General features: G+C 38.9%; 4 protein-coding genes across 12 annotated transcripts; 2 read left to right on the forward strand and 2 right to left on the reverse strand.

Moving 5' to 3' along the window:
* Positions 1-2,286: 2,286 nt before the first annotated feature.
* Positions 2,287-79,298, reverse strand: MAP3K7CL (MAP3K7 C-terminal like). Of its 3 annotated transcripts, none has more exons than XM_019729894.2 (9): positions 79,174-79,298; positions 62,374-62,504; positions 48,264-48,611; positions 43,798-43,993; positions 42,082-42,262; positions 36,561-36,669; positions 23,474-23,535; positions 13,670-13,785; positions 2,287-3,449 (listed from the first exon to the last, which is right to left on the reverse strand). In XM_019729894.2, the coding sequence occupies exons 5-9, from the start codon at positions 42,103-42,105 to the stop codon at positions 3,269-3,271; spliced, it is 492 nt and encodes a 163-aa protein (XP_019585453.2). In that variant the 5' UTR covers positions 42,106-42,262; positions 43,798-43,993; positions 48,264-48,611; positions 62,374-62,504; positions 79,174-79,298; the 3' UTR covers positions 2,287-3,268. The 3 variants fall into 3 exon arrangements, with proteins under 3 accessions (XP_019585453.2, XP_074182428.1, XP_019585462.2); XM_074326327.1 differs by having other exon boundaries at positions 48,482-48,611; positions 79,174-79,293; XM_019729903.2 differs by lacking the exons at positions 42,082-42,262; positions 43,798-43,993; positions 48,264-48,611; positions 62,374-62,504; positions 79,174-79,298 and adding an exon at positions 38,737-38,986.
* A 148-nt stretch (positions 79,299-79,446) lies between these two features.
* CCT8 (chaperonin containing TCP1 subunit 8) lies at positions 79,447-93,691 on the forward strand. 2 transcript variants are annotated; one of them, XM_019729890.2, is made up of 15 exons: positions 79,447-79,616; positions 82,096-82,186; positions 83,075-83,154; positions 84,690-84,839; positions 85,283-85,463; positions 85,579-85,640; positions 86,627-86,764; positions 88,065-88,243; positions 88,967-89,033; positions 89,108-89,195; positions 89,282-89,397; positions 89,923-89,994; positions 90,073-90,237; positions 90,550-90,669; positions 93,076-93,189. In XM_019729890.2, the coding sequence occupies exons 1-15, from the start codon at positions 79,557-79,559 to the stop codon at positions 93,166-93,168; spliced, it is 1,662 nt and encodes a 553-aa protein (XP_019585449.1). In that variant the 5' UTR covers positions 79,447-79,556; the 3' UTR covers positions 93,169-93,189. The 2 variants fall into 2 exon arrangements, with proteins under 2 accessions (XP_019585449.1, XP_019585450.1); XM_019729891.2 differs by lacking the exon at positions 93,076-93,189 and adding an exon at positions 93,471-93,691 and having other exon boundaries at positions 79,449-79,616.
* A 1,266-nt stretch (positions 93,692-94,957) lies between these two features.
* USP16 (ubiquitin specific peptidase 16) lies at positions 94,958-120,109 on the reverse strand. 6 transcript variants are annotated; one of them, XM_074326259.1, is made up of 19 exons: positions 119,972-120,070; positions 119,005-119,189; positions 116,980-117,081; positions 115,086-115,264; positions 111,859-111,962; positions 110,991-111,094; positions 109,856-110,043; positions 108,972-109,067; positions 108,235-108,365; positions 107,841-107,928; positions 106,523-106,601; positions 105,009-105,100; positions 104,598-104,654; positions 103,556-103,732; positions 99,791-100,448; positions 98,641-98,735; positions 97,918-98,004; positions 95,363-95,519; positions 94,958-95,255 (listed from the first exon to the last, which is right to left on the reverse strand). In XM_074326259.1, exons 3-19 carry the CDS (start codon positions 117,038-117,040, stop codon positions 95,131-95,133), a joined length of 2,478 nt encoding a protein of 825 aa, XP_074182360.1. In that variant the 5' UTR covers positions 117,041-117,081; positions 119,005-119,189; positions 119,972-120,070; the 3' UTR covers positions 94,958-95,130. The 6 variants fall into 6 exon arrangements, with proteins under 6 accessions (XP_074182360.1, XP_074182370.1, XP_019585441.2 ...); XM_074326269.1 differs by having other exon boundaries at positions 119,045-119,189; positions 119,972-120,040; XM_019729882.2 differs by lacking the exon at positions 119,005-119,189 and having other exon boundaries at positions 119,972-120,107.
* A 3,489-nt stretch (positions 120,110-123,598) lies between these two features.
* On the forward strand, positions 123,599-132,250 carry RWDD2B (RWD domain containing 2B). Its single transcript, XM_019729878.2, has 6 exons — positions 123,599-123,740; positions 127,687-127,870; positions 130,347-130,573; positions 130,658-130,725; positions 130,848-131,210; positions 131,800-132,250. The coding sequence occupies exons 3-6, from the start codon at positions 130,367-130,369 to the stop codon at positions 132,032-132,034; spliced, it is 873 nt and encodes a 290-aa protein (XP_019585437.2). The 5' UTR covers positions 123,599-123,740; positions 127,687-127,870; positions 130,347-130,366; the 3' UTR covers positions 132,035-132,250.
* The last annotated feature ends 1,833 nt before the right edge of the window (positions 132,251-134,083 follow it).

A 134,083-nucleotide genomic window follows, 5' to 3' on the forward strand; every position in this document is an offset into this window, starting at 1 on the left:
GGCCAGCCAAGACAAGCCTCATGAGTAAGTTCCCTGGCTTATTAAACCTGCCACCACCAATCTGGAGTGGTCTGCCTTTTTCCTTAGGTCTCTTCCTGCCCTCTGCGTATGGGGGTGTCATACGGGAGACCCTGCTTGCTGCGCCATTTGTTGTGTGAGGGACCCTACTCGCTCTGCCATTTGTTGTGTGAGGCGGCCTGGAGGGCCTCTGGTCCCGCTCCCCACACAAGAACACAGGACATGGTGAGGCCAAAAAGGAACACCCACGGAGCCATAGGTAGGGGAGTCATACCACTATACGGGAGGCTGGAGTCACACGACCTGCAACCTGCTCTCTGCTTCTCTGCTGGCCAACCAACCGACTCATCAACGAGTGCAGCCGAGGCAGTTATATCAGTGGCTAATTGGCTAACTGGTTACAGCTGACGGCCATCTACTACCCGAGCCAGCATCTTTCCATGTGAGGCCTGGAAACTGCTCTCTGGGACTCTGTCCTCACAGGGGGCCAGTTTCAGATTTTACCTGGGAAGCTCCCAAGAAGGTTGTGACCCAATGTAAGTGTATCATAAACTTACACTGAATTGAATTGGAATTCCACATCTCTTTTAGTTACTTATTTGTGCTGAGGTAATGATACACCCAAGCTCAAGCACCAGGATGATATAAACATGCTCTGCCAACATCAACGACTAGAAATTTGACTTCCAGCCACGTGTAACCACATTCTTTTCATGTCTACATAAACTAAACGCCCCACAAATAGCAAATTCTTTAGTAGAGCAATGCAGAATATAACACTGGTTAGATTTTCCTTTAATTCTAGCTCAAAAGCAAGCACGTTTACCTTAATACTGATGGGTCTCTGTGTTCACCTTGAAACTTATGGGTCTCTGTACTCCTTTTTAATGCTCTGTGACATTTTCATTATGGCTAACAGCAGGGTTATTGTTAATGTATTTGAAGATAGTAAATTCTTAAAAGATTATGCATTCTATAGATAATATGCTGTGGTAAATAAGATTGAGGGAAACTTGCCAAATGACTGGAAAGACTGATAATGTAAGAAATTTTGCTTTAAGATTTTCTCTGATTATGTTACCAAAATAGGTGATGTTTTCATATCATTAATGAATAAAAGCCTGCTTGAAACACACACACCTAGAGGAATGCTTGCTTTTGAGTCACCAATAGATATCTTTTGGAAACACACAGTAAAATTTCAGGCTGAGACTAGCACAGATATGAAAACTATTTACCTAGTGTCTCCTGAATGTAATACCAGTAGTGTTCAAATATTTTGACCTCGTTAAATCATTTTTATTCTGGTAAAACAAGGAGATTTTGGAACTATATTTCCCTGTCCCCCATTTTCTATAAGAAGTCATGACTGTTGAATTCTGTAAACATATGTAATCCTCTTCAGATGGGCAGCGACCAAAAACGAATCCTGTACTGAAAGGTTTGTAACCAACGCTTATTACTCCCACTCCATTAACCCCAGATTTGTATAAATTTAGTGAACAACCCTTTCTTTGTATTAGTGTTTATAAGCCTTGGGGTTACTAAAAAAAAAACACGTTCTGATAATAGGGACATTCATCTTTGGTCAAACGCTAAAGCAGCTTAAGGGTGAAGAGGGTTGCATAACATTAAACTTGATCTCTGGAAAAGCTTCACTTTACAAATGAGGAAACTGAGGGTCAGGATGCTTGCGGACCTCACGGACTCCACACCACATGGCAAGACACCCAGGGCCCTGCGAAGCGCTCCCCCTTCTCATTTGCCCAAGCTGCCCTGATTAGCCTCGCCCGAGTCAAGTCAGCCTCGGCACCACTGGCCAGACAATTCTTTGTTGTTGGGGGGCTGCCCGGGCACTGCAGGATGTTTAGCAGCATCCCCGGCCTCTACCCTCTGGATGTCAGTGGTACCCACTCATCCCAGTTGTGACAACAACATCAACAAAAATGTCTCTAGACTTTGCCAAACATCCTCTGGACATAAAGTCACCCCCAGTTGATAACAACTGGTCTTTCCCAGGCCATCTTATTGTTTTAATAAACTATTCTCTTTTGTGTTTCCTGGGCAAATACCTAAGACGCTAGTGCATCACATTCAGTATTAGAGGTGAGTTGTTTATACTATGAGAAACCACAGTCTTTCCAAGAAAAGGGATTTTGCTGCTTTTTTGGCACATGCAAACACAACTAAGAACAAATTCTGACTAGGGTTAGCCAATTCCAACTTTTAGCATAAGGGAGGCTAACAAAGGGGCAAAGGACAGACTGACAGTTTTGATCCATGTTTAATGAAAAAGAATTTACATGAATAGAAATGGACATAAAACAAAAGAGATCAATTTGGAGAAATATCGTAATAGGAAGAACAAGGGGAAAAATCATTTTAATCCTGAATTTACTCAGACATTTCTGTTAGTTATTACTGATCCAAAATCTCTCCTTAAATCCAAAACAAAGTCATAGTTATAATTTTACTGATGTTTTCATAGAAACTCACCAAAGTAATGTCTAAACAATTCTTTTCCACTTTCCCCATGCCCCAGAACACACACAAGCAAAGGCAGAGATGTTTACTGGGAAGTAACGTGGCGTGAAGAAAATGCGGCCTTATCTGCTTTTTATTACAACAGCAAGTTTGCACTGGCAAATGTGTTTTTGGCACAAACATACTTTCTGCTAATGTTGTCATGAGAAAGCTCTTATGATATACGACCATTTATTCTTAGTACAGTCAATCACTGGGGGATTAAATCTAACTCTGGTGAACATAAATATATGAGAAGTTTCTGACGGTTCAGATTTGAGCACAATTGAATAGCAAAGACGTGAAATTTAAAAATGCACAGATGTGGAACTGCAGTGAGCATCTTACCGGTTTGTTTCACTGCTTAATTTTGTTTATGATTCTTAGCGGCATCAGTCAGTATTCTATTTTTATCGTTTCCTACCCTGATGTATAGTATGAGCATGTCTTCCTAAATAAGAAAAAAAAAAAAAGAAAAACCTTTGGAAATGAATGATGATCTCTGAAGACATCCTGGTAATAGGTTTGCTTTAATTGTCTTATTTAAAATAAAATATCCCTCCTCTCAAACTAGATTTAGCAAGCACTAAACTCATTACAGACGTTTGCCATGTGGGTAATAAAGAGAAGTGACAAGATTTTATTCACTATCCCTAGAAAATACAAATCTTTGGGCCAGCACACAGCAGTCACCAACATCTTGACGCGCCCACTGAATAATTTAAAGTTAGGACGAGCCCTGTCTCTTCTGATACTGTATTCTAAGTTTTTCCAGTTGCTCTACACACTGTGACTGGGCCAACTTCAAGGTCCGATTCTCCTCCGTCAGCGCCTCAAATTCCCGAGCCAGCTGAGCAGCATCCACCTTCTCCTTTTCCGCCTGATCCAGCTTGGCAATGAGCTCCTTTCTGCATGTTCAGGGGCAGTAAAGAAGAAGCACAAAATTTAACGCAAACAAATTCAATTGTACAGTGATAGCATCACAGAAGCAGAATGTTTCATTTTGCTCCTCTAAATTTTACCCATCTCTACTTGCCCCGAATTACTTCCTTTTATTTTGCCAGTGTCATGAGTTTTAGATCCCTTATTTTATTCTAGCACCTTTAACCAGACACATCTAAAATACTACACATACGTTAAAAAATGCTCAATAAATCCTTCGACAGTGAACAAAGGTGATCTTTTTAAGACAACAAATGGTAAAAATTCCAACTAGTTTAGGGGGAAAATAAAACAGAATAACCTGTTTATAATTAAGATGCTTTCTATTGTCTTATGGGTAGGAGAACTATGTTTGTCCCTTACCTAATCTTTGTCCTCCAAATTCAGTTATCTTCTGTTGTTTTTTATTTCTGAGTTTAACACATCTTTACTAGTTCTTTGAACTAGAGAATTCCACCTCCTTCCTGCAAATATTCTTTTCCATGGCTTTCCCTAGTCCTTACATATCTCTTGCAGCTCTAATTAACAAAACAATATCCACAACTGGTGCTGGCCTCACTATAGAACTCAGGAAGTGACTAGGGTTATTGGAGAGAACTTGTAATGATAACACCTTAAACAGATTCAGTTCTCAGTAAATATTTGTAAATAATTAATTGATGTAAATACACGCAATAAGAAGCTCAAGATTTGCAGTCCAGGTTTATATTTCATAAACATGACAACCCAGAACAGGTCCACTCCCCTTATATGGGTCAGTTAATTCTAAACTAGATCTGAGTTCTTCTTTGCCTCAATATAAGCGTATGTCACATGTCTTCCTTCTCTGTAGGGAACAGTGCAGAGAAACCTGGAAGACTACGTCAATCAAGTGATCGAAATTGATGTCACTAGTAAATAGCTATCACAGGCACCAAAACACAGCACCTTTTCTGTGGCATTCCTGCCCAAAATGCACACACCAACCTCAAACAGAGAGAAATTCGACACAATTGCTAGCCTATACTCTTCAAAATGTTAGGAACTGTTCCATTTTTAAACAAACTACAGAGAATTGACAATTAAGCAATGTGCAATTCTGGACTGGGAAGAAAAATAGCTGTGAAGGACATTATTGGGAAATTGATGTAATTTAAATATGAACTATGAATTGGAATAGTGCCGTATCGATGCTAAAATTCTTCATTTCAGTGACGTTACTGTGCTTACGTGAGTGAGTGCCCTTGTTCTTAGAAAAACACAGAAGTATTTAGGGCAGTGGGGCATGAGAGATACAACAGGGACAAAAGGAAGATAGTCTGGAACACTGATATGCACACACACAAATTTCCTCTGGGCTCTTATCGATCTTTGAACATGTATGGTGTTTACAATATAAAGGCTCCCAATAAATACTTACTGAATGAATAACTGAAGAGTAAGTTACCTCAGAGACAAATAGAATATATTTTAAAGACGAAATAGAAATTCAAAGTGCATCATTTAATTGAAAATGTCAAAAAAAAAAAGAAAGAAAATGTCATACAGCTAATACCATCTTTCCCCGAAAATAAGACCTAGACAGACAATCAGCTCCAATGAATCTTTTGGAGAAAAAAATAATATGAGACTCATCTTATATTATAGTAACATAAGACCAGGTCTTATATTAATTTTTGCTCCAAAAGACGCATTAGAGCTGATTGGTTAGGTCTTATTTTCAGGGAAACACGGTAAGAAAGAGTCAGATGTCAAAGTATTTTTAGAAAATGTTTAGGGCTCTTTGCCAATAAGCATAGTTGAAGAAGAAAATGTTGATAATTAAATATTAGTAAAGTCCCTTATATAACTATGTTAAAGAAATTGATTAGTAAAACTTACATAAGTAAAAAATGAAACAAGCCTCTAAACCCTCCACCCATCAGCTTATCTATTCCTTTTCTTTTCTTTTTCCTTTCAAATTAACTCTTTCACACATATAATTCAGGTAGAAATAGAGTTTTGCTTTCAAAACATTACCAGGGAGTTGGCCTTACTGGGTATAACAATGGCTACTGTCCTGGTTCCATAGGTGATCTCATCTAAAACTCCTGAGGACATCTCTTAGTAGTTTTGACTAGTAGAGAGAATAAGTCACAGATTTTACAACTAAAAGAAATGGTCATGATTATCTAGTCTAATCATCTTGCACTGCAGAAAATCAATATTAATTTATTCCTTACTGGAATCAAGAAGACTTAATTGATAGGTTTCTAAATTAGTTTCATGTATTTGATAAGCAATTATGCATATATTCAATGAATACTGTCCAAATGTCTATTGTCCCCTGTCTAAGACCTATTTATATAGACATATTTATGCTCATCCATTAACAATTCATAATTAAACCTGGCACATCAAGCTACGGAGACAATCTTATAAATAGGTGATCTTAGGAACAAATCAATATCTGTAATTAGCTAGAATGTGGTCCTGCCTTTGACTTCTTGTTTATCATTTCTCTCATTTCCTTCTAGATAATGTGATATGGGGGTAGAAGACCACTGTTGCAGGAATCTTATTTCTGAAGTCACCAACCTGTAACATATGTTTCCACATGAGGTACTTCACCAGTGAAAAGGCCATAACCTGGGTACCCAATAAATCACCTGCTGTCCCCATCCTAAGCCACATGCCTGAAAAAGGTCTTATTTGCTGAAACAAATGAGGGAAAGGGAAATCCAAATGAATTGGTCAAGAGAACTTTGAAGCTCTGTGGAAACTGATTCCAAAATGAAGGAGATTCTTTATATTGTAAGAGGTTAGGACATGGTTTCATCATTAGGACATATATGTCTCTGCTTCCAGAAAGACCACTACCATGGTTCTTGGAACTTTCAAAATTGACTAAAGACTTTTATTTGGAAAAGACAAAATCCTAGGCAGTTTGGCCCCAATGAGCTAAAGAGTTCTGGATAATATAATAAAACTCTACCTTCATCACAGGGAGAGTTTTATTTTAAGTAGTGATGTTGACTGCACTGTTGGTTCTTGAGAGATGTATGTTCTAGTACAAGTGTTTATACACGAGAGAAGGAGTAGATGCCTTAAGATGGAAAAAAAACACATGTGAAACTCTGTCTTCATTTTAAGCAGGTGAAGGAATGCTACTGAAGTGGACTTGTCAAAGCACAGTCTAGACTGCGGCATTGAAGACCTACAAATGAATAACGCATAAGGAATACGTATATTCTATGAGGTCTGACAATTAAGATCGTGAACTCATCCTCACTGCTGAATGTCACTACAGTCACCTTCCAAGTACTCCCCTTGGGAAGCTATGCACTGATGCCAGCGCCTAGTCCACCCCTCAAAGCAATTTTGGAACTCTTTTTCTTGAATAGCTATCAGAGCTGTCCTCGTATTACCCTGGATGTCCTGAATGTCATCAAAATGTCTTCCTTTCAATATTTCCTTTATCTTCAGGTAAAGAAAGAAGTTATTGGGGGCCAGATCAGGTGAGTAGGGAGGATGTGCCAATACAGTTATTTATTTACTGGCTAAAAACTCCCTCACAGACAGTGCCGTGTGAGCTGGTGTATTGTCGTGATGCAAGAGCCATGAATTGTTGGTGAAAAGTTCAGGTCGTCTAACTTTTTCACGCAGCCTTTTCAGCACTTCCAAATAGTAAACTTGGTTAACTGTTTGTCCAGTTGGTACAAATTCATAATGAATAATCTTTGTGATATCAAAAAGGGTTAGCAACATCATTGCAACAAGTTCACAAACTTAACTGTCACACCTCGTATTTTTTGGAAGCCAAAGCCAACACTATACCCTTGTGGGAAAAAGTGAGATGTGCTCTAGAGTTCCTCAGCTTTGGCACAACTGATCTTTTGGGCCAGACCACTCTGTGTTGTTGGGCTGTCCTATACATTGACCTGACAGAAGGATTAACAGCATCCTTGGCCTCTGTTCACTAGATGTCAGTATTATCTCTCCCCACGCTGTTATTACAACCCAAAATATCTCCAGACATTGCCACTAGCCTGGAGGTGGGGGAAGGTAAAATTGGCCTGGTTAAAAACCATTACTCCAAAGGAAATGGAGATTTCTACTATCACCCCGAAAGAGTTAATCCTAGAATAGCAATAAGGACAAAAGTAAAATTTTCTCACTCTGTTCCCCTGGAGATTGGAGCCCTCTTTCCATAGCAAGGGAGACCTACTGAAAGACACAGCATTGAAGAGAGGAAATTATTTTGTCCCTTTTAATGTGGTTCCAGGGAGAGAATTAGATAGATGGAGAAACACCTAGGAATGAAATTTCAGTTAGAAGACTGGACTTCATGTAATTAGGTGATACAAAAGGCCCAGACCATTATGAGTTGGGGGCATTCACAGAAAGTGCAATCTCACCGCCTGAAAAGTCTGGGATATTGGGATTTCACAAAAAACTAAATCCTAAAGTGAGAGAATGCCCTTGGCTCTATCTCTGCCTCCTTGAGTAAAGTGAGGAGCCAAGACCGTTTTTTGGTCCTCTTTTTCATTTGCTCAGTAAATATTTATTGAAATCCTATTGCAAAACAGGATTTGTCCTGGATTTTTGCTAGCCAGGTTAGTCTCAGGAAACAATCTCCCCTGGTGGAAAACAAAGTGAAATCCTGTACCATACCCAGACGGCATCTTACTATATCAGACATCTTAGGAAAGAGGACGGAACTTTTCCCCCATGTTGCTACATACTCTGCAAACACTCGCCAGGTAATATCTCCATTTACTGTATCTTGATGACACTGAAAATCTCACTTCTGCGGGCTGAGTAGTTATTTAAGAAAATATGCTTGGAATATAACAGTGACATTTGTTTTTCAATGTTTTATAGTTGTGGGGTCCTTTTCAAAGAAAATCATACCCTGAAGCAAATAAAACAGATAAAATTGATTTCTCTGCCTGGCTATTATACAGTTCCTTGCCTGACACCTCCCCATTCCCAATCTTTGAGAGGTTCCCCAGAACACAGTTTAAAACTTCTGTCTTTGGGAATGTCCTAAAGAAATAAACGTTTCTGACCAAACATAAAAATCTCTTGTTACTGGGCATTTCAGAATAAATTAAATACCGTGACTAAAACAGGGCTATTTTTAGACTATGCTTCTACAAATTACATATGCTGCCTTGTTCCTCATCTTTATATGTTCCTCTCAATGAGACTGTTGCTCCCCCATTCATCATTTTATATATTTTTAAAAGACATGAAAATATGTCTGATGTTGATTCTGGTATTTCCATATGAAAACTCTTCTCTGATGTTTTTGCATGAACCCACTAAAGTTCTATAACATTTTTTTCAACTTAATAATAAAAAAGACAAATAACTCAATTAAAAAAATAGGCAGAGGAGCTGATGGGCATTTCTCCAAGACACAGAAATGTCAAAAGCACATGAAAAGGGGCTCAACATTTTTAGCCATTGGGGAAGTGTAAATCAAAACCACAATGAGACATCATTTCATACCCACTAGGATGGTTATAATCCGAAAGATATGATAAATGTTGGCAAAGATGTAGAGAAACCAGAACTCTCATACATTTCTGGTGGGAATATAAAATGGTGCAGCCACTTTAGAAACAGTAAGACAGTTCCTCAAAGAGTTACTTACACATTGACTTATCATATGATCCAGCAATTCTACTTCTAGGTACACAACACATGTGGCTTGAAGGCATGTGTCCACACAAAAACTTGTACGTAAATGCTTATACTAGCAGCATTATTCATAATAGCCAAAAGGCCAAACAACTCGAGTGTCCATCAACTGATGATATGGATAAATAAAATGTGGTCTATCCATACAATGGAATATTATTCAGCAATAAAAAGGATACGAATACTGACGCATTCTACATGGATGAACCTTGACAACATTATGCTAAGTAAAAGAAGCCAATCACAAAAGACCATGTGTTGTTTGATCCCATTTATATGAAATAACCAGAACTGGCACATCCACAGAGACAGAAGGCAGATTAGTGGTGGCCAGTGGCTGGCTGGCAGTGGGAAAGGAGGAATGGAGAGTGATGACTCAAGGGTACAAGGTTTCTTTCTGGAGTGATGAAAATGTTCTAAAATCGTGGTGATGCTTGCACAACTCTGTGAGTATATGGAAAACCACTAACTATTTTTTAAAATTACATACCGTTTTCAACCAGACTTTTCTAAGAGTTTAGCACCTTTTCTTACATTCCAAGTCAACCTTTTAAATACCACAGCACCCAGTACAATGTCGCATACTAGGAACAGACAAGTGGTTTCTCCTTTGAACAAGATAAAATACTCTATCTGGATCAAAGCAACCTTTACTAATTGTAAATCTAGCTGTAGATCTAATTGTCATTTAATGGTATACTTTAAAAACTTCCTGTCAAACAATTAGACAATACATTTCAAAAATAGCAAAGTGTCTGTATCTTACTTCCATGTATTTCCACTACAAACACAAAAAACTATATGTATTATATAAAAGCTTATAATTTTATTTTAAAAAGCATGTACGTATATGTAATTATAGAAAATATTTATTCACATACAAAAGGCCTAGAAAGTAATAGGCAAAATGATAGCAGGAGTTTTGTAAAGATGTCAGAATTCTTGGTGATTTTTTTTTTTTAAGGAAGGCGCAGCTCACAGTGGCCCATGCGGGATCGAACCGGCAACCTTGGTGTTATTATTGCCACGCTCTAACGAACTGAGCTAACCCGCCACCCCCTTGGCAATTTTTTAAAGCTTTCAATAAAACTGGCTTTTTTTTTTTCAATTGATAAAAAGAAAAAGAAATCCTATGAAAGTAAGAACAAGCTTTTCCTACATTATTGGTCAATAAGCCAGAAGTGATTCTTTAAATTCATTCCATGCTGAGTTTATAATCCTAGAAAATGTTTGAATCTCTTTATCCATCCAATAGACATGATTTAAAATAATAGTTATAACCAACTCTTCTCCTAGCTCCTCTGCAGTCTCCCAAACTTGATCCAGGGAGACCCCCTCTGGAGACGAGAGAGAAGTTCAGCTTAACCTGTGCCCTCGTGACTCCAATAAAGAAAAACTCTTTCCCAAATACCTGAGCTAGCATCTCTCTTTGTGCCTAGTAGCTTACACTAACCAGTCACCAGAGGCAATAGGATCAGCCACACTTTATGAAGTGATGAGGAAGACATTTTCATCCAAATCAGCAAAAAACAAAGAGCCAATCACTTGGATCAAATCCAAATTATTTTGCTTGAAAACAAAAACTGTTTAGGAAAATATGTGTTACAAAATGAACTTCCGCTTCAGTAAAGTGTTAATGAAAACAATGATCACCCTTGGAGGACCAACCTCATTCATTTGTAAATATAAGACATAACCAGACTTCCCATCTTAACATTTTAGCTCAGCAGTCCTTTAGCGCTGACATTGACTGCATATTTTAAACACAGACTGTAGAAATTACAAATAAAACGTGTACACAGAGGATGTTCCTATCTCCTGTAATCAGCCGCTCTAAATCACCCTCACTCATATGTGACCCTAGGCAACCCTCCCTGCTCGGTGATCGGGATACAATGAGATGTTAAAGGGTGTCCATGCCTGTAGGAAACTATGAATATACACAGTCAGAAATACAGTACACAGATTTCCTCATAAATGGGTAACTACTGATAGTAGCACCCTACAAAAAGTGCCAACACAATCATTGCTGTGAATTTTCCTTTGCTCAGGAAGAAAGCTGACCACTGTGGGACGGTTGGGGTGGGGTTATGGGCCAAGCTTTCCTCAAGGGAGGGGAGCACTGGGCAAGCTCAGACGGAACCTTGAGCTTCGTGGGAGCAAGGGCGCAGGGGCAGGACAAGTGCATAGTCCAGGGCAGTTCAAGACTAAGGAGGAGATTGAACACTCCACAGAGGTACTAACATCATATTGAGGTAGGTCTTGAAATCCAGGCCAAGAACTCGGTGTCCTGTTCTAGCAATGGGAAACCATAGGCAGGGAAATGGGTTATAATATTACATTGACCAAGATTTGAAGTACCAAGTCCCAATCCCAAATGGCAGAAGCAGGGATGGAGAAAAAGGAATCTGGAAGACTTTATGAAAAAGAAAGAAGAAAATAACAAAAAAAGAGTTTGGCCTTTGCCCCACACCTAGCCAATTGTTTAGGAAGGCATATGAATAGCTAAGTTGGGGGTTTGGCCAACATCTTTGTACTTTGGCAGGTTGTATAAAGTACACCCACTGGTCTGCTAGCCACTTTCTTTCTAGAGGTCAGCTTTGCCTTTCTTATTTTAATACTGTGGTGATAGGTACCCCCAGTTATCTTTGCTTTAAACACAAGCAGCAGGAATATGTTTCAATCAAAGATCAGATAAGTCATGCTCATCATTATCCTATCATATTTTTTTAAATGCAATATGAAAATAGACACTTATAAAACATATAATTTAGTGGGTGAGTCTTGCATTGTCTCCCCCCAAATAAAGAGCCACACATTGGTTAATTTAAACATTAGGTTGGTGCAAAAGTAATGGTGGTTTTTGCAATTTAAAACAAAAAAACCTTTTAAACCAATTATTTTGCACCATCCTAATAACAGTCAACCAGGACATTCAATCTAAAGAATTTACAAATAAATACATAATTATCGGTTGTTGTTTCCTGTTGTGACACCACAGTTCACACACACACACACACACACACACACACACACACACACACGAAGAGACATTTATAGACTAGAGGTTATATAAGTCCTCCTTCATCTTCACCACTGATCATGTCATTAATAAGCTTCTTTAGTTCCTTTATGAAATTTTTCTCAGGACTCAGAGTGGGTATAAATGTGCAATATGCATACTCCAATCAATTTAGGAAATCTCTTAGACCAAAAAGAAAGTCTCAGACATATGAGGAGAAAGTTGTGTTTCTGATCTCATCAATACCTTTCAATCCCCTGTAACCAAAAGTCCAGGTGTGATTGTATTTTTGAAATACCACAGAGCGAGGAAGTAAGAAAAGGCTTGTAAGGTGGTGACTGAAGTCTTACAGTAAGTACAGGAGTCTGGCCCTAAAACGCATACCACCCCCACCATGTTGTTCTGTCCAACCACCATTCTGGAGGGGTCTCAAAGGAGTTCCAAGAATTTCGTAAATTTCTCAGAACAAAATAGATTTCACTTGCTTTGATTTAAAAAATCAGTGATAAATATATATCGTAGATCACTCCAGTAAGAGGAAGGCGAGAAGGAGAAAGTTAAAGACAATGCATTTGGATGATGTGTCACTCATTCAACATAACCTTAGCCGGTACTGACATGCTACGGACTGTGCTGGACTTCAGGAAAACAATAGTGAACAACACCTGACACTTACCTCTTAGCAGGAGATGGAAACATCAATGAAAGGTTTCCCTTCCCTAAGAAATGTGTTATTACAAACTGACCAGTGCTGTGACAGAAAGTTGTCTGATGCTTTGAAAGTGTGAAAGAATAGGGGTCACTGGGATAAACATCAGCAGAATTGAGTTCAATTAAAAAGGAGAATTCTGAAACCAAAAGTTATGAGTGAGTAAAATTCAAGTGCTTTAATTAATAAGATTGTATAATTCCTGATGGCTGAATACTAATAGTAATAGAAACTGTCAAGATCAAAACTTACTCAGATTATTGGATTATACAATGCAGGTGGTCTACTAATATATAGTCAGCTAATAATACATTTACCTGATTTCAAAGAGCTATCTCAGTGGCTCCTTTACTTAATGTGGGAACTCCACCATATAAGCATTCTTTGAAATTCAGCCCCAGCCTAAGTGTTCTGGGTCTTTTGGGCATGTTCACAGGGAATGTAGTATGGCTCCAGGTGGTATTTTGGCGTTTTTAATTCCCTGAACTAAAAATGCTCACTAAACCTTAAGTTTTGGGGAAGGAAGCACTCTTGCTGTTCCTCTCACTACTCATAAAACAGTTAACCTACAGCAGTGCTGTTTGGGTCATGTCTATAATCAAACATGACATAATGGAAGTTGCCTAGTAACCTCTGAACCCTGGAAATTCGGTTTTCCTCCCTCCCTTCTCCCTCCCTGTCTCCCCATGCTCAGCCTGTCCCTTCCCTACTTGAATCCCCCCAACTCCCCACCACCACCACCCAGCCCTTCCATGACCAGTACACAGTGGACAGCACTCAGTACTTACTTCCTTTCCTCAAGCAGAGCGATTTCCTTTTTGACCTCATGGTATTCTTCTGCTATTTGGCAGTGCTGTTTGAAGACCTGCATGGATTCCAGGGAGTCATGACAAGGCGGCAGAGGCTTCACAAACAACAAGAAGAAATCAGTCCATTTTCTTGCATCAGAATAAATTACCAACCATTTTTGCTTTGCTGATGTTCTTTAGAGGGAGATTTTTTTTGCACGAGAATAGCATTGTCAGTCAACAGAATTGGGCTGATTCTACTTGACTAAAAATAGAGAGCTGGACCGATATTCCTCCATGCTCATCTTCCAATGTCACTCACTGGCATTCTCAGGCCCGAGCCAGAGCTGAGAGACCCACTCACTACATGTCAGTTACCTGCCATGCGTGTGAGTAAAAATAGGTTCTCATCATGATTCTGCACTTCTCCCCAGAAATCTTGATCTCTGCTTTAGAGAGGGCAGCGGTGGAAAATATTTCAGTTGTCTGTTTCAATGACCCCTTGCTTTTTGGTCCTGCAGCCCAGAGGCATAGTCTCATCTTGTAGAGTAGCCCTACAAGAAAGGCTGTCTTCTGAGAAATGCATCCAGACTGAAGAAATGACGGTGCGCTGGAAGTGCTGCTTGCAAGGATTAACGAACCATGTGAAAGACCAAACCCCAAGCAAAACGATGCTTGTACCATGAGGGCATGGAATCATTTGCTTTCCTCCCATCCACGAGGGAATTGAAGGTCAGCAGGGCAAGCCTTGCTAAACCATAACTTGTTGAAAATCCTACTTTTAGAAATTCTTTTTTAAAGAACTAGCTCAGGAGTTCATAATTCTGATTTCTAGCTAGCAACATGTTATTAAAACCATTACATTTAGACATGCTAGTTAATAGTTATTTAAGGAGTTTTTTAACCACCCTTTTTAATTATTTATAGGAAAATGCTATATAATATCTGAAAAATATAATTTCATTGTTAAACAGGCTCTTCCGTCTAATCCTTTCTTCGTAGTAGTCTATACATGTAAGGGACATGTATGGCTATGTCATGGTCTCACTAATTTTATATCAGTAAATTGAGAACTAATGAATTAATCACAAAACACTAGAACAGATACAAGAAACTTTCTCCTCTCAATGACACAGATTTCAATGCGTGTCATACTTAGCAACCCCACCCAGGATCCAATAGAAATTCTACAAAGTTTATTATCTAATTGATAGATGAGATGACTTTTCTTATTTATCATGAGGCTTCAGAGTAGAGATCTTCTAAAGGAAATAAAATTCAAAATAGATTTGGAGGCAATTTACCTCACATGGAACATCTGTTGTGTTCTAATTCATGGAAAATCCACCAATAATTACATTACATAGCATCTTTCCTTATTTCCCCATGAAAACACTCACAGCATAAACTCAACGTGATGGAACCATTACCTCTTTCTATATAGAAATAAATTGGAAACTAATGCCCAGTGCTATTACAGTACAACTCACCCCGTGAGATAAAGCTGTTGACAAAGGAATTCAGAATTCCTGGCTCCTCCACATGTGTGTCCTTAAAATCATCACCCCGTCATCAATTCTCACCTGTTACACTGGCAAATTACCAGGTATAACAGCAAGGAGAATGAGAGCAATTTACTCAGGGCACTTTAGCCAAGCTGCTATTAAATCATCCATGCCCTGTAAGAAGGCTCCTGAGACGCCAGGTATCCTACCATATTTTGCGGTGTATAATGTGCACAAATGTTTTTGGCCCAAACTTTCAGGGGAAAAAAATCTTTTTGGTTTTTTTTTTAATTCAAATTTTTATTTGTTTACATGTAAGTATTTGTTTTTTGTATTATAAGGAAATTTTAGCATTTATTTTTTAATATATTATGGTACAAGAAATTTTAAGTCACAAATAATTACAGAACACTAGAACAGATACAAGAAATTTGATGTACTGGTAACAAATTTACGATATTTACACATCATAGAAGGCCAAGAACTCTTCCGTGTTGCAAGTTCATCATAAGTTCAACAACACCAATTATCGTATTCCAGGGTATTATTTTGCATATGGATATCGTTATTGGTTTCTAGAGTTACACTTTTAACTCATAAGCATAAATAAAAGAATTAAAAACATTTATATAGATATGGAATTAATACTACCCATGTATAAGGCACACCCTTATTTTTCCCTCACAAATTTGGGCAAAAAAGTGCACATTATATACGGCAAAATACGGTATTTCCTGTCCTTATGAACACTATAAACTATACTGAATTCAATCTATAACTTGCCACACACAGGTATCTGAACCATGACTCAGCACAGTTACGTATGTGAGAGCCAGAAGATTCTATGACTCTGTATAAAGGTGTGCAGTAAAGAATATAGATGAAAGCAGCCATATAAAGGGATAAGTGCCCTTTGTGCTATAATTAAAAAGGAAAACTGAAAGTTACGTAGATAATTTTCTTAAGAAGAGAGGCCTCTTTCCCTCCTTTAGCTTGCCACGCTGTGATGCTTTTTTATTAAGTGGGAATGATTTTCATCGGTTGTATTTTTATTAGTGCTTCTGAACTGTGGAAAATTTGAAGATATTATTATATATATGGTAGCATCATCATGCTGCTAAGGGTATATGAGATAGGGAATATTTCAAGATATATTCAGTGTCCTCAGATGCTCTTAGCAGGGTAATCACACTACTAATACATAAAAATATTTTCAAAGTTTCCCACAATTAAATAGTGCCAATTTAAAAAGAACAAGAGAATAATATTTAATGTTTGGTGTTTCAGCGAGTAAAACGATGCCAGATATCGCTTCAGCTACTTCAAGCTCTCGCTTCACCCCAACCTGACATATAAACTCAGCACTAGTAGAAGTTCTCCCAATTTTCATGAAAACATTAAAGATTAATATAGATTTTTTTAAAGCAAAGACAGAAGTTATATTGCACAACCCACCACATTGTAAAATTGTCTTATTTGTTGCCAGGGGCTGGAGAGAGGAGGAAACGGGGAGTTGTTTAAATGGGTACAGAGTTTCAGTTTTGCAAAGTTTCAGTTTTGCAAAATGAAAAAGGTCTGGAGACCGGTTTCACAACGTGACTGTATTTACTGAACTGTACACTTGAAAAATGGATAAGATGGCTGAGATGTACCATGTAAATATAAGCACATCCTATCAGGAAAAAAATTATTAAGATGGTAAAATTTATGTGCTGTTTTTTACCACACACAAAAAAAGTTAATGCAAAAATTATCATTAAATCTTTCTGCTGCTCCCATCCCATCTTCTAAGCATTGCTACCAGGATTTCCCACCTGAGGCTCATTTCATTGGCACCCAACCTTTCTCCCCAAGGAACTTAAAATTTCTCACCCCTTTATAATCCAGGGCCATTCACCGTTAACCCCAAACATTGCTGGACAAATCAAAGTGCCCTCTGGTCAGCAGGACCCGCTGTCCTTAGACGGCATTTGACATATCTGGACATTTACTCCAGCCCAGGAAACTCACCAAAGAATTTTTTAAGCACATATGTTCTTATCTCAACAGGAATTCTGGTGAATAAGAGTACTAAGATATTTAGGTTTTATACCTGACATAAAAAGTAGAATTATAGAGTGATGGAATGTGTTGTTCTGTATGATATAGAACACTCTGATTGCTTTGTGATACAATGTGTGTTTGTGCACTTGTGTGTATGTGTGTAGCATCTTAAGGTCCTCACTGATAGTGACCCTCTCTTACCTTCTTAAAACCCCTCGAAATAAGAGACAATGTATGACCAACAGTGTTCATTGATGTTTTTGCCTGAGGAAATAGATTCCTAAAATTCAAGCATGAGAATCAAGTTTCCAATTTAAAATAGAGCTAATAGTAAGCTTATGTCATGTGACATTTAAAACACTGGCACTCATGAATTAATTGGCCACACATGGGTTTAAGATACTGTTTAACACATGTTCACATTAAAAACTAAAAAAAATAACTTAAAAGAATGCCTGTGGTAACCGGATGAACAAAATCTATTAACTTCTTGGAATAAGAATGAACACTTTTATATTTATTTCAATTCTCATTGCTTAATTTTAACTATTCTTGTCCAAGAGATTTTTGGAGTTACTATATAATCCAATGATGGGAATGGACAAGCAATAAAAAACTCTTCACGCTGATAGTAAATTTCTTTTTGTATCTGGAAGAGAACATTTCCTTGTTACTTTCTCTATAATTACGCTACAATCCTCCCATATTTTGGAAACGTTTATCCCATATTGTTGCTTAAAGAATAAAACATTACATTCCGAGGAAAAGGAATCCAAAGATACTCGATTTGAAAATGAAAAGGTGAAGGCATTCTTCCTATAGTAGCATAGGATTTTGTGGGATCAGAGAATACTTTTCAGACACACCCAACGCCAGGGTATCTGGTCTACTCACAACACAGCCATTTCTAAGAAGGTTAAATTAAGACAACCTCCTACCAGTGTCTCAAGGCAACTTTGAAACACTTTTCCAAGACACAGATTGGGGTTTGAGTGAGGTCAGAGCCCGGGAGGGGGCACTTCCTCTTCACCCCCTTTCCTCCATCTCCGCCTCATCCAGCTGCTGCCTGAGGACAGAGTTTGCAAGGGCTTTAAATTACATGCCAATGCGGGTGAGCCGCTACTATCTCTGGTATCCACCCCACTCATCAGGACCGATTTAACAAGATGAAGTAACAGAGAAACCACAGGCTCCTGTTCCAAGAATGCCAGCTTGAGCCACATCATCCCATTGCCACTCTCTGCCCAGGGCCATCAGGTTATAGCGAGCTCCTCCTGAAATGGACTCAGGCCTCTGGAAAGGGCCCCATGGGAAAGGACCCAGCCAAGCCTCTCTCCACAAGGGGCAAAGCCAGCTTAAGCGTTTCCGTTTTCTACTTGGCTTCTTCAAATACTACTGGCCCCATCCACTTCAAAAATGTAAGAATTTAATTTTCCTCTCCCAGCTTCCCACACACAAGATATATTTAGGAAGCTAAATATTCTACAGTTGCTGAGCAGACTTTGTATTTATTCCTTGATTTCTCACTGTTACCTTTACTGGGGGGTGGGGTGGGGGAAGTAGAGGTGTCTGGTTTAAATTTATGTTGTACTTTTAATGTCCCCAACTTAATAAGCATAATTTGTTAAAACTAAATGGGAAAACATAGTCAGGACCAAATGCAATATTTGAAAACTCTATTATCTTACAATTTTAAGTACTTTTAAAAATATTTTCAGAACTGACTTTTTTACAGTCTTTACATTACGGTCAAAGTCAGCGCTAGTAAATACATGGCGTATCTTATACATTATATAACATTGGAACGAAGGATGTTTAAGTCATTTCTATCGATGTTAGCAATATTAAAGGGAGTGATAACTCAAGAATGTCTCAAACTTTTCCAACATGGTATATCCTAATGACCACTGGGTTTCTCAAAAAAAAAAAAAAAAAAATTGAAGGTATCATTGTAAAGCTCCAAGTATCTATATATATTTTCTCTGTGGTCATAGCAGCCACAGAGCACTGTAAAATACCTTTCAACGTGTGTGAGAGAGAACACGGCAGACACCTTCAGTGTTTCCTACGGGACTACTTCCTAATCGCGTTTCCAGCTGGATGTTCAAGAATCCTGGAATGCTAAGACCTCCATTTTCTACCACTTTCGTTTCCCAGATATCAAGTGATATATTGATGCAAGACCTAAAAGAAGCGTCTGGAGAGACTCCGCGGATAACAGGATATAATAGCCCACAACTGAAGTTCTGAATTGTTTATTTGGGGAAGTGACATCAGTTTCTGGACTTACCAGACACTGTCTGAGAGTGTGTGCCACAGAGACACCTGTCACTGTCTTCTCAGATTGGATGGGAGGGTTTCAGGAGAAGTTGAAACTATTGCTCCATTTGGTTAAAAAAAAATAAAAAGTCATATCGCTTGCCAAGGACTTTAGCTTAATGAAAAGAAGAGGGCATCAGAATCTCTAACCCTAACTCAAAACTCCAAAGAGATGCTTCTCTTATTTCATTTTACACATATAATTATAAATGACTCGCCCTTAAACACTTCATTCGATAAAGGATTACACTAGGGAAGGAAGTTTATTGCAATGTACTTATTAGCATGTCCTCTACCCGATAATAAAAACATACTCCTCATTCCAATGCTAATAATTAAGACCACATTGCAGCTTAGTTTTGGATCATCTATAGGTCAAACCATGACCTCCAAAACATCACAACGTTTTTAAATTTGAAGACAAATTTGGTCCTGACTGAGACCCTGGGCCTATTAAAGGATTGTGTCATCCTTCAGATGAGAAGGAGATCCGTCATTACCTCTTTTTCAAATAGAAGGAAACTGAGGTCTAAAGAAAAACAATGGTTTTTCATTCACACTTAGAAGTAGACATAAAACTGGGCCTCCTTTCTTTTTGACTGTGTGGTCTAAACTAGCTCTGCCCAAACTGCCTATAACAGTCATGGAGAATTTAGAAACCAATTTCCAGGAAAGGAATCCGCACAAAATAGAATCAACCTACCATCTGCCCCTGGGCTGAGGCATAAGGCCCACAAATGAACATCATCAAGACATGTTCATTTTAACACCTACCTTGCCCCAAGGTCTCTTGCCTAACATTCTGCATTAATAGAGACATCAAGAGAAATGTTTGTCATTGCTATTCTTGCACAAGGCTTTTTTTGGCTTCTGTGAAAATAGAAGCACCACAAATTACATGCTCAAACATGTCCACATTCTTGGCAAAGCAACAGAAAAATCTTGGGGGTCAAATTGGTGATAGAGTATCTACCAAAGAGATATTTTATAAATGACAACAGAATGTGTCATGGATATCGAAACGTCAGAACAGATTTTACAAGGTTCTTCTACAACCATATCATGGCAACTTTGAAAACCTGAAACAAAAAAAATCTCCACCTATTAAATAACTTAAGCAGTCCATAGGTTCCCCAAAAGGTGTAAGGGAAAGAAGGCTACCTAGATCCAGAATCAGAGATCTAATCTCACGTAGAACTTTTATTTAGACCAAAATCTGACCTCATGCATGTTTCTCATCTGTAAAGTGGAGACATAATAATTAGCTTATATAGTTGTTGCAAGTGTCAAATGAGATCATTTGTGGGGAAATACTCCTTGCCTAGTGGTCTTCAGTGTGCATGGGTGGGATTTAAATCGAAGAGTATGCAGTGAGTAGGGTTGGCAATAATCACCTGGCATCATTTACTTTTCACCAGGCAAGTTTTTAAAGCTCCAGTGGAGATAATCAAGGGTCAGTTCTTCCTCAAGCAAATAGTGACAACCACAAAGCACTTCATAACTTAACTTTTATTCTTCCGTAGAGGATTATGATGGTCGGTAAAATTTCAAGAGCCATTACTATGTGATAAAAGCACGTGAGATTGACTGTAAAGATGACCTGCTCCATGAAATGGATTGTTCCTTTTGTACATAAAGCATTTTCATTGCTTTCAGTACAGAGACTTCCTGCTGCAGAATGGCTTCAATTTATATGCTTATGCTAAGCATGGAAACAAGAATCTCGTTTCAGATGTAGTTTTCTATGTTAGCTTTCCCCCTCTCAATCCCGACCATCTTGTTTTGTTGTCACTCATGCCCTGAGTGTAGAATAAAGGTAACAGGCAACAGCCCTAGACAGTGGCAAAACTAACCAAATGGCTTGACAACTGGTAAATGTTTGTAACAAACTCAGTCATACCCTTCACCCAACAAACAAGCAATTACTTAAACGCTTTGAGTTGTAAAGCTGGGAATGTTCTCTCTGCTCATGAAGAGGAAAAGCAATACCATATTTTAAGGATGGGGGAGGATCAAAACCCATGAGCTAGAAAGCAGGCTCTCAGCTGCCTAACTCATTAAAGATCAATAAGGATGAAATGGTCTTGCTGGATTAAACTAACTAAATAGACTTAATTTCTAATATATGTCAAGTGGAAATAAAGCTATAAAATTCAAATGGATCTTGCAATGCTTTAACAGAAATACTACCTGGATAATTGCCAGGGGTGTTATGACTCCTGTGGAGAATGATCTATGAGCCAGGGAAGACCATTAATGTTCCCAAAGGAAAAAAAATTCTTTGCCAATACAAAAAAAGTAGAATTAATGGTCCACAATTTGATGGGGGAACAAGAATCTGAATATGCTTTTACTGTTTGATTTTCAAAACACGTTTCCTCCTTATTTTCATCTAGCTTCCATGATAATAAAATAGCTTTGGGGTGACAGTAAAATAATCGAGGGACAAAAAATTATGATGGGGAAAAATATGTAATTATTATTTTACAATCCCAACTACACCACCAACTGCACATACACATCCCTTCTGTGATGATAGAGCTGACTTGTTCTCCATGGTGACAAGAAAACATATTGGGGGGATATGGTTAGATATCAGAAACCAGGACAGCTGGCTGGGTGAAGACCCTGCATGGGGCACAGGAGAAGAGGGAGATAAGATGGCTGACAGCTACAGAGAACTTTTAGAAGAGGACAGAGCAGTCTATGAGGTGATCAGTATAACCTTCCCACCTCCTAGAAAATCTTCTATAATCTCTATATAATTGATATTGCTCTGTTGAGCAGGCTTTCTATTGGAGGGCTACGGCAAAGCCCAGGACTATGGCAGAGGTGAGAATGAGGGCTCTGCTAAGAGGCCCGGTCACACATGAGTAGTGCTGGGTTGATTTTTAGAGGTCACCCGAGCAGTGGAGCACCAGCTTCCAGGTTTTCAACTCAGTGCACTGGGGACTGAGACAAGAACTGGAACCAACGAAAAGGGGCACCATCTTGGCTCTTCCCACCTGGAGGGGCTGTTCAGGACCCAGGGTCCCAAACTCAAATGACTTCAGGAGACCAAGCATACCCACTGATGGGGAAAGCTGCTGAGAACGTCAGGGCCTATTGGGATCTGGAGGTTGCAGACCCCTCCTAAAGGCTTTCCAAAGCAATATTTAGAGGGGGGGAAATGGTGACTATGCAAACCTCTGTGCGCGGCATTCAAAACCCCTATTAGACTTGTCTAAACGTGCCTGCAAAGGGAAGTACTCAAGTGAACATCTGACCCAACGCCAGTATCCAGGCATTTTAGGCAGAATGTCTTCCTAGAGCCATCTTTGCCTGGACTCACGATATAACATCTAAAGAAAATTAAAGTGTCATTAATTAGCTCCTTCCAAATAATTCTGGTGTATTAAAATGGGACATCCTTCATAGATCACCCATAAACTAAGCACATGAAATGTCTTTCTCATGGGTCAAACCAGACAGTACTCAGCAGGTTTAACATAAAACAACCATATTCTATTAAATGCTGTCAGAGAACTGGGGAGGGGAGAGGGTGGAGTAGAGAAAGGAAGTATTCTGAAGTCTTGCCACATGTGAAAAGTATCAGTACAGTTTATTACTAAATCACTAACCCCAAATGGTCCCAGACTGCAATGCAGTCGATCCATCCACAGAAAGGAAAGCAGGGACTAACCCTGTTCCCAGGCTACAGACTCCTCAAACTTAGGGCTGGTTTACACCGTAAATTCTTGATATTCTGGTGCTGCAGCCAGATAACCAGACAAGGACGCTGCATGAGGTCTCCAGCCTGACTTTGGAGCTCTAGAAATACAAACTTTGATGGCGTGAAAGCTCCCCGCTCTGTCTCTAGACTTTCCCAGTTAGGCCACTCCTCAGTTCAGTATATTTTGTGACACTAAAAAGCAAAGAAGAGTAGGAGAATCCTTACCTGTAGCTGCTGGTCTAATTCTGGAAAGGCCAGAGGAATGGAGTCTTCAGGAGGTGTATCATCTAAAATATGAAAATAAGATGATCCTTCACTACAGAGCCCTTTCTCTCACAGTTTTCCTGCTATTAAACCACCTTTAGACTTGCATAGGTAAACCATCCATATCTACTGCTTCAGTTATTTTCATCATATGAGTTGGGGACAGATAGAATTCAGAAGACAATTTCACTCATTTCAGTACAAACAAAAGCATGGAGAGCTTAGTCGGCTGGACCAAAATTTTGCAAACATATCAGAAACTTCAAATGTTCTCTGGTAATTCTCCAATTAAGAAATACTGCTCATCTTTCAATACTCTTATGTTAGTGTATATATATATATATATATATATATATATATATACACACACACACACATATACAATATATATTATATATATTATGTATATACGATATATTATATATACATATATATATCATATATATCATATATATGATATACAGGAAAGTGCTTTAACAAGGTGCTGATGAGGGGACCAGAACAACCTTAATTGGACACAAGAACATGTTAGTGAAAAAGAGAAGTGTTAGTTCTACTCTGATTGACTCCCAGAGTGGCAAGCTTTGATGGTTTTTCTCTCTGCTCTTACCACAAACCACCACTAACTGGCAGTTAACCAGAGCCTCGTCCTGGGTTACAGGAGGCAACAGGCAGGTATCTAATCAGGGTATTTCTTCCCAAGGCACCAGGCCACATCCCCAACCTGAAGCCCAGTTCATTGCCCTGATGCAGGAGAGCCCAAGCTGAGAGAGACGGGCAGCTGTCTTCAGTTGCCTTAAATTGACTGATTGGCAATAGGCAGGTGTGGCTGGATCAAAAGATACAGTTCTCAGAAGCAGAGGAAACCTGAGGAAGTTTGGCCAAATATCCAAGTCACCCCCAATCTCTTCAAGAATGTACTGCTGACCCAGCCCTGGCACAAGAGGGCAACCCCTTTATCATCAGAACCTCCGTATCTCCAAGCAGACTCTGGCTCTGCAGTTCCATTGGCCATTCATCTCCCACCCACCCCACCCCGCCTTGTTGACAACACCTACTCCAGGACATGGGACTGGGAATAAGACAAAATGTAGGTACAAAAAATAATTAAAAAACAAAGCTAATTTTAAATTATAATAAAGGCAAGAAATCGTTTTTACGTTCTCACTACCATAATCCAATTTATTTACGAAAACCGTTGATGTTCTATTTGAACTAGAGGAAGTAACCAGGTCCTACGCAATGCAGAAGCAAGTAGCTGCTCCCTACTCACTGGAGCACAGTCTAAAATAAAGCGCAGCAGCAGGAGTGCCTGGCTGCTAAGGGATGACATTGCTTTGAAGGCACCGAAGAGCATCACCAGAAAGATAACTCAAACAAGGACAGTAGTAACCTCAGCCAAACACCTCCAGGGTCACGTCACCTAATAGCTCTGGTATATATAGTCAAGGGTGGTATAATACTACTTCCATTTAGTGGCTTAAGACAGGGACAGTGCATCCCCCAATTTGAATCCATTTGTTCCTGTACCTGTGCCAGACAATGGAGGCCCATGGGTTCACTGATGCTAATTAGCTTCACAGAGCCAGTAGAAATGGGAAATCTTCCCAAGACCCTTGCTGCGGGCTGGAGGACTGTCGTAAGAGGAAACAAGATCCAATTCCCAGGCCCTCTGAATGTTCTCCTCCGACTCAGATTAGAGGTGACAACTTCTGCCAAATACTGTGGCTTTTTAAATCCACCCATCATTTGCAAAGAACTGGACAAAAGACAGAAATATTCACTTGTTGCCAACTGACCCTTTAGAGGTACCCTTCATTTTAAAACCTAGAGTTCGTAAAACTGATTTGGGTCAAAGGAGATTTAAACGTACTTCAATAAAATATCAATTAACCCAGACATCATGATTATTTTAGCTCACTGAGTTCAAGGCCAGAACAATTTGGCATGGGTAAATGGGAACATAGTATACTCTGGCGTCCCAACCCTAATAATCATAGATGAGCAGGCACTCATTGGAAGGAGAAACCAACTACTTCAGTAAAGTACCAGAGCAGATAGCACATTCTAGAATTTTGAAAGACAGCCAGGAATGGAACTCAAGGCTTAACAGGCCTTAATCTTCCTGGCCCCCTCTGAAGTCACACTCCTTCCTGCTTAATTATAAAAAGGAAAATAAGTTATTAATTTGCTGACTCTATTATATATATGGTACACATATATATACATATATATGTATATATATACATATAGAATATACATACACATACATATATATACATATACATACCAGAGGTGCCAAAAAAATGTACACACATGACTTGTATTCATCTTCTTTTATTGGTATATATTGAGTATTATAATTTTAATAGATTTTTCCTTTCTTAAAATGTGTATACATTTTTTTGGCACCCTGTGTGTGTGTGTGTGTGTGTGTGTGTGTGTGTTATATATAATATATATACAATACCTCGTATGACGCAGAATGAAGCCCATTATGAAAATCTACATCATTATTTATAGTCATGCCAGATAGGGCACATATATGTGACTGTGCTGATAATTTTGCAGACAGGAAAAGGCTTAAAATTGGATTCCTTGAGTTGCTAGAAAAGCCTGATTGACTTACATAGAAATGAATATATACTGGGTATTTTAGAACGACAACTCAAATAAAAGTACGACTTTTGTTTAAATATGAATCAAGTTGGGTTAATCTAAACAAAAAACGGCAGTAGACATAAGAAAACCAAAGACAGATGTAAGGAGACTATTGAGTCTGAATGCCAGTCTTGTATGTCACTGCTCGATACCATCTGGTTTAGCTGGCATCCCTGCCAGCCAGAAATTTCAGGGCTTGCGAAGCTGCTTACCAAGCTGCCCCACGTTGATGTGTGGTGTGTTTACTTTTAAACAGAGGCTGCTGTCTTTGACTGGTTTTAAAAATAGGCAAATATTCTAAAAGCAGAATGATGAATCACAGGATTGGGCCAAAAGGAAAGAAGGAAAATGACTCAGACAGACGAGGAGCACAGCTGTTCCACAAACATTTGGCCGAATCGTTGTAAAACATTTTGACAGTGATATTGGATCGGAGTTCCTGAGAGCAGTTAAGTTTGTTTTGACAATTCCAGAAGCACAAAGTGGATTGTACAGTAGCTATGCAAGATACACCCTTGGCAAATTTGCCTTTTTTAAAAAAAGAAGAGCAGTTGCCAGATACGTGTATAATGTGACAAAATCAGTATGCAAGCATATTTTTATTAAAATTTACTTATTTACCATATAGTTATTGAATATCTATTACATGCAAGGCAATGACAGAAGCTCCCTGCTAAATTGGCAGATTGTTTTACCATATTTTTTAACGTATTAAGGAAATAATTCAAAGCTTCTTTTTCAAACTGGCATGGTGGGCTTGATGGACCAAGCAACACATACCCTAATAAACTTTTTTTAAAGAATTTAATATAAATTAAAGAATTGAAGAGGATTTTTTTTTAATAAGCAGATGTTCACTGCCTGTTTTGCAAACATGATGTGACTAAGTCAATGGTACTTAAAATAGAACTCTCTTATTGGTATCCCAACCATTATGACATACCATAGTACATTTTATGATGGGCTCATCTCAATATCTACTGAACAGCTGTTGGGTTGTTTTCGTGGTTATTCTGTTCCAGATTTCCTTAAAATGTCTTCTCTGCATTTCTCCATGAATCAAATAAGTGGGACCCACTGGGTCTGTAATCCAAATCCTCACTGTTATGTAGTACATATTGCCATGCGGTCAGAGTTTTCAGAGAATGCTGCATCTGGGAGAGGCTAAGCAATCATTTGGACCAGTACTCTCAGTGCACAGCAAAAGGCAAGGGCCTTGAGAAGGGGAGGTGTCTCCTAAAACTAAGGGGTGCCTCCCAGTTCAGGGCTCTCCACGGTACCACTCTGCCTTTCTTCACCTTCTGGTCCACGAGTTTCCACACTTGTGTATTTCATAAGCCAGTAAAGATTTCCCCAGGACACTGGGAACACGCCTTTGAGTGTCCAACTTTTTATTCAGCTAGTGAAGATGATTTAAAAATGACTACCGTGTATCATTAGTATATCTTTGTGACAGAGAGAACATTTCAGCACCAAAATTGTAAGACAGACAAATTTAGGAGTGTCCATTATATGGGATCAATTTAGCTTTATAGACAAAAACAAACACCCAGAAACACCTCACGGCGTGTCCTTATTTCTTTCTTATATCAGCGAGGTGAAAACTTCATGAAAGCCAGACCAGGTCTGCGACCCCGCATTGGAGAACCCTGTTCCAGACAACAGCTTGACTGGACTTTGGACTCAATTATACTCTTCCTACTGCGCTTTCCATCCTAGGCATGATTGGGGTCTAGGCTGGGGAACTCTAAATTCACACACACACAGAGGGCATTCCCAAGCTCCACCCCACCCCTTGAGAGACAAGCCTGCCAAGAATCCACTCAATCTGTCTACATTTCCTGCAGCCACTTCCGGCTTGGTGGGCATGCGTCGGCGCAGTCGCTCGGAGCACTTCGACCAGGCGGGCCCCACACTTGGCCTACTGACTTGGCTCTAATGTCTTGAAATTCTTAATTTTTGACCAGGGAGCTCCACAGTATTTTTCACTGTCCCTCCATAAATTATGTAGCTGGTCCTGACTGCAGTATGAGCCCTAGTGCTGCTGTCCTGGAGGCCATCCTTCAGGGCACCAGGGACAAGTTGATGCTTAAAAGGCAAATGAAAGATTGAAAAGGGTGACTGGATTTGGAGCTGTGCTGCACCCTCCACAACTAGATTGAAGGACAACGACCTGGAACTGATGGGCCCTGGAGAAACACACTGTTCCCCAATATTCCCCAATAAAATTATTAAAAAAAAAAAAAAAAAAAGCAAGAGAGTTTGGGCAGTGGGTACAGTGTTGAGGCTCGGGCAAAAGACTTTCCTGGGAACTGTTTCCCTGTGAACACTCCTAATCACTGAAGATCCAGTGGGTCAGTTCAACCATCTGTAGCACAGACCAGCATTTGAAGCTCAGGCCAGCCACTATTTTAACTGGTGAATGTGGACGATCAACAGAATTTCTTTGAGACTCAGTATTGTCCTCTACAAAATGGGCATGATATTCCCGGTCTCAGAAACTTGTTATTAGTAATGGAATACATAGGTCAATCATTTAGCCTAAAGTCTGGCACCTAGGAAATAATCAGTTATAATAATGAATGCGTAATATAATCAAATTTAGTTTCCATTGCTTTTCACCATAAACCTGACCAAAAGGGTTATGGAGAGGCAATGTACAAGGGCGTGTGCATATGTGAGTATGTGTGCAACGGTGGGGGTTGACGGTATTATTCTTCAGCATCTGAATAATATAAAAAGAACAGGCAGGCTTTAATTAATTGGTTCTCTCCATGCCAGCTAAGGGAGATTTCCCGGGTGTGGCAACAACCTCAGGTCCTGTAGGTTTACTCTTTTCATATTTAAATCTGATTTGAAGAAGGGTCTTGCTTTCACTTCCCTATCAAAGCAAACACTTTATATATGAAATATTGACCAAAAAAATTTAACTTATGCATGAAAGTACTTTCATTTTAAATCTAAATCAAGATTAATCTTTTATTCATAGAAATAAAATAAGTAATATAAGGCTGCCAACCCATGTTAATAATATATCAAATAACTTTTTTAAAATGTCTAGATATCTAGGTTTTCATTAGAGCATCACATAATTTTGAAACACGTCAAAAGTTTTTTGAAACTTTGTTTCCTGCTTATTAAGCATTAGAGTTGTGAAATTTGTGGACGAGGTGACCGAGTGGTTAAGGAGACAGGCTGCTGGAGATGTGAAATTTTTAATACACATTAGATTTGCAGGTTCCATAAAATTGAAAGTATAGATACAGATACGTATATAGATATAAATACAGGTATGGATACAGGTAGAGATTTGGTATGACACCTAGCAGGTTGTCAATTCTCTGCAATTAACAATAACCGTCATGTTACCTCAACCAGTACCTAAAATTATCAGGCACACAAGATCATACATCAAATAGATTGAATGCTATTTCTCTGCAGAGAGAGATCTGATTTCGTTTAAAGACAGGTTTTATGTTTCTTAGAAACATTAGTCTAGTCACTCTTATTGTAGCAATCATTTGTGGATCTTATGGATTTATCCTTTTATAAGAATAATTTTACTTATTTAGCTGATAACATACTCGCCCAGAAACATTTGTTTGAAAAAGAGCCTCTTGGAAGTATACTTATTCCTCCGCACACCACCAAATAAAATTTACCTCTACTTTTCTTCTTTCTTAACTCCATGAAAATGTATCAGACCTAATGTTCCTCCTTCATTTCCCATGACGACTGGGGAAGCTCTTTGCTGTCAGAAACATTCATGCTTCTCTCTTATTACATGGACTTATCCTCCAAATGTGTAAATACAAAATACAAATAAGAAAGACAAAGTAAAAACAGCCTCCAAGGGCCTGACTTTGAATCCCTTCCTACTATTTATTAACTGCTTGATTTAAGTTTCTTAACTTCTCTTAGCCAGTGGTTCACATCTGTAAAATGGGTATAATAATATCTTCCCACAGAGTTGTTGCCAGTACTTAATGGATGAAATGATACAACTAAAAGGACATAGGTACTTAATAAACAATCGCTTCCTTTCTGGGCTTTCTTTAAGGCCTTAAGCAACAGATTCCAATCAGTAAATTCAGTTGTATCTCAAAGAATCTTCATCTGATATCAGAATAACAAAGTGGTTACAGATATTGTATTACTGATTTCATAGTATTTGATAGTTAAATTCTACTATGGTTCTCCACTTGGGGTCCTGTAAAAGATGTAACTATAGGAGACCCCCACTCCCACCCCAACCGTGAGAGGATTGTTGTCACTGCATGCTGAGGCGGCTTTAAAGGTAGGGTCAGAGCTGAGACAGAACAGGACTTGAGAGAGTTCTAAAAGGCTCCCCCACTTAGCATAATGTTCCCTAGTTCCATCCATATTGTTGCAAATGGTAAGATTTAATTCTTCTTTATGGCTGAGTAATACTCCATTGCATAAATGTACCACAGTTTCTTAATCCAGTTGTCTACCTAGAGAACATTATGCTAAGTGAAATAAGTCAGATGGAGAAAGACAAATACCATATGACCTCACTTATATGTGGAACCTAGAGAATAGAATAAATGAGCAAACTAAACAAAAAAAGTCTCAGAGATATAGAGAAAAAAACTGATGGTTGCCAGATGGGAGTGGTGGGGATGGAGAAGAAGGTAAATGGATTACAAAGTACAAATTAGTAGCTACAATATTGCCACAGGGATATGAAAGACAGTTTGGGGAATATAATCCATAATGTGGTAAAGATTTTGTAGGGTGTCAGATGGGCACTTGTCTTATTAGGGAGACTACTCCATGGACTGTGTAGATGCCTCTACAAATGTAGACTGCGCTCTACATTTGAAGCTGAAGCTGAATAGTATTGAATGTCAACTATACATAACTAAATATATATTAGGTTAGTGCAAAAGTAATTACAGTTTAAAAGGTTAAAAAAAAATTTTTGAAAAACCGCAATTACTTTTGCACCAACCTATCTATATAGTCACGGGATGTGGAGCACAGCATAGGGAACAGAGTCAATGGAATTGTAACAGCTATATACGATGTCAGAGGGGTAGTAGATCAGAGGGGCAGTAGATCGTGGGAGGGGGATTAACACTTTGTGAGGAGGGTAAATTTCTAAATATTACATTGTTTTGTACACCTGAAACTAATTTTTTTAAAAAGGCCCTTCCAACCCCCATTTCCCCAAATACTATCCTTAGCAAGTTGGCTGGTAAAAAGTTGGCACTTTATCCTTTGGCTTCCTATTGATTCCCTTATGGATATGCAAAAAAAAAAAACTCTGAGAAAAGTAAAAAGATAAACATCAATATTCATTTACTGTTTTGTGTGAATGAGGTTTTCCAGAGAACAAGGATTGAGAGCACAGAGAAGAAAGTGCCACAAACTTTGGGGCCCTGAGGAGGGAGAGGGAAAAAATACCAAAAGGCACCACAGGTAGAAAACATTAAAGGAAGGGGACAATGACAAGAGACAATTCACCTGCATCACAATTGTGCTGAGAGCCAGTTTTGCAAGTTACACACAAAAAGACATTCACACAATACCCAGTTAAGTTAGATTAGAGAGAAGCTATTTTAGCCACTGCACATAGTTCCTGCAAAACTACCCTGATATGTGAGGAGAAAACAATATTACTTAAAAGAGACACCAACAGAATGGATCTTGGATTTTTTTTTTTAACCAAATGTCATATGATTAATTCAGGCCTAGCTATGAAAAATTCATAGTTGAAAGAATTTTTTTAAACGAAACGTTGAAAGCTACCAGCTTGTGCTGATACCAGTATCCTTGACTCTTTCTAAATAAAAACAAAAAACTTAAAAAATAAAAATGAAAAAAAAAACAAGGGCGAGGTCTAACTTTATATGCCAGATTTTAGCTCTGCTAAAGATAAAGAAAATTCTCAAGTAATTAACATGAAACCCTCATCTCTGTCCAACTCTAAATTCTCTCTAATTGGAGAAGGGCCAGTGATTCTATAATAACCCAAGAGGTGGGATTCTTATGTTTCTTCTGCACATTTTCTATTGGGAAAACTAACTCCACGAAGGTGCCAATTTAGAAAGTTAACTCTTTAGAATTCCCAGTTTGGAAGTAATGACAATCATATCATTAGTTTATTAAAAACAGGTATTGTTGCTCCTGGGAATTATGGTTAACTACGTGCTACTTAATGAAGGATTCTGATGATAGGCTTAAAATGGTGATGGTATTTTTAAAGGGTTTCCCCCCATAAAGCTTGCTTCCTTTATTTAAGCCCCTGGAGATCCATGGTCTGGAGTTTTGCGGCTCATCTGCTATCAAGGAACAATGACCAACTCCGCATGTATCAGGGCCAGTCTGTCACCGAGTCCTTTCAATCCTTCCTTCAAAACATACTCTAAATTCAGTCATCCCATTCCATTCTTTAATCCAGGCTCTCATCACTTTGTCTACATACCATTATAAAAAAAACCTCTTCCATTTCCCTCTCTCCACATTCCAGACTATTCCACCAATTGTACATTTACCATTTTCATCATATTACTCCCTTGCTCATGAACTTTTGGCACTCTATTGCTTCTGATCAAATCCAAACGCTTTTGTTGAACTTCTCAGATTGGCTTGGTAACTCTAGTCTACTGCTATCTAAACAGGTCCATATTCTATGTGAGGCTACGGCACAAATATCTGGCTGAAAGCAGGGCTCAGTGAAGGGCGTACTACTTTTCTACACTTCAGACCTCTGTTCCAATTGACAAGAGTTTTAGTATTTCTGAAATATTAATGCTTTCCCTGACTCTTAGGTTTTGTTCATGCTTTGTGTTTAGCGAGCAAAGGAAGAATTGTTAAAAGATGTATAGCCCCCCTTTTTTGTACATAGTATCCAGAAATGATATCTTTCCTACACTGCCTTTCAATACCCTAGCGGCCTGCAAGCCTAGGTTGACTGCCGTGTCTTCCAAGAAGCTGTTCCCATCTGCTCTGGGTAACACAATCCACCAGCTGGATAACTAGTCCCCAAATTATCGCAGGTCACTTGTACTGTAAACTCTACCTTGACATAAAGTAGAAGTGTGAGATGTAGGCAGGACACAAAACTGCTTAGGGGTTCATATTTTCTGGAATACTCCAAAATCGATGATCATACAGGCACCAATTGAGTACTTAATTTGTGTCAAGCACTATGCTAAATGCTTCACCTATAGGCTGTTACCTGATTCTTACACCAACTCTGTAAATTACCATACACATCTTATGGGAAACTGAAGGTCGGCAAAGTTGAATGCTTACTCAAGGTCATACAAATAGTGATGGAATTGGGCCTAGAAATCATGTCTTTCTGACTCCAAAGCCCCATGTCCTGAACCTCTATACCAGGGGTGTCCAAACTTTTTTCAACGGTTTTCACCAAGGGCCATATGAGGTAAAATACACAAACAGCCGGGCCACTCACTCGAGGTGAAGTACGTATTGCCTCACCTGGTTTATTTAAGTAAACTAAATATATTTTTGGAATTTGCTGCAGGCCAATTAACAATGGATCATGGGCCGCAGTTGGCCCGCGGGCCGCAGTTTGGACACCCCTGCCTATACCAAATCATTTCAGAGAAACATGCAAAAAAAGAAAAAACAGTCCTAACATGACTGGAGGAATGAGCACTGCTTTGGGCTCATGAGAAATGGACAGGTCAACCTTCTCAGGCACAGATGCCTTCTTTTCTCATGGACTCTTCTTATGCTTCCACCATAAATTCAACAATATGGAATTACTCCCTAAACGTCCACCTCAGTCGTCCCATTTACTGTGAAAGTCTAGGATGCTTTCCTCTCTTTGTGGCCTCTCTGTGTGGCCTCTTTGCCACATGCACTGGAACTTATTTTATTTATTTATTTTTATGAATTTGTGTCTTTATTTTTAAGATCACAAGAAACACAGTTAACCTTTTTTTTTAATTAACGTTTATTGGGGTGAGAATGGATAGTAAAATTACATAGGTTTCAAGTGTACGATTCTGTAATACATCATCTATGCATCACACTGTGTGTTCACCACTGCACTGGAATTTAAAAGGCATGCACAGTGTGCATGACGGCAAGTGTGCTTCAGTGTGATACTCCACATGTTCCTTATCCAAGAATTCAGAGGGAGTGTCCCCAAATATGTGCAAAGCATCTTTCCCTGCACTTGCAACCCCCTGTGCATGCAAAAAACAGAACAGATTTCTGAGCCTACTGCGTCAAAATATACAGGAGTATGCCCTTGAAACATGTATTTTTTGATGGGTGTTCTCAGGTGATTATTCTAAGAAAGGTAAAGAAACACAGAACCCCCATTCCTGACTTGCATTCTCTAGTTAGGTGCTCTTTCTAGAGATATGGGGACACACTGATCGTCAGGAAAAAAAATTAATTTTGGTAGGTTCTTTATAAGGCTTCCTGTATATCTTTTTGTGGAACTACAGGGTAGGAATTGAAATAAATGGCCACCCCTATTTGAAGCTATCATGTCAAAAAAAAAAAAAAAAAAATTCAAAAGTGGGAATTCTTGGCACATTTGAAAGACACCAGAACAAATCAATCTAAAGTAAGAAAGATGAAACAACATGCAAGAGTTCCCAGTCAAAGGCCAAGAGATGTCAAAGGATGGTGGCAAATTAACTATAACCTGTTTATCTTGTTATTCAAGGAAGAGTCTATTCATGCAACCCTAAGATCAAGATTCACCTCTCCACAGCTCTCTTCTGTACATAAATCTTGCATTTACAAAATGCGTACAAACAAAAGGGGCTTTTCCTTTCTGTTTGCTTGTTCTTAATCAACAGACTTTTTTTAGAGCAGTGTAAGGTTTACTGATAAATTGAGGAGAAAGTACAGAGTTCCCATATACCCTGTCTCCCTACACCCATAGTTTTCTTTTTCTTCCTAGAGAAGGAGCATGGAATGATGCAGAGAGTTCAAACTATCAAGTCTAGGAACCTGAGTTTAAATCATAACTCCATTACTCACTAACAGGGTGGTCTCCGGACTTCAATCTCTGCCTCTGCAAATTGGGAATACTAATGCCTACATTACATATATTTTAAAGATTAGAAATAATATATGTGAATGTCTAACACAGAAGACAAATGCAACTAATGCTTCTTGTCATTTCTATGTTGGGATGGGTTGGTTTGCCTACTGGGAGGATTTCCTTTCACTACTGTCGTTCAAGGGGACACATATAAGGACATATTATATGTGTGGAAATGAATGGGGATATAGGACAAGAGCAGGGCATGGGAAGAGTGTGGGAAAACCGATGATGAAGAGTCCAGGCTTCACCACTTCCTGCTCTAGAACTAATCCTCCACTGGGGGCTGCACAGTCCCAGAACCCAGGGACAGATGTGCCACCTTCATAATCACTGGTATAGTAAAGCCTGAATTGCCTATGTAATGTCAGACTTCACATAGCCCGGGTTCTCACTTTGCATTATCTGGGGGTGAACCTGTCCCTTTTCAATCATTGCTTTTTAAAGCAATACCTTTACATGTGCATTGTAGAAGGAAGGGAGGGAGGGAGGGACAGGGAGAGAAAGAGAGAGAGAGAGAGAGAGAGAGAGAGAGAGAGAGAGAGAGAGAGAATCAGTTCTCCAAAGACCCAAAGTTTAAATGGTAGTGTTGTTTGAGCGTGTGATTATGTGATGTGATATTAACAGATGACATCAGACTGAGGGCAACGGCTGACACCAGTGGAAGAGAGCCAAGCCTTCCTTTTCTCACCTCTGTGACCCCACACCACCTGAGGGCCCCTGTGAGAGGTAGTGCAATTCAATATATGTGTTAAGAGGTCACTGAGGGCAGCCATGACGAAGGGCTCTAAGTATGGCAGCCTCACCTCAGACCTTACTATTTCGAGAAGGTCCGCCTCACCTGTCTCATTCATCACTCTGGCTGAAGTCTGTTTATTCAGTCGGAAGTGTGGGAGCACCAGTGAGAAACCAGCGTTAGGAACTTAGGCTTCAGGAAATGCTGCTGGAACTGGGACAGTGATATTTTTATATCCCCCCCCAACCAACTGTCAGCTCTTAATAAACATTTCCTCATGAAGTGTTACCAGTGACATACTTTGCTATCGTTAGAAATTGTTATAGCCCCATGAATTTTATAATAAAGGAAAGCTAAAATGGGGAAAGAAGCAATGTGCTAAAACAACCAAAACATGGGAAATGGGGGAAGCGTCACCAGAGGCACTTCTGGAAGCCACCCTCAAGCGAGTCATGATGAAAGCCACACTCTCCATCACTGGGTCATGCCAGGCATGCATTTTTAAATGCCTGCTGTGGAAGTAGATGAGGTGACAGCAGGAAGGCGGCAGGCAGGGAGGCCGCCCTTCCTCCCCGAGCAGAGCGTACCTGAGGCATCGTCAAGGCTGAAGGCAATGCGTACTGGCTTATCCGCAGGCACCCTGGCTGTGCTGATCATGTGGGCACCTGAGCCACGGCCTTCCCCTGGGTCTTCCAGCTGTGAGGACAGAGAGAGCCATTGTCACTTTACCCAATGTCATCCCTCAAATACTCAAAGGCCCTTGGAAATTAGGGGAAAGTCATTAAGCATGGCTTTCTTATTTCAAAGATACTCCTAGTTTCTAGCTTTCATTCCCTACATTCAAAGTACTCACCAGCCCCATTTAAAATACTTTTTCTGGCTTATGAAAAAAAAAAATGCTTTGGAAATATACATGTAGAATGAAGTGTACAAGATGGAGCAAAATCTCCACCCAACTCACTTTTGTACTATCCCTTCACACTGACCAGTCCAACCTTGACCCTTCAAGGTCTCATATTTTATTTTTAATGGAGGGGGATAAAGAAATTTTAGTACGGCATCACATGGAAAAGTCGACATTGGATGTGAATTACTGATCTGGGAGTGGTAAAGGGTGAGTATCATGGAATCATTTGAAGACTATCAAAGACTATTTTAAAATATCCCACAGTTATATTACAAATATTATATCCTTTAAATATCTGATTAATTACCTGTAAATCTATCAACATTTCTAAGTTTGTTCATCTTAATGCATGATACAAGCAAAAGACAAAACTTGAAACCATCCTATTGATGTTTGACCTCACTTATTAAATGATCATTTAATTCACAAACTAAGGTAGAACGAATGGAAACATATCCTACAGGTAAGATGGGTTGGGCTGGGCAAAAGCACATGACTATTTCTTTGTTACAATAAGAGAATTTAACCCAAATATATTTTGACCAAAATACATAATCATTTTTGTTCACTGGGACTAGGAAAATATATTGTTATAAACACATATCTTTGTTATTTAAATACATATATTTAACTTTTCTACTTTTAGTCAAGTTTCCCCTAAACCTTCTACTTTCCTTCTCATGTAGACAGTAAACCAAAAACTCTGAATGATATTTTAAGGAAAATGTCTCTAAAAATGGTAAATATAAATCATCTCTTTAGCCATCCTTAGCAAGATTCTGGGAACTGCTTCAGCAGGACGTTTTCTCACAGCAAGGTTTCTGAATCTTTCCCATAGCTTTTTTTTATCTAAAAATAGTGTCTAGAACACTGAATTTTGTTTTTACGATTATTTATAGCCAAAGAGAATGCATGTATATATGTGTGTGTACACACACACACACACACACACACACACACATATACATTTAGAAATACATACATAAGAAATCATCTTACCCAGTATATGGAAAGAAAATAGGCTTTTGTTAAACATGTAGCATAGCTTTGGAAAAAAAAATAGCAACTGTTTACCACCCAGTTAGAATCATATTTGGTCCATTCATTTAACACTACAAATAGCAATGAACCCTAAGTACTCAAAGTCATGTCATTCTAAGTCAGAAAAGTGTAGTAAAACGAAACATTTAACTTTAAAAAAAAAAAGAAGGTAACATAAAATCACTGTTACTTGACTCAGGATTTGTTTTATCTCAGCCCTGAGATACATTTCTGGGTAGTTTCATCTGCTTAAAATTGAGCGTCTTGTTAGCCACCTGTTCCTGGGGAATAGAACAGACTGTCTCAAATTTAACAAAACAAACAATAAAAGTCCCCTTAAAGTAGTAGCTAAAAGAAAAGGTCTTATTGTTACAGACCGTACAACCACCAAACCATTTTATCATAACATCTCAGGATGAAAACCTGCGCTCCACTTTTGGCTAAATCTCCCAGTGCTTTCCTGAACCAAGAAATAAAGCGCAGGAGGTGGAAATTTGCCTCTAGGGTTTTGTAAGTAGATCTCTGGTACGGTTTCCAGCAACTGGGAGACAGAATTGATAAACACAGCTAAACGGGCCCCTCCCCTCCGCACGACTTAGAGCATCTGTCTGCCTCCGAAAGGATGCCACCGGCCAAGCTTGGGGGGACTTTGAGTTCCACACGGTGCCGACCACAGGAGCCCCTAAACCAACTTGCCTTTTCATCACACCGCCTGGGGAAATGGGCCACCGGTTCTCCTCTGGGCTGTAACAGAGCTTTGGTTAAGTTGCTGGTGCGCCGAGCGTGTAGCTGGGTTTTCACACCTGTTGCCTTACCTCACTTAGTTGAGTGTCTGCACTTGTGTAATCCAGGGCCAGCCACTGCCTTGGCCAGTCGCTTCGTTTGTGGAGTAGAGACTTAGTAAGAGAGCAGGCTGCACCTGCTGCATAGCAGCCACTGACAATCTGAGGAGCACTAACAGCTGTCAGGGCGGCTCGCTGCTACCTGCTCTCCCCCAGACCCGGCGTCCCACGGGGCCTCCCTGTTCCGCTTCCCGCTACAACCCCTCTCTCCTTTCCTTGCCTCTCCAACAGCCAGGATGTTGTCATGCTTCTAGAAAAAGCAAGAGCAAAAGAAAACCCTCCTCCTGTCAGAGGCATTGATAAACAGCAAGTTGTGGAGAGTCCAAATGTTTTAATTCATTAGTCCTGGCAAACCTAAAATACAAACAGACTTGCTTCACAAGACAGGAATGTCTTCAGCGTGACCCAATCGGTGTCTGTGTCTATTCCAGCAAACTGGCAAAGATAGCATGACTCCAGTCAGCAAAAATGTCGGCCGCTCCGATCAGCTCCGTGAGAGCCAGCCAACTTGGACCCACTGTGGCCGACTCGCACATGATAGTAGCGATGAGCCCGGTTAAGAACGTGAGGGTTGAGGTTGCGCCGTTGCTGGGCTTGATGACTTGATCCCATCTACAAATGCAACCGGCCACAAAATGAGTCAATGGGACGTAGGAAGGGAGTGTGCGAGCAGCGCTCAGCCTTTTGAACAGCTAGAAACCTGGGTGTTGATAGTATTTTAAAATAGTGACGGTGATGGGGAGGTTAAATAATTAAGGAGAAACAAGTATTAAGAGAATTCAAAGACAAGCCACAGACAGGGAGAAAATCTGCAAGATACGTATCAAATAAAGGACTGGTATCCAACATATGAAAAGAACTCTTAAAACTCAACAACAAGAAAACAGGCAACCCAATTTTAAAATGGGCAAAAGATCTAACAAGTACCTCACAAAAGGAGATATACAGATGGTAACGGAGTATGTGAAAAGATGCCGAACAATGTATGTCATTAGGTGATTGCAAATCAAAACACAATGAGATACCCCTACGTACCTATTAGTACAGCCAAAACCCAAATCACTGACACCACCAAATACTGGTGAGGGTGCAAAATGGTACAGCCACTTGGAAGACAGTTTGGCAGTTTCTTACATGACTAAATGCACTTTTACCATATGATCCAGAGACCATGCTCCTTGGTACAATGGTACCTTGGTTTTCGAATGTAATCCATTCCAGAAGATCATTCAAGTTCCGAAAAGTTCGAAAACAGCCGACAGCTGCACCTCAAGATCTTGCGCTCAGTGGAAGCCACCCGACATGTTCGACTCCCGAGGTGTGTTCAAAAACTGAAGCATTTACTTCCAGGTTTACAGTGTTCGTAAACCGAAATGTTCCTCAACGGAGACGTTCAAAAATCGAGCTACTGCTATATTTACACAAGGGAATTGAAAACTTATGTCCACTCAAAGACCTACACTGGAAGTTTATAGCAGCTTTATTCATAATTGCCATAATTTGGAGACAGCCAAGATATCCTTCAGAAGGTGAACAAATAAACAATATGTGGTACATCCAGACAGTGGTAAAAAATGAGCTTTACGAGCCACAAATAGACATGGAGGAAACATAAGTGTATATTATTAAGTTAAAGAAGCCAATCTGAAAAGGCATGATTCCAACTATGTAATAGTCTGGAAAAGGCAAAATGATGGAGGCAGTAAAAAGATCATTAGTTGCCAGGCATTCAGGGAGCGGGAGAAGGGTAGCTAGGTGGGGTACACGGGAAGCTTCTGCATGATACCCTAGTGGTGAATACATGTGGGGACAGAGCCCCAGAAAGCAGTTTCCAGGCTCTCGGCCTCACATAGAAAGGTGCTGGCTCAGGTAGTAAATGGCCATCAACTATGATTACATGGCCATCAGCTGTAACCAGTGAGCCATTGGCCACTAATATAACTGCTGTGGCTATGCTAGCAGAAAATGGGGGCTAGCAAGAAGATGGTGGCTGGGCCTGCACGCGGCAGCTCAGTGAGGGTTGTGAACAGTGTGGCTCCTGCTTCCTGTGTCTCCAACCCAGCCGCCAGCGAGAATGTAATAGTACGACTCTGCTACCTATGGCTCCGTGGGTGTTCCTTTTTGGCCTCACCATGGCCTGCGTTCTTATGTGGGGAGCAGGAGCAGAGACCCCGCATGACACCCCGCAGGCTGCCCTGCATGACAAATGGCACAGTGAGCAGGGTGCCCACATGACAATACATGTCAGTATACATTTGTCCAAACCTACAGAGCATACATCACCAACAGTAAACCCTAAGGTAAACTATGGAATTTAGTTAATACTAATGTGTTAATATTGGCTCAATTGTAACAAATGCACCTCACTAACGCAAGATGCTGATAGCAGGGAAAATTTAGGGGGAAGGGAACATATGGGAACTTGACTTTTCACTCATTTTTGTTTTTCTGTAAACTTAAAGCTGCTGAAAACGATGTTAAATAAATAAATAAAAGTTCTTAGTAGGTTTCTTTGACCTAACCAATGAAAGGTTAGTTTGTTACGATATACACAGCAATAAGCTGCATGGCTTCAGAGGATTAGAGCACCCACATTTCTCACTGCAAATCTTCCCAGGAATTACTATTACTGTTATGATGTTACTTTATAATTAAGAAGATCACCGCACATGATGCATTTATAATTTATCGGCAGAATCTCATCCAGTCTCATCTTCATTGTCCCAATGATCCTATGCAACAATCATGATCTGTATTGCCTATTGTCCAATAGAAGAACAAACTGAGACTCATACAATTTAAGTAACAGGCTCAAGGTTAAATGATCTTTATGGAACAAAGGACCTAGGTAGGATCCAGGTTTTTCTAAGTTTTAGTTCATGCTATTACCACTACACCAGAATGTACTCTGTATGAAACATTTACTTCAATTGTTTCATTAACAAGAAGTCTGGCTCTCAGCTTTTGGCTTAGAGGAGACAAGGGTATCACTTTCTTTAACGTCTAGGTTCATCTGACAGCAGCCATCTTTACCAAAAACCCTGAGGAAATGAAAGTTGTAGACCTTATGTATGCTGATGGGGAAGTGGATACCACACTGGCACTGGCTCCTGGGTCTGCCTTCAGAAAAGCTGGTGGTGACCTTGACATTGCCAAGGTAATCAGTGACTGAAAGTGTCTGGATTTCAGGGAAACTGACCCTTCTGATAGAAAGAGCCAGAGTGAATCTTGCACCTTCCCCTCTGCCCTGCTCACCAAAGGGAACCACCCAGTGATAGAAAGAGGCAGTTACACATTAAACACAACTGAAATAATCACCTGTGATGATATTGTCAAAAGCATCTGACAGATTCAGCGTAGATCCTTATCCAGAGACTTTTCCAGCATCATCAAAGCAATCCTGGACTGCCCAGTGCATGGGCCACAATGTCGATGGCTGTATCCTCATGACATCAAAGGTGACATCAACAGGTGTGGTGGATGCCCAGCTGGTAAAGAGCTACAAAGGAAAAAATTTCATTTAAGGATAACTTAATAACAAGAAACAAAAAGAACACATCTAAACAGTCTAAATGTGTTCTGTCCAAGTCTGATCACAGAAATTCAAGATTTTCCAATAATAATTACTATTCACCAGTCTTTCTGTTCCCATAGGAGCAACGATGTATTTCTTGGCTCTTTAGCGAAACACCTCCAAGAAAGTAACAAATCTGAAATCCCTTCTCACAACTGTAACCCAAAATAACCACATGGTATTTTGAGAATTCCATAGAATTACACTAATTCAATCCAGAAGGCATTGTGTGTGTACATCAAAATATTAACAGATTGACAGTATGACTCTGCATAGTAGCAATATGTATAATTTTTATTTTCTTCTTTTCAGCAATTAATGTATTTTTACTGTTATGTGGAAAGTTATTTTTAATAGCATTCAAAGAGCTTTCCAGGGAATGAATTGTAGACTTGCTTCTGAATTAGGGTGTAGAACCCGCACAGCAGCTCATGGTACAAACTGTTGTCACCACTAATGTTATTTCATTAATTCAATAAGCACTTTGGGAAGACTTAGTATGTTCCAGTCTAGCTCCCAAATTGGCCTCTATACTGGATTCAGGCTTTTTAAAAACACCAGGCTTTGCCATGACAGTGACTCAGTAGAAACCGGGGTGGGCACAGCATTTTGTAAACGTAAGCAAGAAACACGAATGTCTATGCACGGCGTTTAGAGAATGGCTTAAATGACGTTTTCACCAACACTTTCAAGTTAGCTCCCCATTGCTATGTGATGTATGCAGCCTGTAGTCTCCCCAAAAGAAATGTTTCCCAAAAGAAATGTTTCATGATGGTAAAATAAGTAGTCTCTTTAAAACCATCAGTCAGGATTTTTTTTTTTTTCTGTAAAGGGCCAGATAATATATGTTTTACACTTCACGGGCTATTGCAATCTCTGTCGGAACTAATCGCCTCTACCATTGTAGCACAAAAGGAGGCACAGACAAGACGTATTTGAAGGGATGGGCTCCAACTTTATTTACAAAAACAGGAAAAAATGGGTGTGGCTATGTTCCAATAAAACTTTATTTACAAAAATGGACAGCAGCCTGGATTCAGCCCTCAGGCCATAGTTTACCAACTTCTGCCTCACCTTACCTCAATCTGAACATCCAGTGGACAACCAAGGCACAGCTGCCCCACAGCGCCATGTGGCATGGGCACAGTCTTTTTGGAGAAACATAACCTCTCTTTTTCTGCTACTCTCAGTTCCCTCTCTTCCATTCATCCCTCCAACTCCATCCTCACACAAAAAAATTGTAGTATGTCATATTTTCTTCAGTCAGTGCCCTGAAAGCCCCAAAGTTACTTATTAACCCTACTGTTCTATAAAGCTCTGATATGTCTGTTTGAGACAAACACAAACGAATAAATACTTAAATTAGTAACTACAAAGATTAAGCAGGTTTCCTTGATCTAATGAATGGAAGGCTGATTTGTTAACGATAGACATCACAATAAAGCTGTACAAATTCAGACCGTGAGATTCCTCCAGCTGGACCGCAGGACTGCAGGGCCGTGCTGCCCACTGTGATCTAGTCTCGCGTGATTGTTCTCCGGAGTGGCTGCTTCCTCTGCTGCAGATTCCATCAAGTTTCAGGCAAGATTTCCCATGTTCCTCCAAGAAGTCTCTCTGTGCTCCTTCCTTGCATCAATGTTGTCATTCCTTTCAAACCTGCTTGTCAAGGAATACATTGAAAGATCACAGTGCAAAGACTGAAGATGAAAAATGAAAGCAAAGATTGACGCTGAAAAACAAAACAAGGCAAACCCTCCCAAGAACTTGTGATCAAACACTGTCACAGCCTTTCATTTTAAAGATGACTGGGGGCCATTTTCTTAACTCAAGTTCACTGTAGGCTTAAGATAGCAGAATAATCAACTTTATACCATTTTTGCCCTAAAGCTCAAGGGAGGAGTGAATAGGATTAGAACCAGTAAACCACTCAATGGGGTCTCTTTCCTGGGCCCTGTGGTTCACTCACTGATTGAGACAGAACAGTGTACAGGCTGTCTGGGTCGCCAGCTGGCTCTGGCTCTTGCTGGTGTGAGAAGTCAGCAGAGTTACTTAACTAATCCCGTTTCCCCAAAAATAGGACCTAGCCGGACAATCAGCTCTAATGCATCTTTTGAAGAAAAATTTAATATAAGACCCGGTATTATATTATGTTATATTATATTAACGACCAGGTCTTATGTTATACTAAAAAAAGACCAGCTCTTATATTAATTTTTGCTCCAAAAGACACATTAGAGCTGATTGTCCGGCTAGGTCTTATTTTCGGGGAAGCACAGTCCATGCCTCAATTTTCCCAAGTATGAGGGATAATTATAGGACCTATCCTTTGGGCTGTTTTGATGATTAAATGACTTAATACAAGTAAAGTACTTACAATAATGCAGGGAAGACAATAAGTACTACATAAGTAGAAATTATTATTTCAAAGGGACAAAAATATAGGGAAAACCACAGCCAAAGGTGTTAAAAGAATTAGAAAACCTAGGTTTGAATTGTGATTCTGCCACTAAAAGCTGTACAACTTTAGACCAGACACTTCACACCTCCGGGCCTCAGTGTTTTCATCTAGATCATGGGTCAGTACATTTTTTTCTATGAATATTTTAGACTTTACAGACTATATAGTCACTGTTACAATTTCTCATCTCTGCCATTTCTATTGTTGAAAGTATAATAGACAATATGTAAAGTGAAGGACAAACTCCAAGAAAACTGTATTTATAAAAAAAAGTAAATAAATGGGCAAGCTGTATTCCAGTAAAACTATATTTATGGACACTGAAATTAGAATTTCATACAATTTCTAAATGTCACTAAGTATTATTCTCCTCTTGCTATGTCAACTATTTCAACATATGAAAACCATTCTTAGCTAATAGGTCACACCAAAACATGGGCCAGATTTTATGTGAGCCATAGTTTTCAGACCTTTAATCTATATAATTAGCCAAAAAGCAAGCATGGGATAACTCAGGGTTTCCCAAACTGGAAGTGGAATAATCTAATGTGTGTGTGTGTGTGTGTGTGTGTGTGTGTGGCCATTGTTTAACCTTTTAACAATTTATATAAAATTTAAATGGTTTTATATTGTATAAGTTTATCATTTATAGTTGATTAGATTTGACAGTGTGTTCCTACTTTTATAATAACTTAGACACCAAGCTCTTGAAGAGAGAATGATGTTTCCTTTAATAGTCTTGACTATGGGAAACATATTTATCTTATATTTCAACATTTTCATCTTTCCCAAAAATATAACCTAGAAAGACTAATAAAAGCAAGTTTTAAAACTTGTTACTGTAGTCCAGGGAGGTTTATTTCATCATTGTAATGTTATCCTAAGGAGAAAATAAATGTCTTACTACCTGTAAATATCCCAGTGTGTAAAACAAAGGCAAGACACCCCCTTCTTTAACATCACCAAGTAGCACGATCACACCAACCAACCACGAATCCCAACATCATCAAATATCCAGACGACAATTTAACTCCATTTTTCTCACAAATGTCTTAAATTATGTTTTCCGTTTATTGTTTATTTTTAAGCAAGACTCAAACAAGTTCTAAATATATGGTTGGTTGCTATTTTTTACATTATTTAGAATCTATAGGTGCCCCTTCCACCCCTTTCTTTTCCTTTCCTTTCCTTTCCTTTCCTTTCCTTTCCTTTCCTTTCCTTTCCTTTCCTTTCCTTTCCTTTCCTTTCCTTTCCTTTTCCTTTTCCTTTTCCAATTTGTCAAAGAAGCCACAGAGTTTCCCAGAGCTGCCCCTCCATAGTCATTGAATGTGCTTCTCTGTGTTCTAGATTCCCTGTAAATTGACAACTGGATACAAAACTTCATCAGATTTAGTTCTGATTTGTTTGCTTGTTTGCAGGGCTACTTCACAGGCAGTGAATAATATTCTTTTGAAAGAAAAAAATTCTCCAACATTGCCTTAGAAAAATTTAATGATAATAACCCTTAAGCAAAGACAAGCATAAAAGTATGTGTAAGCTTCTGATGAAACTCTTATAAAACCAAATTATTAAGCTCTTATAAAACCAAGCTTACAAATTAAATACACGTAAAACGACAAAGTTAAAATACAATGTAATCACACTAATTGAATATGCCAGCACTTCCCTGAAAATGGGCAAGAGCACAGGACTTCAACAGGGTATCATTCCATATGCAGCTTCATTCAGTTCGTCTGCCCACTGCTACAGGCATGACAACTGGGTCCTCGTGGGACTTTCCCTGTGACCTGCCTTGAAACTCATGTTTGATTAGCGGCTATGACACCCTTGGCTGGCACACAACAAGCACACATGGTGAGGAAAGTGCTGAGCACCTGGTGTCTGCAAACGTTGGCCTCCTTTCTCTCTCCTTTTTTTTTTTTTCCTAACCACAGCTGCTTCTTTTGTACCACATGAATGCAAGAAGAAAAACCTGTTAAAATCAGAAGGCCTACACACATGTATCCTGAATGCTTTTCAAACATTTCTCAAATAAGCTTCAGTTTTCAGGTCCTAACTTTACTGAAATTATTAAGGAAACTCCTTGAACTGTTTCTAAAAATTCCAAACAATGACCTGCGCGTGGTCCATTAAATACTGTGACCATCTGCCTTTTCCGTGTGTCTTTACTTTGAAAGCCTCTTACTGCAAGAGATGGCCAAACACCAGCCAAACCTCCCACGTGAACAAGGGGGGAAAAAGAAGTTTTAGCTCTGAATTAGGATTCTTTTCATGGATGGAGTCAAGAACCAATTTAACATTAGCTTGAATATCAAAGGTTATTTATTGGCTTACATAAACACAGCATTCAGGGGCCTTCTACTTTCAGAAATGGATTTATCTGAAGACACAAAGACATCAGGAAACTGTCTTCCTGTACCTCCTGGGTCAGCTTTTTCCTATGTTAGTCCCATTCTCAGATGGAGTCTCCTCATGAGATGGCTTAAACTTACATCTTACCAACTTTACAAACCCAATGGAAAAAGGAAACCTTTTTCCTCAAAATACTTGAGTGTGATGGTCATTGGCCAAGCTTGAACAAGGGGCAGAAGTAGTTGAACAATTGAGGCTTGCATCATGGGCCCATCCATAAAGTTGGGTAAGGGGGAATTATTCTCCAACTTGATAAATTGATTTTGGGAAGAAAGAAGGGGGGGCAGAGAAAAAAAGAAGGAGGGAGGGGGAAAAAAGGCCACTTAAAAAGTAGACTATGTCAGTGTCCCATGAGACACTCTGGTTTCAAGATGGTGTGAGAAATGACATTGATGGGGCAAATACTATGTGCCAAACACCCGGCTAAGTTCTTGTCATACACATGACATGACATCAGCTGATGCTCAAACCATCCTTTAAAATAGCTACTGACATTCCTGTTTTACACAAGAACAAACTGAAAATCAGAAAGTTTTAGTAATTTGTCCAACGTCCTAGAGCTAATAATTAGGTTGGTGCAAAGGTAACGGTGGTTTTTGCAATTTGTTTTTAACCTTTTAAACCGCAATTACTTTTGCACCAACCTAATATTAGAGCCAATTTGTTTGCCAAAACTGAATCTCTTCCTCTACAAACCAAAATCCTGTTCAGGCATATGGCTAAAACTGCCTTTGTAGGAAATGTCTTTTTCTAGTGCCAGAGTAGGAGTCTCAAAAAGCCATTTCTATATGAAGGAGAAATGCAAAATCTCAGCAAGTACAAAGAGGTTTGCGTATTTCGGCTAAAACCAGTAGATACAAATCTGATCTCCTCTTTCAGTGGATAAAACCATGAGCTATTCCCTGTAGAAGAAATCAATATGAATCCTCTATACTTAGCAATCAGAGAAACATGTAATATTAGAGTGGAATAAGATTTTAATCCAATTCCTTTTTAAAGGAAAAGAGTTATGCCTTTAGACCGAAGAACAAAAAGAGGACTGTTAAAAGTTCACACCTGTTGCGGCAGCATCGTCCTCTTTATTAACTGTAATTTATGCAGAAGTACAGATATACCAACCAAATATTACCTTTGAAAGCAGAATAAGACTGTGAGAAGGTAGGGATTCAAACATTTAAATTTTGAAGACAAGGTAGAAGTGAGGTAGGAAACATTCCTAATCTCACTGGTCCTTCTCACACAGGACTTCCTCTCTGTCGTCTCTCCATGCAGACCTGGCAGATGAACTGGGTGAATCCTTCCTCAGAGATGCTTCGCGACATCCACGTGGTGACTTCATCATCTAAGCGCCTACTTTGACTCTCCTCTAGATCATTCTTCACACAGGGACCATTGTTTACCTACCTTTAAAAAGAAAGGAATGAATCACTACATAACCTGATGAAAGCATCTGTTGAGCAGAGGGAGCTTTCAGGGAACCTCAATCACACAGACCCCTTCCAAGGTCCTTGCAATGGGTTCACATGGTCAAATATCTTTGTAAAATTTGCATACGAGAGATATTAATATTTTTAACTGCATCTGTTAAGACTTCTGTCTCTTACAACTCCAATTTCCCCTCTGTCACATTTCCCCTGTGTTAAGTAGAAATGGAGTAACTGTGGAAATTTGTCTAAATGGAAGTTGAATTGGGGATACACTCACCAGAAACATAAGGACGTGGTTCTCTGTCTCATTATGGAGTCTAAGTATGTTGCTGGCTAAGCCGGTGTAGAAAACACTTTCAAGATTATCCCACCACCCACTGTGTCAACTCACACAGCATGACAGCACAGAGGTGCAGGGCCATCAGTCATCTCATACAGATGTGTCCTAGAGGGCATTTGTGATTTTGTACCCTCTGTCCCCAATAATACTTTATGAGCTTCAAGCACCACTAACCGAGATCCACACCCCTATTTCTAAAGAACTTCCAAGTAAAGAAGGCAGATTCAACGTTTCCTATTTCTAAAATGACAGTAAAGTTTTATTGTTGTAATTGTTTTTTACTTTTATTGGTTTGGTTTTGCTTTTAGGCATAAATCCACAAAGACGAGGAAAAGAGGAAGGTAAGCATACAATGGGAACAAAATTCTATTGTGCTGGGAAGCAGATGAAAGAGTGGTAAGAAATAATTAGTGGACCGGAGAGAGTTGAATCAAACTTAAAGCAGGAAAGCTGAGAATCAAAACAGATCACACTCCTGAGAAAAACTAAAGAAATCAGTAGTCAAAAATGTGTTGGAAGTTCTCAATAACAACACTGGAAACCACAAGGAAATGGAGCTAGTCTTGAATATCGTCAAGGAAAAATTAATTTCAACCTAGAATTCCAGACCTGACCAAACTATCAATTAAGTCTAAGGATCCAAGGTCTTTAAAAAAATTTACGTCCTGTGCATTTTTCTCAGAAAGTTACTGGAGTAAACCAGTAAAGAGGAAGCCTTGGATACCGGAAACAGAACAATTCAATAAAAGAGAGTAAAATAACCCTTCGATGACAGTAAAGGAGATTACAGAGTGACCTGTGTGCCAGAAACAGAGGGCAATGCATCTGCCGTTCCCACAGAAGCAGGTCCAACGGCCACAGGCATGGCTCCTTAGGAACAGGAAATAGACTTTATTGGTACCGTATGAGAAGAGATTTAGACAGTTGGCAGAAGAGCAAAGACTTTCAGGATTAAATTAGTGATACAAACATGAAACAAAAAAGCAAACAAACAAACAAAAAAATGAACTCCAGGGTCAGTCTGGAGCAAAGTAAAAGTAACTGTAGTTGACTATTTGCCTTAGCTGTGGAAAGCATTTAAGTGACCTTAATAATGTAAATACTGACCATTGATCTCACTAAAATTATACTGTTGGAAGAAGACGGCACGGGAATGATGCTTGTGTGTGTGATGGAATAGGGGTGCCAGGAGAAAAGATCCAAATCCTCCTCCTCTATGGTGGGAAGCCAACAGATAAAGGCTGCAATAGCTAATGCAAACACATCTTGTAGATACGGAAGGTAAAGACCAACATAACTGTCTAGAGAATGGTTACCTCTGGAATGGAGATGAGAAGGAGGAGGGCTGAGCCCTGCTGGGGCTTTTTAGTAATAAACCTTTAATGTGTGAGCATGTAAAACACTGATAAACATTAAAATGTTTACAGATCCATTTGTTGACTCACTCTCGCCTAGAGGATGACATTCAGCACTCAAAGCCCAGCACAATTTGTCCTCTCCTCTGCTCATCACATGTTCCACCCTCCTTTCAATGGCACCACCCTGAACTTCTTTCTCTCAGTGCCCTCAAACACTACAGCCTCAGTGTCACATTTGTGCCTTTGCAGATCAAGGTCATCTCTGCTGTAAACTCCTCTGTGTAGCTATTCCGACCTTGGTGCTCCCAAAGCCCATTGCTTATTTTCATGCTAAAGCACTTAGCAGCATGTAGAGTTGCTTCCATCTCTTTACAAGTTGCCCCTGCCCCGATTAAATTACTAGAGCAATGACACATGGGTAGTTCCTGGTCTATAGCAGGAGCTCAATAAATATTTCGGGAACTAGACTGAAGCTGGAACAAAAGCATCTAGTAGGGAAGGACCCACAGAAGCCAGGGATGCAAGGAAAAAAGTTAAGAGATATTGGTTTACTTCACCCATTTCTCTAATTTTGTCTTCTGTTAGACTTGGATCCAAGTTAACCCTTTAACTTTAGACCTGGTTTTTTGTGAAGAATCAGTAGCTAAAAAGCCATAGGTGTGACCCAATGAATCTAGGCACCGCCCCCACACCACCCTAAAAGACATGTTTGAAGAGGATACCTGCTCATTGTTTGCCATGGGCTTTTGTGTTCCTAGCGGCAGAGTCTTCAGGCCTGAGCTGAGTGGCTCCAGAAAGTAAAGGGGATTTATAAAGCTGTGTAAGGGTGTGAGGAGAGGGGACCAGGAATGGGACATGAAGAAGAGAAACATGAAATTCCAAAGGGGATGCCCAAAGGGAGAGCCTTAAGTTTTTCTGTGTGGCATGTGATGAAACCATCCTCTCTAGCTCCCTAGGAAACACTCAGTAAAATCCATATCCTTCACCAACACTTTTCCAGTTGTGGATTTGGGGGATGTAGAGAAATAATGAGTCTGAACTCAGAGTCAGTTGCAGGAGACAACAGAGGTTACAATGGGCACAGTCACCTTTGGGTGTGACGGTAGTGTCACAAAGACCAATGACACAAAGAGTCGCAGCATTCATCTAAATGAGAAGTTGCTGGTGAAGAAAAAAAGGGGCTATCTTGGCAAGCCTGACAAGTTCAATAACTGACAGTAACCACCTGGGATGTTTTAATCGTAAAAAAATTCCAAACTGAGCAGGTTATAATGGGAAGCCACAGCCTAAGACCTACATCAGACAGATTACTCTTTATCTTGAGCAAGCCCTGGCCATTGTTTTTATGCATCTAGATACTTAAACTGTGAAAATTATCTCTTCTCCAAACCTCCAAAGTTACACAACCCTGGTAGCAGGGCAAGACAACCCCAGCATTCCTCCTTGTTATATTTTACCCACATATCTCTTTGTACACTACATATGTTTAATATCCTGTACCTACCGATGTAACAGAAGTGTGTCTCTCCATTTTGCTTTGTACCCAATCCTAGAGATTTCCCTGCTCTAGTTTCTCTCTCTCCCATAATCTACCACCAATGGATTTTATGTGAACTTCATTACTCTTCTCCTTTAACTCTAATGTATAAAATAAACTGCAAAATTGTTAATCCTTGGAGCATTGTCTCAATCCTTTGAGATTCTGCTTCCAGAACTGTTCCCTAAACCTTGGCTCAAATCAACTTCTTAAACCTTTCTTTAGGTTTGGAATGTCTTTCGTTGACCCTGGTATGGAAACATTTTGTGATTGATGGTGGTGGTATTTAATCAAGTTACCAACTCAAACTTCTCCGAGTGATTATCAGTTTACATATATTCAATGTTTTCAGAGGTTTGTCAAAAGTACAGTGACACAGAACTGCAGTGGGGGGTGGAACACAGCTTAGCAATTCACCTTTGTGGAAAAAGTCACTAACACAAAAACACAAGAAAAAGAACTCTAGTTCCACAAATGGCATCAAACTGTCTTAGAAACCTTTTTGTCTTGGTTCTGTCTCTAACTCAGTTGGCCGCATTGAGATAGGCATTTCACATCTCTGGGCCACAGTTTCTCATCTGGAAGGTAGAGACTTAAAATTGATTTTCTCTAAAGTTCTTTAGGATTTTAAATTCTTTCATTTTAGGAGGTAGAGAAGCTCCAAAATGAAAAAATAATTATCCTCAGAATTTCTTCCCTAGTTTTGATTCAGTACGGAGTCAACTGGTTTGTAATTACCAAAAATTACATTTCACAGCAATCCTTAAGAAAAGAACAGAATGAAGATAATCCCTGTTCTTTTTTCCTGTTGAAGCCAGTTACCAATACCATCCCCAATTTTACTGTCAAACCCATTTAGTCCTCAGATATTTTGTACCAAGCAAAATTCATTCAGTCCCTGATTACAGTGTGCAACCTGAGGACATCCAGAAAAGTGACAGGAAGAGATCATGTTTTGTCCATCGAAACATTTTTCAAATTAAGCCATCACATCCGAAAATAGTGGATTAGAATCACCCGGCAGAACTTCTCCCTGAAAGCATGCAAATGCGCAATCCTTGTTTAGAAGTACAGTGTCAATTACTTGTGCAGATACAAAAATGACTAATCACTCAGATCTTTTAAGACACCTGTCAATTTCCCTTTTTTTAGCTTAGGTACTTTCAATTCATAGGAGTTGCCCAACACAAGCAGCATTTTGCTGACAGTTCTGTGTGTGCTTGAGCAGTGATAGCATTCAAACTAAAATGGAGTTTCAGATATGTCCATCCATTTCCTAAAAATACATTTTAAAAATTACAGTATTAACCATAAATGAATGGCTGCCCAGCCTCTCAAATGGGATACAGAAATAGCATTGTTAATTCCATCGGAGAAGGGGCAGCTTCCCATCATTACTCCAGCTAAATGAGAATGAAGATTTCCTAGAAGAGTCTACAAATAGAAACTGACATTTTCCTGGAACAGAAAAACCCAATGGAGGACAGGAGATGATCTCTTCTTGAGATCTGAGAATATATTAAATATAAGAAATCTATCAATAGTTAGGACAGAGTTCACAAACGCTTTTGTATGTGAGATGAGAGCATGTATTATTAACCAACTAAAAACTGTACTCAAGGTGAACATGACCAAGATAAGAGGCAAAGTGAAATTTCACAGGTTGCCAAATTAATCCAGATCATTCAAATTAGACAAGTCGGTACTGCAGGGCCCTTTATGGTCTGAGTTCCATGAAAATGGAAGTTATTTATCCATCAGGAAAACATTCCTGAACATGAAAAAGTTTATTCCTTTGAAAAGCCCTCTGGACTAACAATAGCTAATTCATACTTTGAATGGCAAAATTATTTATATATTCAGATTTTTAAAGAACTCTCTGCAGAGCCTATTAGCATGCTTTTAGAATTATCTTTCCAAATTTAGATTCTGAAATTCACAATGAATAAGAATGACATTCTCTTTCCATCCAGAAAAAAAATATAACAGAAGATTCATCAGAATATAGACAGAATAGTATTTTGTACTCCATTTATACTTTTTTAAACGAAGATTTCAAGAAAATTTTATCTGCCATTGATCTGAGATGTTTTTAGTAATTTTCTTTAAGGACACATTAAGAACAAAAAAAACCCCGGTAATTTTAATTAGGTCTTTCCAGTTGTGTCTCCATGAGCAGTAACAAAGAATGTGATTATATTACCCATGTTAGAACTAGAAGATTTCTTTTAGGTCACCTAAATATCCCTTGGTTTACCCCAGGAAGAAACGCATCCATCATTTAAATTTACATTTATCTTTTTAAAATAGTGTACACTTATAAGTTTTGTTTGCATTTTGATGACAAGATCCCAAAGTCATTCACTTGACTCGTCTAAATTCATATGGCTTAATAAGGTGAGAACCACATGGCCTACCATTAACAGAGTTAGTGTATCCTGAGGTCTATTCTAGAGTCCACAGCACTGTAAATAAAAAGCAAACAACAAAACACAAAACTCATGGGCTGCATATCATCACTATCTGCTGCTGTGCATGGAACATTAAAAACATTCAGCAACGCTGGTTGGATGAAAGGCCTTCGCTTTCACAGGCCTTCCCTTCACTATACAAACACAGAGGATACATAGACAACCCTGTGATGTACTATACAGAGCCTAAGCCTGGCTTTACCACCGACTCCCTCCGTTGCCCTGAGCAAATGACAACCTTTTCGGTTCCCAGATTACCCAGCTGTCATTTTTTCAGGTTTAACTAACACAGAGATTGTATATGTGCCTGGCACTTCTTTAAGGGCTTTAACTCCAATAATCCATTTAGTCCTGACAAGCCTATGATCAGGGTGGTGACACGGGGCCCCAGGCTCCGAAAGACCCCATCTGTGGTTTAAGGCTTTGCTGTCAGCATTGAACATGGAACAAGGACCCAGCATTTTCATTTCATTGACATTTAAACAGGGGGCTCCGACAACTATGTAACTAGTTCTGTGTAAGAGGTTAGAACTACTGTCACCCCCACTTTACAGATGTGGAAACTGAGGCAAAGAGAGGTTACGTAACTTGACCAAGGTCAAAAAGCTAAGTCATTAACAGAGCCAAGATTTACACTCACAGGGAGAGACATCAAAAGCCATGGCGCTCAGTTTTCAACTAGTTCTGCAATTCCAACTAAGGTCATTTATTAAAGGAATGTTGATTTCACTCTTTCCTCCTTCAATCAATGCTTTTTATAGATGCAGAATTGCAGTGGATAAAGAAAAAAGAGATTTTGCATTCATAAACAAGCCAAATTTGAAAAAAGAACTGCTTAGCTATATGAAAGGTGAGAGGGTTTTAAATGGTCGTGGCAAGGGCTTAGCTATTTAAACGACAAGCTAAACAGGATCCCTGTGGGGCTGTTTCAAGCTCTGATCCCCAAATTAGAGCTTTTAGGAGTGGGATCCAGAGGCCCTACATGGGGAACACCAAGTTAGCCGAGAATGGCAATGCCACAGTAAGAGGCGGGACGCATCAAAGCAAGCACTCTCCTTACTGCCTTTTATAGCCGTGAAAACGGCTGGATAGCCCTGTGGTCCAATGGGCAAACATAAATAAAAGGCTTGCATCAGCTGAGGATCAAATACTAAAGAAAAGAGTCAAGATTTCCAGAGGGCTATGAGTCAAAGGTCGAGCCCTCCGTGGAGAGAAGCATCTGGCCTCGTTAGGCTCTCTGATTTTCCTGCCCAAACCTTTTCCATGCCCATCTTCTACCTAAGGTAACTGTGGGTGTTTCACTTTGACTAAAATATGTATACAAGGATGTTGCTTGCAATGTTGTAGGACAAAACACTTTACATTTCTGAACTTCAGTTTACTCATATCCAGAAAGAGAGATGATAGCAATATAGACTGCATAGAGTTGTTACAAATATTATGAAGCTCTAGCACAGTGCCTGGCAAATAAGTTTCCATGTCAGTTAAGCTTTTTCATCAGCTATTAACAAAACACTCAATGAAAATGGCTTAACCAATGGACAAGTATCCTTTCACATAACAAGAAATCTAGAGGCAGGATTGGTTCATTTAATGGCTTAATAAAGTCAGGGCTTTTTATTAGCTTTCCTGTTGTTTTCATAACTTTATTTCCTCATGGTCTCAAGGTGGCTGCAGCAGCTCTCCACACCACATCCCCACATGACAACTTCCAAACGTAGGTGGAGGTGGTAAGAGAGGAAAATTTTTCCCAGAAGCCCTCAGCAGACTTCCCCAGAACTGGGTCACATGCCTACTCTCAATCACTGGAAAAGGAAATAATAGGATTTGTATGATTCATTTGGACCACTTTTCTATCTGAATAAAATAGAGACACAGAGGGAAATTACTTTTTCATAGGCTACCAGCAGTTTCTATACCGTTTCCTTTTATTCCTGAGATTCAACCCTCCAGATCAGGTCAACTTTCTTAAAGTCAGAATTTAATACACCCCAGAATTTGAACCAGCCACCTTCATCCTCTTCACAGTTAGCCTGAAAGCCCTAACTCCTTTCTTTGGCAACAAGCCACAGCTTGGGTAAGACCGGTCAAAGCCATAGGGAAGAGCAAGGCAGGGTCCTGCACTTAAATGACTGGCAGTGTAAACAGGTTCTCATGGTGGGGCTCAGGGGCAGAAAGCAGGGCAGAGGATGGCTCCCACAGACTGGGCACATGGTAGGGTCAGGGTCTGAAAACCAAGACAAAGTAGGAACTGGTCTGTGACACAGAGCCAATGCCTATTGTTCAGAGCTGAGTCATCAGGAAAGAGGGATGGTGAACTAGAGGCAGTGGTGATTCAATTCCAAGAGTGGCAATCCTGCACTCTCCAGCCAGAGGTCATGCTCCAGGGCTCCTCATGTGGTTGTGCAGACCACGATCAATCATGCGAGGGCCTCAGACCCAGAGGAGAGGGTGGGGGCCACAACCCTGCTCAGCGCTGCTCTCCCAGCCATGAGCCAAGTCTGAGCTCCATGAGCCTGGAGAAGGGTGCACCGCCTTCTTCGGACTGAGTGCCCTTTGGTACACACAAAGGAGCTGTAGGCTTACCAAGGCCTGGGCCCTCCATGCCAAGGGGCCTTTTTCTAATTCATGTGGGCACTCCAGATGAGTCACCTGTAGCCCTAGCTGCCTTGAACCTAGAGACTGGGGACTGGGATGACGGGAAGTTAGGGAGGTTCAAGGAATCCCCGTTGTGGGAAGAAAAGGAGACGGCCTAGGACTTATTTTGCAGAGCTATCTTCAGCAATACTTTAAGGAGAAGAACTTCTTTCTGTCCTGCCCTAAAAGGCATCCGCCTCCATGTAGCCCTCTTCCAACAGGGTTAGAGTGCAGGGCCGTATGCATTCCAGCCAAGAGGTAACTCTGCGCAGGACTCACCCTCAGTCCTGTGCTGTCTGGGTAGCTGATTTAAAGCACTCCTGAATGTCACCACCCCTGCTCCCCAACTGGCCCTTCTTTGCTGAACTTCCAGACCACGATCTATGAAAAGAATGTCCCTCTAAGTGGACTTCTTATAGGGAAGTAGACCGTATTTTCACTCCCTGTACCTCCATATGGGATGTTCATTCTCACTGCCAGGAATCTCCTTCCCTACTCCAGGTAAACAAGCACATGCTCCGTCCTCAAGGATCCCACAGAACTCAAATGTCCTTTAGGTCACTAATCACAGTTCACTGGGATTATTAGTTTTTGGGTATAGACTCAATAGCTAAGCAGGAAATGCCTCCTCAGGGCCAAAGACCTCAGCTCAGTGGTAGAGAAGAGGAGCTCAATAGACTGGGCAAGAGTGAGGATGAAGGGCAGCATCTGACCTGTGGACGGTTAATAATCAGCATGGCCTGGGGGAGGGGTGGAAGAGAAGGAAAGAACACCTGTAAGAGGATTGAGAAGCATCAGAGAGAAAGACCTCCCTTAAGCATAAAATCTGCCAAGACAACCTCTAGAGTCAAAAGCAAAAGATCAGGATTGGTGCAGAAGCTAATCAGGAACGGAGTCCCACCACTAAGCTGGGGTTAGATCACCTGAGTGGGAACCGCATGGCTCCTGCTGCAATAGGAGGCTGCTAATGAGAGCTTCTTCCCTTCTCAGGAAACACGTGCTCCTCAAGGTGAGAAATCCTGTCTGTGGCTCTCCCGCCCCCTGTGCGTGATCCTTCAAGCGGGCCCAGAGTTTGACTAAGGAGAGCTGGTTATTCACAAGTAACTGTTAAGAACTGTTCAGCATGTCTGGTGAGGGGCAATGCTAGGCCCGAGTGTCCCAGAGCATAGGCCAGTGAGACGCCAAGGCACGAAAAGGTTGCGGGAAGAATACGGCAGAGACGACAGTCCCTACAGAAAGTGAATCCCCACCTCGGTTAATGAGGATTAGCTGGAGGACACGCTGTGGTTCATCACAGCGTACTTTCGGGGTGATGCTTCCTGGAGTGCTGTAATTAGAGACGGCCACACACACATTCTGTCATTTAGGCAGGTCCACAAATACGCAGCCCTTTCCTGTGTGTGATTCCAAATACTGCTGGCTCAGGACAGTGTCAAGTTTCTATGCAGGACTCTTCTAATCCAGACAAGCTTTCCCTTTGAGCAAAGGAGGTTCTCAAATTCACAGTCTGTGGGTAAGGCCGCTCTGCACAGACTCGGAAACAGCAAAGCCCGCCTCCACATGGAAGACATGCTTATTGTTTACCTGCTGTACAATCGGAAATGAAATGACTACTGTGGGCCTCCCAGCGTAGACTGGGTACGATGGGATGGGAAAAGTGAAGGCATTCAAAGGTGTGCAAAAGGGTTTTCTCACCGGGACAGCAATAGTTTAAATGTAAATCATAGCTCTTGCTGGGAGAGGAGCAATGACTTCATCCTAGACCCAGTGTATTAGTTACAGTTCTCCATAGAAACAGAACCAATGAGATATATAGATATAGATATAGATATAGATATAGATATAGATATAGATATAGATACAGATACAGATATATAGATATATAGATATAGAGATAGAGATATAGATATAGGTATAGATATAGAGATATAGAGATAGATAGATATAGAGAGACATAGAAACATATAGATAGATAGATAGATAGATAGATAGATAGATAGATAGATAGATAGGGACTTATTATGAAAGATTGTCTCACACAATTATGGAGGCTGAGAAGTACCCAGTGATCCTGCCTCCTGCTTTTCACACCCACATAAATGTCATTTTGCATGATGTATTATGCATGATGTATTTGTAAAAATCCCGAGCCAGGGCCGGTCCAGTGGCTCAGGCGCTTAGAGCTCCATGCTTTTAACTCCGAAGGCTGCCGGTTCGATTCCCATATGGGCCAGTGGGCTCTCAACCACAAGGTTGCCAGTTCAATTCCTTGAGTCCCACAAGGGATGGTGGGCTCCGCCCCCTGCAACTAAGATTGAACACAGCACCTTGAGCTGAGCTGCCACTGAGCTCCTGGATGGCTCAGTTTGTTGGAGCGCAGGCTCTCAACCACAAGGTTGCCAGTTCAACTCCCGCAAGGGATGGTAGGCTGTGCCCCCTGCAACTAGAAAAAAGAATGGCAACTGGACCTGGAGCTGAGCCGCACCCTCCACAACTAAGATTGAAAGGACAACAACTTGACTTGGAAAAAAGGCCTGGAAGTACACACTGTTCCCCAATAAAGTCCTGTTCCCCTTCCCCAATAAAATCTTTAAAAAAGAAAAAAAAAATCCCTAGCCAGAGGTATCCCATTAAGCTGCACCCCGATTCTTGACGCACAGAAACTATGAGATAAACAACAGTTGCTGTTTTAACCTGCTAAATTGTGGGGTTATTTGTAATACAGCAATAGATCACTAGTATACTCTTCCAAATGATTTGTAATAGATATCTCTAAACTGCAATAACCAACAATTCCGCAACCTAAATATTAACATTCTCATTTTACAGATAAATAAACAGAAGCTTAGAGTATTTAAATGGCTTTCCCAAGTTTCAAATAGCAAGTAAATGACAGGATTACAATTCTAAATCCAGTTTGTCTTCAAAGTCTACACTCTTTTCCACTAATAAGTTATTCCCTTATCTAGCTCTATAGTGATTTCAACCTCTCACTACTCAGTGTCTTCATCAGTAAAATTAGGGATTCAAACAAATTTTCCATCTCTAATGTTGTAAAGTTTCATACCCCTCCTCTGTTTTATCCACAGCCCAAGAAGGAAATGTAAATGCTTTTCATACTAAGGAATGTTGAGGGGCTGAGGATTTAAAGATCCCTTGAGTTAGCTGAAAAAATACAGACATTGAAGTGAAAAAACCACTGGTGCTTGGGACTCTCCATTGTTTATGTAGCTGCTGCTGAGCGCTTCCCATAGTCCCAGTGCTGCCACTCAGAGGATATAAGGGGAAGGAGGTCTATTTCTTGGAGTAACCAAAGAGGCTTCTACTCTGACCAACTGCTGTATTACAGTCTCTTCACAGAGATCCCCCAACTGCAACAATGTAATAAAAGCAATAAACTCAGTGTGTATACTCTTAATATAGTGAGTGATAAATGGAATACGTGGAACAATGCAGAGAAAGAGGGGTACCAGGATCAACAGTGTGATATTTGTGGATATATTTACATATATTGAGATGCTGTTTCACTCTGTTATGTTTTGCTATCCTGTGATTGGCTTTCTGTGTGTGTGCTGTTTTGAAGCTTCCAACCCCTGTAAGTGTGCCTTCAAAAATGCTTAACATTTTAAACTATGCCTCAGACCCAAAAAAGTGGGGAACTACTGCTCTAAACCCTAGAACATGGCCTGACTTGGTCAGGGAGGGGACCCTTTTAGCATAAGCCATGCCAGAACTCTACCTGACACTTTGCATCTTTGGGAGTTAAAGGAATAGAGACCTTCAACTCTAATCTGATGAGGAGACTGTTATACTCATAACTGAGGATGCAAATTCCAACTAAATAAACAGACAAATAAGGTAGATAAAGATACAAAGAGTTCTTCTCTTTCTCAAAGGAAAGATGCCTAATAACAAATCCTTTAAGGTTTAATAATGTTTGGCAAGGCACTCTAGTTGGAAGCTGATGGACTCTGCAATCTAATCATTCATTCATTCATTTCCTCAACAGCTCTGCCACTTACAGCTAGGTGAACACAGACAAGTTACTTTCCTTCTCTGAGCCTAAATTTCCATCTTTGCAAAAATAAGAGAATTATAAAACCTCCCTCATGTATTACTGTGAAGATTAAAGAAGATAGTACTGAGGAAAGAGAAAACCCTCTGTCAAAATTTTCAGTTAGCGAATTATATCCCAAAGAAAGTGAACTTGGCTCATTTATTGATGCTGTCCAGATCAGCAATGTCCAGTCGTGATGGAAATATTCTGCACAGGCGCCGTGCAATGTGGCAGGCTCACTACGTGTACCCACGGAGCCCCTGAAGTGTGACTAGTGTGACTAAGGAACTGATGTTTAAATTTTAATTAAAAAAAATTGAAATATATGTCGCTGCCATATTGAACAGCACAATTCGACGTAATGTACCCCCTAGATGTCTTCCCCCATAATCCCTTCAAATTATATAGACACAATAATTGGCAGAACCTACAATTTGCTTTCACATACACTCTTATGATCTTGTCCAATTTTAACTGCTCAACCAGTTCCTGCTAATTGAGCTAAGACCTGAAAAAACGATCAAGACTCTCCTTCTTCTGTTAATCCCAACAGTATAACACTAATGGGTAACCCATTTTGATCAAGTGTAAACATTATATAAATGATATCCTTGTGTGTTTTAATTAAGTTGGAATTTTGCTCTTCTGCCTACTTTATGTGAGATCAATTTCTATGGTAACTATATATCATGTTACTTGAACTTAATGCCTATAGAACTGATTAAATTCAAAAGGACTCAGAAGTAAGTACCAGTAATAAATCTGTCTTCTAGGCTAAGAACTGAAGTTGTCATCACACCACAGGTACTTAGCAGCCATCTCAAGGTTGACTTAAGGGGAACTGCAGTGATGATATTAAAATTGAAAATAAATTTTAATTTTATTCTACCATATTTTGTGTACAATAGTAATATGTTCAATTTATAAAAGCTTTTTTTTTTCCATTTCTGTTCTTTTCTCATTTTCCTTAGGTGAGTCCCAAATATCTTCTGGCTACCATATAGTCCACATACACCTCAACAAACCACACTTATCATTCACAACCAAATGTATCATCTAAGCTGCTTTTAGCAAAAAGTCTAAGGTCTTACTGTGGCAGGCATACTCCCCCCATTTACCTACTAGGTACTTGCAGTGATTAGTTTTTGGTTCTGTCTGCCCAGCATCCTTTTGCCCTCCCGCCCCCCCCTTTTTTTAATAACGGCAACTGTTTTCTTACTAAGGTATATCCCTTCCCCTCATCTGTGATTTTAGTGGGACAACCAATCACAGTACCCTTCCCATCCCCCAGCCACAACCATTGGCCTTAAATGGTATATGACGCAATCAGATTTCTTACCGGGGATTTCATATGCATCCTGGAAGAAAGAAGACCTCACTCTCCTTTGTAGTGTCTACACTGGGATGCTGTAAACCTTGAGCTGTCTCTAATCACGCCCTGTCATTTCCCAACATATGGAGGAAGCACATCTGAAATAAGAGAGAGTAAGACCAGCACACAGAGGAAAGTAGAAAATAAGACCAAAGAGGTCAGTGTGATGATCTCATTTCCGTCCCCGAGGCCAGCTCCACTCCTGGACTCCAATCATCTAGCACTTCCTCTTACACTTACGCTCTATGAGCTGGGCTTCTGACACCTGTAACCAAATGTGTCCTGTTGAATCTACCTCCAAACTGCTAAGGAGCCGTGCTCTCCTTCACAGCCCTTGCTCCAGCCATACCTAACCACTGTCTCTGGCCACTGTGCTCTTTCAGCGCCAGGCCTATGGACCTACCATTCCTCCACCTGGAGCCATTGCCCTCAGATCTCAGCATAAATATCACTTTCTTAAGAAGGTCCTTCCTGACTTGAGATGAAGGTCATTCACCTGCTCTAAGCTCTCATGATACCGTGTGCTCCCCGTCGCGTAACACTCACCCTACTTTATTATTGTTGCCTCTTTGATGCTTGGGTTCAACACTAGACTCCAAGCTCCATGAGACCAGGGACTAGAGCTCTTTTTCACTGATGTTTGCCCCCGAACCTAGAAGTAGTGCTTGGTCCAGAGTAGTCACCTAGTGAATATTTTGAATGAAAAGTAAATAAATGGTGTCTTCTCATATACTTTCTTATTTGAAGCTGACAACAAATCTATAAATATTGTCAATATATTGCCAAAGCATAGCATATATTTTCATCCGCTCTTTTTAACAGAGAGAATCAAACTAGTAGACATTAATTACTCTAAGATGCTGCAGCTCAGAATGCCAATTACTAGGCTAGAACTGTGATATTTCCTCTCCCAATCCAGTGCACTTGTCACTCTAAACATCTAATTCCAAAAATACATTTCCATACAAGAATAATAAACTCCTCAGGTGAGCCAGGGTTGAACACCGCTGTTGTAAAATCACCTCATTAAAAAAAAAAAAAAGTCTTAGAAACAGCTGGTTCCAGCAAGTACTATCACTCTAATTGTTTTGTGTGGGTCTGTGTATTCACTCAATTCCCTTAATGAAACTGCCAGTTCCTTGGAACTTTAGTCTTGCTACTCAAAGTGTGTCCCTGGATCAGCAGAGCTGACATCCCCTCGGAACTTTTCAGAAATGCAGAATCTCAAGCCCCACCCCAGACCTACTGAATTACAAAACTGCATTTTAACAGGCTCCCCAGGTCGTGCCAATGGACAGCCAAGGACCACTGCTCTGGAGCAGTCAGTCACACCAGACATTTTTGTACCATAACATTTGTATTCATAGCACATGGGTTCAGGGGAGACTGTGGGCAGAGGAATATACTTAATACCTGCTATTGAACAATCAGGTTTCAAGGTGGTAAATTAGGACGAGTCAAACTGAGAGTAACAATCAAGCCTTTACTCACTTACTACAACAGTGCAAGCAAGAGACAAAAGACAAAGGCTCCAGCTCCCCCTGCCCTCCTTCCATTCCGCCCCCACAGAACAGCACAGGAGAGGATCAGGTGGCATGCAGAACTGACAGAGTAATTCTACTCATGAGCAAAAGGAGTCCCCCAAACAAAAGGCTCCTGCCTGTCTATGGACCTGCCTTTCCTGGGGAGAGGGAAAGGGGGAAGGGCTAGGAACAGAACGGCGAGTCAAAGTGAAGAGAAGTGTCTTAGCCAAAGGTCCCAATGAAGAGGCCTCAGAACGGAGGCACTTGGGCTAGAATGGCAGCTGTGCATATGAACCTGGGCGGATGGGGCCACCTGAGTCCCTGAGGGCAACTCCCTCCAGAAAACTGGAATGCACTAGCTGTGCACCAAGTCTGGAGTGGGGAGGGCAGCTTCCCTCCATGCGGCCAGCCAGGCAAAGCCGTGTCATTGCCTATAGTCACACACAGACAGCTCAAAGGATTTGGGCCCAGAGCCAGACTCCTCCACTAACGGGTACAAAGGCTGTACCATTTACCTAGTAAAGATGGTGCTTTTCTTGGTCGCCTAAGTAAACCTGCTGATGAAATCAGCCAGTGCTCACTGATGGAATTGTCTCCAGCAATGGTGCTCAAAGTGTGGCCCTGGGCCAGCCACATGGGCATCACCCGGGAGCTTCTTAGAAACTCAAATTCTTGGACCCGACCCTGAATCAGAATATGTGGGGACGGGGCCCAGCAATCCATTTTAATATGATGAATGCTGACGCATGCTAACATTTGAGAAACACTGCTTGAGAGGAAGGTTTCTCAAAGTCAACACTACTGACATTTTAGGACAGACAATTCTGCTGTGTGGGGCTAACCTGTGCACTGTAGGATGTTTAGATGAGTCTCTGGCCTCTATGTACTACAATCCATAAGCATCCCTTTAATGTGATGCCCCAAAATATCTCCAGACATTGTGAAATTTCCCCTGGGGGGACAAAACTGCCCCCAGTTGAGAACCATTGCCCTAGACCTAGAGTACAACTATGGCCTAGACTGGCCCCAGCCTACATAATGATATATAAACAATCATGTCCATAACATGCACGAGGTCTGATGATTAAGTTCGCGAACTTGTTGCGACGATGTTGCTAACCTTTTTTGATATCAGAAGGATTATTCATTATGAATTTGTACCAACTGGACAAACAGTTAACCAAGTTTACTATTTGAAAGTGCTGAAAAGGCTGCATGAAAAAGTTAGATGAAAACGACCTGAACTTTTCACCAACAATTCATGGCTCTTGCATCACGACAATGCACCAGCTCACAGGACACTGTCTGTGAGGGAGTTTTTAGCCAGTAAACAAATAACTGTATTGGAATACCCTCCCTACTCACCTGATCTGGCCCCCAATGACTTCTTTCTTTACCCGAAGATAAAGGAAATATTGAAAGAAAGACGTTTTGATGACATTCAGGACATCAAATGTAATACGATGACAGCTCTGATGACCATTCCAGAAAAAGTTCCAGAATTGCTTTGAAAGGTGGACTAGGCGCTGGCTTCAGTGCATAGCTTCCCAAGAGGAATACTTCGAAGGTGACCGTAGTGATATTCAGCAATGAGGTATGTAGCACTTTTTCTAGGATGAGTTCGCCAACTCAATTGTCCGACTGCATTCAAGTATTCACAGATATGTGACAATGTACATAAACTAGAGAATTATCTTATTAAACAGGTTATGGAGGGGATATTTCTCATCTTGAACAATATCATTGCTCTTGGAACAAACTCAGTATTAGCTGAGCAGTAACAGTTGTAGGAATACTTAAACAGAGTGTTCGATGTGAAAAATGTGTTATGTCTCCAAGATTAGGGTAAGCCTACCCACAGATGTTGGCATAAGCTATTACATGGAAAGAACAGCTTTATGATAGTTATTGTGAGGCTTCATCAAAGATGTCAGGGGGAGTTGTACTTAAATCAGAGAAGTAAAAATAGCACAGTTAAACAAATTCAGGAATATAGTCTTTCTCCTCTAAATCTCAGCCAGTAGTCTTTCTCCTGGAAACCACAGCCCTTGATGAGAAAGTGAAACTGAATCAGAATCACTGACTGAATGAGAAAGAGGACACCCGCCCGGCACACCACAGAGCCATCCTGTCCCCCTGCCCACCCAGCAATGAGGTACAAATGAATGAAGCACGGCCCAACCGGTATTAGGCTCCTTTGCAGCAGCGTACAAAAAGCCTGCAAAGCCCACATCTTCCAGACAGTGGATGCAATACTCATCCAGAGGTGAGCTGGGGATTTCCAAGACACAGTAATAGACTTTGGCTTCTGAGTGAGCATACACCCAACCGCCGGCAGCCAACTCACTGACCTTTGGATGGTCTCCGACATGGCCAAACTTGTTGCAGAGCATAAAACTGAAGTGCTACATATAGACCAAGGCCAAATCAAAGTCACGATGAGACGAATGACCCCAAACAAACCTTTTGATGTCAGTTCTTTTTTGCCCTGAGAAGAACTTGAAACCCCTTGCCTCCTCTTTAGGATTTCTTCCATGAGTAACTCTTTACCAACGTCCTAAACTTGCAGTTAATAGACTCACAACTTGGGAAACATCACACATACAGTTAAAAAAACCCACAATTTGGAGTCTTGCAGACCCAGCATGAAATCCCTACTCTGCTGTGTTCTGGCTGGGTCATGATGGGCAACTTCCCAGCCATTCTCAGCCTCAGTTTCCTCATCTTTAAAATAGAGGTGGTAATAATAGTACCTAACCCAAAGGGCTATAGTGGCTACTGAATGGAATCACATGGATAAAAAATTAGCACACAACCCTTGGCACGCAGGAAGTATGCAGTAGGTTATCATGTGTTTGGCACTCAGAAAAAGAAAATTGAAGGTTTTGATGAAAATCTATACCTCATATGGAAATAGGGGCAATTAGAGCCACTTAAGAATTGACTGGCTGAGGAATAGTATTTACATTCAATGAAAAATGTCTCAGACCTGGTAGATGACAGTCTCTCCAAGGAACACAGTTCATTTCTCACGTTTCCTGCATGATGCAAATGAATAGATCATTAGGCGTAATGAGTCCCTGAATACATAGCACCATTTTGTAACGCACTCTTTTCTGCTAGTTTGGTTGGAGATGGGGAAACAGTGAATGAAAGAAGCCACGTACAAAACTGTGCTGTCCAATACAGTAGCCACTGGTCACACGGGGCTATCAAGTGGTTGAAATGTGGGCAGTGCAAGCTGAGGTGTGCAGCAAGGGTGAAATGCACACTGGACTTCGAAGACTCAGTACCAAAAGGGAATGTAAAATTTTTCATTCACATTTTTATATTGGCTATACTTTAAAATGATAAAAATTAGATACATAAAATATATTTTACTAAATATATTTTACTAGTAAATAAAATATTTTAAAAAATTAATTTCATCTGCTTCTTTTTACTTTTTTAATGTTGACTACTAAAAAAAATTGCAATTACATATGCAATTTGCATTGTATTTGTATCAGAAACTGCTGGTATAGAAAGAGGAAAAGATACACACACACACACACACACACACACACACACACGAGTACACGAGTGAGGGGAGAAAGGAAGCCCCCATGATGTAACAAATATTAAAAACCTCAGTTCATGAGGGAGGACTCAAGTTTGATGATCCTAGCTCCACCTAAAGAAATGAAGTTATCAAGATTGATTTTTCTATTAGGTACAAACCTAAAAGTGACTGCATTCCCTATACCTTTTACATATTCCATTTTGTAACATTTGGTAGACAAAAGGGAAAAGAAGTTATACCCCCCCATACCTCTTTTCATTGGGTAAAAGTTTTCAATCTTATAAAACAACTTGTCCCCTTTTGGGCCAGTGGTTAGATAGATCTAAATTAAGGAAAGTGCACCCTCTGCAGGCTACTTAGTAATATTTTAAAAGAAATATAGTTACAGTGAAGACTGTAAAAATAATGTAGAATGAATAAATAAATGAGTTACATTTCACATTACTGCATTTACAGCTTTCACCATGGATTCAGTAATGACAGAACTAAAGTCAATGAATCCGGTTTGATAATGTATTATAAAAAATATTATTAGGTCATGACAACCGTTTCTTCTTTTCTTCCCTCTTGCCCTCTGTCCCTCCTGCCTTCCTTTCTTTTCTTTTCCCCCTCCCTCCCTTTTTTCCTTCTTTCCATCTTTTCTTCTTGCCTCATCCTTTTCTTTCTTGCACTCTTTGAATAGCTGAGACACATCGTTTTTTATAAATCCTATGTAAAAACAGAAGCCACAGGGTCAAATTCAACTTTGAGATGTATGCTGCTTATTTCTATACAATATTTTTATGAGGTTAATACTTTGTTCATGTTTCTAAGCTCAACCTCGAAGACAAGGTCAGGAAACAATAAAACCACAAACACTCACCAACTCTAAACTTACAGTGTCAAGTACATAATGGCAAGCAGCCTTCAACTTGGGAAAGATTTATCTTCCCAAAGTCATTTGATATGCTGGTTGTTTCAAACTGGCAGTCTATCTCATTTTTTCCTGGACAAGTTTACAAATGTACAGATACACATTAATCTGTAATAAGACAGACCACTAACTACACCATTATTTCTACTCTACCAAACAGTAATATATATAACAGTATTTTTATGGGAAAAGACAAATATAAGGCCCAACGTGGGATCTCAGGAGCCCATCCTCCTTTCCCCAGGAAGTGAGCAGCCTTCCCCAGCTTCTTGATTTAGGAATGAGGTGCCTCTGGGAGACCCGTGTTAGATTCCCTAGCACCAGCCTCTTGTTAGCTTTTTTGTTGCCGGAAAAAGGGAAGCTAACTCACTAGGACGGTCACACCTCAAGATTTCCAAACTGGAAAATGAAGGAAACAAATGAAACTTCTCATCATCATGAGATGAGAGAAAGCAGGACCACAAAAGGTGGGCTGTCCCTGTCTTATTGCGCGCGCGTGCACACACACACACACACACACACACACACTTTTTCCTGTATCACCAAAACTCATTTCATAAATCCGTCCAGGCTAAGACTTCCTGTAATGGTAATAATTCGGCTTTGGTAGCCTCAAAAAATGTAGCATTGATATTATGGAATATCCTTCCTATTTGCACTTTTATTTGCAGCAGTTTATTTTTAAACCAATTTAATTCTTTTTAACCTATCAAAACTAGCATGGTTAAATTAAACTTTTCAGGGTGTGAAATAACTTAAGGAGAGTTTCTGAGAAGGAGCTTGAAAGAACCCAGAAGTTATATGTATTCCTTACACATAATTCAAAACATGATGAAAGTGTAACGCTTGCCTGCAAACTTGTGTACTTTTTTGTCAAATACAGTTTATGTGTTTTAAAATAAACACTTGCAGGAGAGCACAACACAGAATGATAGGATTTATTAGTTGTTGTTACTTATGCTTATGTTTAAACTTCATAATCAAGAATGTGTAGAACAGCCTAAATTGTGTGCCTATATTTAAGCTTCACATCTCATAGTTAAACTGCTGAAAAAGCATCTATTTTTTACCAGAGTTATTAGAATATAAGCGAAATATTTTTCAGAACTCTGCTCTATCCTGAGTGCACTGTCTGGAAATTCAGCACTTTTGAGAAATATGGCCACTATTTAACACATAATAGTTCAATAGAGAAGCTCTTACCTACTCTAATAACTTAGGAGATTAAAACAAAACCAGAATTCCCCTCGTAAGCATGTTAGTTTTCACTCTAACCTCTAAGAGTCCAGGTTTGATGTAAAGAAACCCCTTAATCAGTGTTTTACAGCATGGTGGTTAAGACAATGGGCTTTGCAATGAAGCCCGGAGAAATCCTGCACAATCCTTTAGGAGCTGTGTGGCCTAAGACAGGTGTCTTAACCTCTCCATGCTTCAGCTTCCTGATCCCAAAACTGGAGTTAACTGAAGACCTACCATGTGCCAAACACTGTTTTAAGAGCTGGGAACAGTCATAAAGAACATGTTTGGTCCAAATTCTCAGGAAGATTACATTCCTATTGGTGAAGAGAGAGATTTTTACAAATTAATTAACATGAAAATTTTCAGGGTCTATTACTAGGTGTTATTAAGAAAACTATGATGTGAATGAGGTATTGATAAGTTTCTTTAGACAGAGTTGTCAAGGAAACCCTCTCTGGGAGGTGAGATTTAATCTGGGGCCTGGATAACAAGGAGAAGTCATCCATGCTGAGGTCTGGGAGGAGAGCTGTCCAGGCAGAGGGAACTGCTGGTGGAAAGCTCTAAGGAGGAAATGAGCTTGGCATGTTTCAAGAACAAAACAAGGCAGAGTGGGTGGAAAAAGAGCAGGACATGAGGTAGAGGGGGTTAGATCCTGCTGGGTGTTAGAGGCCTTGGTATAGAGCTTGTTTTTATTGAAAGTTCAGTGGGAAGGCATTAAAGAGTTTGCACCAGGGTGGCTGTGAAGATGAAATTACAGAACGCATGGGAAGGGCTCAGCACAAAGGAACACATGGCACAGGGAATACTCAACAAGGAGTTATGTCATCAGAATTATTGTTATTCCATAAACTTTAACATACTTGTATAATGCCGTAAGTGAGGTCCAACGTTTTTATTCTTGTGAAATTCAGGGTCAAGTTATTACGATGTTAATAAATGAGGACAGAGCCCAAGATGAAGATGGGCATCAACTGCCAATCCCCATAAAGCCAGATTCTCATGATTGTGGGGCATGTTTTTCTGTATTATCTTTCTCATCGTCATTATCATCGATGAAATTGAGGTCAAATCTTAAGACAGCACTAGTCACCATTCTTGATTTTTGACATCTGGAGCAACAAGGCAACCTGCCTATGATGAAATGAATCTGAAGGAACAATCCTAAAAATGCTGTGGTCACGATGAAATGACATAAACATTCCTTAATTTCCCTTAGAGCATCACTGGGTGACTTTCTCTTTCCCAGGCTTGGTGAGAACTCTTCCACCCACTTCCCAGAGCTGGTGGGAAGCAAACACTTACTGGCCCAGGAAGACTAAGAAGTCCATCTCAAGTTAGAGCTCACGTGGGTGCAATCATCTGTCCCTTCTCTTTCTGTGAGAATGCCATATAAAGCAATCCTTACTCCGCGGATCATTTAGTTTACTAAATCATGGTTTATTTTTTCCTCAGGATATCACATGCTATTTTAGAGTCAGTTTTCAAAAGGGTTGAAATGACTTGGCTCAAGATTGGTTTTGTATTAAGGGAAAGAACTGGTGTCCCAGAGTTTCAATCAGCACCTTAACGAACAGGCGACTGACCTCCTGCAGATTGCCCAGAGGTTGCCAACAGCAAGAGTTAGTGAAGAGAGTCCAGAGGGCATCTCTCTCTCCTGCTTTTCTACATTTTTTTCTACAGTATTTTCAATGAAAACAGGACTACAGTTGACAGTCTTATAGACAGGGCACGGAGCAGGGCTAGCATACATTAAGACCTGTCTCCACATCCCACATCACCACTGAAGTGGCAATGATCTGGGCTGCCTGGTCACTTTGCATGGAAGTAATTTAGCTACCTGTGTTCTTTCACAGAGAGTGATAAAGAGTTATGATTCTGCATCAAAGCCGTCACAACGTTGCTTCAAACAACACAATTACCATGTCATTAGCATTCGATTAATATTAAATATACTAGCATTTTCGTCATATATTATAATGGAGGATTGAGATTTTCTCTACAAATGAATTTTCCAGACAAGTGAAGCACCACCCCGTCAAGAACCAACAGATGTTTTAAAAAATTAAATCATTTTTGATAGAATTTAAATGTAGTTGACATGTTCAATGACTGCTTAAACAAGATTCATCGTTTTGTTTATTCATAGCCAACGATCACTTTAAGTGTAATGCAGTGATTCGGGCAACAGCTTCACTGAATAGCCCCAATTGCGCTTCTCCAGTTCTTCACGTCTCCTTGCAGCGTGTCAGGCCCTTGTCTGTCTGGATATTATCTGTCTCTTCTTGCTAATATCCGTGGGTCTGACTGTTGCCTTGTGCATTCCCATACCTGTTCTCATTTGCTCTGTGTGAGAAATCAGACTATAAAGCTTATGGGAATTAGTGGCATTATTTTACAATTTTCAGTGCTAAAGGCCCCAGGTAAGGGCCTAATAGTCTTTCCCTATCTCAAATGAGAAGAAAGTGCATGGACTTGAAGACAGGCATTTTCCTTGCTAGCTTCTTTTTTACCTTTGTAATTTTTTTGGCAGTTGGAGAGTCATCTTGAGATAAGTGACTGTGTATTATTACATTTTTTTCTAAACATATTCCCTTGTATCTCTTATTTCTAAATAAATTTTCTTATTCATCTCTGAAAGTTGTTGTTAGGCTATGTTTTCCTAAGTTGTCAAAAATCCCTGTAAGGGGGTAAAAAGATCTTTCAGGGGGATTTTTCACAGCCATTACCCTTTTTCTTCTCCAGGATTCCTGATGTGATGCAACTTTCACCTCAGTGGTGCAACTGGGCATAGTCAGAAGACTGAACATCTATTAAGAAACAGAAAACAGAACAGCTAAATCAAATAGCAATGAGAAAATGTAATTGTCAACCACTAGCCAACCACTACATAAATAGATCCTTCCTTAATTTTATTCCCCTGAGACTAATGACTGATCCTAATGAAAATCCTAGTGGAAATCATTGTAATAAAAATAGCTGAAAATTAAGAATAGGACCAGTGAGAATGACGATGGCTGATAAGCCCTTGAACCACCAAGCATCTTCACTAATCCAACCACAAAAATAAGTACTGGCTCATGGGCTGAGTACCTAAAAGAAATCAGGGACCATCTTATACAAATCAATTAGTATGTTTAACTTAAGGAAGAAAACATCTGCAATGATCCTTTATTCTCCTCATTGTTTTTAATGGAATCAATGTACAGTGATGTAAGACCATCTGCAGCTTGTTGTGCTACTTACAGTGGTTGTGTTTCTAGAAAAAATTGCAAATTCCTCTTCCTAAATTTATGAAAAAGGGGCTTCTAACTGCTTTAATCATCCCCAAACCATCTGTAAATTTATAAACTAGCATTTTAAAAAATGTATTTATACCCCACCTCATTTCAAAGGATTTGATATGGCTTATAAAAACAAATAAAATCAATAAGGATTTTTTTTGAGATAGTCCAGGAAAAATAAGAAACAAGAAAATAATAAAACCAAACAGTGAGTAATATATAGAAATGTCACACTATAGTCCTATATATTTGGTAGAGCTGGACTACACATTTGGCTCAAAGTTTCTAAAAGTTTAAGAGAGAAACAAAAAGGTTGTAAGATTATAGAGGTCATAACTTTTTTTTTTTAAGTGGTTGAATGATGGGGTCAGGGTTCCCCACAGGTCCTATAAAAAAGATACCATGCAATGAAATGCTTGACATCCACAAAAACAGGCCTAGAGTAGAGATAGCAGTCCATCACATCTGGCTGTTTCTTTCACTATCCTGTTATAAGATTATGGCATGATACCAAAATACAATTGGTCAAACTCTGTTCCCCAAAGAACTACAACACCGATGGTCTGGCTTGATCCACTTACCCAAATGAGAGTGTACTCTATGGCATACAGGGCATTTCCCTCAAACATACTTTTTCAGTTAGGCTTTTGATTAAGATTGGATAAGAGATGGTTAAAAGTTATATTCTCAAACTAGAATACAGGGTGCAGATATTCTGTGTAGTAGAGTAAGGCAGAGAAAACTGACCAGGGTAAACACCTAAATACCTTTTAAAAAGGACCAATATTGTGCCTTCAAAAAATTTCTGAATTCATTTCAAATATAAATGGAGGAGACACGAAAGCTCTACAACAGAAAAAAATGACTACATTAATTTTTAGCATGAATCTTTTCAATATAGATATTACCAGTCACTCACTCTAGCTCAACAAAAACAAACAAACCTCAGCAAAACACCAAAAGAAAATTTTAATTTAATTTAATTTAATATTGCTTTCTAATGAATCCTACAAGGTCAATTGGTCCCAATATTTTCCTAAGATAACTTGCTGAGTGAAACTGTTGAATACAAAGCAAATGAATATTGGACAACTCTTGCCAAAGGAGATTGGGGTTTGAGTGGCTATGGTGGATTGACTGCACTGTTGTCCTTCCTTTTCGTGTTTCCTTTTTCCTGTAGTTTTTAATACTGCTCTCTGATACATACCACACTGACTCTGGGCTTGGCCATGTGACCTGCTTTGCCCAATAGGACAGTAGCAAATTTGACAAGGTCCTTGAACATTTCTGCTTGTTCTCTTGGAATCCTCCACTTCCATGAGGACCAGCCCATGAGGACTAGCCTGCTGGAGGATGAGACCATGTGAAGCGCCCAGCCTACCCACCAGCTGACTGCAGATACATAAGCAATTCCCACCTAAGAAAGCAAAGCTTGGCCAGATCAGCCAAAGTGCCCAACCAGCCCTTGGCGTGTGAGAAATACTAATAAGTGGCTGTCATTTAAAGCCACTGAATTTTGGAGTGGTTTGTGAATGCTGACACAGCATTTGCTAACGGCTCCACTGCCTAAATTTAAGCGATTTCTTTATGTAATATTAGAAAATAGGACCAAGAGCCAGTAAAGTCATTCCTAGAGCTTGGTAATATTAGTAAATAAAACTTACTATTTTTGCTCTCAGCAGGAGTAGGGAGGGATTGAATTAGCTCATCCAAAAGTAATACTGAATATTAAGAAACAAGTAAAAAGAAAGGGGGTAGTCAAAACATCCCTGTTTTACTCATCTTGAAATAATTACTTAATTGATCAGGAGACTGTTCTTCCAAACCCAGATCTTTGCTGGTGTTAACATGCAAATGCTATAGAGCAGCCCCCACCCCCTGCCCTTGTCCACAGTGGATATGTTCCAAGACCCCAAGTGGATGTCTGAAACTATGGCTAACACTGAACCTTATATATATTGTATGTGCCTATACACGCATACACACATACATATCTACGATAAAGTTTAATTTATAAATTAGGCACCGTAAGAGATTAACAACAATAACTAATAATAAAATAGAACAATTCTAAAATATACTGTAATAAGTTATGTAAATGTGGCCCCTAACTCAAAATATCTTATTATACTGTACTCATCCTTCTTGTGATGTGAGATGATACAATACCTATGTGATAAGATGAAGTAAATGACATGGGCATTGTGATGTAGCATTAGGCTGCCATAAGGGTTACTTGAACACGAACACTGTGATACTGTGACAATAGATCTGATAACTGAGACTAAGTGACTAATGGGTGGGGAGCATCTACAGTGTGGAGACCCTGGACAAAAGGATGGTTCATATCCCAGGCAGGATGGAGCAGGACGGCATGAAATTTCATCATGCTACATCGAAGATCTTGCACACAGCAGGATGGTGGCTGCCTCCAAACCAAGATAAGAGGCCTCATAATGGAACTGACCTTGTTGGCACCTTGATTTTAGACTTCTCAGCCTCCAAAAAAGAGGGACCAAACACCTTAGATTTAAGGCCTCCTGCAGTCAAATGATTAATATACTCAGAATGGATACATGTCAGTTTGCTTGAAGTAAGGCAGTGTAAGAACATTATATTAAGGCCACAACTACAGCATGTTAGTAGAGGAATCTTCTTAATGGAAGGGGAGAAACCTCCAGCTAAACAACCAAAAATCAAGACTAGACATACTTGTCATGGCACGAGTGACATCAGCAAATACTGCATCTACCTATATGCACTCAGCCTATATTGCAAGTCTTGTTTCTTGAAACTTGGGAATATTTGAACTGGGCAAAATAACCTTTGAACTGAGCCAAACCAACATTGTTTTACAAACAACTGCTTACAAAACCAACAGGAAAACAGACACTTGACCACAAGGACTGATCACGGAGTCTCTTTCTGAAGATAGACTAGTAACCAGCCATGTATAGCTAAAGAGGAACTCTGCTTGTTACCACCAATAGAAATTTCTTTTTCTATTCACGTAATTATCCCCTTCCTTTTCTCATAGAAACCCTCTTCACCCTGTATTGGGACACTATTTGGGTTTCTCCCTGAATCTGTGCTTCCCTCATTGCAATTATTTTTGATCCCAAATAAATGTTAGTTGCCTCTCATTTGGGCTATTTATTTCCAGATTAACAGAGTCAACCCATTTAAAGTCTAATGACCTCTTTGCTTCTTTTCTACTCCAATTGAGTGCAAAGCAGCAATCACAAGCATGTTTGGGCTTTACACTAAACCATGTCCTCCAACGTGTGATATTCTGAATCCCAGTTGCCTGATTCCCCTGTAATTGTTTCCAAACTCAGAGAGGGAAACAGGAGTTCTCTTAAGCCCCAAGAAATTTGATTATAATTTTTTAAAAAATTATATTTACAAAGAAAAATTGAGATTTTTCACACAAAAAAGAAATTGAAGTAAAATAAGAAGCCGACACAGTGAGTCATAAAATCCAAAACCAAATAAAAAGAATCAAATTTTATGGAAAAAATGAAAATAGATGATATAGTAATATGAAATCAATAATACAAATTGGGGGGGGAGGGAAGGGAAGAAAAGCCAGAAGATTAAAGATTTAATGGGAGTCCGTAAAATTAAATAAGAATACCAAAAAAATTTAAAACACATAGACACGGCCAAAACATTAAAAAAAAATTCTGAAGCACAGTGGCAAAAAAAAAAGAAAGAGGAAAAATAGAAACAAAGTCACTGGAAATAAATGGTGACTGGTTATCAGAGTCCTGATGGCTTAGACATCCCCACCCAGAGCAACAGCGGAGTTCCTCCTGAATATAGGGAGCTGAGGCGCAGGCACCCTCACTCCAGGAAACAGCTAAAGGCCATGTTTTCAGTTGGCACCTAACATGAGAGTCCTGGGCTCTTGAATCAAACTAGCAGAAAACTAGTCTCCTTGGTGTTTTGCAAACTCCCGGGCAAACCCTTTTGGTTACTTTGTAATATTCTCTGGTTTTAGAGCATGTACATCTGCATGAAATGAATAGAGACCACACCTCCCAATTCTTTGGTGTCCTCTCCTGGACACCCATTTGATCATCTATTTGTTTACTCTACAATTATTTATTGAGACTCTCCTCCATGCCATGCCCAGCAGCTGAGATTATAATTTTGTCATTACCACTGTGATCAGTGCTACAAAGGAGAAGTTATGACAATGACTAACAGGGAATGTCTTAGGAATCATTGAAGGCTTTCTAACAAAAGGGTCTTTTTTACTGAAGTAGAACTAACTCAGCCGAAAGGGAGTGGGAGCGCATTCTAGGTAGAGAGAAAGCAGAGGCAAAGGCCCTGACATGGAAGAGGTGAAACAGACAGGGTGAATATTCAGGCTATTGTGAGCAGAAGACAGATTGGAAAGCCAAGGAGAAGACACTTGGGAGATAAGCAGGGACCAAACCTAGGCCTAGAAGCCACATTAAGGATTTGTGTTTATTTTATTTTCTGGGCAAAGGTTATTTGGCCTATTATTTGGATCCAGTGGAAATTTTACCCTCTGATTCCATAACTATGAATACAGCTTAACCCAAACAATACAAAATTAATGAGTTTTCATCTAAAAATCACTCTTCTTGGCAATTAAATCAATTCAATTTCTTGATAAATTACCATACACATTTTAATTGATTTCAATTCTTTCCATTTCCTTTTTAATTTATTAAAATTCATTGTAAGACCAATTTTTTAGTATAAACTTTCCATGGAAATTTGATTCACCAATTGTTTTGTCCTCAAGTTTAAATTTCCACGGTCTTTACCAAAATTTGATTCCTTAGTCAGTTTTAATTAAATTTCATCAGGTGTAATTTTTAACCCCTTTCAGCTTTGTTTTGGGTTATAAGTAACACTCTCTTTAAGTCAGGTAAATAAGTTTTATTTCTTAGCTAATCATGAGAAAAATCTTCAGTTGTTCTATCATTGTTAAAGATTGACCTATTGCAGTGGTTCTATCATTTCTCAGTCTTAAGACTCCTTACTCTTCAAAATTATTGATATCCTCAGTAGCTTTTATTAATGAGGGTTATAGTTACCAATATTGTTTTCTAAACCAAAACTGATATTTTTAATGTTAATTTAAAAAATAACAGTGATAAACTCATCACATGACATATTTTATTAAAAATAACTCTTTAATAAAAAAGCGTGGCATTGTTTTACATTTTTGCAAATCTCTTATCTGGTTTAACAGAAGATAACTGGTTTCTCATGCCTTTTACATTCAAACTGTTTTAGTCACACACATTCTGTAACCTCTGGCAAATTTTCCACTGAAACAATGAGAGAACAAATGTCCCAGCATTATTATGAAAATAGTTTGGTCCTGGAGGACCCTGAGAGGTATTAGTACACTTCAGAGGTCTCCAAACCACTTTGAGAACCGCTGATTTCTTTGAATGCTTCCCAATAGGTGGTTCACATACCATCTGAGGTGGCAAAAAAGCACTTTTTTAATAATTATGTATTTTTTGAGAAAAAAGTGGGAAAAGTTATAACTGATGATAGCCATGACACGTGATTATTCCCCAAGGCACACAAAATCTGTCCCAATTGAAAGAAAATAGCAATTTGTTCTGTTCAAGTCAAAGAACAAAAGCGGAGCCAAAATGTTCTGCTTCATGTTTTCTGTATTTTCAACATGAGGGGATTCCTTTCACATTGTGATACAATTCTTTAAAATACTCCATTACCATTCAGTCTTTTTGAAATCAGCCATGTGTTGATGTGGGAAGACACACCGATCAAGTTTTACGATTCTGGAAGAGTAAAAGGGATTTGTACTTCAAGGCAAAAGCAGAAAAAGAGGAAGATAGATAGAGGTTAAAAATGTGCATTCTGTAGTCAGTCTGGTGTGGGGAGGCATTCTAGCTTTGACATTACTAACTCTGTGATGTCGGACAAATTATCATTTGTAAACTTGTTTCCGCTTCTACCAAATGGAGAAAATAATAGTTAACTCGTAAGATTGGCCATTAGCTATGATACCGCAGGGAAAAGAAATCACACAGAGCCTGGCACATATGAGCACTCAGTGTGTAGTTATCCTCACAGACTAATCATTACTCTCACCTCCCCAGCACTTCTTACTAGCATGACCAAGACAGAGCAGACGCCCAACGATAGATTTTTGCGGATGAGGGCAGATGCCCTGCTTCGGGATAAAAGGCAATACCTGCCCTGATGTTAGGGGAGGGTCTGGAGTATTACCTGAAAATTAATATTAGGAGGAAGGCGAGGCTTCCAGGTCAGAAATGGCAAAAGTATAACGTCCCAACCCCGGAGTCTCGACAGTGGGCACAGTCGGGAGCGAGCCTCAACAACCTGGGCCGCCTGCGCATGCGTAGACTCGAAGACTGAAAGCGCGCTCTACGATCGGTTCGATCGATCGACCTAATCGAGGATCGTCAATTCAGTTCTGGCTGCGGGAACTGCTGTATCTCGCGAGGAGGCCGGAAAAGGGGCAGGTCTAGCAGGAGAGAAACGAGGAGCGTGAGGTCACGGCACGCTGCGTTCCCAGGAGGCTGTGCGTGCCCCTCGCTGCTTCTGGGATCTGGCGGTCCGGCGTGTGAAGGGCTACCTGCTTGCTAGTCATGGCGCTTCATGTCCCCAAGGCCCCGGGCTTTGCCCAGATGCTCAAGGATGGAGCGAAGGTGAGGAATGGAGGAAGGGAGAGTAAGGTGGAAGACTCAGCGTAGCGCTGCGGCGGCCGCAACGAAGGAAAAAGGCCTCCTAAAGGGCCGGGTGTGCCCCCTGCACCCGGATAGCGGTCTAAGGAAGAGAAGATTCCAGAAAGGGAGGTGTTGTCTGGAGGTCTCGGCCACCGACGCCCGCGGGCATTTCTGCCCCTGCCTGATCCTAGGGAGCGTTGAGAGGTCGGAGGCGGCGGGTTAGGGATGAGGCCGCAGGATTCGCTTCCTCCGTTAACTAGCCTAAAACGTGCGTTTTTCCTCCATCCGTAAGACGGGGCGGATTAGACTCTCCATCCTTCTAGAGGAGAGGAGAGGAACAAGGGCCAGTTCTTGGCGGCTTCTTTTCAAGAAGAGCCCTCTGAGAAACCGGGCTCCTCATTTACTTCGTGAAAGTAGTGCGTTATGGGAGGACAGATAGACAATCCAAATGGGTTCTGGGCCAGACTTAGGTTGGCTACCCTGATGTAAAACGTAGCCCTGGAGGTCTTGCTTTCCTCACCTTTAAATTGAGGGGATTGGACCAAAAGATGGTACCTTTAAGTTGTAACTATCAGACTTACCTGTGTAATCCACAGGGTAAGTGACATCCTGGCTTCAATAAAACTGCTTTGTTTTATGGCCAGACCTTGAATGTAATTTAAAGAGCATGATTTTAAAAAAATACTTTAATGCATTGCCGATAAATTTGTCTCTTGGGCTGTTCCAATAGTGGTCTTTTTTTGTCCGTCAAATTTCCTGTGTTTAATTAAGGAAATATAGGTTAGCGTGGTTCAATTTTAAGTAACAGTTTTAGGGAACTAGTTTCTTGTGGGCAGGATGCACTTTGGCGTACCATGAGTATAAATAAATATTAGGGTTTAATGTAAATGTTGATGAAACCGCTTTGCTGCAAACTACATCAGCTACTGCTTTATTAAAAAAGTCAGGCTGAAAATTTCGTAGTCTTTTCTGAGGCAGAAATAATGAATGATCAAGCAAAAAGGATAATTTCAAATAATAATAAAGGATATAAACAGCACTATAGTAGAAAATGACAGGAAGGAGCAAAGTCTGCCGCCAAAACAAGATGAGTCCGGATAGCTGGAGCAATTAAATAAGATGTTCACGAAAGAACTCTTAGGTCAGTGCTGAGTGACAAAAGGAACCTGCCAAGATTAAAAGGGAAAGTGTTCCAGGCTGAGGGACCAGTAAGTACAAATACCTTGAGGATGGAATGAGTTTGAGCTGTTAAAACAGAGAGGTGATGGGGCTGCAGCTTACCAAGGGAAGGTGAGAAAAGTAAGAGATGATTTTAGAGGAGATGTAGCTAAGAGCCAGAACGTGTTGTGTCAGGCAGGCCTTGTAGCCCCGAGGAAGGATTTACGATTTATGCTAAGAGTTAATGGGAAAATCATTGAAGGGTTTGATGGGATCTGATTTCTAATCAGAGATGGTTGTTTCTCGGAGAATGGGGGTGAGGTGGGGAAGAAGCAAGAGTGTAAGGCAGGGGATCAGACTGAATGCTATTCCAAGAGTCCACTCCTTCTAAAGTAGTGATTATTAACCTTGTTTGGATCACAATTAGTTTTGTGAATGTAATAAAAACCACACCTTATACTCTAGAACAGTATTGTCTGACAGGACTTTCTGCGACGATGGAAACGTATGTCAGCATTGCCCAGTATGGTGTCCATTAGCCACATGTAGCCACTGGGCACTTGACTGTAGCTAGTGCAATTGAGAAACTGAATTTTTAATTTTAATTACATAAAATTGAAATAACCATGTGGCTAATTCCGCTATGTTAGGCAAAGCAGCTCTAGAAAAAGGGTGCCATGAACAGTAGGCTCATGAAACCTATCTGAGATCACAAGTAAATGACGTCTAAAAGAAGTCCAGTATAAAACTTGAGAATTTTAGTACTGTGAGCGATTCATCAATTTTTTTCAATATGTACACATTGGAATTGTGTTGCCATTCAAGTCTGTATACTTTAGTCCCTAAGCATTTGAGGGGCAGGTACGTTAAATGTCAATTCCCTGTGAACATAGAACTGTTAGCTTTATAATACTCAGGCTCTAACACAATTAGAAAAGTATTCATACCACATTGCAACTTTTAGTCAGAAAGTACTGATAAAAGGTATTTTTACCTGAAATAAATCACATGCTTTCTCTGATCAATCTTAGCACTTTTCACTACATAAAAAAAAATTTACAGGCTTTATGTTTGAATGTGTAGGTAGGTACTGGTGGTCCCTAAAAATGTCATGCTTTGTTCATTAAACTAGTGAGCAAATTTATGGATCATTTATGAATACCAAGCACCATGCTTTACATACACGAATCTTACTTGATTATCTCAACAGTCCTGTGAGATAGGTACCATTATTACCCCCGTTTTACAGATGAAGAAAATTACTGTGTTTCACTGTCCTGTCTAATGAGAAGTTCTTTTATAGCATTTTTCAGGATTAGAAGAGGCTGTGTACAGGAACATACAGGCTTGCAAGGAGCTTGCCCAGACGACTCGTACAGCATATGGACCAAATGGTAATTTCTAAATTAATCTTTTAAAAGTTACAATAGTACAGTTTCATGTACTAGCTCTTTCAAACTTACTGTGAAAGCATTATATATAAATTGAATTTTAGCCATCATATAGTATGGCTTTGAAAGTTACTTCATAGTTCAATGACACCAGTACAGTGCTTCCAGTTTTTAATCAGCAATTCAGATATCTTTAGAAAAATAGGAATCCAAATGTTACTTTATGGTTCTTTCACCATTGAGACAGTGCCTAATGTTCAATGCTGAACTGTTCCTTTGTATAAAGTGACATGATTTAAGGGAGAAAATTCTCTCTTGCCTGTTAACCATCTACTAAATATAATTGATACAGGTTTATGGAGTAAGCAAAACTATACTTTTAAGTAAATTGTTTTGCTCTTTGTACATGTTAATATAATTTGTATTTATTGAACAAAAAAGACAACTTTGACATCCTCCCTAGTACCGTGTTTCCCCGAAAGTAAGACCTAGCCAGACAATCAGCTCTAATGCATCTTTTGGAACAAAAATTAAAATGAGACCTGGTCTTATTTTACAATAATGTAAAACCAAGTCTTAAATAATATAATGTAAAACCGGGTCTTGTATTTTTGCTCCAAAAGATGCATTAGAGCTGATTGTCTGGCTCTGTCTTATTTGCGGGGCAACAGGGTAAACATAGGAGATTAGAAAGGAAAGAAATAACAGGGACATGCAATCAGGGAGAGCCATGGGTTAGTGAGATAATCTTAATAGATAATGTGTGTTGAGTTCTGCCAGCGTTATTTTACGAAGTGCATACAAATTTGTATTTCTTGACTAGATTTTCCTGGGTATTTGGAGAAGGATTTGAGTAGTAATGGATTTGTTTTTCTAACTATTATTTTTGAGGAATGAACAAGATGGTTATCAACCACCTGGAGAAGTTGTTTGTGACAAATGATGCAGCAACTATTTTAAGAGAGCTAGAAGTAAGTTATTTCTTTTAAAAAGCCAAGAAATGTTTTGATGACCTCAAAAATTAAGTATATTTTATCATAGAAGAAACCTCATTTCAGATTGGATAATAAGGGACTTTCTTTTTCCAACTTGAAAATTTATTATACATATTTTTCTAATTGTAGAGTTCTCTTTAGGTTTAACATTTTAGCCACTCAAGAAAGTCTACAGTAAGTTATTTATGGAGGGATTTAGTGTGATAAAAGTATATTTGCTAATTAAAAATCATACCCAACTGAATGTGTTGTCTCATTCTATAGTGTGTGACACTGAGGTATGTTGTTCCATAGTACAGAAATAGCAGGTACTTAAAACAGTGGTTTAAAAAAAAAAATCAAAACATTTGTTTGGTTTTGTGAAAATAGAACAGTTATGATGTTTAAATAGAGTCTATAAAATAGATACTGCTAGCCTAGTTATGAGGAAGATCTCGCACCTGAACACATAGACAGTCATTCCTCATTTGCTGCTTTGCAGTTGATGGATGTGTTCAACCTCAGGGAATTTTCCTGAATTTCACTCTTAAAGCACCAGAACTTAATCCATTTAAACTGTAGATATGTTAACATTTCTCTACTTGGATAACAGTATAGTCTTAAAATAATATATTGAACAAAACAAATTAAATTCCACAAGATATTTGTGGTGGGACATGTCATTGTGAATGTCATGTTGTACACTGATGTTCTGAGGAGTTTTTTCCAAGTTTTATGGGAAAACTGTCTTCATAATAAAACTATAGTACTGACATTTTAGTTTTCTCACTGATACCAGTTGTTACTCCTTGCTTGTTTCTAAAAAAGAGGTATCTAAATCCTAAGGAAAAACCACTTAAAATTTTGATACACTTTTAGTAAGAAACATTTTATTTCTCTTTTTTTAAACCACAATTGATACCCCTAAAAATAAGAATATACAGAGGTTGCCAAAAAAATGTATACACATTTTAAGGAAGAAAAAAACTTAAAATTATGCTGACGGTAACCTCTTTGAGCACCTCTTGTAACTGCATAAGTCAAATGTGACTTGTATTCATCTTTAGTTATTGGTATATATTATTACAATTAATACAGTTGTTTCCTTTCTTAAAATGTGTATACATTTTTGTGGCATGAGATTCATGACCAAGTTAAATTGACTATTTTGGCTCTCCTGGAGCCTTTTTTTAAAAATGCCTAGTAGGTTTTAGTGCTTGGAATCATTTAGTTGTTTTTTGTTTGTTTGTTTGTTTGTTTGATTTAGTAAATAATGTTCTGAACCTATGTGTGGCGATGAACAAAAGAAGGTGCACTTTGAAGTGTTTTCATTTACAGTGATGCATTTGTGCCGATGAGCCTACAGGGACTTGGATTGTCTTCTTAGGACCACACTAAGTAGCACAGAGCAGTGTGATTGAGGGGGGTTACCTGGCCCACAGGGAGATTGGAGTTTGTTAATATAAGAAGAAATGGAAATGAATTGTATAGTTTGCTTTCATTTGCTATTTAAATTCAAACCCTTCTACCAGGTGCAGCATCCTGCTGCGAAAATGATTGTGATGGCATCTCATATGCAAGAGCAAGAAGTTGGAGATGGCACAAACTTTGTTCTGGTGTTTGCTGGAGCTCTTCTGGAATTAGCTGAAGAGCTTCTGAGAATTGGCCTGTCCGTTTCAGAGGCAAGTGTTCATATGCACACAATCCCCCACTGCTTCAAACTGAAATAACAATCATTTATCATAGTAGCTAACATTGAGCAGTTTACTCTCTGCTGGCATTGTGGCACATAACTTTACATGCGGTATTTCATTCTGTCCTTATAAGAACCTTTCGAGTGAGGCCTATTAAAATTAATCCCGTTTTATTTTAGATGAGGAAAGTGAGGCTTAAGTTAGAAATCTCTTGCTCAGGATCTTACAGCTAGTTAGTGGCAGGAAAGATTCAAAGTCGGCTGGTCACCAGAGCCTACACTCTTAATTAGTAGGCTCTGCTGTGACTGTTATTCTGGAAGTAGGCTTTGTTGTTTTATGTTGAAAATAAATATTCATATTCATTGGGTTACCAAAGTAATCGTGTCAGAATTATGTCTTTTTAAGAAATGTTTTTGCTCTTCACATGTAAGGTCATAGAAGGTTATGAAATAGCCTGCAGAAAAGCCCTTGAGATTCTCCCTGGTTTGGTGTGTTGTTCTGCAAAAAATCTTCGCGATGTTGATGAAGTGTCATCTCTACTTCTTACCTCCGTAATGAGTAAACAATATGGTAATGAAGTCTTTCTGGCCAAGCTTATTGCTCAAGCATGTGGTGAGTAAATATTAGTAAATGTAAAGATCAAACGAAAAAAAACTGGCTTAGTGTGATTAAGATATTTTCTCTGTTGTCCCATCATATCTTTTGATATGTCTTGTTTTCTTAACAGTATCTATTTTTCCTGATTCCGGCCATTTCAATGTTGATAACATCAGAGTTTGTAAGATTCTGGTAAGTGTAGAAGATACATTAGTGTTATCTAGATAACACTAATGGTCAGTTGTTGTGGGAAAAAAATTGTGTTAATGTAAACCCAAATTTTATGCCAGGTTGTAGACACTTAGGATTTCCTACCTCTTGAAGCATAATTTATATAACCTTTGGATTTTGCTAGGTTGTAATACTACTGTCTCTTAAATTTAAAAGGGTATTGACATTATCTGCTTGTAGTTACCATTTTTCCATGACAGCTTGAAGGTTGGGAATAATGAATAAACTATTAATTTTTTGCATTTTTCAAATATGCTGAATTACAGTAATAATAAGCTTAGAAGGCAGTTTTGAATGGGATGCAAGTTGTTTTGCTCTACTGTAAAATTTGCTTTAATGTTAATATTGAAGTATATTTTTGACAAAAATTTACATGCTTGATACAGTAAAACCTGTATTTATAGTGGTTTTGTTTTGCACATTGGCATATGATTGTTAATGTGGTTTAGTTTAGCTTGCATAAGTACATTTGCTGTGTGTGTGTGTGTGTGTGTGTGTGTGTGTGTGTGTGTATAGATATAAATATATATATGCTGTTTTTTTCTGACCCTTTCCTATAAAATTGTAAACTTAAGACATGAGAAATTCACTTTTGTTCCCTATTCTGTCCCCCATACTGACAGCTGTTCTGGTACATCAGCAGCAAGTACTTGGTGAATGAGTGGCTTAGAGCAATTATTCTCTGTCTAGTTCTTCCCAGTATACTGAAGGGCCTCTCCTCTCCCCTGCCTCGCAACAGTACCTCATTCCCACAGTAATTCCTGCCCTGAGCTGACTGGTGTGCTTTTACGTCCACCAAGCCACTCATGCGCAGGAGTCACTCACTGCTTTGGTGTATGTATTACTTAATTTAGAAAAGGATATTTTTAGTACATTGCAGAATCAACAACTTAGCCCTAATGTTGTTTTCATGAGCTCACTGATGGTTTTGGCATTCAACTCTTTAGGGCTCTGGTATCCATTCCTCTTCAGTATTGCATGGCATGGTTTTTAAGAAGGAAACTGAAGGTGATGTAACATCTGTCAAAGATGCAAAAATAGCAGTGTACTCTTGTCCTTTTGATGGCATGATAACAGAAACTAAGGTATGTAGACTTCAAAACTTTAAAATTAAAGGTAAAATGTGAGGTTGCCCTTTCAGATTGTTTTTTTTTTTTTTTTTTTTAAACTTCACCTTGTTTATTTATCCCTCTCCAAAATGTAAAACAATTGTCTTTTCTTGTACTCTATTTTAAAGTCAAACAAAAATCTATAAAGCATTTGGTTTTATCAGCACTTCTGCTAATATCGCAACCCGCAGGGGTTCTTAGTTTTGTGGTTGTTTCCCTTTTTTTTTTTTTTTTTTAATTTTTATTTATTTATTTATTTTTTTAATTAGTTTCAGGTGCACAAGACAAAGCAAAACTTAGACGTTTATCATTTATATCCCTCACACTGTGTGAACCCCCCTCCCCCATCCACTATCCCTCTGTACGTTCCCAAAACCTCTCACCTTCCCCTTATCCCCACCCCCCCGCCCCTCTAGCAACCCTCTCAGATTGTTTTATGATTCTAAAGTTTTAAGGCGGAGTTTGCTCTCAGTCCAGTGAATAGTACATAATTATTGAAAACTACAGGATCATATCTGTTATTTAAAATCGGGTTTATATTCTTTGTATATCTAATTCAAATACTAAATACTAGAATCTACATGGTGGCAGTATTATTTATATTGTAATATACAGCTCTTGACTTCTAATAGAATTTACACATTCACCAAGTATAATCTCACTGAAGAGAACACAAGTACTTTAGTGCAGTTCATGAAAATTTTTTTTTAAATAATGTTGAGATTCTGTAGCATCCTGTAGGAAAAATATACTAACACAATTTGTAATTGATAAGTTTGTTTCTAAAAATGCATGTTATGAAGTTTGAAGTTTATGTTTATAGGTCATTTTTGATATCAACCTTGGGATTCTTAAATCTGAGTTGTTGGTGGTTTTAAACATTTGACAGATGTGGGTGTAGGGGCTTGGTCCTTTAGTCCACATTTTAGAAAAAGTTGAGAACCACAACATTGTTGTTTTGGTACACTAGTTGACATTGTCAAAAGACATGCCAGGACGCCTGCCCGACATACCTAAAATTAAGGTATTTATCCATCTCTCCCATCAAAGTGCTCATCAGAGAGAAAATGCATCAGTTTGGGGAGTGGGGGGCGTCTAGGAGCAAGCTGAGTTTATTTTCATACAGATTTTGTATTCTGCTTCATAGTACAGGTATATTTATCTTTATATTTTCTCCCAAATCTTTTTAAGTTATTTTTTCAGTAAGGTGCTGTCCTGTGACTTTGAACTTCTAAGTAGTGATAGTTTTAAAGAGCGTGCTTTCTTGTTTCGCTAGGGAACAGTACTGATAAAGACTGCTGAAGAACTGATGAACTTTAGTAAGGGAGAAGAAAATCTTATGGATGCACAAGTTAAAGCCATTGCTGACAGCGGTGCAAATGTCATCGTCACAGGTGGCAAAGTGGCAGACATGGCTCTTCATTATGCAAACAAATACAGCATCATGTTGGTGAGGTAAGAGAGAGCTGCATCATTCTATTAACCTGTATTGTAAATGGCTTCTTGGTAGTGAAACAAATTCTACACACCATGAAGACTGTTATAACACAGATATAGCAAAAGGACCGAACTTAATCAATAGAGGCAGAAAACGCCTCTAATAAACTATTTGAGCTGTGAGCTGAACGGTCAATCAACAGATGTTATTTGAAGAGGGAGAGGGGAAAGCATTCTGGGTAAAAGGAACAGTTTCAGAAACCAAGCACAAGCCTGGTGCACACTGTCAGTGCCAGTGTGGGGTCGGGAGCATTACTTCATGACCACATTTATGAGGCACATTAGACATCCACCCATTGCCACCTCTCCTAGCACCGGATCTAATGTGCAGAATAAATCTGTTCTCTTCCTTGCATAACATGATGATTACCCAAAGCAAAAGTTTTCTACATATTGGAGCTTCCCTGGTGTTTTAGAACTTATAAACACTTGACATCTTAAAGACACTTGAAGTCTCACAATTCTAGAATATCACGAATGCCTGTGTCTGGACTGCACAGTACAATCCAGACCTAATCCGAGCTTAAACCTCTAGGATTCAAAAAATGTGACTTCAGGATCAGTATAGCGTTTCCTATTTAGTTTTGCATTTTATTCTATCTGATGGAACTAAAGCTTCTATTTAAGGTCTGTTTTTTAATGTTTTGTTGTTGGGTTTTTTTTTGTGTGTTTTTTTTTAAGGCTGAACTCAAAATGGGATCTCAGAAGACTATGTAAAACAGTTGGTGCTACAGCTCTTCCTAGATTGGTATGCATTTTGGACAACATTAGAAGATAATTGAACCTATTTGAATTATTATTACAACAGTCACTTTCTTACAGACTCCTCCTGTTCTGGAAGAAATGGGACATTGTGATAATGTTTACCTTTCAGAAGTTGGAGACACGCAGGTGGTTGTTTTCAAGCATGGTATGTAGTAACTGTACAATATATTTATATAGAAGCGTGGGTATTCATTTTCTTTTACTAATCCCCAGGTATATTTAATTTGACAGAAAAGGAAGATGGTGCCATTTCTACCATAGTGCTTCGAGGCTCTACAGACAATCTGATGGATGATATAGAAAGGGCAGTTGATGATGGTGTTAATACTTTCAAAGTTCTCACAAGGGTCAGTATTAGCAGTAATCTTAATTGAGGAATTGGCAAGGCCTCAAAATCACAGTTGGCAGACTCCTGAACATTGAGAGCTTCAAAATGAATGGCAAAGCATGTTTTTTACTTAAGACTAGATTTATGTATCCATTGCTGATGAATAGTTTTCTAGAATGATCATGCAAAGGAATAAACAGCAAGAGTATTTTTAACATACTGTTTTAAAGGGATAGTTTATGGTTGTTTTTAATTATAATGTACCTTCAGTTGCTTAAGCACTATTTTTAGTGCTACATAGAAATGCAGATAAGGTAACATGCTGTCCCCATTCTTCACTTTGGTCCTCCCTTTTCATATACCAGACACAATGTATAAGATAATTTGCCCAAATCACTCACTACACTTGTGTAAAATTTGTAATTAGAATTTCAGTAACAGGGCCTGACCAGAAACTGGAGGTGGTGAACTGGCATCTGAGAAGATTAGAAAACTGCAAACGGCTTCTTAGTGACTTTTTTTGTTTTTGAACTACATATTGTAGGATAAACGTCTTGTGCCTGGCGGTGGAGCAACAGAAATTGAGTTAGCCAAACAGATCACATCCTACGGAGAGGTATAGCTTTCTTAGTATAAATTGACTTTCTTCGTGTTGCTTGAACAAAATGTAATACTAAACTCATTTTTGTCTTAGACATGTCCTGGACTTGAACAGTATGCCATTAAGAAGTTTGCTGAGGCATTTGAAGCTATTCCCCGGGCACTGTCAGAAAATTCGGGGGTTAAGGCCAATGAAGTAATCTCTAAACTTTATGCAGTACATCAAGAAGGAAATAAAAATGTTGGATTAGATATTGAGGTATTTGAAAAAAACACTACGAACATAAATTGCTTTATTTTGTGAATGTACAACCAAAAAATAGAAGTAGTGAGCATCAGTGAGAAAATGTTTTGAATTGTAAGCACGATTTTTGTAAGTTAGCTGTTAATACATAGTTTGATAGAGATTTTAGTTTTCCTTCTGTTTTAATAACATTTTATAGGGTGTGTAGGGTAGTACTTTTGCCTAGTTATTTTTCTAGCATTAAGGAGCCATGCATTTTTATATTTGAATATAAACATTTTCCCATAAAACAACGTAAACTGAAAGAATGACAATTGGTGTTGACAGGCTGAAGTTCCTGCTGTAAAGGACATGTTGGAGGCTGGTATTCTAGATACTTACCTGGGGAAATCCTGGGCCATCAAACTGGCCACTAACGCCGCCGTCACTGTCCTTAGGGTGGACCAGGTGAGTGAAAGTGAAACTTTGGGTTTTAAAAATAATTTTCTTATGGTTCAGTAGTACAGTTTCATGGAACTAGAACATAGCACAGTTGTCATTCTACTCAAAGGAGTATTCCTTTACCTTCATCTGAAAGATGCCCAAGTGCCCCTAAAAAACATTTTTATTATTTCCCTGCCTATTGTAGTTTTAAATTGTATTGAATATATTTCAACTCATTTAAAAATGAAGACCTTTCCTGTGAAAGAAACCTTTGCCACTTTTAAACTGGAATAGGTAAAACAAATCTGATTTAGAGTCATAGTTTTCAGACCTTGTTTTAGCCTAAGAACCCCTTATAATCTGGAGAGGAAGTCTAATGTGTAGTATTGCTATGGAAGGACCATAAAGGCCTGAAGCAGGAACTGCACACTGTCAGCTTTAAGGAAAGTGACGCCTTTAGTTGTCTGTGGAGGTGATAGGACCTGGGTATTTAAAATTTTTTTCTGCTATGACAAATTATGCCTTGAGGTACTACTATTAGGTTGGTGCAAAAGTAATTGCGGTTTAAAAGGTTAATAATTGCAAAAACCACAATTACTTTTGCACCAACCTAATAAAAGATCTTAAAGGTATTAAAAATCATAGTATTTCTGCCCCTCCCTTGAGGCAAAGAGGAAAAGTGGTAAAGACTATTCTGGGTTCAGAGGTAAAACAAAATTATAATTTCTCAAGGTGTTTTCTAGTAAACACCTTGGAAAAATGAAACTGATTTTCCTACAAAATTTTATAAGTAACTGTTAAGCAATGAAGTATTTGTATGTACTTAATAGAAAATTGTAATTGCTAGAGACACAGTTTAAATCCATTAATGCCAAATTAATCTTGGGAGAAGCACTTCATAGGTGGAAACTGGACTTACTCTAAGCACGATAAGGACCTGTTGATGGTAGTTATAGCAACAGATTTCATCTCAGTAAAAGGAACTTTTTTCCTACCTGAAGATGACCAAAAATGGAACTGGATGTTTGTGTACTGGATTTATTAATAGGCTATTTTTATATCAATGTATTAGGTAGTTTTCAGTGGCAGAATATATATATGTATGTATGTGTGTGTGTGTGTATGTATATATATATATATATATATTTTAGTTTTTAAATAAAGATAATAGAAACCTAAGGAAATGTTTATTCTAAAAGTTAGTATGTGGCTAAGAATAAAAACGGAAACCAAAAATAGAAAGGGACAGGAGATGCTAAGTAGATTGAAGCATGAGGTAAGCAGAAATTCTGATAGTCGAAGTTCCTTAGAAGGAACTTTTTGAATGTCAATTATCCAAGCAAGACAGTAATTGTCATAAGTGCCTCAGTAACAAAGGTACTTCTGTATTTTGGTTTTAAGCTGGAAGCCTATTTTATCATAGAGGAAGGTATTCATTGTTATGTACTCTGTATGTAAAATAGGTATCCGAAGAGCCCATTTGACTGTATTAACCAATTTTTGTTACAATTAACTTGTTTTTTAAGAAGACAGTTGTACCTAATTTTGTGTAGTATATATTCTGGGAAGGAACTTGCAAATCAAGTTTTGAGCATTGAATAATGTAGGAGGGCTAGGTTAATCTTCGTTCAAATGTTTATTTCACTATAGTTCTCAAATAACTGTCCCAAAATCAACAGCGTCAACATCACCTAAGAACTTGTTAAACATACAAATTCTTGGGCACACCTCAGACTCACTGAATCAGAAACCCTGGGAGGAGGTACAGCAATGTTTTCAATAAGCCCATGGTTATATGATAACCAGCAAAGTTTGAGAACTATTCTAGGTATAAAAATCAAGCTACACTCAGGTTCTAAAATTATACTTAACGCCTTTAATTTGATCTGAACTTAACCCTCAGTTAGTAAAATGGTATTCCAAGAACTTTAGGTTTAGATTTCTTATAGAAGTTTCTGAAAAGGGGTGTGGAATCTTTTGGTGGTGGTAGTAAAGACATCTTACAGCTTGTGTTGCTTTAGACACAAGCCAAAATACAGAAAGATCTTTTAATCATATATTTGGGAAGCATGGAATACTGTTTCCAGTGTTGAGATTCAGAATATATATTAAAGTTTGAGAGTTCTACTTTGAGGAAAGCCAACTAATTTAATTTAGCTTCTCCCGAATTAATTTCAGCCCAAAGCTGCTACCTTCCCCTTTTTCTCCCAAACATAAATCCTTTAAAAATGCTAGTTATACTTAGAAAATGCTGGGTGAGTGCACTGTAGATAAATTAGAGGCTCTGGTGTGTTTGTTACCAGAGACTAGGTACTTGGCGTTTTTGGTTATGAACACACATTTACTGCCACTTGAGTGGTTCTCATGTACAAGTACTAGAAGTTTTCAGTGTTGAATTTAATATATATGTTTATGTATCAACCACTTTAGATTATAATGGCAAAACTGGCAGGTGGACCTAAAGTTCCTAAACCTCAAGGAAATTGGGATAAAGATGGTTGGCAAGACGAACCTCATATATAAAATAGCAAATCAGGTGCCAAACTGATCTATGCCAGCGATGCACGCAAATTCAGCTCATTGGTTATGGAAGTGCATGTCTTAGAATGAAGAAAAGCCCTTCACTAATGTGTGTGGATTTTGTTGCCTTAATGTCCGCAAAAGCAGGAAACTCACTGCTGGAAGCTAACTGTATGCTAGTGTCTTACATGCACTCTAAAATAGGTTGCTTCTGTCGAGGTGATGGCTTAATCTTGAATCAGGCTAATAGAAAAATGTTCTTTTTCCTCATTCTGAAGTATGAGTTTGTGGTTTTTGTTTTGCAGATCATCATGGCAAAACCAGCTGGTGGGCCCAAGCCTCCAAGTGGGAAGAAAGACTGGGATGATGACCAAAATGATTGAATGGTTTAGTTTTTACCATAGGTGAAAGCTATAGTTGTAGTAGTACTGTAGGAATTGCCTAGTGTTTTCCAGTTCTTAAATTAAGAAGTGTTTTGTTTGTATCCTCAGCTAGATGGTATAATAAACATGTTGTTACTATCAAAGCCTCCTTGTCTGATGACCACTGTTCCTGGCTTTAAATGACCTGTCTTAATGAAACTAGCTGTGAGACTCGAGGCAAGTCACCCAAGTAATGGGGCCTATTTTCAATGTATCAGGTGGCCAGCTGCCTGCTTTCCTATCTAAGTTTTATGGGAACACAGCCATGCTCATATATTTGCGTATTGTCTACGGCTGCCTTCTATAAGGGAATGGCAAAGTTGAGTAGCCGTGACAGACCAAGTGGCCCACAAAGCCTAAAATACTTACTACCTAGCCCTTTACAGGTAGTCTGTTGACCCTTGGACTAGATTTTGCAGTGTTTTTTCCACAATTCTGGAAATCCTAAGACTATTCAAAGTAACTTGTTTCATTAGCAATGAATGACTTGTTGAATGGCTCATTTGAAATGTAGCAAAGTACAAAGATGCTTGTGATATAACTGAAAAATACACCTCTTGACATATAGAAATTAAGCAAGTCAGTTTTCATAAAGCAGATCTTATTTTTCATTAAGATCATCAGTAAGGAGTTTTGAAAAAGCAAAGAACATTGTAAAAAGTTAAATTACCTGATTTTATGGGACGTGTTGGTTATATAAGGTCCTTGGATAACACTGAAATTTTATAGTTTTAAGTATTTCAAAGGAATTTTGGAAGTGGTATGGCTGACTAGGTCTTAGATAAACTCAACAAGTGTTAACAATACCTCCCCTCTGACTATTAACAAAAAAGAGTCAATGTACATCAAAGAAATCCTAATAGAACCTTAAGGAAGTTTAGATAGGCTTGGTATCCTTATGGCTCTTAGGGTTGCATTCAACTCAAATTGGCTGACTAGGTGAAAAGGAATTTATTAGGTGGACGTTCACAGGCTTTCTCTGGCATGCTGGCATTAGGGGGACCTGGTACCCAGTTACTGAGTCCCACAGGTTTCTACCTTGAGCCAGTTAAGCAAGTGCTGAGTTAGGCCTACACGCCAGCTCATGCACACAGTACGGCATCAGAAGAATTCCAATATTAATATAGCTATGCTTATAAAATTAACACCCTTATAGTGAATTTTCATTCTCTGGACAGTTTGAAACATTTTTTAAAATGTTACCTAGTAGGGTAAGTCAATACAACTTAGGGTTCTAAGTAATAAAACAAGTTTTGGGGATAAGTCAGTTTATTGATGTGTTATAATCCACCACCCAGACATACTAACCACAGAGGACTTACTTCAGAATCCTTCCCAGAAACTGAAAATAGAAATAACCACTATGACACTACAAAGCCAATGTAAATTTATAGGTATTTTTCCCTTCAATATTTCAATAAACATGATTTCTTCTGGCATTTAATTTTAAGTGAACATGATTTACAGTCAGTCTTTACTTCTTTTTTATTACAGCCGTTATAAAAGCCATGAAAGTGTTTCCAGAGGAAACACTATGAAATCGTTACAGTATTCTCTCATAAAACAGGAGGTATGCTTGTGAGTTTAGTACTTTAGTGGTGGGCACAGCTTGCACATGTGTATCGCTGATGTGAAACCACTGCCCTTTGGTTGATTCCATTTCAAAATCTGTCAAGGAAATGTAAAAGTAAGTATACATGGAAAGATAACAAGTTCGTTATTTTTTGGTTTTGCCACATATGTGCTGAATACCGGAATTTTGCATGACATCTTACCGTGTGGAATATCACCGTGGAGAACAAGGTTAGAGAGGTGACTGTTTGCTGTTCTTGCCTTGGCATAGGCAGTGTAGTGCCCTGACCGCATGGTACCACTGTGTTCAACCACTCCATATAAGGAATACAGTATCCTTGTGTTTTCTTCAGCAACATTCTTTAAAAATGAACAGAATTCATAAGTTAGTTCTAGTCCCATTTATACAGATACTGTTGACAAACTAAGTAAAGGGTTTCTAACCTTCACTCTGAGAATGCAGAAATGATTCATGAGTCTGAACTTGACTATTTTCTCCCGACCTTGTCTCAGCCTACTGAGTAGTGGCACACACTATTAGAAAGGTGCCACTGCCATTTCCCGCAAGAACCATAAACCAAGTCCACTTGATATAATCAGTTTCCTGGCCTAGAAACAACAGCTTGCGAGACTTTTCTCATTTAGCCTCGTCTTACCCCCCACCTCTTAATTCTCTTACTATTGCCCTGACCTCATCTCCCACTTCAGGAAAACCTAACCAACTACAAGTTGCCCATTCTCAGGAAGACGAAGTAAACTCCCTTTGATTCAGAGATGACACTCCAATTTGGTGTTCTCATCCCAGCCCTTCTGGCCTCCTCTAGGGTCTTAAATCAATTATTTTGATTTTCTTTGTACCTTCAAATTCTAGATTTCCTCTTGGCCTACAAACATACTTAAGTCTCCCAGACTTAAAAAAAAATCTTCATGGATCCACTACTTTCCTTTTTCAACAAAGCCTCTAACATATCTACATGCTTTATCTCCAATATACTCCTTTATTTCTCAATTTTCTCATTTCTTAATCTTTACTGAAGTTACCAACAAGTCTTGAAAATTTTACCATGACCTCTAGACTGTCTAGTCTTTTTCACTGATACTCTTGATGGCACTTGGCCCTTTCCTTGAAACTTGAACACAGAAATGGCATTTACACTAAAGATGAATTCCTGATTACCTTGTATTCAAAACTAATCCAACCAAAGAATTTTTGCCAGTGAAAGTATCCCTTGCCTATGGTGAGAACACAAAAATAACTAATTCACTACCCACCAGCTCTGAAATAACTTGCTTGGAAAATTTTAAATTTGGGAGAAGGGATTTCCATCATTTCAAATGTAGATAAAGATTTTTAATGTTTATACTGAAATACTTGATATGTGAATATATAATAGTTACAACGTTCCCCTGTAAGCTCTAAATCTGCTCATCCTAACTCCCCAAATTCTTCAACATAGAAATTTGCTGAGATCCTTGGTCCTCTTCTAGCTATGCCTCTTCCACTCAGATGCTCGCCGGAGTTTCCTACCTTAGCCACCTCTTCTTTCCCTCTCCATTGCTCTACGTGAGATCCTCTCCTCTCAGTTTTAACCATCACCAATGTATTTATTTCCAGATTCTCATCTCCAGCCCTAACCTCTGCCCTGGGCCTCGGGGACATCCAGATGCTTTCTAAACGTAACAGCCACATGAATATCTCAAAAATATCGGAAAGTCAGTGTATCTAAAACTGAACTCATCCTTTCTCCACCTCCCAACATGCTCTTCTTCCTGGATTTCCTACCTCAATTTATGGCACTCCCCTCGGCCCATACACCTAGACACTCAGCCAGGCCCTGGGACTCGTGCTCAACTCCTCTTTCTGTGTCACCCTCAGCATCCACTTAAAGGCCCTGACTTATTTTCCAGAGCCAGTTGATCCTAAGCCTGCTTAATTTTACCTCTTGAAATATTCCTTCAATCTCCCCCTCTCCTGCCCTAGTTTAAGCCCTCATCATCTACTGACTGAGTTAAGTCAATACCCTCCTAAATAGTTTCCCTGCCTCTAGTCATTTCCTCCTAAAAATCCAGCCTCCCTCCATGCTTCAGCAAGTAACCCGTGTAATACATCTGGCCATGACCGCGGCTTTCAACTCTTCAGTGGCTCCCCACTGCATACCTAATAAAGCCCACGTTCCTCACCATGATAATCCTCCAAAACCTCATCCCTCTCCCACATCTCTGGCTTCAACTCCCACCGTTCCCCTGTAAGCTCTAAATCTGCTCATCCTGCCAATCCCTGGCACCCACCACACTGCTGCCTTTGCTCCTGCTGTTCCCTCTGCCTGGAAAACATGTTTACTCTTGATTCATCCCACTAACTAGCTGAGACATGGTCCACTTCGCAGAGCCTCCCCTGAACCACCTACATGCTGGGTTAAGTGCACACCACCCCTGAAATAGACCCATCTTAACACAACTATATGGAGTTGAGATTATCCATTAATACACCTGCTCACCTTTAGTTCTGTACCCTCAGCTCCCAAAGCAATGTCTGCCACAATAATGGGGGTTCAAAAAAATGTTGAACTGAAGTAATAAACCTAATGTTCAAAATGATTCATCTCAGATCTTGAAATTATAAAGGTGCAAAAATCAAAGACCCACTCTACTCAGTAATTCTTACCAACTTCACACTTAATGCGAGTTGCTATTGTAGTATTTGATAAGCTCTGATTTCCCTTTAAAGGATTTTCCCAAAAAGACCACTGTTACTTACCTTACATTTAAGGGTACAAAAAGGAGCCAAATCTAAGATTTCCGGAAATTTTATGTGTTTGTTAATTTTGCGTAGGTTAAAACCAGCCTAAAAAAGAGGGGTAGCAGATTAAGATCTTTTCTTGGAAAAGATGTACACATTCAATAAACTAGTCTCACTCCGATGCCCAAAAGAATACCAATATCCAGCGCTAATTCAATCTTCCTAGGCAACTCTCTCTCCCTGATCACTAATTGATTGCAAGTTGGTTTCTTTTTGCTCAGTGTAGCACGCACGTGCACACACACACACCACCCCCACCCCAACACAATGCATTAACAAAGCTGCTCCTGTGAGAAATTTTTTGTTTTTTTTAAACAAAATTCTTGATGTTTCTGCTTAAAGCCATCCAGAAAAGCCAGATTAGACCAGAGATTTTTAAACCTGAGTAATCACAGAATACTTTTCTGTGAAGCGCACATTCCCAGCCTTACACTCTAACCAGGTGCAGTGAGTTGTTCACAGAGACCCACCCAATTAATCAAGCCCATAACAACCATAGGAGGGAAAACGTTCTGAAGGTACTTTGGGAATTTGGAACTGAACTTGAAAATTGTACTGCTCATAGCAAAAGTCTTCCAGGAGAGATGGAGTCACCAAAACAGTGAAAAGCCAAGGTACCAATGTCTTTTTGTCCAATAAGATACCACACGCAAGACAAATTTTAAAACAAATAAGGGGTACCTGCTGAAATCTCTTTAAATGAAGAGTGAGAACAGGAGGAGCAAGAGAAATCAGCATCTGCTTTTTGGCATTAGTGTAAACATGTTTCTTTTCACCTAAAGAAAGAAAAAAATTTTAGCAGTGTGAAAATCATTTTAGAACTTTAAAGCATTCAGTTGCTATAAAATCACTTCAAACATCTAAAGCAAGGATCAGTAAACTTTCTGGAAAGGACCAGATAAATATTTTTAGCTTTGTGGACCAAGACCAAATCCAGGATATTTTGTAGGTATTCATATATGAGAAAAACTTCCACATATTTTTACTGATGGAATTCAAAAACTAGTAATATTTGAGTATGACAGAAAAGAATGGAATTACTTTTGGAGAAATAACATTTAATTAATTGGGATTCAAAGTTAGTGTTTTCTACCATAAAATCATTTTCAAGTATTCATCTATAAAAAACACTTTTAGCTCAGAGACCATACAGACAACAGGCCAAATTTAGCCTGTGGACTGCAGTTCGCTGAAACCTGCTCTAAACAGAGTTGCTATGAAATTAACATAATTTGCTTTTTGTACTGACATGGAAAGATATTAAAAGCTAGACTTTAAAAATGGATCACCAATTCTAATAAGAATCATTAGGCATCCATGATCTCTCCCTATCTCACTTACCCAAGCTGGGGTAAAAACAAAAAAGAGGAGGAAATTGTATCTTTGTTCTGTATTTGCGGGAGATTGTAAGACAGCCCTGTCCTGCCGGCACCTTGCACTGGGCATGTCACTTTAGCACATTGAAGAATTAAAGTGTGGCTTTCAGGGAAATGAGGGCCATCGCAAACACTGACCAGAGACTGCAGACACAAAGACATAGCCGCTATCTGTTAGGGTCCTGCTGTGGTAACACGCCAGTGGGATGGTTCACCCAACAGGGACAGGGTTCCGAGAGCAAAGTGTCCCACCTTAGCGGCTGTTGGGATGCGACAGAGTACTAGCCCCTTCAATACAGTTCTGCTTACCCATCCTTCCATTACAATATTTACGGAGAAGAGGGGACTTAAGGATGCCATCCAAAGCAGATCCAATGAAACAGGAACACCCACCTATGTCGTGCAGTGTGTGCCCCTGAACACTAACTGTGCTTTCTGGGAAAGAATCTCAGTACCTTTCAGATTTGCCTTTGGTACATTATACTGTCTCCGTGTGCATACTTCACAGAGCAGTTTGTTTGCATCTCGGAGTTTCTCATTCCGGGTGAATTGATACAAACAATGCTGGATTGAACACTCATCAGTACTGAAAGCCTCCCTGTTTGCAAGAGTGCAGAAAGCAGTTTCTGGATCTTCGTTTACAACCTCATACACCTGGGTCCCAGTATGACTGTCATTCAGAAGCTCTATATTTATATCATCAGGTTGAAGAGCAGCATCCAAGTGAAGGTTTTTCAGACCACTGGAAATGTCCACTTCTCCATTGCTCCCTTCTTTCTGGAAGGCACCATTTAGGTTCCTAGCACATTCACTGGGAGATGACAAAATCTCCCCATCATTATCCACGATGACATGTTTCGTATCTACTCTCTCTGCGGATTTTTGATTGTCAGTTACACTTTCTATCCCTTTTTCTTGGCCATTCAAATCTTTCTGATTAACACAATATTCTTTATTTGTAACTTCCTCTTTTGAGATATGGTCAGATTTAATATCCACTTCTCCCTGAGGTGATATTTCAACATCACATTCATTATCTTCAGGATGGTCAACGGTACAGATATCATTTAAATGAAGAAATTTTCCTTGAATTTTTTGTTGCCTTCGCTGATTCTGTGTAGGAAGTACAAAACACTTTTTAAAAAAATTAGAGTGAGAGGAAGAGAAAGAGCGTCCATGTACCACATCAGGTTATCAATCAAAAATAAATAGTTTAGAATAAATAAATAGTTAATGAGAAAGAGTTCACTCCCAGAATTCTAATCCTAAAAGTTTCTTTAGTCTCAGGGATCAAATAAATTATGAAGAGAAGTTCTTCAATTGCAAGCAGGTATAAACCATTACTCACCTTCAAAAAATTATCACTCATGGACAAATAAAAATGTGCAAAACATGGTCTGTGTTCTAAGAGAAGTGATCTAGTCAGAGGAGTAAAACTGTTCAACCCAAGCAGCCAACTATTAAACCATGTGAGGAATCTGACTATATATACGAAAAAGAAGGGAAAATAAACTGAAAACACAAGGATAAACAAGTACAAGGTTGCTTTCCACAAGACAGAGGAAAACAGTCTGGGAAATGAATGGCCCCAAATTAGGGAGAAAGCAAGGAAGCGACATGTACAGCAGACAGTAAAGGACTTTCTCCCCTAAAATCACTTCTTTGCTATTTTCAGCCTATTCCCAATTTGGGTGGGGGTGGGGTGGATTTCATCAAGATTCCTGTTACTGGAATGGCAAAGACTCAAGGGATTAGCATTTTTGGTTATAACTAAAAGGTCATTCCCGTGAGGAAAATCTGTAATAGCAGAAGACTCAAGGGCAGCATAGAGGACACAGGACATAAACATTGTCTGATGTGCTTCAGTTAAAAATACATGAAAGAAAAAGGGGGAAAGAATATAAGTGAATACTTCAAAGTAAAAGAAACACAAATTGCTCTTAAACACAAACATGCTTAACTTCATTTACAATAAAACTACACTAAGTTAATACTGTCCATCTATCAGACTGGAAGAAATCCAGAAGTTTGATAACACTGATGTCAAGATAAGGAGAAACAACAAGTCTCATAAGTTGCTAGTGGGAACAAGTTGGTAGAACCTTTGTGGAGGGCAATTAGGTAATATTTATCGAAACTACAAAAGCAATCCCTCTTCTCACAATGTACCTTACAGATGACATTTGTACAGTCGTGTGCTGCATAACGACACTTAGGTCAACAATGGTTGCACATGGTGGTGGTCTCATCAAATTATAACAGAACTGAAAAATTCCTGTCACCTAGTGATGCTGTAACCATCATAATGTCATAGTACAAACACTGCAAAAATCAAGGCTGTGGCTGAGACGGCGAACAACTTAACGTGGGTGTGGGTGAGTGTGACCTGGAGGAGCTCCTAGAGCTGGTGCCTGAGGAACCAGCCAATGAGGAGTTGAGGGAACTGGAACAGGAACGCATAGCTGAAGAGGCAAGAGTAAAGATAACTGCGGGTGAGGAAAAAGAACCCCCAAGAAATTCAGCAAAGGGTTTAGCAGAAGCTTTTGCAGACCTCACCAAGTTCCTTAGAAAGTTTGAAAACATGGACCCCAACACAGAAAGGTTTTCATTAACAGAGAGAATGTTCATGGTGCATTATCTGCTCCAAGCAAATCAATGATGGAAAAAAGAAACTAACCAAGCAAACCACCATGGACATGTTTCTGAAAAGAGTGATGCATCCTCAAAAAGGGCCTCAGGAAGGTCCCAGAAGAAGATACTGTCATCATAGGAGGGGACAACTCCCTGTGTCACTGCCCCTGAAGACCTTCCCATGGGACCAGACGTGGAGATGGAGGACAGCGATCCTGATGACCCTGACCCTGTTTAGGCCTGGCTAGGGTGTGTATGTCTTAGTTTTTAACAAAAATGTTTAAAAAGTAAAAAAAAAAAAAAAAAGTTTTAAAAGTAGAATAAAAGTTTATAGAATAAGGATATAAAGGAAGAAAAGATTTTTATTACAGCTGTACAATGTGTTTGCATTTTAAGTTAAATGTCATTACAAGAGTCAAAACGCTTAAAAACATTTAAAACTTTATAAAGTAAAACTGTTACAGTATGCTAAGGCTAGTTTATTATTAGAGAAAGCAGACAGATTTTTTAAAAAATAAGTTTAGTGCAGCCTAATGTACAGTGTTTATAAAGTTTACGGTAGAGTACCAAAATGTCCTAGACCTTCGCGTTCACTCACCACTCACTGACTCACCCAGAGCAACTTCTGGTCCTGTAAGCTCCATTCATGGTAAGTGCCCTGCACAGGTGAACCATTTTTTATCTTTTATACTGTATTACTATAACATTTCTATGTTTAGATACACAAATACAACTGCCTACAGTATTCAATACCGTTACGTGCTGTACAGGCTTGTAGCCTAGGAGCAATAGGCTGTACCAGGGAGTCTAGGTGTGAAGTAGGCTATGCCATCCAGGTTTGTAGGAGTGCACTCTACGATGTTCGCACAACAACGAAATAGCTTAATGACCAATTCCTCAGAAAGCACCCCTGTCATTAAGTGACACATGACTGTATAGGGCTATTCACGGCAGCACTGGCCATTATAGCAAAAGAACACAAACAACCTAATAAATCAATAGAGAAATAGTTACGTGAACTTGGTACATCTACAAGATGAAATATTATACAGCTGTTAAAAAATAAATCTTTGTGTCCTGAAATGGAAAGATCTCCAATAATCTAATTAAGTAGAAACAAAGGAAAAACAAGGTCCAGAACAATATATATGATTTTTAAAAGGAGGTAAAAACATGACTACCTAATTTGATCATATTTTTCAAAAGAAACTCCAGAATGAAGCATAAACTGATGAAAGTGGTTATCTGTGTCATAAAAGGACAGGGGTGGAAGGTGACTTTTATTATACACCTTTATATATTTTTACATTTTGAATGTCAATGAGTAAACAACTCAAAAATTGTTAAAAATGAACTAAAACATTTTTTTAAGTTGTCACAAATAATGTGGGATTATAAAAACAAACACAACCTTTTCTTTATACTGAAAAGAAATTTCTCGAGAATACTAAATGAATTAATTCTGTAATTGCTAAATGAAAGTGCTGTATATAAAATAAGAGACATGTTTAGCAATGTCATTCAGACTTTAAACTCAATAGTTCAAAACATAAAATTAGAAAAATATGGTTTTGTTCCAAATGACCCACCTTGGCTTGCTTTTTGGCTTGCTTCTTCGCTTTCTTCTGTAAGTGCTTACTTGTTCCTGAAGGAACATCATTTCTCTCTTTTATGTAACTGTCATTATCTTTTTCTTCTTCGCTGTCTTTATCTTCATCCTCCATTGTCTTTTTCAGATTTTTATCATTTATATTTTTCTTACCACTCTTAAAATATGGAGAGAATATGAGCCAAAAATAAAATTTTACAACTACTATTTAGTGAAGAGATTTCATGTTACCTATTTTTCTACTCCTATTTTACACTAGATTTATTTTTCCACAACGTTTGAAAATATATCCAGAATAAAATCCATCTCAAATACTAAAAAGCAATCTTCACATATGAAAAACCAAGTAAACAAACAAAACAGTAAAAAAGGTAACTTCACATGCAAGTATAATAAAAAGAAATATAACAAATTTTATTATGTGGAGTATTACGCTGTGATTATGCCCATTGCTAAATGTACTTTCTGTTTATAAGTGATTTACATGTCCCAATAGAGGTATTTCTTCTTATTCTTTTTTTTTTTTTCTTTGCATGTAAATGATAGTTTTAGAGAAAGAGAAAATAAAGTAAATTTGGTAAGGCTTTAACCACTAAGTAACAATAATTAAAGGGACCCTTAAAATTCATATTAAGTTGAATAATAATTTATTCAATATTCATAACATGTTCTCTTTTTTCCTGCTATTACTGGATAGGAATCAAATTAATATGGCGTAAGACTGAGAAAGTCTCTATTAACATTTATGAACTTAAGAGTGAAAGGATTTGTGGTTAGTCTTAATGAAGATAAATAGTAACTTTTAATGAGAAGAAAATACTTTCCTATATGTAAACTAATCAAGTTAATATTTACTTCATCCTTTATTCAAATCTTTAAAATTCTTCTATCTCAAATACATTAAGAAAAATTCTCTATGGATTAGTAATGTATAAACTTGGAAAAGGTGACAAGGCTTCCCCCATAAAATCTAACACAGGAAAAAAAAATTTGCTTAAATAAAAGAAACTCAATTGTCTTACCTGATCATCTAAAACTGGTAGAGATAAATCAAGGAAAGATTCATGAACCAAGGAGACCTTAACCAACCAAAAAAGAAAATGTAAAAGGAAGGAAAAAGATTTACTTTAAACATTAATGTAGTAAGATCATGGGGAAATGGAGAGGGGGAGCTAAGTTTTAAAATAAAGGCTTAAGAAAATAAAATGAAAACTATACAGCACTGAGGACTCTGGGTTAGGAGAAATAAAACAAAATATTAAGCTGAATTCTTCCAGATATAAGGAGTGCTCATAGTTCCAGCAAAGAACTATGCATATTTGGGTAGTTCAAAAAAGATGATCTTATGAAACTAGAGGTTTCTGTTTTTAAAAGAAATCAACTTATAGACTGCACTCTATTTAATGAATAAAATCAGCACTACATCCACTTACAGTTCTGCATTCATCACACATGATTGTACTAGTTAGTTCACCACCAAAGATGCGGTCCACAAAACTTGGTACTGATTTTTTCTTTTCATAATCTATAAGGGGAAAAAGTTTATCAATTACCCTTATATAATTAACTCAATAAGCTAAAACTACTTGCTTACCTATCTAAACCTAAAACTTTTTAATTTTCTACCTCAGACTTGTTTTCCTCTATTCATTCCCATAATTTTATTTTTATGCTATAGTCAGTAGCATATATTCTCCACTTTTGAGCGTAACAAAATATAACACAATCACATCTCAGGAAAATGAAAAAAGTTCTTATTCAAGATCTAGTCAGTGGAAAATAAACTGCGCAAGTCAGTGAGACTTTCTTTTTTTTTTTTTTAAATTTATTTTATTAAATTTATTGGGGTGACAATTGTTAGTAAAATTACATAGATTTCAGGTGCTGTGAGACTTTCTGTGTATCACTATTTCCACTAGTAAAATGAGCAGATCGGGCTAGGATGGAGGATATTTTTGCTCACATCCAGCTCTAACATTATAACATTCGGCAGCAAACTTAGGAAAGAATGCATGTAACTTGCTTTGTGAACTCTGAGGCTGAACTCCATTTAAAATCAAAACAAAAAACAAAACAAAAAAAGTGTTTCAGGATAATGTTTCAGACAAAATTCTCTTTTTATTTTCCTGTGTTCCCAGAAATAACCTTGATAAATTTAGTATAAGGTGACATAATTTTACTACCTGGTCACTCCATTTTCTAAATACATGAAATTTATAAGCCTTATTCAAATGATAGAAGTCTATTTATACAGAAACACATTTTATGACAGACAGTGTGAGCAGGAATGATCTCTCCATTACTGGCCAGGCCCTAAGGGGCACCAAAGAGATAGAGTTACTATGTGTTGATTCTAAATTGTGCTTTATAATACAGTAGCCACTAGTCACTTGTGGTCACTTAAATTTAAATTAATAAAAATTAAATAAAAAGTTAGCTCCTCAGTCGCATCAATCACATTTCAAGGGCTCGATAGCCAACGGGTGACTAATAGCTACTGTATGTATCAGACAGAGTCCGTATAGAAGAGTTCCATCATCACAGAAAGTTCTACTGGCCAGATCTATACTTTTTTTTTTTAAATGTCACACAATAATAAGAAAGAAGTGGGCTCGTGATAATAAACCAGCCACTGATAACTCAAGAAAGTATAATTCACCTATCACCACTATTGAGAAGTCTAATGAAAAAAATAAAATTGTGGTGTCATCATAGCTCTATCTTTACAAATTTTACTGTAATATTGCATAACAAGAATATACCAAAAGTCAAATTTTTCCTAAAATATTCCCCGTTGGAATATTGAATAATTTTTTTTTAAATCATTGGTGATAAGGAGAAACTGTACGTTAATAATTAAGGTTTCAAAATACATGTGCCAGTAATTTTCTCCTAAAGTATAAAGGAATTCAATTATAGTGGTTTAATTAAAAAAGTCAGACATTACCTTTAACTTTATTTTTTAGTTCTTCATCCAATTTTTCAGTAGAATTACCAAATGCTTTAAGAATTCCTTTACTCACTCTCTAAAAGTAATAAAATGGATATATGTATAACTATTAAACTTAAAATTTTATAGTTATTTTCCTTAGAAAATATGTACTCAAGTCAAGAAAGTGATCAAGAATTAGCTCTGCAAACTTACTGAATAAAACTTAATAATTCAAAAATCGCATTTTTAAAAATTAATTCAAGGAGCAAAAAATAATTATAAAACAATCACTAAATTGTGAATAAAAGCACTGTCTTATCACTTCAAGATTTTAACCTATTCAAACCAATGCTTTACAAAACATGCTTATCTCCTTTGGAAAGATCACTGAAATATCATGTCCAAGAAGCAGAATGGTTACATGAGAGCTGTAGGGACAGACTCCAGCACTTAAAGCCCAGCGCCATCATTAGTGGGTGACCTTGAACTAGTTGCTAAACTTTTCTACATCCTAGCTTCAGAATTTATGGAGGGAGAAAAAGATAATATCATCTACCTTATAGAACGGTTGTCCTATCTTTGAGGACTGAGTAAGGTAATTCATATAAAATACTAAGAACAGTGGTTGACATTAAATAGGAGAAAAATAAGTATTAGTTATCACTGTATTATTACTATTAATTATATTCATATCCCCAAATATATTACTTTATATCCTGGCAATTAATAAACATTTAAAAATACAACAAATGTTCCGACTCTTACAAAATGAATATACAGTAAGTCCTCACTTAATGTTGTCAATAGGTCCTGTGACTTTAAGCAAAGTAACGTATAAAGAAACCAATTTTGCTGTAGGCTAATTGATATAAACAAGAGTTAAGTTCCTAAGGCAGCTCACCAATGTTATAATGAAACAACATTAAATGAAACGACGTTATTCATTATTCGAGGACTTGCTGTACTTCCTAGATTCAAATAGCTGTTCTAAATCACCTCAGAGTAAGAGTAAAGGGGCGTTACAACTGGGACCTGTTCTGGGAGAGGCATTTCCCAGTACTGGGTGGCCCTCCTGGTAGAAGCCTATACAACAGAATCCTTAGACAATGATGCTGGAAATATGAAACAACAGGAAAAGGAGAATCGTTTCTAATTCTTTTCATTCATTCCAATGATTAAAACATACTGGTTGAAAAAGCTGGTGTAGAAAAGAATCTTAAATACAACAGCCTCAATAACTAGTTTTCATTACTTTAATAACGCTTAATAAATCAAATGGAAGACAAGCTACTGAAGATGGAATTATAAAATACACTGGTCAAAATATGCTAACTTGGTGTTCTTCTGCTCTCATCCCATCCAATAAATAACGAAGCAGCTCCTGGCTGTCTTGCTGCTGATAGCCTTTAAACCGTACTGCTCTACAGAAAAAAAAGAAAGGAAAAAACAAAAGCAGTGATGAGTCGACTAAAATATGAAACTATTTTTACAAAATCTTAGGATCACATCCCAAACCTTGGAGTGTCCTAGTTTCTCAGAATTTCTGGTCAGTCCAACAACGCCCTTGGCAGATTTCATTTTCACATAAAGTGTGGTTTTTTAATCCAAATGAAATAAACAATGCTTTAGTATATGTCCTGGGTCGACTCTAATGCTATTAATTTTTTTCACATAATTTCTCGGCATCTTACGGATGCACTGAAAGCACAATCAAAGTGGATACTCACTTTTTACAGACCTGAGAAAAGAGTTCTCTAGGTGTCACGACTCCCTTTTTGGTCTCTTGCATCTCATTAAGAAACTGGCTCATGGCTAAAGTAAGAGGGCCTGGAGGCTCGAGGTTTATTTCTAAGGGTTCCTGAATATGGGAATTGAAAAAAAAAGAAATTTTCTTCAGTCCAATTTTGGAATCGTTTATTTCAGCAAAATATAACTAGTCGATCTATACTGCCAATGTTCCTAACAGAGCTGTCCATTTAAAAGTTCAAAATGCACATCAAAAGATGTTAAGTTTCTGGTCATGAACTGTTTTATGAAGACTTCAGTTCTACTGTTTTAAATTTGGATTATTAGGAACTTACTATCTAAAAAGTAAAAGAGCCAAAGCAAAATGTTATTAACAAAAATGGATAAAATTAATTTGGCTACCCAGCATCTAAGTCTCCTGAAAAGATGCTAAAAATAATAATGCACGTCCAGGGCATCACAAATATCAACAATATTCAGAAGAAAGAAGCTACTAGAGCACAGCAGAACATGGCATACACATAGCAAATAAATTTAAAGACGCTTTCTAATTTCTACTGGTCTGAAAATCTTTAACTGGGTAGCCTAAAACAAACAAAAAAGATGAAAATGAGCATCAATGCTTTAAAATAATTTAAAATGTCGAGAGAGGAAAATGAATATTTTCCTTAATATTCAGAGAGGAAAATTACAGATTATAAAGTTTTAAAGTACATACTGTTAGTGCCAAATCAGGTGGTTCGATTTTTACAATTGTTCCAGACATTTTTACTTCTTTTAGTAGTTCTCTAAGCACTGGTGTCTGTGACAAATTCTGGAAGATAGGATGGAAAAGAAAAGGAAAATTATATCAGTTAATATATAGGTAAATCAGTTCATTCAGATATTTTTCAAGTGTCTAGTCTACCAAAACAGAAAATCACTATCAACACTGCAATCTTTATTGTATGTATCTTGGGAAAGAAAAAGTAATGGCATGCTGTGGCCCCCACTTTATTTGGTCATAAATATTTCAGTTCTGAGCTTATTCATCACTCAGAAGGGCATTCTCTCACCACCCCACATGAAGTAGCTACCCTACCACCACTACCATGGTTCTTGCACCACCACTTACCACCACCTGTAACTAGGTACATAATTGTTTCTTCAAGAGCTTCTCCTGTGCTTCCCCCACCCCAGAGCACATTCTATGAGAGCAGGGGTCGTTTTGTTTTGAACCCCACTATACCCTAGTGTATAGCACAGTGTTTTACTGGCATGCAATGTAAACATTTCCTTAAGTTTTCTTTGAAAACACAGAAATAAATTACTTACAGGGAAAAAAACTCAATACTGTAAGTAACAAATATGCAAAAACATCCTATAATATTAGGAAAACACTAAATTATTTTTTAACTTTTTATTTATTTTAAGTGTATTTTTCTAAGCCCCATCGGCTCCAAGTAGTTGTTTCAATCTAGTTGTGGAGGGCGCAGCTCACAGTGGCCCATGTGGGGATCGAACCGGCAACCTTGGTGTTAAGAGCACCGTGCTTTAACCAGCTGAGCTAAACGGCTGCCCAACACTAGACTTTTTAAAGGGTGAAAAAATTAACACTGGCACCTGCATAACTGCATTGAAGAAACATGTATTTCCCAAATTACTGAGTCCTTTCACAGTTATTTGGGAAGTAGAATTCGCAGGAGCATTTTCTTTAGCCATGTTTTCCTTTTTCTCTCTCTCTTGTTCATTTTTACTCTCCTTTTCTAATTTTTTATTTTCAAGTTCAATGTTGCCATTATCTTTTGCTGCTTTAGGGGGAAAAAAAGGAAGGAGAAAAGATTTAGCAAAACATGTAATACAGCCATGCCAAATGCAAAGTTATTCTTGGGACAAAGTACTAGAATTTGTGAATTTTACCTAATATTATTTGCCACCTGTTTGATTTTTAAATGTTTTCCAATAAATATAAGTAAATTACCATCAAGAGAGAATAGCTAATAAATAAAAAATATTCAGAACTGATGTAAGCATTCATTTGACAAATGAAACCAAGCAGGATATGCTTTAGTATAAACCCGTTTTATGCATAAGTTTTTGTTTTTTTGTGTGGTTTTTTTTTTACAAATGAGCATACCTTACCTTGTGAAATTGGAATATAAAGCAAGCAAGGAAAGAATATGGACATGAAAAAATTTTTAATGAATTCTGTGGGTCAAAAACAAATCCTGAGGTTAAGAACAAACAATTCTGGCTCTGCCAAAGATACTTCTATAACCAGGATAGTCTAAGCAAGCTTAATGCTCATGAGGCGTGCTGACCCAATTAATTTAATTATGCATGAAACATACCTGAGAAGTATCCGGCCTTTTGAAGGAGTTACAAGTACTTTACTTTTATATGATCCAAATAAAAGCAAGAAAAGTAAATTAAGTAAAAAAAGTCCATCTTAAGCCCCTGTGCCAGGGTATGGGAACAGGACGTTATTGCCTTGCCTATTACTTATTCTAGACTCTTCATCACATCTGATTAGATAATTTCTCAGATACCCTTCTAATTCTAACACCTTAGAATTATCTATATTCTCTCTGTTCTACATTCTTAACCAAAAAAATAGTTTCATAGTTTGAAACCAATCATAATTAATGTTATTCAGCTACATGTAATGCTAGGCAGTACAGTAAATTAATGTAAATATCAGCAGATATATATAAATCAACATTACAGTAGATATTAGGAAATAACTGGTATTTCTTACCTGCTTTTGGAGTTGCAATGCCAGCTTGTTTTCTGACATAATCAACCACCTGACCCAGTCTGTTTGAGCTACAATACTGGACCTCATCATCACATAGGTAACACCTGTGTCCCAAAAGACCACAGAGGAGAAAAGTGACAAAGTGACAACCAAAAAAGGGGACAAATTATTATTCCTGGAACCCAAAGTGTGTAACCATTACATTATTCTACCAGATAAACTGAAAATAAAACTATTTTCCATATTAACTCTGGTTTACTGTTAATAAGATTAGCCCAAATTATGGCTACATTTAAATACTGTGAAAAGATCCCAAACATTTTACTGAAATGGCTATTTATAACATTAAAGTGAAAAGTTTTTTCTATACAAAACACAGACCCTGCATCATAAAAATTAACAAATTTTATAACTGACCGATGATGTTCAGTGAACACTTCTCTGTAAGTGGTTTTTAAAGATGTGAAAATTTGTGCTGAATGGTGTTAAAATGTAAGAAATACACATACCAGCCTGACATTTATTTATAAGCAAATTCATTGCCAAAATTTTCCTATATTCTCAGTTTTTCTGGAATTTGTTCTCAGTGTCCCAACTTTTAAACTAAAAACCTACCATATGCTTTATAGTATCACAAGCAAGAAAAAAGGGTGAAGATTCCTAAGTTTTCTACATGACACAATGGTTGTGTTTGTACAATACTAAGCAAAAGCTTTTTATAACACCACATTCTCTAGCCTTCTGATAGTGATGGGATTTAAACAAACACAAAAATTTAAACTTTCTTGCTCCTTAAACATTTCAAATACCTCCACTCTCCAATATTTCAAATAATTTTCAGTCAATGGGCACAGGAGTTGAAACTCACCATACGCTCCACGTATCCAAACTAAGAACCAGACAGTGAGGTTCAGATCTTGGTGTCAAATAGTGCTTCAGAGCGTGCTGCTCCTGCGAAGTTCTGCCGCAGCCCTAGAGAATCACAACCATCAATCTCAAAGCCACACAAATTCACCCAAAGAGGAAAGAACTCATAATCTATAATAAACAAGAAAGTGGCTCAAGAAATTCTGCCATTCTCACAATTTTGAAAATAAAATGTTCAACTCTAAAGAGAGTCTAGATTTTTGTTAAAACTTAAATATGAATAGGCAACTGAAGCCACCTGAGGAAGGTCCTTAGAGAACCATGCACGCAAAGTGCTCTTCGTCTCCCACCTGTCCTTTCCAGTCCGTTAAACCATGCTAATTCAGACTCGCTAGGTCCAGTTTGGACTCTTTAGCAGCTTCCTATATATTTTCCTAACTTCAACCTCGTTCTTCACATGCATATTTTTTCAGTTTACTGTTCCTAAAACAAAGCACTGTTCATATACTCAATTCAAAAATTATAAATTGCTCTTAAACTCCTAATCAACAACCCTGATACCCTCTGACCCCAATCTACCTTTACAGGGTTAGCTCCCGTAATTCACATATTCACAGACCATCTACCAGCTAAACACACTCAGCACCTTCCCAATAGTTTTGTCCCCGTTATGCCACTTGTGTTGGGATCCTTTACCGTTCCTGCCACTGATGGACTCCCACCCAGTCTTCAGGATATTGCTCAAAGGCTATCTCCTCTCAGAAGAACTACGCTTATCCTCCTAGATGACAAAACACATTCTTCCTATAAACACACTCCTATCAAACATGATGTAAATTCCTGGTGGCATTCCTTATTTTCTTCCTTAAAGTTGTTATCGTTTACATCATTTCTCCCTTGGACTATAAATCCTGAAGGCACAAAAACCAAATTAATCTATTATCAAAATAATCTAGCAAATGGATGGAGGTCGGTAAGGATTAATTGAACAAGTAAATGAGAGATTTTTTACCTACAAGATGTATAGGCTTATTCATAAAAGAACATGACCAGATTTCCTGCCTCTAGCTAATTAAATCACTGCTAAGAAATACATCTTCACTGTGTATCTATCTGAACCAGGCCACCAACTACCTTAGACTATAGTACATTAAGTGGTCTTGTTTCTATTGTAGCTAAAAATATACTTTGGAGGGAAAATATTTATCAATGTCTCCTAATTCCTTAACTATGCTATCAAATACTACTCATTTAATTTATCCCATTCAACATTTGATTCTAAAATTAAGGAATTAAATTTGATATTAATTTTGAAAACTATGACGCCATCTGAGACCATTTGAAACAGAATGAGATGAGCTGTCTTAAGACAGCCGTTGAGGTTAACTTGCTAACAGTGCAAAAAATAACTATAGTGGAATAAAAGTTAACAGTTAATATTGATTGATTCTAGGAATTAAGTAGGTAGCAAAATAAATAAAATTTATAATAGGAAATGTATTCTGGAAAATTTGAAACAGCAAAATAAATTCATGCTCCCCAGGTGTATTAAAGAGGTTCAACGGAAACCTTTTAAATACAAATAAATATGTTCTTTGCTAACATATAAATTTAATTGCCTGACCATCATCTCACTATTCACCTATCAGAATGGCTGAAATAAACAACTGTGACAAAACTAAATGCTGGCAAGGATGCATAGAAAGTGGATCACTCATACACTGCTAGTCAGAATATACAATAGTACAGCCATTTTAGAAAACAGTTTGATAGTTTCTTAAAAAACTAAACATTTAATTATCATATGACCCAGCAATTGTGCACTTGGACATTTTCCCCAGAGAAATTAAATTTGAAATTAAAAAACTTGAGAACAGATGTTCATAGCAGCTTTATTCACAATTGCCAAAAAATGGATCAGCCCTGATATCCTGCAAAAGGTAAATAAATAGTGGTACATCTATATCATGGAATACTACTCAAAAATAAAAAAAAAGAAACTATTGATACACACAATTTGGATGAATCTTTGGTGATTATGCTAAGTGAAAAAAAGCCAATCCCAAAAGGCTGTATATTGTACGGTTCCATTTATATAACATGTTTTAAATAACAGAATTTTAGAACTAGAGAACAGAGTTGTGGTTGCCAGGGGCTGGGGGATGGCAGTGGGGAAGTGGGTATGATCAGAAAAGGGGAACATGAGAGATTCATGTCATGTTGGAATTCTTCAGTATCTCAACTATGGTGAATACAGAGTTGACAAAATTGTATGGAACTTAATACACACATATACACATGCACACACACACACAACACACATGCACACACAATCGAAGAAAAGTAAAACTTGCGAGGTCAGATGAAGATTGATAGATTGTATCAATGTTAATATACTGGCTGTGATACACTGTAGTTTAATAAAATATTACCACTGGTAAATTGGTAAAAGTGGGCAAAGTGTACAGAGACATCTCTGTATTATTTTTTATACTGCATATAAATCTATAATTACCTCAATAAAATTTCAATTTAAAAGAAAATGAAAAAAAAATGGCTCTGCCTCATCTTCAAGCTTCATGACAGGACTGGCTCATAGCCCAGTTTCCTAACATATAAACCTGACTTGCCACCACTAGGGTGACAAAGAGGTCCTGACCTTTAGTACCATGGCATACTTGTGAGCTGCTCTGCCACCCAGATACCTCCCACCCCTAAGTCCAAGGCATTTCTTCCCACAGCTGCCAAGAATGTGGCCTCCTGACAGCTCACAGCTCAGTCTGTCCATCCCCAGGAATTAAGGTCAGTGGAAGGGAGCTGCCTTGGCCAAGGTCAGTGGCCTACCCCACTCCCCACGGGCAGCGAAGATCCAGTGATGGGTCTACGCACAAGTACAAAGGCCTACCCCCCTTGCCTCAATGCAGGACATCCCTGAAGGACAGAGTTCATTGTGGCATCAGCTGAGGCCCTGTAGTCCTGCCTCTTTGTTCAGCTTCTCTCTCTGCCTAGTCCTACTTCCCTCCCAGTTTTCCTGGTAAAAATGCAGTGAGAACACACCCCTGTAAACCACCTAAATCTCACAAACCTCAGTCTCAGAATCTGTTCCCCAGGAAACATGACCTATGCCACTGGCATCCTACTTACCCATAATCATACTGTACTTAGGTAATGCTTCTAAAAAAGTTCAGAGTTTTATAAAATTCCATGTAGGTCAAAATCTAAGCATACCTGATGGCCACATTTAAGACATAGCCAAACTGAAGGGTTTTCTTCCGTTTCATCTTCAGATTTATCTTTTACTTTATTGTCCGTCTTACAATCTTGGCAAATATTCCATTCCACATTCACTAAAGCCTTTTTCAAATTACTTTGTTCCAATCCTTTTCTAAGGTGTCTGCACATAGGTTCTATTAAAACAATAAACGAGTACAGAGGTAAATAAAATATGGCTTTCTTCAGATAATCTTAAAACTTCCTCTTCATTTGAACTTCAAGAATGAATTTATACACAAATTGTTAATCTGAAAACTTAAAATTTTTGCTTCATACTTGAATATAATAAGATGAGGTGAGAAAGATTTTATACAAAATCGAAATTTTGCTTTGTTTTGACATCCTAGACATCACCACCACCACCCCAAATTCACTTCCACTCTTTCTTTTAATTAAGGTCTTTCATCATATTTATTATTCTCTTTATTTTAAAAGGTTTGTAGAGAAAGTCTTTTGTTTAGTCAGCAATACGACTACCGAAGGCCTGGGACTGTGGGAGATGCCAAGGAAATTAAAAATGACCAAGCTACAGAGCTCTTCTCTTAGAGTAGCTCACATTCTGGCAGGAGAGGCAGATAAATAAATAATTGCATATGAATCTCCAAAACATCTTATAGCAGTACAAGAGAAGGCAAAGGTCAATGGAACTTTCACAACTATAGATAGTACAGTCAACAAAAGTTGAACGTCTGTACAGTCTTATAAGATATTAACAGTAATAAAAATTACTGGTAGAAGAACTTACCATGAGCCTGAGAGTGTGCTAAATGATTTACATACATTATCTCACTTCATCCTCACAACCATCCTAGAAGAAAGTCACTGCATGACATCCTCCATGACAGATGAGAAAACTAAGTTTTAGTGCCCAAGGTCACAAAACCACTAAGTGGCTAAGCCAGAATTTGGACTCAAGTCTTTTTCACTTCAAAGCTCACAGTTTAAAGTGTTTTTTACTCAAGGAGCAAAAACAATCTGAAAAGGACATATCCCAGGAACAAAGGCATGTAGGTATAAAATGTAAAAATGCAGGCTATCTCCTCAGAATGGCAGTCACGCATGTGTAAAAACAAACAGCTGGACCTGAGACTGAAAAGGCTTTTGGGACCAGATCGGTAAAGTGCTTTGTAAGCCACTGTAAAGGGCTTCAGTTGTTTCCGGAACCCTGGATGTTAAGAAACTAGTCAAGGGGCATAATTAGCTTTATGTCCAATGAACTTGCACCAAGAGAATGTAAATGCAAATAAGATCATGTAAAAAACTACTAAATCCCAGTAAGTGGTCAAAGAAACACAAACTAAAAAAGAAGATACTCCTTTTCAACTAGAAATCAGCAAAGATTTTTACAAATGATATTATAATTAGTATTAAAAAAGTTCAAGGAACTAGGCCCTTTATTATGCTGCTAGGGGGCCTGCAAGTTAGTAAAACATTTCTGGAAGGCAATTTGGCAATAGAACCAAAAGAGCCTTGAAAATATTTATATTATTTAATAATTCTAATTCTAGGATCTATACTAAGAAGATAAGCGGATACGCGCAGAGATTTAGCTGTAAAAATGTTTACTATCGCTCCATTCATTAACACTGAAAAATTAAAGGTTACCTATATTTATAACAATAGATTTATTACCTAAATAAATCATGAAATACGCACCCATGGTCTTTTATATCAATGGAATAATCATGCCATTAAAATGCTGAAGACTATTAAATGACAGATATAAACAATAAATTGAAATGCAAATTACAGAACAATAATATACACTTTGATCCCAGTTTCACATATTAAATATATGTCCACTTGGGTATATAAACATTGCTTTAAAGGTTCAATTGGGGAAATATACCTAAAGATTCAGAAGAATCATCAATTGGAACAGTTTTTCCCTTTGTCCGTTTCTTTCCCATGTTGGCACTTTATGGATTACTTACTGACACAAAATAACAATCTAGAAAACAAGATAAAGTTAGCTTGACAAAAAAAAAAAAAATAGTTTGTTTTATATTTCTCTAAGGAATATAACTCAGCCACATATAATATTTTGCATGCCTATCATACTTTATAATTTATAAAGGCCATTCACATACATCATCTGGTTTTCAAGAAAAACTCTGAAGTAGATAGAATAGATAGTATTACTCCTGTGATTCATAGCTCAGGAAACTGATTCTTAGTAAGATTAATAGGTTTTCAATAAATGTAAAGGTCAGGTGAGAACCTAGGTATTCTTATACAGATCTTGAAAAGTCTCAGCACTTTACAATATTTGGAATTCAACTCACTACATAAATGAATGGAATGCTGGTGGCATGTTTAAACCTCAGCTGATTTCCTTTCCCTCTAAACTACCTTTCTTAGTTCTGTGGTCTATGCAAATGAAATTGATAATTTCTCTAAGAAAAATTTAAAATTCTGAAAACAAACTCCTAACAGGAGTTAGAAAATTTTTCAAAATAATTTCAAGGCCAAATACAAAAAGTGATACGTTGTTCTGCATTTTCCACACCAGAATTCCCTATGGATATTGACCGAGAAATGATTATAACTGCATTCTCAACTATTTATATTACATTACTGCCAAAATCAGTTGGAATACTATGACAAATCTAGCTGCACATCAACTCTTCACCTCTTTAGTCAACAATTCAAAACCAGCAAATGTGAATAGTGCTGAAAGTACATACAGGTCTACCTAACTTTAAATAATAGCAATAATTTTGAAAAATTGTATTTAACATACATTACAGTAACTTAGTGTCAAAACCACTTAAATTTCTACAATGTTATCTGATCTGGGATGCTTATTAAAATTCTTATTACATAAGTGGAAAGACTTGGAACATATGTTTTGAAACACTTAGCGATTAATTCTGAAACTTAGCTGTCATCCTGCTCTGTCTTAGTCTTAGGAGTATTCCTCTTTTAGCTCCTAATGGGGTAGTGTAACTAAAGGTAATTCAAAAAGGTTTGCATGAAAAATAAGTGCCACATCAAGTAACTGCTAACCATTACAAAGATAATCTAAAATGTAACAAGTTTCCATGTTTACAAAGTAAATGAATAAACAACAAAAGAATACAAAGTATATAGGTACATATAAAACGAGGTATATTTTATATGCTTTTTCTCTTCCCAAGGACAAAACATTTAATTTATCTTACCCAGAATTGTAGATCTTAGGGGAAAAACAGCACCCACATTCTTCCTTCCAATCAAACTCCCTTTAATCTGTGCTGCGTTTTAATACCAGATATACCTTCCAATAATGCCATTTCCATCACTTCACTCTCTTGATTGAAAGTATTTAACAGTTTTCCAGTCCACACTCCTCAGCCTTGTGCTCATGGTCCTTTATAAATTGTCCCCTATGCTCTGGCAATTCTGACTCTCACTACTTCTCAAAAAGAACCACTAAAGTTTTATATGATGCTTTTCACCTCCAAAGCCCTTTCATAAACATTCTCTCATTTGCTTTTCACAACAACCCTTTAAATAGAGCATTTCACTAAAGGAGGAAACTCAAAAGCAAAATGATGAAAGATCACTGGAGTCAGAGACAGAACTAAAACGGGGGTATTGTCCCCTCCCCCCCCCCAAAATCACCACTCTTTCCATGCCTATCAAGTCGGTCTCTTGGGTATTCCCCACTCTCAACCACCTCGGCCCCACCTCTATGCCTCTGATCTCTAGCTGGGACATTTTAAATCTGGACATGTATTATTTATTTCTCTATCTGGAATCTAAAGTTCTGGGAGAAAGAAATGGTTTTAGGCATTACTTCTGATTTGGCTACAACACCTAACATAGTGTTAGTACCTAGTAGGTCCTCAAGAAATAATTCTTGCATGGAAATAGGAAAAAAGAATAGTACCTGATGCAAAAGGATGATTACAAGGTGCAAAGGTATGTACATAAGAACGAAGCAACCACGTTCCCGTGAGAAAGAAAAGGGGAAAGGATGAAGTCTGCAGCAGTGAAGACAGCACTAGCGAATCTGGTTTGAGGACTGCAGTAGCCCAGACTCCAAAGGTAAACTTGAAAGACGAATTGTAACTGCTGCAGGCAGAGGACAGACAGTAGGGGAGTCACTTTAATGCTGTGGATAGAGTTCCAATAAATTTTTGACAAGTATGAAGGAATGAAGGACGTCTAATGAGTCATGAGAAGAGAGTACTGTGGGTACCATCAGCTATAAAACATCAATGAACCATATTAAGTTTTTCAGGCGATTCTTCAGATGAAAATTAGCTTTAGCCAAATTACTCTTTGCAGGACTCCATACAAAATTCCAACCAAAGCTGGTCTTGCCGGTTCTCATATTAACCCAGTTCCCTACCATCTATGCCCTCCCAGTCTTCCCATGCCTGCTCGGTTCCATTAAAAATGGAAGCGTTTGGAAAACTTTGTCAGCAGGTCTTAAACAGGGCTTTCAGGTTTTGTGCAGATGTATCCTAACCCAGGGTCATTGAATCGGCTAGGTCCTGCTTTTCCTACGACCCACCACTGGGCCGCGGCAGCACACCCAGCGGTAACCCGTAGGGTGCCCCAGTCGCGCGGCGCCCGCCACACCGCCCCTTCCAGTTCAACTGCTCCGCACCCCTGGGAGAACCTCGGGGTCCACCAGGTCGAGAAAGGCGCCACCACCGACAACTCATTGGCCAGCTCCTGGAACTGACAGGACATAAAGCCAATGAGAACGCGGTACCGGGCCGAGGGGTAACGTGCTTAAGGAAGAGGGGCCTTAGATAAGAGAATGCGTTCAGGACAGAAAATTCGGGCTCTCTGAGCACAGGAAGTCATGCGAGCTGTGACTGCGACTCATTGAGATCAGAACTCACCCACGGCGACAGCGCCCATAACTGCATCCCCTAATAGGCCTTTGGGCTGGGCAGCCAGCACTGTCTTCCTCCTGGTGACGAATAAAAAGCGACAGAGCCAAAGCCACAGCGACCACTAGAAAGCAACAACTTCCGGTGCGGGGCATTATGGGAAGTGGCTTTGGCCACAGGGTCTAGAGGCGCTGACGCCAGTTAATCGGCGCCTGCGCGCGGCTGGTCCCGGAAGCGCAGACGCAGCGGCGCACAGGACTGTGGCTGCCATGAGTTCTCCTTACTGGGATGTACATGCTTCTAAATGCTTCCAACTGTGGGTACCTGGTGGTAGTCAGAGGTTTGGGGTGTCGTGGGGGTTACATTACTCACATTACATCTGAAGTCTGGCTAAGAGGGGAACAGTTAAATTTCATGCAGTTCCCCTAATTCTATCCAATCGACTTCTAAAATTGAGTATGTAAATTGTCTTGAGCTGACCTTGCCGACACAGGGTAAGATGTTCAAACATTTACTGTTTCTTCGTCCAGAATGTGTTTGTGCCAAACCCTCTATGAAGTGAATTAAACATAGGCCTCACTGCCCCGGAGTTTAGTCTTAGACAGAAAACACAATAATCGCTAGGGAGAAAAAGGTGCAGGTGCCAACAGAAAAATAGGCAAGTGATATAAACAGGATAATTCACAATAAAAGAGCAATTGGTCATAAAAGATAGGGAGAAATGTTCATCCTTATTAGTAATCGGATAAAAGTAGGTTAAGAACGTTGCCTCCTAACCTGTTGAATTGGTCAGAGTAACGATGGCTAAATTTGGGGGGAAACTGGTTCTCCTGCCCTTCTTGCTGATATTATTCTTTTAAGCTGTCTTCACTCAGCACACAGGCGTTTTTTGTTTGTTTCTGTTCTAGAACACAGCCGTATCTGTTGTACTACCTGCTTCCTCTGCCAGGAACGCTGTTCCCCTTAATCTTCCCTCTTTTGTATCTTCTTGTAATAATGTTCACACCTTGAAAGTCACTTTCTGGTTTGAAATTGGCTGGGCAACCTAAATAACATAGCTACCCAATCACTCACCTCATTTTGCTTCTCTGCCTAACAATTACCACGATCTGGTCATTTTCTTTCATATTTACCTATATATTTATCTCCTGTCCCCACCTCCTACATACACAGAAGTATGCAAATGTAAGCTCCTTGAGAGATGGGACATCTTTGTCTTGTTCATTGCTGTATCTCTGGTATTGAGAAGTGTCTGGAACATAGTAAGTGCTTAGTGAATACTTTCTGAAGAAACAGTCATTGGAAATGAAATGCTGTACAAGAATGTTCATAGCAGCCTTACTCAAAATAGCCAAAAAACTGGAAATAGCCACATTTTCATCAAAAGAATGGAAAAACTGGTCTAGTCACACAATGGAATACTACTAAGCAACAAAAAGTACAAGAACTTGGATGAATCTCTAAAATGTTCTGAAAGGTCTTAAGCAAAAATACTGTATAAGTCCATTCATACGAAATTCTGGAGCAGGCAAATCTAATTACTTTGGGAGAAAAATCAGAACAGTGGTTGCTTCTTGGGAGTTGGGTAGGAACTGACTGGGAAGGAGCGTGAAGATACTTCCTGGGGTTCTGGTATATTCTATGTCTTAATAGGGTTTAAGTTACACAGGTGTATGCATGTGTCAAAACTCAGCAAATACACATTTTTGCCTCAAAAGAAACTGGGAATGATGTTCGGAAAATTTGCCTTCCTTGGCTGTTATCTTTTGTCTGTTAGCTTTTTGTTCCCCCACGAGACTGCATGTGGGGTTCCCTCATGTGCGAGACTGCACGTGAGGCACTGGTTAGCTTTTTGTTCCCTCACATGTGAAGGACTGCATGTGAGGTTTGTCGCAGACTAACTCTGAGTTGGATTTTTGTCTATTTTCCTGCATCTGTAGATGAGGTAGAGAAGTAACTAAGTTATATCGGAATGACGTGACAGGCATGTTGCCAAGCTTTGGGAGGCATTGGGCCGATGGTCCCAGGCAAGAACAGTTAAGTGTTGTTGGTCCGAATGAACTGGCCCTCCGGCCGGATAAGCAATATTCTTATCACAGTAACTGCTGAACCCTCCCGGAACTGGCCATTCCCGGAGCATGAGGCACAAATAGGGAGCTTGGCTCTAAGGTACATCTGAAAAAAATATGCAAGACAGACCTCAGTTGGCAGTGTAATTTTGTCATCCGTCTTTGGTGATTCTTCATCATTCCAGCATTTCTGGGAACTAGCAAGCAGCCCTGGGAGATGCCTCAGCTTTCCCAGCCGCAGACCTGACAAGGTTTTGTTTTATGACTTTCCAGTGCTGTTTTATCCGTTTGGTGAGCTTCTCTGGCATGTATTTTAATCTTAACCACCTTTACTTTCCGTCATTAGCACCTTGTTTGAATTGCCTTTGTCTTTTGCTATTGCATATTGCTAAATAAACTGATTAGGTATTGCTAAATAAATTAATTAGCCCCTCCCTTCCCCCTCCTCCACTCATCATTACAGAAACTAAATTTGAATACTAGTGGTATGCGTGCTGAAGTACTTAGGGAAATGTATGCTAACGTCTGCATAGATGTACGACAAAGCTAGTAGAGTAAAATGTTGTAATAGTGTTCAGGTCAGTTTCTTAAAATCTCAGCACTATGGACATTTTGGACCAGCGAATTCCTTGTTGTAGGGGGATATCCTGTGCTTTGTAGCAGCATCCCATTAGATGTCAGAAGCATCCCTCCAGCTGTGGCAACCCAAAATGTCTTCAGACGTTACTAAATGTCCTCTGGGGAGCAAAATCGCTCCCCTTCTCTTGAGAGTTGCTCTATTGCTTCACTGTAAAATTCTCTCAACTTTGCTGTGTGCTTGAAATTTTTCCTAAAAGTTGGAGGAAAAAAGCAATGATTTAATGACATTGAAAAATACCTACAAAATACCATGTAGAAGATGCAGCTATAAAGACCTATGTACTAATTTTATTTTTATAAATAAAAATCGCAGAGGTTAGCAACAATAACCAACACCAATGAATATCAGTGTTTACAAAATATCTTATTGGGGATTTCTAAAATGAATACGTAACACACAAAAAAAAGTGCACTGGGTATATTTCGATTGTGAAGAAAAACATTTCTAATTACTCTCGTGTGCAGTCGCCTTCAAACTGCCCTTTTACTAGCCGGGACAAACTTCTGTGTATGCCCAGGGTCCTTCCTAAAGTCGCCACAGCCACCATCCACGCTCACCCTCTCCCTAATGCCTTGCTACTCAGTGTTGTTCAGGACCGTCAGGATCGCTACAGCGCAGGAAGACTTTAGGAATGTGGAATATAGGACCCCACCGCTACCTACCGATCCCGATCTGCGCTATACAAAGATCCGTAAATGTTTCCTCCGCCAAGTTTGAATTTGAGGAGCGTTCCTTTAAGGGACCATTCCTTGACCCAGGAACCAGTGTTGGCTACACTTATCCCTGACAGTGGCAGCAGCTGGCAAGTGCCAATAGGGTAAAACAGGAACGCGATGGGGCTAAGGAATCCCAGTCGTCCACCGCAACCCGCGACTGACAGGTAGCCGCGCGCGGCTCGCGTTTCCGGGACGAGCGCGCACGCGCCCCGCAGGGCAGGCGCCGTCTCACTTCCCTAGGTCGCCCCGCCGGAGCGCTCTGCACGCTTCCGGTCGTCCTCCGGCTGAGAAGTGAACTGTCCACGCAGCCAGGAGACCCGGGGTTACAGCACCGAGGCGCTCCATGGCTCGAGGTGAGTCTTCTGCCCACTAGATCCCAGTGGGAGGGACCGAGGGTCGCTGCAGCAGCCCGTTCCTCGTCCCCGGAACTCGGCGACGTAGTGGTACCGCCTTCCCACGCGCTGCACACCGCTCATTGGTTAGAACGGGCTTCGCATTTCCTGCCCCCACCATCACCACCAACACCCTTCCCCCTCCAAGGCCTCGGCCATTGTTAGGTGCGAGGGCTTCTGTGCCCGGCGAGGCAGGAGAAAGAACAATTCGGCTCAGGAATCTTGTTTGATTCTATGGTCTTACAGCATTCGCGGAAATCTTGAATCAGAAAATTCTCTTACAGGGTTTTTTCTTAGACTGAAATCTCATCTACAGAAATAATTGGACAAATAAATGGTTTACTTGTGACAACACTCCCATAGTTGTCCCCCCGCCAATGGTGAGTTGGTCCCAAACTTCACTGCTTGTTTCGTTTTGTCTTCCAGACCTCCAAACTCTATGGTGTCTTCTCCCAACCTCACTCACTACCTGGGTGATTAAACAGACATGCCTTTAAATAAATGTTGATTACCCCCAAAATTGCATCTCCATCGGGATCTCTCATAAACCCATAACTACATCCAACTGCCTAATGGAAATCTCTACTCACTTAGCTGTCTTTCTAGGCACTGCATTAGTATGTCTAAAACCAAGCTTCAGATTTCTACCATCTTCATGTAAATAAAGGGCAAATCCATCCTTCCACATTCTTAAAGCCTTGGAATCATTTTTACATATCACATATAATTCATTGGTGAATCCTGTTGGTTCTTCGCTTTCTGTATGTCTGGAACGTGACCGTTGTTCACCACGGCCACCACCATGCCCTAATCCAAGACACCTTCATCGCTGCTGGAGTCACTGTAGTGCCTACTTGGTCTTCCTGCTTTCATCCTTGTTCCCCGGCACTGTTCACAGCAGTGAGGGTGGGCCTCTTCATAAGTAAGTCAAACCCTGCCAGTGGCCTTCCATATCCAAAGTTCTGGCGATGCCCTATGAGTTCCAACATAAATTGTTGTGCATTTCCTCTCTAACCTCTCTCCTAAAACCCTGTCCTGGGCTCGGTGTGCACCAGCCACCTGGTCTAGCATCCTCTTACTTCAGGGCCTTTGAATGAGCTGTTCCTTTCGCCTGGAAACTGTCCAGATAAACACATGCTTTCTTCTTCACTGCCTTCAAGTCTCTTCCTTACAGTCACCCTAGTGGATAGGCCTTCCTTGATCACCTTGTGTAAAATTGAACTATTCCCGCACACACACTTGCTCCCTATCCCCTTTAACTTCTTCAGTCTTCTCCATAACAGTTACCCACGGACCATATATATTTGTTTTGTGTTGTCATGGTCTCCTCCCACTAGATTAAATCTCTATGACAGCAGAGTTTTTTTGTACTTTTGTTCGTTGTTATAATCTTAGTGCCGAAGACAATGCTTGACATACAATAGGTGCTCAAGAAACATTGGCTGAATGAATGACCAATAATAATAATAGCAAGCACTTTTATAGCACTTACTCTGTTGCCAAGCACTGTTTTATCCACTTTCCACACATCCTCATGTAATCCTCACAGCAACCCTGTCATTCCCATTTTAGAGATTGCAAGACTGAGAAATTAAGCCACATGTCTAAGGTCACACAGTTGGTAAATGGCACTTGGGCAGTCTGGCAACAGAGTATATACTTAAACTGCTACGATAAAAAAAAAGTAAATTCATTTCCTCTAATAACCATCCAATGAGTTGTTTCCTAGATTCCTCAACTCCAAAACAGAGTAGAAAAGATATTTTTGGAATTTTAATAAGTCCAGGAATTTTAAATGTTTATATGAACATTTTTTTTAATAACACAGCAAATGCTTAACATGCCAAGTGAAAATAGTAGGACATGAAATAACTAGTAAACATTGTGTTTAAAGGAGAGAGAAGTGGGTAGCTTTAACAGTTATTTGAAAAAGATTCAAAATGAAGATGATAGGTAGCCTTGGTAATATTTAAACTACTTAACTTGGGGTGGCTAGATGACAAAACAGGGATTCCTGATCTGTTCTGTGTAGAGAAGAGCTAGTATCATTAGGTCTGGAAAAAACAGAAAGTGTTCCGGGGTCAGATAGGTTTGGGATGCTACACATACCAAACCCTCCTCTTAGAAATTCATGGTGTATATTGGGATCTAACAATAAAGACTGAAAAGCCACCCACAAAAAGTGTGCCTGTATAATTTATTGTCCAAAAGAGGACAATAGATTAAATCTAGGATATGCACTAAGTCAGAATAATAGGATGACCCATGGTCACCCTAAAGAAGCCTGTTGAACTTTGTGTCATTCAGCATTTCAAGAACTTATTGAAACACAAAATGTTTTGTGCAATTTTGTTTTCCCAGTGTGGCATTGACACCCTGGTAAAGTGTTTTAAGGACATCAGTTGAAAACACACTGGAATTAGGAATGATGTGCTTTTGGCATTGATTTATGCTCTGATCAGTAGGGACAGCCCAGTGTGTGCGACAGTGCTTCTTATTTTCCTGATTCATGTCATTTATCTTAATGAAGTCAACACCTCACCACATTTAGTCATTTCTATAATCTTTGATGTGTTTTTGACAGGGTCCATTGTAGCTACTGATTTGTCTGTCACCTGTGAGTAATTCACATTTCTTTTTCAGCAGCAGAACTCCTTTTGCCCTTTAAAAGAACCATACAATGAACTAGCTAAATTGTTGGCCAAATACCATTTTTTGATGGTAAAGAAATGATCCAACCATATTGGATGAAACAAAGAAAACTTGAATAAAGTAGACATGTTCCTAGAGGGCTTGATAATGGATCATCCAAGGCAGCTTTTAGGAAGGGAATGTACTCTCAATGTGTTGGCATTTCATGCTTCTGAGTCTGTGAAACTAACAGCCAGGTGGTGAATTGGGGAAAACTCACCCCACTGGGTAGCTGTCAGCGTCATCAGCTAGCTTGCCTTCCCCTGTGGGAATCTAGCATGGCAGGACTCCTTCCTTTCACATTGCAACACTGTTGCCCGGTCACAGAATAGGGGAACTTTTTTCTAATAGATGTCTCTCTTGCTTGTCTCAGTATACATCTGTTAGCTACTGCATACAGTCAGTTTACTGAAAGTGTGGTGTGTGAGTTGATGGATAAACATTAGAGGCAGAGTCCAGGTAGGAGGAGGCAAGGTCCCGGAAGGAAATACACACACACACACACACACACTCATACACACTCAACTTTGAAACTTTGAAGAGACTGTTTACTAAAGGGACTATTTACAGAGGTGTAGCCAGGTTGAAAGGAACTATGACTACTCCTAGGCCTGCAAGGCCTGCTGGAGCTGAGGAAGAAGGACTGGCTGCAGAAGATGTGGTCTTTAGCGGGTCACAGCCATTGTCTGAATCCCACCAAAGCAGAGGAGAGTAGTGAAGAAATACTGTGGATTCTTTCTTCTTCCATCCTCCCACTTCCTGCCAGAGCAGTGGCCGAACCCAAGCACAGGAAAGGCAGAGGAGTCAGGTGCTATAGGCTATGGGGTTCAGCTGGCCAGAATCCAAGGCGGGGCAAAGAAGGGCCAAGAATGGGTTTAGGGGACAAACAGAAAGTAACTAGCACATGAGAAAATGGTCCAAATCATGAGCCCCTGAATTAGGCCTTGGTAGTTGGGGTTGGGACAAAGGGACATGTTCAGGCCTATGCTTTTTGTCTGTGCTCTCCTGCCTCACAGACCTTTCCTCTCTCTCCCTGCTATGTCCCCTATTCCACTTGTCTAAGTCTTACTCTTCCTTCAAGGCTCAACTCAGATCCTGCCGCCTTCGTCAGATCATACCTAATGGCCCATTTCATTGATTATGCCGTCAGCTAATCCCTGTGATAATACCTAGTCTGATTATTTAACACCTAGTCTTTTTGTCTTCGTTGTTCTAGATCTTATCAAATATATGTCCTGACCCTCAAACTAAGTAGAAAGCTCCAGGAAGGAATGGTGGATGAGACTCTACGTATAGTAACTGATAGATAAACCGTACCCAAGATGAGAAAGAATTCCATGAAGACACCGTTAACCCAGATAATGGCGTTTGATTGCACAGAGTAAATTCTCTTTGGGAAGGTAAGCCATATTTTCTTTTATAGCGATGGGATTGAGCTCTACTGTTTCTTTTTAGAAGTGTAACCCATCTTTTTTTTCTGATGAATTTAGTACTGCAGGCTAATCACAAAACTTCAAATGACACAGAAGCGTACAAATTGAAAAGTAAAAGTCCTTCCCTTCTTTCTACCCACATTTCACCAACTGTTAATAGTTGGTTCATTTATCATAGAATGTTTTAATTGTCCCTTCTTTCCTGAAGGATATTTTCACTGACTATAGTATTCTGGGTCAATGGTTCTTTACTTTCAGCACTTGAAAAACAGTATACCTCTTCCTTCCGGCCTCCATAGTATCTGATGAGAAATATCCTCTTTTTTGAATTGTTGTCCCTTATAGCTAAGGTTCATGTCTCTCTTGCTGATTTTTTTCTTTGTCTTTAGTTGTCAGAAGTTTGACCATGATGTGTCTTGATATGGATTTCTTTGGATTCATCCTGCTTGAGATATGTTCAGCTTCTTGAATCTGTTTATGCTTTTTGAAAAATTTGGGAAGTTTTCAGCCATTATTTTTTCAAGTACTTTTTAAGCTCTCTTCTTTCTCTTCTCCTCTAGGATTCTGATGACATGAATGTTAGATCTTTTGTTATAGTTCCTATATGTCCCTAAACCCTATAGGTCCCTAAAACCTTTTTTGAATGGCACACATAGACATAAAACACCATAAAAAGACAATGCATTAAGATTTTTTGGGGGGTCGGCCCAGTGGCTCAGGCAGTTAGAGCTCCATGCTCCTAACTCCAAAGGCTGCCGATTCGATTCCCACATGGGCCAGTGGGCGCTCAACCACAGTTTGCCAGTTTGATTCCTCGACTCCCGCAAGGGAGTTGAACGGCACCCTCCACAACTAAGATTGAAAAGACGACTTGACTTGGAAAAAATTTCCCCAATAATAAAGTCCTGTTCCCCTTCCCCAATAAAAAATAAATAAATAAATAAATAAATAAATAAATAAAGGGGAAAAAAAGAGTTTTGTTTTGTTTTGTTTTTAAAGAAGGGAACTTTGTAAAAATTTTCAACTACTGTATGGCAACTTTCTGGAAGGCAACTTGGCAATATCTACCAAAATTTCATATGTTGTACCTGTTTTTCTAACAAGCCACCTCTACAGACTTATTCATGAATATACAGTATTTATCAAACGGTATATATAAAAGTAACCTCTGTTATAGAATTGTTCAGATAGTAAAAATGTAGAAGCAACCCAAATGTCCAAGGTAAAAAATGAAATAAATTATGAGATATCTACATGATTAAGTGTGACAGTCAACCACTAGAAAGAATGAGATAGATCACCATGTGCTGACAGTGAGTACATCTCCAAAATATAGTTGGGAAGAAGAGTGGAAGTAGGGGAAAAAAAGATATGTATATGTGATACATGTGGATATGGATATATTTTAATTATGTTTATATACCTCACTCTCTACATATATGTATGCATTATACCAGCATATATTTTCCACATGTGTTTATGTACAGTGCTTAAATTTTTGTCTGATTATGAAACATGAAAAACTCTTTGCCTTGGATTGGGGACCTAGGTAGATAGGAGAAGAGAGTATCAGCAGGAAACTATATTTAAAAATTTTCTTCTACTATTTGAATTTTCTAACCTTGTACTTAAAAAAACCTGTTAATAGGAGATACTTGAGCTGTGGAATAATTAGCAGCCTTTATTTCCTCTCTTCACATTCTGGTGTTTAAAAATTAATAAACTTAATATTAAGTTAGGAAAAAAAATTAACTATCATATAACTAAGTTCTCTTATTCTGTTCATTCTAGGTTTTCAAGGTAACCAGTGAAAGCCTCTCCTGGTAATATCACTGATAGGGCTTTTGACTACATACTTAGAGTATTTCAGTGAATTTGCTCATAGTGGTAGGTCAAGATGCCAGATCAACTATCGAGATAGATAGGAATTTGGTGCCTTGTCATTATTAGAGTTTTATTGCTGTCACTGGATTGTCCCACATTTTGGATCCTTAACATATAACATCTTTTACATATATGCTGTGTTTCTCCGAAAATAAGACCTAGGCGAACCATCAGCTCTAATGCATCTTTTGGAGCAAAAATTAATATAAGACCCTATATTATATTATATTTATTATATTATGTTACATTATATTATATTATATTATATTATATTATATTATATTATATTATACATGGTCTTATAGTAAAATAAGACTGGGTCTTGGGTTAATTTTTGCTCCAAAAGATGCATTAGAGCTGATGGTCTGGCTAGGTCTTCTTTTCAGGGAAACATGGTATTACAATATATTACAAAGTGGAATAACGGGGAAAGATACTCTTATTAAATTTCACATTTTATGAAGAAATCATATACATTTTCAATAAGTACCCATATTAATATACTTAGTTTTCCCAACAGTGCATATGTAAATTGTCTTTCTTATTCTTACCTCCTTAGAAACTTACAGGTATCCAAAAATGCTTGAGATTCAACAGGCTGAGGCCCAGCTCTCCGAGTTAGACCTGCTAGCCAGTATGTTCCCTGGTGAGAGTGAGTTCATAGTGAATGACCAGCTGGCTCTAGCAGAACTGAAAGATTGTGTTGAAAAGAGCACACTGGAGGGGCGATCTTCAAAAGTTTACTTTACTATCAATATGAACCTGCACATATCTGAGGAAGCAATGGTAATTCAGTTTTGCTTTTGGAAGAATTAAAACATGTCAAGTTGTAAAACAGCACTTAGGGCATTTTTCTTCTTTTTTGATCAGGCGATGTTTTCTCTGGCCTGTATTCTTCCCTTTAAATACCCTGCAGTTCTGCCTGAAATTACTGTCAGGTATGTTATAGAAACTGGCCAACTTTAGAAGTCAAAATTTATCTGAGAAGAAAAGCAATTGAGTTTGTTTTCTGTTCCAAGAAAATTGATTTAATTTTGTTATCCTCTATCTTTTCCACCAGATCAGTAGTATTAAGTAGATCCCAGCAGACTCAGCTGAACACAGATCTGACCACATACCTGCAAAACAATTGTCTTGGAGATGTCTGTATATTGAATGCCACAGACTGGGTTAAAGAACGTGCCTCTGGCTATGTCAGCAGAGACACCACCCCTTCCCTTGCTCCAGGAAGTACAGTCCAGCCTATCGATCTCATTCTCACGAGACTCTGGATCTATAGCCATCACATCTACAACAAATACAAAAGAAAGGATATTCTAGAGTGGGCGAAGGAGCTTTCCCTGTCTGGGTTCAGCATGCCTGGGAAACCTGGTGTTGTTTGTGTGGAAGGCCCGCAAAGTGCTTGTGAAGAATTCTGGTCAAGGTTTGCTTTCATGAATTTTGTATGCTGTATCAATAATTTTAGTGCTAAACCAGATACTAGAGCTGTACAATAGTATCTCCCTGGGGTTGTATCTTATGAGGATTCAGTGTCAAATCAGTGGGCAGAGTAGAACTCACATGTGGTCAGCATCACTTTCCTCATCTGATAGTGCACACAGGAGACGTTCTGTAAATAGATATTGAATCAAGCCCCTCCGTTTCCATGGAACTAATTTTTCCCTCATCAGTGATGCTGTAAGCTGTGCATACCCTGTGAAACAAGGGAATTTCTAATCTCATTTCTCTACTGATATCCTAAATGAATTTTTGAGAAGTCCCTTTGGGAGTTTGAGGTTCAGCAATTTCCACATTTTGAAAAAGCTGATAGGAGGCAATGGTAATGGCAATGCATGAGTAGATGGGATTACGACCAGAATCATATTTAATTAAAATGAATCCCTGTGAGATAAAAGTAGATTTCTTCACTTCTAGGAAAAGGCATTGATAAACCAGTTTTATAACTTCTATTTTCAGTGCTCTAGAATGCACAACACAGTTTCGAAATTTCTACTTTGAAAAATTTTTTTCAGACTCAGAAAATTAAACTGGAAGAGAATTTTGATTCGCCATCGAGAAGATATTCCCTTTGATGGTACAAATGATGAAATGGGAAGACAAAGAAAATTTTCAGTTTTTGAAGAAAAAGTGTTCAGCGTTAATGGAACCAGAGGAAACCACATGGACTTTGGTCAGCTGTATCAGTTTTTAAATGCCAAGGGATGTGGGGATGTTTTCCAGATGCTCTTCGGTGTAGAAGGACAATGACTGAGCAGTGGCGTAGTTGAAAGTATTTTGTCACTGTTGGCCTTTGATTTTTTTTCTCCCCCACTCTTTCTTGAAACATTAATTAATTTTACTTTAGTCCCATGCTAGAATATTGGGGGGGGGGGGAGAAAAGGTGGTATAGCTGAAATGCATCTGTTCAAAATATGTCATGATTGAAAACAACTGAATTTTAAATTATAATCTTAAAATTGTTGACAGGAATTTCTTGACATATAAACTACCCATTTTGAAACGAATTAATTTGCCTTGAGTTAGATAATGTTGGTGGTACAACTTGCCATCCATTCCCAACCCCCTTCCCCTTTGCCTGCCTTCACTAAAGAACCTGGAAAAGCTAAATACTCATTCTCCGAATCTCTCTTGCAACTAAGGTGGCCTTAGGACACTGCTTTGGCTAGGGAATGTTTGGGAAAATGTTTGCTTTCTTGATTAAAATGATAGATGCAGCTAGGGCACCTCTTCCCCCTCTTTGTGCCACAACACCAAGGTGATGGCTGGAGCTGCAGCAGTCCTTTCCACTATGAAGGAAGGAAGGGCCAAGAGAACCAGAGATGCCAGGCCCCTATGTTGTTGAGTTTCTGATCCAACACCAGCCCCTGCCTATCCCTACACAGCTTATTATGACATGAAATAAAATGAGTTTTATTTATATTTCTGTCCCTGTTATCAGCAGTTGAAAGCTAGTTTGTCAAACAGATTTTTTCAAAGTTTGAATTTGCATCTACCCCAGCCATTTGATACAAATAGGTGAAGTTTTTCGTAAATGGAGTTTGTGGTTCATTTCTACTTTTGTATACCTATGTTCTGCCTCTGCCCCTGGGCTGAGGCATGAGCACAGCTCAGACATTTTAACAGGCCTCAACAGTTCATCAAATTTGTAATTTAGATAATTCATTTTTGGCAAATTGGATTTTGACACTTTTTTTTTTTAATTCTGGAAATGGCTTTCTATAAATTTAGTTTCAGCAAATTGACCTAGAGTCAATACACACTACCTAGTTTTTGAGGCCCTTCATAAGCCAGTTTCAAAAGTGCTTATTAAATAACTAATTGCTAGCACACAGGTACTGTGTGTTGGGTATTCCATGAAGAGTCAGACTTGGTCAGAGGAATGAGGTTGAGGGTGGGGAGGGACACAGTGCATTGCTTCTCTTAGTAAAAAAGTTGGAGGCAACCTATGTGCCTATCACTAAATGAATCAGTAAGTACACTATGGCACATATTATTCAGTAAAGTAGAACTCACAAGGCAATGTGGATAGGTCTTAAATATTAGGTGGTGCAAAAGTAATTGTGGTTTAAAAAGTTAAAAATAATTGCAAGAACCACAATTACTTTTGCACCGCCCTAATATAAAGGCAGTTGAACACAAGAATCAGAATGGTATTTACAGCAGTGACTATTGGATCCAAATCTTATGTACCTCCTCCGATTCCCACCCTACTGTCCACTCCCCCATTGCATGTAGTTTGCCCTGGAAATGCCAGTGCCTCCTCTGTTGCCACCACACAACCAGCTGTTTATCTAGAGTTTCTGACTCCCCCAGTTACTTCTAGATTTGGATGATATCCCCCACCAGAGGCCAGATGATACACATATTACTTTTAGCAGCACTACTCACCCCTGTTGATGGAACCAAACATGAAATCAATTGAACAAAGGAGAAATAGTCAGCAGCGCCTCAGTACCATGGAGTTGAGTATAAAAGGGTGAGACAACCAGCAAGATATGCTTATGTTCTCTATGTGATTCTGAGAAGGAAAATAAGTAGAGAACTGTGTTTCAAATTTTAAGACTGCCATATTACCCTCTTTCCTAAAACCTGCACGGAACACATGAATGATCTGGGAAAAAAGGAGGGGTGGGGAGAGGATTTAGAGAGAATAGTACCTAAAGCACTACTTCTCAAATTTTAACAAGACCTGGGAATGTTAAAGCATAATCTGATTTGTCCGGAAGTGAGCCTGACAGCCTGCGTTTCTAACAACTGCCTAAATGATGCTGATTGCATTTTAAAAGGTCTAACATT

This window comes from Rhinolophus sinicus, linkage group LG01 (genome assembly GCF_036562045.2).
Source record: "Rhinolophus sinicus isolate RSC01 linkage group LG01, ASM3656204v1, whole genome shotgun sequence".
Lineage (NCBI taxonomy): Eukaryota > Metazoa > Chordata > Mammalia > Chiroptera > Rhinolophidae > Rhinolophus > Rhinolophus sinicus.

Coding starts and splice junctions, on each gene's coding strand:
- RWDD2B (XM_019729878.2), top strand. CDS start 130,367: ATGCTTGAGATTCAACAGGCTGAGGCCCAGCTCTCCGAGTTAGACCTG. Junction 130,574..130,657: donor ACATATCTGAGGAAGCAATG/GTAATTCAGTTT, acceptor TTTTTTGATCAG/GCGATGTTTTCTCTGGCCTG. Junction 130,726..130,847: donor CTGCCTGAAATTACTGTCAG/GTATGTTATAGA, acceptor CTTTTCCACCAG/ATCAGTAGTATTAAGTAGAT.
- USP16 (XM_019729882.2), bottom strand. CDS start 117,040: ATGGGAAAGAAACGGACAAAGGGAAAAACTGTTCCAATTGATGATTCT. Junction 105,101..106,522: donor ACTAAAAAATAAAGTTAAAG/GTAATGTCTGAC, acceptor TTCCCCTTATAG/ATTATGAAAAGAAAAAATCA. Junction 95,520..97,917: donor TTTGTACCCTTAAATGTAAG/GTAAGTAACAGT, acceptor TCATTTTTAAAG/AATGTTGCTGAAGAAAACAC.
- CCT8 (XM_019729890.2), top strand. CDS start 79,557: ATGGCGCTTCATGTCCCCAAGGCCCCGGGCTTTGCCCAGATGCTCAAG. Junction 82,187..83,074: donor TACAGCATATGGACCAAATG/GTAATTTCTAAA, acceptor ATTATTTTTGAG/GAATGAACAAGATGGTTATC. Junction 89,034..89,107: donor CTACAGCTCTTCCTAGATTG/GTATGCATTTTG, acceptor ACTTTCTTACAG/ACTCCTCCTGTTCTGGAAGA.
- MAP3K7CL (XM_019729894.2), bottom strand. CDS start 42,105: ATGCTTTTGACAATATCATCACAG. Junction 36,670..42,081: donor TTTTGACAATATCATCACAG/GTGATTATTTCA, acceptor CTGTCCTCACAG/CTGGAAGACCCAGGGGAAGG. Junction 13,786..23,473: donor AATTAGACCAGCAGCTACAG/GTAAGGATTCTC, acceptor TTGTTTGTGAAG/CCTCTGCCGCCTTGTCATGA.